The sequence below is a fragment of the Barbus barbus genome, assembly GCF_936440315.1.
Source record: "Barbus barbus genome assembly, chromosome: 15".
NCBI classification, from domain to species: domain Eukaryota; kingdom Metazoa; phylum Chordata; class Actinopteri; order Cypriniformes; family Cyprinidae; genus Barbus; species Barbus barbus.
The window spans coordinates 19,012,345-19,122,993 of record NC_136743.1 but is presented as its reverse complement, the minus strand read 5'-3'; the positions used below and the strand labels follow the sequence as shown (position 1 = coordinate 19,122,993).

Here is a 110,649-nt window from a genome sequence, read left to right as displayed (position 1 = left end):
TTTAAGTGTGCAGGTGACCAAAATTAAATAAAATAAAAGCCATTTTCCAATATCACAAATATAACCAAATTTTCTCATCTAAGTGATTTTGTTTCTATATACTGTATATTTTTTATATAAAAGAATAGTTCATCATTTACTCATCCTCATTTCAAACCTCTATGACTTTCTTCTGTGAAACACCTGAACTCAAAATAAAAATATGTTCTTTTGTGTTCCACAGAAGAAAAAAGTGATTAAATGATGATAGAATTAAATTTTTTGGTGAACTATTCTATTCTATTTTTTGTCTGTTCTTTAAACAATTGGTTTATTTTCTTTCTTCAGTGTTATTACTTTTATCATAAATTTGTTTTAGATTCCTTACAGAAATATATAGAGTTCTGGCATGAAACTCTAGATGGCGCCGTCTGATAGGTCTAACTCAGGGGTTCCCAAACTCGTTCCTGGAGCCTCCCCAACACTGCACATTTTGCATGTCTCCTTTATCAATCACACCTGATTCAACTCATCAGCTCATTAGTAGCAACTATAAGACCTGAAATGGGTGTGTCAGACAAAGGAGACATGCAAAATGTGCAGTGTTGGGGAGGCGCCAGGAACGTGTTTGGGAACCCCTGGTCTAGCTCAATCTGACCTAATGACATCATTATCACATGGCACAGCTGATTGGTTTTCTCCCGTATCAGTAGCCAATGAGCTCACTGCTCAATATTCAAATACCTGGCTTTTGTTTGCTGTAGCAGATAGCAGCGGACTTCAGAAACCCTTCAGCTTCCCCAGCTCCACCTGTATAGATATGCTACGAGGGGATTCATGTATGCTGTATGGGGATTATTAATATGTGTTATATGTGCAGCAGCAGTATTTCCTACATGCTCACAGCAGCATGTTGTGGATGTATTGGCAGTAGCAAGTCTCAGTACTTGCTCTGCCACAGCAGCAGCGTAGAAGATTTATTCCGCCAAAGACCAAATAAATTAACATTGTCATGTACATTCCCATGCCAATCCCTCCAAGAGCTGTCATGACAGAAATATGATTACAGTAAATTAAATGTATATTTCCGCTCTTCTTAATTCAATTGTTGGGCTTAATTTCAATTTATTCAGCATGTTGCATTTTATTTTAAGTTGTTGTTTTTTTGCAAGCTATTTACCCATTAACAACAGCTAAACTCAATAAGTCTTTTATCATCTTCCATTCATAATTTTTTCTGACTTGTGTCATAACTTGCATTGTCTAATATTAATATGGCTTGTTTGATAAACATATCTTTCTTTATTTTTTAAGATAAGGCAGAGATGATAAACATGCAAGCACAAGCAGAGAGGGAAACAGGACTGAGACACAGACAAAACTCAAACCCAGGTTTTCATATCAGGAGCAGTATGCTACCACTGTGCCACAACTCTGACAAACTCAACTGATTCTGACTTCCACACCTTTCTCTTTTATATCAAATAGAGCCCCAACTGTGGATTAGTTATGTGACATAACACAAACACTAAATTAATTCTTCTGGATTTTACAGCACAAATGGAATTGTTGTGGATCCCTTTAGAAACATTTCTATCCTTTCCACCACTAGCAGTGGCAGTTCTGCTGAAATGAAAGGGGATGTTAGCATGAAACTATGTATAAACATCCAGAATGTGTAGATAATGTATGCATAATTTTATTAAGGCCTATCCTTGACCTAAAGTGACATTCTGTTGACTGATAATACTGTTGCTATATGTAGCAATAAAAAATAATACAAAACAGAGCAGCAATTAAGCTGATAAAACAGTGATCACCGCTATGAAGCATGGCATAATTTTTTTTTTTTTTAATTACACAATTTTATTCTAATACTCCTCTATTCAGTGCTCAAAAATGCATTTATGATCTTCTTGCCAATAGTTCGATTGTAAAATCAGAAACTACTATCATGAGTGTCCGAGAAAAATGATACACTCTGCATCTGCAGCTGCTTAATAAATCAGAAACCTGCACCTGACATGCACTTTACCTCTGATCTGCACACTCACTGTAGTCAGATTTCAGCTGGAGATCATGGTAAAGTGTGTCATCAGGGGTTAATTAAAAAAGGATCATGTAATTTGACAGTATTTATGATATGCGTCTGTATGACTGAGTCTCAGCAACCATGCATGATTGCGAATGTCAGTGGAGTCATCTGAGTTATCACTCATGTTCCAGCTTGATTTAACCCACAGATGAGTCAAGAAAACATACAAAAGAAAAAAAACAATCCGATAATTGCTGGTACGGCATGAGAAACACCAAAAATCTTGGGATGTATACTAATTGTTGGAATAGGACAAAAAAACAGGACAAGAAGCCTCTAGCTTTGAAGTTGATTTTTTTTTTTTGAAGAGATCAGGGTTTTCTCTCACCTATCTGCCTCATTTCATAGTTCAAACAGATGTCAGTAGTCTGACATATTTACTGAATCATGAATTCAACATACAACACTAGCCAGGAAAAATCGATGCTTGGGCAGAAACTCAACTGTCATTGAGTTAGACTAGCATGTCACAAAGTGCACTGAAATGCAAACTGACCTTCAACAGCTACACATGACATGGTGCATGCTGGTAAAGAGAATTGTTTTTGAGGTTAAGCTTGAATTGACCATACATTATAATTTTTTGAAGCCGCTGCGTGCTCCGAGAGCAGTACGGACAAGCAAATTATTCAACTGGTTTCTGCCAGTGCATGGCTAAATAGTCAAAAACAAACACAAAAATGCTCATATGCCCTAGAGGGTAAATATTCATGGAAACACAATCGGTTGAACGTAAACAGTTGGGAGAAAATTGGCTGTGTATCAGTATATTGGATTTGCACAAGAGGTCTTAAAGTGACAGCGTTCTAATTTACCTGAAGTAGTCTGTGTCCTGCTGCTAACTGTCAATTGTGAAATAAGATTTTTTTCATATCAACCACCACTAATCGTGTTAAATAAATGTGATTTCAATATTTCAAAATAATAGAGCTTATGATTTGAGCAACCCTAAATTAATTTGATGATGGTTTTGGGGTTGAAAATGCACTTTTCAAAATGTACAAGCCCCCAACTCTCTAGGCTGCCAAAAAAATTCTAGTTTGCTGACATATTAGCATGAAGGACAATAAGAGTATTGATGTTGGAAGTATATTTTGGCTGATTTCGGTGGGGTGTTTTAATAGGCTACAGTAAACCGTTGTGCTTTTATCTCTACATTACCAGTCCAGCTTCAAGGTTAGTTTTGCTTTTATCTCATGATGTTTTTTCTTTTTCTTTTATGGCACTGTGAGGGTCATAGTGCATGTGGATGTATGCTGACAGACACAAATGCCGTATGTTAATCCATGCTGTTACCCAAATTGATATTGATATTCAAGTAAGGAACAGTGGAAGCAATATAAGAGCCACTGCAAGTTTAAAGTATGAGATAGATTACACAAATTAGAAGAGAAGTTAAAAGTGGAAAAGAAGAGAAAGAGAACTGTTTGCAGTTATATATATATATATATATATATAGTTATATTTTTATAGTTATTAGAATAAATGCCTTTATGGTTTCTGTTTGAGGACTAGTTATTTTTTGCAGTAAAGTATAGCCTACCTGTAGCATCGGCAAGACTCCCTAGAATTGCATGAATTGAGACAAAAAAATGTATAGCTTGAATGCAATTTAAGTTTCTTCGGATCTAAGCATCTGCCAAATGTAAACAATGCACAGTATATGCTTTTAAAATAAAAAGTATTATGTGTAAATGTCTGATGACAAATATTTTGACAAAATGTTCTAAAATGTCTTTCCTATCCATTCATCAAAACCATTCTCCTGTTCATTTCCCAACCCTCCCTGGCAGTCATCGATTCAAAGTGACTGTTGAACGCAATGCAGAGTTTGTCTGTCTATCTCTCATCAAACAACCGTTTGGCAGGACACACATACAAGCCGGTGAATCAAATGCAGGGTAAAACTATTGTAGATAGGATGTTAAAGCTTGATACTAAAGAGATTTTGCTCTTTATAAATATATTTTACATTCTTTCTTGCCCTAGATAGCCATACATTCCATAAAGAACTGGATGAGTAAAGTTTGTGTTGTCTCATGCTGTTGCAAAGTTTTATGCTTGTACCAACTTGCATCAATTTAAGTTTAAACCAGTGGAATGTGCTTTTCTATACAAATTCAAAAGAAGCCTCTTATGTATTATTTTGAACGATGTGATCCCATCACTATTAGTTTTAAGTCATTGGTGGATGTTGATATACATAGATGTCATATTTGGACTTGTATTAAAAGATGCAATCATTTAATACGTTTTATTACAGGGAAAGGCTTTCCACAGCCTTTGGGGTAAGTTTTTATTTTCAAAACATTTTGCAACTTCCACAGCCATGATGGTGGTGTTTATATTTTATAGGGATTTCACCCCTGTAGCTAATTTCTAATTGGTTAAAACAATGTTACAACTCATCTTGTGTTACAACACTCTTCAGTCTCATTGTCCCATTGTCACTCTTCATTGTCCCATGTTGTATAATCTTTGTGTTTCCAGCCAAACTGCTTCGGAAAGTTGCGTTACAACCCTCCCTGCCTGATCAGCCCTGAGATTTCGAATCTTTTTATTTTATTATTATGTAGGTAATAAGTATTTAGATGTCATATAACAAATTAAACAAGGCACCCTGACTCAGATTATACACATTGCAGTGTATTATTTTTTATTTCCTTTTTATTTTATATTTTCACAAGAATCTTCTAATCGTGTTTATTTTTATAGTGCTTTATGCAAACAGATCGTTTCAACAGATTTTTTAAACAGGGAATTAAGAGAATCAATTATGCAAACTTGATGCAAAAATAAAATAGTAGTGTCATTATTCATCTCAAGTCAGTTCAATAACAGTTGTTGATGTTGCAAAATTAATCTGTTATGAAAAAATTCAATTCAGTTCTACAGCAAGAGTGTCTTATTCAGCTCAATTCAAGTTTTGTTCTCATCCGATAGTACTAATATTACTTATTATTAAGTGAAATTTAAACCCCAACTAAGCAAGCCAATAGTGGCAAGGAACCCAAACTCCATCATATGACAGAATTGCTCACCTAACAGGTTTTTTTTTTAAACATTCCCTTATGTAACATGTTTAGCTCCTGTTAAGCTTCTCAACCAAGAGTTTTCTTTTCAAACTAATTTATAGAGCATTTTTTTAATAGCCAGAATGTTGTGTGGTTAATATATCATCTTTCCCTTTCTTAAATAAAAAGTCTCCTGTCTTCGGCCCCTTATAAGTGTCATACCATGCTATATGTTCAGGAAGAGTAAGGTTTTACAGGTTTCTTTATTATGACCTTTTTATATATCATTCGTTATCCACATAAGATGGAGTATTCATTCATTCTTTTCAATAATGTATTTCTTTTACAATGTAACACAAACTTAATCAAGTATGGTATTTCCAAGTTTCCAGCTATAGTTGGACCCCCCTCACACTTTTTATTGGTATGTACATACAGTATGATGCTACATTTCACTTCTCAAACATTATGTAACTGTTTTAGAGGCGAAAAAAACTATGTGGAAAGAGGCTTTTTGAGAATACAGTATAGAATGATTTGATTGCAGCAGATAGTTTGTTTTATCTTTAGTTTCAAGGTCAATTGAATGCTTGGCCATCATAGTGTTAATAAAGTTGATGAACATGGCCTTCATCTGGACCTTATCAATGGAGTAAACTCATTTCAGTAAGACACGTCACACACACATTGAGATTCAAACACTGCTTTTGATAAGATCTGCAATAGATTGGTACTTAAAGCTGATTATCGATCCATTCAGTTGCCAATAGAATCCAAGAATAATGTTTAATTAATTTTAAATCCAATTACACTGCATGCAAATGTAATAGATTAAATGCCCAAAGACAATGTTAGTAATTATCCATTCCTAAAATCTTGTCTACGCTCATTATTTGCATGATGTGTGTACTGATGTTAAAAATAGTCACTTTATTTATGTATTTTTAAATATTTTATTAATGTTACTTACTAGCTCATGTCAGATGCCAGTGTGTCTGAACTGACTGAACTCTCTGATGCTTTGAGGTTTCGGGCAGAGCCCCAGTTACCAGCGATCAATGACCATTTAACCAGAAGTGACCTGTCTAATTAAGGTTACAATAGTATAAACTTCTTGCAAGCAAATAAACACTTTGCCAATTCATACAGCTTTTGAACCTCTCCTCGTCACCCGGTGAGGGAAATACTTAGAAAACCTCTGCTGAAAATATGACTAATCATTTGCTACACTTGCTCATCTGACACAACAAAACAGGGTTTTCAATACAAAATCATATTATATTATAAATGATTTGAAATACCATTGGTGTGGAATGTTTTTTGTTTGTTTAATTTTCAAATGATGGACGTCACTGTTTTTTTTTTTGTCTTTTTTGTGACAATAGAACATTTTCCCTGAAATTCATTTTTGGGCACATGATGCAACCTCAACCTACTAGTCATCAAGAGGTGTTGTGTCGCAATCAAAACATAAAAATGTTTTATATGGGGTGTACAGACATTGTTAAAAACTAGTTTTGTTTTGAGAAGTCTGAAAGACCTATAGTGGGGAAACCTGTTTCCACAGGTACGCAACACATCCATAGAAATTGATATGCCTGGTATGACTTCAGCATTAAAAATCTACAGATAAAGGTTAGGTCTTTTTTTTTTTAAATAAACAAACATACTTAAATCTTTTCAATGACTTTCAGAGAGACAAAACACACACACACACACACATCAAAGACCTTGAAGCTGTTTCACAACTTTGCAACACTATCAAAGTACAGTCTACTGGCCGTCAGGTGGAGGTGTCCATGGACTCCGTTCAAGGACACACACACACAGGCCTACACCTATCCAGTTTTTTTTTCTTAAAGGAATCTGGCACGTTTTCAGGAAAAAGTGTGGGGGCAGTCATTAGTTGTGGAGTTACGTCAAGGGCTGTGGCTTGTGGTGAATCATATAAAAACAGCACTAAGAGCACATGAGTGCATCTTCAAGGATTAAAGCCACACTCTAGTTCCACCAGTTTTTGTCTCCCCAGCAGTCATGATACTAAGCATTGCGCTCATTTGGGCAATAGTTGTTGGGCTCTGTTGTTGTCTTTGGCTTATCACAGGAATACGCAGAAGGTAAATACCCACAGATTTGTGACTAAAAACATCACAAGGATGGTGGGATTCACATCTGTTTGACAATTGCTGTTGCATAATGTTAGAATCTCCAATGCTTAATAACAAATGTGTAGGGTACTTTTTTAAATTAAAGATCATCTTAAATGATTATGTTTTTAGTTACGTTTTCCAAACAATTTCTGAATTGAATCAGCTTCATGACAGAACTTGCTTCTTGCTCTTAAACCCTGCTTTTATGGGCCGCTTTGTAACTGGCGCTGTGATTGTTTCAGACAGCCCGGGGAGCCTCCAGTAGAAAATGGCTGGATCCCTTACCTTGGTTGTGCTCTTCAGTTTGGGGCCAATCCTTTAGAGTTTCTTCGCAGCAGACAGAAGAAACATGGTCACATTTTTACATGCAAGATCGCTGGGCAGTATGTCCATTTCCTTTGTGATCCATTCTCCTACCACGCTGTTATCCGCCAAGGAAGGCATCTAGATTGGAAGAAATTTCACTTCGATGCCTCTGCAAAGGTAAACTAAATAAAATTATGCTTATTGCTAACAACAAAATTAACTACTTAAACTGACATGTGATGACATGTATGTATTCTTGCAGGCATTTGGGCATGAGAGCATGGATCCCAGTCAAGGTTACACCACCGAGAACCTGCATCAGACCTTCCTGAAGACCATGCAAGGGGAGGCCTTGTCTTCTCTCATTGAGACCATGATGGAAAACCTACAGAGCACCATGCTGCAGTCAGGCATGCTGAAGTCTAAACCCTCCGAGTGGCAGAATGATGGTATTTTTGCCTTCTGCTACAAGATCATGTTTGAAGCAGGCTACCTGACCCTCTTTGGAAAGGAATTGGACGGAGACCAGAGTATTGCTCGTCAGCAGGCCCAAAAAGCTCTGGTGCTCAATGCATTGGAGAACTTTAAAGAGTTTGATAAGATCTTTCCTGCTCTGATCGCTGGTCTCCCCATTCACGTTTTCAAAAGTGCCTACAGCGCTCGTGAAAATCTCGCCAAGACAATGCTCCACGAGAACCTCAGCAAGCGTGCCAATGTGTCTGACCTCATATGCTTACGCATGCTCTTGAATGACACATTATCTACCTTCAACGAGCTGAGTAAAGCCAGGACCCATGTGGCCATGCTGTGGGCTTCACAAGCCAACACTTTGCCTGCAACCTTCTGGACCCTGTTCCATATGATCAGGTACAACTCATATTTAGCAAGAGTAAAACTGCACAGTAGTCACTCCTTAGGGTTATCAGCCAGCACAGATAAATGTGTTAATTGTAGTGTTGCGATAAGCATTTCTTCAGTGTTCTTGGAAAAGACTATACTGTACTTGCATTTAGAAGCATTAAACCGTGGAACTGATCTACGATATTGAAGAATGTTCTTAACTAACATGAAATTATTGTTTCCTCTGATGTATAAGAGAACAAAAATTGGTGTAGAAACTTTTTTAACTAGAAATTGATAGTAAAATGTTAAAATTAATTAGAACAAGTAATACACTGAATTAAGTGTAGAAAGACTGAAATAATATTTTCTAGTAATCTACTGTTGTAAAAAAAACAACAACAAAAAAAAACAATTTTGTTGTACTTTTTATGTTGATGACACAACTTCTGCTTATTTACAGGAGCCCTGCGGCTATGAAAGCAGCTAGCGAGGAGGTGAGGCGAACATTTGAAAGTTCTTATCAGAAAGTCGATCCCATGAATTCTCGACTTGTACTAACAAGGGAACAGTTGGACAACATGCCAATTCTAGGTGGGAACACTTTGAAAATATTTAAACGTTCATGTACTCAATATGATTAACATACCAAAATGTCATGTGGACTAAAGCTTCCCTGTAATTTCAGACAGTATCATTAAAGAGGCGATGAGGCTGTCCAGCGCGTCCCTGAATGTGAGAATGGCCAAGAGCGATTTCCTTCTTCACCTGGACAACAACGAGTCTTACCACATCCGCAAAGATGATGTAATAGCCCTGTACCCCCCAATGATTCACTTTGATCCTGAGATCTATGAAGATCCTCTGGTGAGATAAATTGCAGCTTTCACCTAAAAAAATCTGAATAAACTTGTAAATTATGTAAGAATTTATCTCCTAATGTCTTTGCATCTTGCCACAAACAGACATATAAGTATGACAGATACCTTGATGAGAATGGACAGGAGAAGACCAACTTTTACCGAAATGGACGCAAACTTCGTTACTACTACATGCCCTTCGGCTCTGGGGTGACCAAGTGTCCTGGCCGCTTCTTTGCTGTGCATGAGATTAAGCAGTTCCTGTCTCTTCTGCTATCATACTTTGAAATGGAGCTTTTAGACCCTGATGTGAAAGAACCGCCGTTGGACCAGTCTCGTGCCGGACTGGGTGTTTTGCAGCCCACCTATGATGTTGACTTTCGATACAGACTCAAATTTCACTAGGAATCTCACACTTATTTATGAACTGTTGACTTAAGCTGTAAATAATGTACATTTTGCATCATGTCCAAGCAGACAAATGTGAATAGGTTTCAATTGTGTTTTCTTTCTATTCAAGTTGATTTGAGAGAGACTGTACTAAGTTTGAAAGAAACTTCAGAGATCTCCTTTTAAAAAATTCAGTAACATTTACTGCACTTATGCTTATGCCTTATGCCTATGCTTATTCACAGTATTCTTCTCAATTCTTAAAATATCTGACAGTATTCAATAGGCTATATGAGACTGAACATTGTTTAGAAATTGTAATCACTCACCCTATTTCATTGGTGGTTTACAGTTTTTGTAAAATGATATGTTCTTTGTAATTGCAAGTGAATTTAACTTTTTAAACAAAAGGTTCTTAAAGGTGCTGTAAGCAATTTTATATGGAAATAAATGCAGAAAACGATCAAATATCAATGTAATAATTGTCCTGATGAAGTATAGGGGAAAAGGTTATATATCCGCTCAGATTTTTGATTTAGCCAATCAGAGGGTTTTTTTGTCATTTTTATTTATTTTATTTTTTTTGCTTTTGCGCGTTCACAGCGCACAGTCCATATTTGGGAAGCCGGAAATTGAGGATGAATTTGGATCGCATTTTCGTAAATTTGGAGGATGTAAAAAGTTCGTGGTTTATAATAACGCGGTTTCTGGTAATAACGCTGTACACAACCAAACATCTTATAATGAATAATACACCTTAAAATAAAGAGAGCAAAATTCGATATGCCCAAATAAACAAGGTCACCGCTACTCCTTTTCATCCCTGGACTGAGGTTCAGCAAAACACGCCAAGCTCAGTTGCTTCTTGACAGGTAAAAATACGAAGGTTACATTTAAGCAGCAGTGTTGAAGAAAACGGGGTATGTTTAATTCGTTGGAAGTTATGCAGATAAGATAATTAAGCAAAAAAACTAATCCTAAAGCAGCATAAACTCGTGTGCTGGCTATAGTTGTTCTCCCAACCGGCTCATGTTGGTCTGTTGGCTGGTTTTGGACTGTTTTGGGAGACCATCTATCTTGGCCAGTGTAGGAGACCAGCTTAAACTGGACAAGGCCAGCAAAGCAGCTTTTTTTCCAGGCAGTTTTTTTTTTTGAGAGAGAGAGACATCAAAGGAAATAATAATACAACATAACAACAACAATATTTAATATTCAATTTCAAAGCCCAGAATTCTTTCAGCAAATGAGTGTTTGTTACCCCCGTTTACCTTTTCCTTAACATCTGTTCATCACTATCACTATCTATGGATGCCAAATGGTCAAAAGTAATCTTGACATAGACCTAAATCTAGTTGATAAACACATAGATTGTGTCAAGGACACATGCTTAGCAACCACTTCTTCTGTTGATAAGCCTGAGCATAAGGCATGCAAATATTAAAGTGACTCTTAGTAAACCCAGCTGTCTTCAGGGTAGGCTAAAACGTGAAAGAGTGTTCTTGTGTGCACTGCTGTACACTTTGACCTTGACCTGATTACATAACAAACCTGCCAGCACGAACTAAAAGATCACTTTGCATTAGGACGAAAAGTTAAGCTTGAAACTTTATTGTAATAATGAATTATCTTTTCAATATAATGAGACACTTTCTCATAATTCTGAATTAATCTATGTATGTGCAAAGAAGGTAGTGATGGCACATTAGCAACATCTTTGTAAATGCATGAACTCAGCAAACATGGCAAGTTTTCATTATTTCATTAGTATGAGAAGATTATTATGAGTAGTTACAATAGTCACAATCTCATTATTATCACAGTTATTATTCTGAAAAATGTTCTCAATATGAGATACTTATTATTCTCATTATTATGACTTCCAGAATCATATTTTTACTCAGCTGTGGTGGGAACGGGCTTCCATACAGATCAGCGAGTCAACATTTTACGATAACGTTACCGTAAAATGTTGACTCACTGATCTATCATTATGTGTCATATTTCAGATGATATTGGTCTCATAGGTGAGGAACAATAGTTAAATATGTGTTAAATTATAGCTCTGAAGAATATTAGAGTTGCATGCAATTTAGTAAGGAGTAGATGAGAGGGGTTATTTTTTGCCTTTTCCACAGAACATGATGACAGTTAGCAGACAGATGCTGTTTGCCAGTGTAAATAATACCTAATCTGAATTAGTTGTTTGCTTGGGACCTTTTACAGGGTTAGAGTTGTTTGTGCAAGAGAATAAAGAGAAATGTCTGTCATGATATTGGAGGTTATTATCAGTCATGGTGTAACTTTGTATATTGCATGTCAGCTTTAGGCATTTTAGGCTATAGCCATTTGGATGGAGTATCATTAATAGATAGACAAAGTATACGGCGGGTGTAATTGAAAAGTGAAGTAGTTCATTGTTTTATATTATCTTCATAAAGATTATCTCAAGGCCATTGTAATATAGGATAATACTTCAAATATGGAGTTCAGATATGGAAATGGACTATCAAGAAGCAAAGTTTCTGCTCTAGCCAAAGGCTGGCAATTTTTAGTGTTTAATGGATTTACTCGCCTGACTTTTTTTTTAATAGGCCTACCTGAAGAGACAGATAAATCATTTAACATGCAAATGAGACTAAAATGGAGTAAAATGTCTGTGTGGAGAAAAATGTGGTTGCAAAAAGGGATTTAAACGTTTGAAGAGAAAAAATCAGTCTCTCCTGGCACAGACTCCATATGTTTTCATTTGCTACAGTCATGTACTGGTACGATTTAACAGAAACAGGTATTTTAATTAGAATTCCTGAAGACAATGTTTTAATAAAAATAGTTGGTTAGAAAATGTTGATTATTTGGCTAATGTTATGCTGACTATTATAGTCCATATTGTCTGCTGTTTTATAGTATAACAAAAGTTACATTTATTTGGTCTTGTAACATCCGGAACTGATTTTTGATTTAGTGCTTACATAAAGTCATGGGACAGTATTTCATAGGTCTAGATTTGAGGTTGGTTTGAGATGGAGTTTAACCCTACCACCACCAAAAAAAAAAAAAGTTTAGCTATTCTACTACTGTTCAAAAATTTAAGGTTGGTAATATTGTAAATAAAAAAATAAAAAATAAATAAATGTTTTAAAATTTTGCAATATGTTTTATAATGTAATATAATTATTTTCTATTATATTATTATTTTAAAATGTAATTCATTACTGTGATGGCTGAAAGCTGAATTTTCAGCAGTCTTTACTTCAGTCCTCAGTGTCACATGATCCTTCAGAAATCATTCTAATATGCTGATTTGATGCACAAGAAACATTTATTTTTGATATCAATGTTGAAGACTTCTACTTGTGGTACATACATTTATCAGGATTCTTTGATGAACAGAAATGTATTTGAAATGAAATGCTGTTCATTCTGTATGAGCTTGCAGGAATCCTCAATACAGCCTTTTTCACTCTATCATATGAACGGATTGTTTTCAAATTTAGTTTGCAATTCTTAATATTAAAATGGGGTTTGTATCAAAACATAGGTTTCCGCAGAACGCAGGCTTTTTTACATTTTCCATCTGTTATCTTTAATGATTGATAGGCAATGTTAAAAACCATGTTTATGTTCAGATTTATATTTTCAGTAGGCTACACTAATTACAGTGATAGGCCCCCTGGAGCAACCTGAGGTTAGGAACACACACACACTAAATAACATACAAACATTGACTAAACAAGTCGTTTTAAGAATATACACCGAATTGCAGTGTTGGGAGCAACGCGTTACAAAAGTAATGCATTACAGTAACTGGTTACTTTTTGCTGTAACAGTAGTGTAAGGCATTACTAATCCATTTTCAGTAATATTTTAACATCAACTGTTTGTCTTTGTGTTCAGCAGAAAAAAATAAATTCATACAAGTAGAGGGTGAGTAAATGATGATAGAATTTTCATTTTTGGGTGAACTATTCTTTTACCAGTGTTCCCACTTTCTTTTAAGTGGCTTTAACTATGTACTTACATTTAAATGAATCATTTGGTACAATGCACTTATTGTGTACACATGTATTTACATTATATTTATTTTTTACTTTTATAAATTATTACTCTGTTGAGCAATCCCTTACACTTTAACCCACCCTTAAACCAACCCACACCAATCCTTGCCCTAACCTTACCCATATCCCACCTCAATTGCAGCAAAAGTGTTTTGCAATACAATATGAACACATTAAATACACTGTACTCATTTTTTGATGTAAGTACATAGTAGTTAAGGCCACTTAATATAAAGTGGGACCCAGCTGACTGCGCTTTTATTTTATTTTTTGTTGCTTAGACATTTTATCAACTATTTTTGGACAGTGAGCAAGTAGGAAAGGGTGTGGTTTCATGGGAGGATTTCTGTTTTTTTCTTACCTTCATTCTTTGTTTTGGATGAGGTGATTAGGATCAGTACAGGGTAACATTAGTCACCTATTGCACCATCTGTTAGCTCCACGTAGTCACCTTGTTAAAACACCTTGTTACTCATTCTGGACATTTACCTGCCATTTAAACAGGTTTACCTTGAATATGAATCATAATTTAAGGGGGGAATTATATATGAATAATATTAGCATGTGTCTGTTATATCAAGCAGTGCGATTATTTGTGCTCACGCCGTCGGCCCGCCGCTATTCTACCTTTGGCCACTAGATGGCAATATTTTGCCATCACTAAAAACGACCTCCATGACAAAGAGCTGCAGTTCTCAAAAAAAAAAACAAGGCAGTCAGAACAGAAATGGTCTATTAATCTGTCTTTTAGCTTCTAGTGACACTCCTATACAAAGACCATTAAGGCTGGACATTGTCCAAATAGGGTTTTAGGTCAAAAGGAACTCTGACCTTGCTTTACCTCAAAACTACAACTAAAAAAATACTCTCAGCTGTACATAATTGTTTTGTACTTTCAAAATCCAGAATCTTTTAACAAGTTTAAATAATTAACCTACTATTTTAGGTCTTTGAGTGGTGGATGATATTGTCAGGGGAGATATTCACTCTTTTCATTATTCTCCTACGGTTTGATTTAGGTTGAGTAAGTAGTATGCAGCAGTAATGTTATGTAGTTTCAGGAACATTGACAGAAAAAGGACAAAATTCAAATGTACTGTACCATTAGATTACTGTTGTTTCTTTGCATAATGGAAACAGTTTGTGCAGAAAAACAGTGACTTAAATGACACTAAGGAAGCATTTAGTGGGAGATCAGTATGTAAAAACCTTAGGTGAATTGGTCTGTGGCAGCTGTATGGCAGGGCAGGAATGTGCTCTTAACACTGGAAGGTTTATTTGTGCTGCGTTCATGGTTGGAAAATGGATTGTTATTATTGCGCTCTGTATCAACAACACTGTAACCCAGTTATGAGATATGAGTGAGGAAGAGAATTAGTGTTCATTATACATAAACTTAAGCTTGACCTTTTTCTGCCAGAAGAATTATGAGGTTCTAAATGTTTCAAATAATATTCCATACAAATATTTTGCTCTGAATTCCTCGCAATGAAACACTCGTGACACTTGTTGATGAATTACTGCACAAAAATGCAGGTTTGCCTTTATTTATTTTCAAACACAAAAACTAAATAAGAATTATTCACATTGTTGCCTGGATCAATTCCGTCAAAACAAATGAGCAGGAAAAACATCCCTGGAACTCTAACATAATTACTCAAAAAACACCTACAGTTATTTTTTTCCTTCATAAATAGGCGCAAACAAGTACCATAAAAAGATCTCATATAGACACAGTGTAGAGGAATAGTAAATGATCAGCCATATGCCAGGGTTATACAGCAACTCTCCAATCTGCCACTGTTTCTTCTAATTAACACCATATAAGCATCTGACAGTTTCATACACATAGTTTGGATGACATTAATCAATATGCCAGAAGTGATACAAAAGAAGTATTTTGCGTAATACAAAATAAACTTTTCTTTAGTACTTTCCTTAATGAATCATTTCATGCTACCTCGCTGGTTGATGCCATCAACCTTTACGTTTTTAAACTTGGGAAAAGAATACTTCTTTAGTCTCTTTTGTCGGTCTAATCAACAGCGACGTCCGCTGCCAAGAAATTACCCCTCTTGGCTAATTATCCCTTTTCGAGTTTTAAACGAACTGGTGTGGTCCAATTCAAAATCACATTGTTACTAGAAAAAAAGTTGAATTCTTATACTCTAGGAGTAACACAGATTCTATTTACAGCTTGAAACGAGGGCTGCTTGAAACAACCCGTTCGGCCGTTCATAACCTTCCTATGAGTGACTGTTTTATACTTACAACAGAACTCTCTTTCTAAGGCAGTTGACTAGAAAAGATCTTTACAGAGAGGAAGAATGATGTGACGAGAAAGAGGAGCGGGGCGAGACGCAGGAGTCATATCGTATGCATTCTTTTTTGTGGCTTTTTGTTTCTTTTCTGTTTTCGGATTGCGATTTTCCTCTGTACAAAAAAGAAGTTCCGTTTTGGCTTTCGTTCCGCCGTTTGTCAGCGAGAGCTTGGCGTCTCCGACACGCAGCGGTAAGTGCTTAGAAACCGATGGATTGACACAACCTTCCTGCGAGGCAATTTGACCTACGCAAGGTCTTAAAACCATGAGCAATCTCCAATAAAACACACGTTTACAGGGGGTTTCCATACACGGCCTCTTATTAGGACGCGGAACAATAGGAGGGCGTTAAAAGTCAATATCATTAGAGAGAGTGATTGCATTGAAACAAATTTTAGCATACAATTTACATGTTCATGCTTGCGATGATTTAAACTCTATTTTAAAGATCCAAAATGTCTGAATGTCAGAAGCTAGAAGGAGATACAAATTCCAAAGCCACCACGGTAGGGTGCACTAAAGTGTGAGCCATGAGAAAGAAAACATTCAAACGTTGGTTTGCTGATGCGTGGATTGTGTCTAGTCTAAAATACGGCCTGAACAATCAGGCCCTGAATAGCTGTACTGGGATGAGGAACTGCCTTGGTCCTGTGAGCGTGAAGGAGCGTGGGGTTGGGCATGTCGATCAGGTCAGGTACAGAGCTTTGTCCCTCTGCAGGGCTCTGTGGAGGGAGATTCGAACAAGTCAACATGGCTGCTGCAGAAATGTGCTGAAAGATCCTGAAATGTTCCTGAAAGATCTCGCTAGTGTCTGCTCACCCGTTGCCGCAGTAGTCAGGGGTCCAGTCCAGGCTCTGGGTCGGTCCGTTCCTGCAGCCCGTGCGGTAGTCCATTGAAGGGGACAGGCCGGGTCCGGCAGAGGATGTGACATTTACCATGCTCTGATACTCTGCCTGAAGGGGGAAACCCTGAGAGGAGAGCAGAACACAACAGCAGTTTGCATATTAGATCTTACATGCTGCAGGTCCCACTACTTTAAGTCAAGGCCTATAAATGGGATCTGTTATAGAATAATAATAATCATTTATATGCCAGTATTGCAGCACAATGTTAAGGAATAGTTCTGGTCAAAATGAAAAATCATGCATTATTTATTTATTCATGTTCATGCTGTTCTACGTCATGCTGTTATTTTTGTCAGTAAGTAATTGTTACGCAGCTCTTCTCATAGTGACCAGGGGAAGCCATACAATGGCTTTGTGTGGGGAACTGAAGATATGTAAGTAGCTGAAAATGTAAGTAGAATAAGGTTGTGCAATTAAATTAAACAAGTAATGTTGTCATTGGCTACACATATGCTTGGGATCAGGAAGATTTTAGAAAAGTTTTTGAAAGACGTCTCTTATACACACTTAGGCTGCATGTATTTGATCAAAATTAAAGACAGTAATATTGTGAAAGATTATTACAATTTAAAATAATTCAGTTTGAACGTATTTTGAAAATTCATTTACTCCTGTGATGGTAAAGCTGAATTTTCAGCATCATTACTCAAGTCTTCATAGTCACATGATCCTTCAGAAACCATTCTAATACACCGATTTTTATTGAAATTGAACTTTTATTATTACTAATGTTGAAAACAGTGCTGTTTAATATTTTTGTGAAATCCATGATTTTATGATACATTTTTAGTTCAGGATTTATTTTCAGCATTTATTTGAAATAAAAACTGTCATAATCAATTTAATGTATATTTGCTGAACAAAAAAACCTTGACCACCAAACTTATGAATGATAGAGTAAACTTAAAGGAGAGGATGATTATCAGTGAATAATGACTCAAATTTGGGTCTATTCACACAAATAGTATATGGACTAATTTTATTTATGTATTTGTCATTTTTGGAGCCTGACATATTAAAGCTATAATGGCAAGACTTCTGTCATGAATTCTCTGAGATGTTTACTTTTGAGTTCCACACCGCAAATGGGTCTGGAATAGCATCATTTTCATTTTTGGGTGAACTGTCCAACTAAATAAATATTTTAACAGTGAGTTGTAATAAAGCATGGCATCAGAATGCTGAACTAGCTTTCCCGTTTTTCTTTTTTTTAAGAGAAACCAGAGCAAAGCAGCTCGTCCAATCTAATTCCAGCAAACATCCTACAGGATCTGAAGTGGACATGATGACAGTGTAATGCAAGCAGCCTCAAATGAGCATTAATGAGGAACTGCATTCGGTGGTCGGGGAGACCGGTGGGGGTAGACGAAAAATAAACGAAGCAGATATTCTAATTTGAAGACTTCTTCTCTGTTCTTAGCCTAAGAAAGACTGCATGTGAAAAGGAAGTTAATCTCAGTGGTACACAAGAGAATCTGCCTGAAAGAGCAAGACAGCAGGTGGCTGCGTTTTTTCCCCCTCCAGAGATTCTACCTATTCATGAATTGTTCCTCAAATTCTTCTCCTTCATTCGATCACAAAGGCTCCATCTGCCCCTTTGTGTACCCCCCCCCTCCCCAACACCGCCCCACCTCCCCCCAGCCAGCCTCAGCTCACCGAAAAAGTTGAACCGCACGTTTTTGTTTGCTCTCCACAAATATGCAAAAATGAGCGAGGATTATTACTCCCCTTTGGATTTAAAAACTCTCCCATAAAGGCAGGATCTGTGGAACAGGCTTAAGAACTCCCCAAACGGAGGAGAGAAAAGCCAAGTTTAAGCATTCGTACTCTCCTCCAAAAGATTGACACAGCTATACAAGGAGCCCTGTGGTAATCTAAAATTGGACTTCAGACAAATTCACACTATAATCTGCATGAAAATTAGACACTTTTTTTGCTTCACGACGATGATCATCCACGGCAATAGTTAATTTTTCTGCCGAGGAGTGATAAAAAAGAAGCACATGAAATTCAATCAAGTAGTTGCTCTTTTAAATACGTTTCCCAGAATTCCCAGCGGGCACAGGAAGAGAAACTTACAACAATAGGCCTTTCATATTCAGATGTGAATGCAACAGTTTGAATTGGAAATATGTTTTTCGCTTTCGTCCTTGATGGAATCTATACGTTGCCATGTATTTCCTAACCGAAAAACACAATTCAAACACAAACAGCTCGTCACTCAACGCCGGCCCGGCGCATCTCTCTGTGAAAGATCAAACCCCTGTCATTGGATAGCGTGTCACCTGTTCTCCTGACCACCTGATTCATCTCTCTTTATGAAGCTAATCCGTGTTTACCCCGAGACAATGTGATTCTCCGCCCTCTCCTTCTCTCCAGCACAGTCGGTCCTGCCTCCCAGCTGATGCTCATCTCTTAAAGAGCTTCCAGACACAAGGGTGCTATTCATTAGGACCTCATTACAACCTCATCTCAATCCCACTGAAGTTCCAGCGCAACTCAAGGCTATTAAGACATGAAACGGATCAACAGAGAACTCAGCACGAGTGCTTAAGGAGACTTGGGCTTCAAACCTCTCCTTAACCACCTCTGCTTGAGATCTCTATTAGAGGAACGAGGGTTTAATTAGCACCGATGCTAATAGTGAGGCTGCGTGTTAACATAGGGCTGCAGTCGAAACACCCTCTTCATCCTCACACATAAACACAGTGAAAGTTATTTCAAAAGAGGTCTTTTTCTCTTTAATTAGATTTTTTGGGGGGTTGTGTGCGAACGGGTAGAGCCTTTATTTGCTTTCTCTGCTTTGCTGTTGTCTACGTCCTCCAAAACCAGCCTTCTCCTCCTATACACTTTAGCAGAGAACTAATTTCATTTCCTTCGGCTCGGTCTGAAAACCTGTTTTCATCAGATAGCTGAGGCGTTTTGTCTCCCACACTGATGTATTCATCAATCTCAATGTGAGTTTTTTTGTGCAACCTTAAGTCACATCCAAATCCTAATGCATCTGTTTATTACAGAGAGAAAATTGAAAATCTGTCTGTGTGATACGCTGGGATTTTTTTGCACAGTGTGGACATAAAACAAGCTGGCAGATATTAATGGTTCCTCTCTTGACCTCATTCGCCGGCGCGAGAGATAGGCTGAAGGGGCCGGAAATGATGAAAAATGAAACGGTGCAGCATCTGCTGCATAAACAGCACTTCCTCCACTCTCACATTCATACACACACATATACGCTTCACTATCTGCTCCACGGTAATGTATAATGGAAATTGGAAAAGAATCAGACAAGGCAGGTTCTCCAAGAGGTTTATGGAAAATAGACTGAAGGGGGGAGCAGATCCTTTAATTGGCCCGGCTTGGTGTCTGTCTTTCCTCTTTTTGGTCTTGCTTTAAATAACAGTGAAAAGGCTGCTAATGTCTTTCTTGATTAAAGTCAACATGAAATAGAGTTCACAGCATATTTTACTTCCTGAATGTTATATATTTCACATTACAAGAAAAAAAGGGCTTGATGCTATCCATTGGGGATTGATTGGATGGTGAAAGGTTCCCTCTATTCAAGTGGTCTTTGGTTGGGGTCAATCGTTCACATGAAGTGCAAGAGAGTATATTAAACAATTAAATTGAGGTTTAGATTAATTAAATGAAAAGAATTCAATTTCATGCTGATTTTAAGTTTGTTTGAAAGTATGAATTTCAGTATTTATGTATGTGGATGGTGGGGACTAGATATGGCACCAAATATTTTATATATGTACAGTCATAAAAAGTTAACTGAATATATTAATATCATCAATATATTTTTGGTGCCATGGAATAAATATAAACTGTCCCTAAACTTCTGAAAATTATGCTTATGCTCACCCATGCTGCACTTATTTGATCAAAAATACAGTAAAAACAGTAATATTGTGAAATAATATTACAATTTAAAATAATTGTTTCCTATTTTACAATGTAATTTATTTAGCTGAATTCTCAGCTGCGATTACTTCAGTCTTCAGTGTCATGTGATGATTCAGAAATCATTCTAATATGCTGATTTGCTGCTCAACAAACATTTCTTATTATTTACGTTAAAACAGTTGTCCTGCATAATATTTTTGTGGAAGTAGCGCTACTTTTTACTTTGATGACTAGAAAGTTCAAAAGAACAAAAATTAAAAAGAGAAAAATTTTGTAACATTATACCATACAATTTATTGCATCTTTGTTGAATAAAATGATGAATTTCTTACATTTTTTCTTTCTTTTGAATGGTATCGCATATAGGAACTTATTTTAAATCTACATGTTGACTCAAAATTCAAAAGTATCTAAAAAGTAAAAAGTATATTATTCATTGTGAAAATGATCAATAGATGTTTCACCTGGGCCATGGATGGGGAGTGCAGGGGCAGCGGGAGGCTGCTGATCTGCTGTTGTTGCTGGTGGAGACTGAGGTGCTGGTGTAAGGGGGGGCTGATCTGCAGCGGAGGGGGGGACGAGCCCGTCATGCTGCCCATGCTCACTGCTCCTGGCATGGGCGCGCTGGGCCGGGATGCACTGCCTCGGGCTAGGCCTTGCTGCATCGGGGGCAGGTGGGCACTGAGTCCTGCCTGATGGTGGTATGGAGGAGCCATGTAGAGACCTGGGTGAGACTGGCCTGCCCCGGAGAAAATTGGTGGCTTAGGTCCGAGCATCTGAGAGGCCTGTGATGCCTTCATATCACCTGGGTCATTGTAGCTCTAGAGAAAGTAAAAAAAAAAAAGTGGTTTAGTTGTTGGTTTGCATCTTTGATTCTTTCATGAATACAAAGTTAAAAAGCATTTGTTCAAAATAGAAATCTTTTCTAACAATATAAGTCTTTACTATGACTTTTTATTAATTTAACACATAAAAGTATCAATTTCTTAAAAAAGAAGAAATGTACTGACCCCAAACTTTTGAATAACGTTGTATATTGTAACACAAATTACAATCCCCCCATCCCACCAAAAAATGAAGCAGCACAGCGGTTTCCAACATTGATTATAAATCAGCATTTTAGAATGATTTCTGAAGGATCATGTGACACTGAAGACTAGAGTAATGATGCTGAAAAATCAGCTTTGATCACAGAAATAAATTATATTTTAAAGTATATTAAAATAGAAAACTGTTATTTTAAATTGCAATAATATTTCACAAAATAAGTTGTTTTCTTTGTGTATTTTTGATCAAATAGCCTTGATGAGCAGAAGAAACTTATTTAAAAAACATAAAAAATCTTTACTGATCCCAAACGTTTGAGCGGCAGTGTATATATGTACTGTGTATATGTACATGTAGATAGAAATTTGATCAATTTTAAATGTTTAAATTATTTAAATGTTTATAAAAATTTATAAAAAACCTAATGCCGTCAAATAATTAATCGTGTACAAAAAAGTTTGTTTACATAATACGTGTGTGTACTGTGTATATGTATTATGTATATACAAACACAAACACATGCATATATTTAAGAAAAAATTTATGTTTATATAATAAATATATTTATATATATTATAAACTATATGAATATAAATATATACTCTATGTGTGTGTGTATTTATATATACATAATAAATATACACAGTACACACACATATGTGACCCTGGACCACAAAACCAGTTTTAAGTCGCAGGAGTATATTTGTAGCAATAGCCAAGAATACATTGTATGGGTCAAAATTATTGATTATCTTTTATGGCAAAAATCATTAGTACATTAAGTAAAGATCATGTTCCATGAAGATATTTAGAAAATTTCCTAACGTAAATATATCATCATAATTTTTGATTAGTAATATGTATTGCTACAAAAAACTTCATTTGGACAACTTTAAAGGCGCTCACCTTCAGATTCCATATTTTCGAATAGTTGTATCTCAGCCAAATATTGTCCTATCATAATAAATCCATTAATCAACGGAAAGCTTATTTAGCTTTCAGATGGTGTATAAATCTCAGTTTCAAAAACATTGACCCTTATGACTGGTTTTGTGGTCCAGGGTCACATATATTATATAAACAAAAACGTTTAATATATATATATATATATATATATATATATATATATATATATATATTATAAATGTTATACATTTTAAATATGTTTCAGTTATTTAAATATATGTATAATTACAATTATAAAATCAAAATGTTAAATACATTTTTATTAATGTTTAGATTTTATATATATATATATATATATATATATATATATATATATATATATATATATATATATAAATAATGCAAATATATATTGTAATGGGATTTCTCTGTATATTCCACTCAAAATATTTCCATTCAGGTTGCATGCCTTAAATTGTGCTAGACTTTATATTTATTAAATATTGGATTTCTTGCAAACAACGATAGCGTGAGATTTTTTTACACTCTTTGTAATATTTCCATATAGGCGTGTGATGGGAGTCTATTTATTACTCAAACTGCCAAACAGGAACATCTCCAAATGTCCCTTCTCAAACGTCACAGTTTTAAAGCATGTATGCATATCAATAGCCCAGAGTCATTTACCTGAGAAACGAGGCTCGCTCTGTACGCAGCCAGCTGTTTGAGGTACTCCTTCTTTGCGGTTTCAGTTTTTTTCTTGTACAGCTGCCATGTTAAAACAAACAAACAAAGAAAAAAAATATATTAAGGGGCCAAAGCTGTTCTACATGTTCCTGTGCACAATTATTCTTAGAAATGGGATCTAATGGCAGTCCATTTATGAGCCATAATGCGTAATTGTTGTTGGAGCACTGAAATGGTGCTTGAGTGCAGCCCACTTTATCCATCGCTTGTTCTTCTGCCTTTATGGACTGTCCATATTTCCCCTTTCAGTTGGGGCATATGTGTAATTATTTGCCCATCAATACATCTGTGCTGTTATTACCTCAACCAATAGACCTCTACTAAAAAGACAAGAGCACAGGAGAGATAGAGAAAGAAAAAAAACAGCAGAGAGACATGATGTTCTTTTATCAGGTAAACATCCTCTCCTGAGTAAAAGTACTTTTAAGTGTTTTCATCAGCTTCACCGGCTGAGTGTTTTACATAGTGAAAAGAGCACAAAATAAACGACTACAAAAAATAAAACATTTTTTTTATGACTGTAGATGCTGTCTGGTGGCTTTGGTGAGAGAAATGGGTACTTTCAGTTGTGTTTATTCTGAAATCACAAGCAGCTCTTGTAGTCGTGCCATTCTTCAAAACCTAAATTCACACCCTAAAAAACAGTCTAGGTGTTAACATAAGTGCTAATTCTTTTATTCGTCACGGCTTTCAGTCTTAAAAGGAACCTTAATGAGGGTATTAAACATTTACAGGGGTATTTACTGTACTACATAAGCTCTAATATAACACTTTGATATACACATTTGTTGTAATGCACAGCAAATAAATAGTAATTGTTATTTGACTGCATGATCTAATGTGTACCTCAAAAGTACTCAAACTGAAAATCCTTGTGTCGTTCCAAACCTTTTTTTTTTCGGACTCCAATTACTTTCATTATATATACAAAAACAGCTTAAATGTTCTTCAAAATATCTTACTTTGTATTTTGTAATTTTGAGATAAACTGCACTTTTTTGTATCAGTTTTTTTTTTAAATGTTTGGTTACACTTTATTTTAAGGTGTCCTTGTTACAGTGTAATAATACATTTAAGTACTGAGTAATATTAATTAACTACATGTACTTACTACATGGTTAGGGTTACTTGCATGTAATTAAGCATAATTTATTGTTATTATAATAGTAAGTAGGCTACATGTTTTAAGTATGAGAGGAACCAATCATTTAAAATAGCCTTAAGTACTTTGAAAATCAACTTTGGGGAGTAACTAGTTACATGTAACAGAATTATGTAATTTAATTACAAAATAAATGCAGCTGTAATCAGTTACAGTAACTGAGAAAAAAATGTGTAATTAAATTAAAGTTAAAGATTACAAAGGGTGTACATCTGAATAATTTCCACACACAAACAGATTTGATTGATTTCTTTCCAAAATTGCATTGCCTACTCTAAAATTTGAGACACCAATGTTTTAGGAGTTTAGGACACATGCTTATTAGATAACTATTTTATTTCCTATTTGGGTTTGTATTTATGCTTTATTTTTTAAGATTAACAGTTTTTTTTTCAAAAACATTGTTAGATGTCAGTATTTCCTCTCATAGATAGGCAAAGTTTTGACATTTGCATAGCTATTAAACTATATCTTATGATTAAATCTGTATTTAACCTCAGAACAATCTCAAAGTAAAAATAGGTGCTAAAGTCTGTTTGTAGTGGCTGTGCTTTAAAATTAAAGTATTGTCATCTTAAGTCAAGTGAAAAAGTATTTTGAAAGTCTGACAGTAATTAGTGTTGAGTACTACTGTAAGGTAAACCCTGCTGCTTTAAATGTTTCAAAATTATTAACATTTGAAAACATTTGTTAAAAATTTAGAAAAGTCGTCAAATGTAATCAGTTACATTACTTTAATTACTTATTACATTTTAAATAGGGTAACTTGTAATCTGTAACCGGTTACATTTCCAAAGTAACCTTTCCAAAACTTTGAAACTTGTTCAGAATGCAATAAAATAAAAATAAATGCTGTTGCTTACTACATTACAAACTGTATTCATGTCAAATGTGTATCAAAAGTTGAGAAAGCGATTAGTAGACTCCACAAAACCTGTTTGTTATGTTCCAATAAAAAACAAATCTCACATATTGTACTGTTTTCACACCTGACTTTAAGACTTCCCCTACCAGGCACAACCTCGCTGATGTTAGACCACAGCACCACTGCGGAGACAATGTTATTCTCTGATTGCACAAGGGGAAATCAACAAATGTTCTGACCAACATGTGCGTCATCGCATCTGCTGTCATAACAAATGGTTATGTGGATATACTATTGTATATACTGTAGATAATACCTTAGATAATAAACAAAACATGTGCTGTGTGTATAGAAACACACAGTAATCTAATTCCTCCTACATTACCTCAGTCTTTATGAGTCAGCCACAAGATCGCAGCAAGATAAAGGAACTTTTCATGTTTGCACGAGCAAGGTTTACTAAAGAGGAAAAAAATCACCTGTTTCTGTTCCTCGCCCAGGCCATCCCACATGGAGGCCACTATTTTAGAAACCTCCCCAAATGTGGCATTAGGGTTTTGGCCTTTGATAGCTGCCTGCGTGTCTCTGAAGAACAGAGCGTAGGCTGACACTGGCTTCTGAGGCTCATTGGGGTCTTTCTTCTTCTTCTTCTTGGGGGTTTTGGGCTTCTTGGCCATGTCTGTGGCTGCTCTCTTCTCTGCCCCATTGATCTGAAAAGAGAGGGGCTCATTATTGTAAACAATAGATATCAATTAGATTAAGCCATAATAACAGCTTTATGAATGAATCATCTTACTAAAGAGAGTTAGCGAGCCTTGTCTCCAAAGCCTGGAGCTACTTTTAAAATTTTAATGATTATCGTGCATTATTCGTACTGTATGTACCGGCTTCCCACACATTTTTACCAATAATTTTCCATGACGTTTGCAGTTGTTTGTGATCACCGGATAACTATTTCTATAAAAACTGCAGCTGCAAAGAACAATTTCTAGACAATGAAATATTAATTTTAATATACAGCATCTATAGGATGTTGTGATTATTACATAATTGCCTGTTTACGGTTACAGATCTGTTCACTTTAAAGGGCAATCAGATATTTCCAGCCAATTCAGGGAATTTGAATTGCATGTAGAAATACAATAAAATACACATTTTACAAGTAATTTGATTATAGCACATAGTCATTTTTGCATTAAAAATGACAAGATAAGTATTTTATTATATATATATTTAAACTATTATATGTGTCATTCAAATAGTTTAAACATCTAAATATGTATAAGCCTTAAAATAAAACAAAACTTAAGTTTCCTTAAAATAACATAACATTTGTTTCCAAGTTCAGTGTGAAAAAAATATGTTTTATGGTGTATGTGTGTTGAGTTACACTTTAACACTGTAACTGTTATATGACTTAAAAAGACAATTAATTTAATTACTTGTATGACAATTATAACCAGCCTAAAGCTTCATAACCATAAGTCCTACATTTTCATGACATTTTAATTTAAGTGATTGAAATATCAGACAGTGACACTTTATATAAACACACTCATAATTGTGTATGTTTACAGCTCTTGACATTTTAATGCTGAACCGTGTCTTCTGTGTTAGGAAATAAGACACAAAAATGTCTTAGCAGAGCATATAAACGACCACACTTTCCAGAGGATCAGTACTGATGTGAGATTTTGGAGAAAATGTACTGTATTTTGGCTGTAAAGAAGAGACTTGAGGCAGATCAGTGTCTTAGCAAATCTATGTTCAAGGAAACATGGCAGTACAACTTGCTGAAAGGTCAGCAGTGACTCATTCCTTTTAATACACTCTATTTTGCCACAGTGCATAAAATAGTCTACGTGACCGTGTGTGTGTGTGTGTGTGTGTGAGGAAGATAAGCTTTTATATTCATGAGATCACAGAATGGGTAAAACACTCTCTCTCTCTCACCTTGGCAGCATCATCTGCATCGTCCTCATGCACGGAGCTGGAGGGGGAGGGTGTGGCTGACTTGCTCTCTGGTGGAGATGGGGAGCCATGGGTGCCATTGTTGTTATTCAGACCCAGCTGAGTATTGAGTTGTGATTGGTTGATAGTGGTCAGCTGACCTTGAGGAACCATGCCAGGTTGGACCCTGGGTCTGAGCGTGTCCACCTGAGGATGGCCGCCGTAACGAGAGTCTGAGTTGACCATTTGCTGCATCTGGAAGATAAATAAAACTTCATTTAAAACAAAAATACCTAGATTTCCAAACTTTCAAATAAATGGAACCTCAAGGCGTTCTGTTGATTGCAAGTTGCATAATGATTTTTTTGCATAATGATGCAAAATTATCTTGATTATTGTTTTCTTAAAAAAACAAAAATGGAATAAGGCACTAATAATGGAAGGGAATGGTACCACTTTTTTTTAAATCAGAAATGTAAAGAATACAATATTATAAAGTATATAATATATAAATAGATACCAAACACACTTACATTAATCTTTCTGTTAAAACGGCATTGTTTGAGCAATAAATATGTTTAAATCATAATTATCATTTTAAGGGTTTAGGGTTTAAGATATTTTATTGCCATGGCGATGAAGTTGTAAAATTATAACTTTTCATTGAAAGGTTAGTGAATTGTGATTTCTTTACATTAAGATCATGCTATTTATTCCTTGTGCCTGTACCATTGAAACATTGAACATTTTTCAATATATGCAAATTGTCCCAATTCACTTCCATATTTTTTGTGGTAATCAACATTATGCCACAAAATTAGTTTATTAAGCTTAACTTGTACTGAATCTGAAATATTCAGTCACACTTTATTTTAAGGTCCAATTCGCTATTAACAAACCATTAACTATGACTTTTGCCTAAATAAACTCCTAATTTGGAGCTGTTATTAATAGCTAGTAAGGTGGTTGCTAAAGGGGACATAACACACACAGTTTCACCCAATCTCATGTTAATCTTGAGTACCTATAGAGTAGGACTGCATCCTTCGTATCTCCAAAAATTCTTTAGTTTTATCATATTTATAAAAGAAAGATACAGCTTTACGATCCTTTCCAAAAAAAAAAAAAGCGGAGCTCCTGGAGGCGTGCCGTGTGGGTGGAGCTAAAGAGTGACGAGCACTTGAGCGCCAATCACCAACAAAACACAGACATTTAATGCCGTTTCACTTACCATGACCGAGATCTTTTATAGCTGGGACTGCTCCATCTTTCAGTATGAAACGATGTGCAAATCCAGCGTCGAACTAGGCCTTGTTTATAAAACGTTTGTCAACAAACACACTTGAGAAACTCCGTTGCTGCCTCGGAAAAACAAACTGCATCCACTGTTTACGTAACGCTGGGTTCTTCGGGAAGCTGAACAAGGTTATCTTTCCCTCACAACCAAAAACATACTTCTTTAGAGACATTCTTCCAGAGCGAGTCCCGTGCAGCAGTGCAGCCGAATGAAGCGCGTTGATGGGCGCGCTCTCGTTCCAGTCGATGCGTGCACGGGCGCGTTCTTCCAGGAGAAATGCCCATATAAGGAGTTCCACCGTCGTTTATGTCAGCAAGAGGCATGATCGAAAAAAACTCTCCAGCCCTGCGTCCCAATGTTCATACTATCCATCCTAAATAGTATGTGAGATTACAATAAGTGTGTCCCAAAGCATAGTATGTTGAAAAGAGTGTGCCAAAAGTCCCCGGATGGTCTACTATTTCAGGTAGATGTTTGAAGTGTGGATCCGTGCACACTCTAATGACTGAAATTGCCCACAATCCATTGCGCTTTGGCGAAGGATTCTGTCCAGAACTACAAACACGTATAAAACGCATTAGAAAAACTACAAACGTGGCAGATGCACGCGATCGGCGGTTAGGTAGGGAGGTTTGCAAAAAGGAGTTTGAGTTACTAATAATCAACATTTAACCTGGTAAAAAAAAAAATATTTATTGTTATCCGTGTTATATTTAATCTGCAACCGCAATGTGAACTTTTATAAACATCCATTTGGTCGTTAACTTTTAAATGCATCATTATGCAGAAGATATGAGCAGAGTTCTCCGCATGAAAGACCTGCTGGCAGATCAACGAGCTACTTCTTTTCTCTCTAATACGGTATGAAGTTAAATTAAATGAAATGTGGAGGATGTTAACTCTGACAAGATGATTGACAGGCCAGTTTACAGTAACAGGGTGCATGTAACAGGTGCGACAGAGCGGTCCATTAAAGACGCAATTGTGTGAAGTGATAGTATGTCCCAAAGCTTGCCTACTCCTCTACTACACACTCAAAAGTGTGTACTTTTTCTTCACCAAAAGAGTACATACTTTAAGGGAGTAGTATAAGTAGGCACATTGGGACGCAGCACGAAACTTGTACGAACCCGGAAGTGAGATTTTTGTCACAGAAATACTCTGTTCTTCGTCCAAATTGTTTTTTTGAAACTTTGTCCATGCTTGGCATGAGAATCCAACTCTTTAACAGTGTAAACAACTCTGAATGCATGAAACAGCATTGTATCCCCCCCTTTAAGTTTAGGTATTGGGTAGGATTAGGGCTGTAGAATATGGTCTTGCAGAATATGTGCTTTATATGTACTAATAAACAGCCAATATGTTAATAATATGCATGCTACTAAGCAACTAGTTAATGGTGAGAATCGGTCCCTATTAATATGTGTTATCAAATATTCATTTAAAAAGTAAAAGTTGCTAGTCTTATTAAAACTAACCTCGGCTAAGCAGAACTGTTACAATAGAAATCCCTTAAAGGTCTACCTACTGTATATATATGAGCATAATCCCAGTGTTAACTAGCACCAATATCTCCATCCATACCTTATGACAGGTTTGGGTTTTTTCACCATCCTGCTGCTGTGAATACTAGTCAGTAGCAGGGTGTAGAAACATTGCTTTTGTATACTGTATCTGGGGGATAAATCACTTCCGACAAGGACCAGCCCTGGAGCTGTAGTCCGTCACCTGATACTGTCTGAAGCAACAGGTGACCTGAAATGTACCCCACGCCCACCATTGTATGCAACACAATGCCCCCGACAGGTGGAGCTTTGGGGTTAGAGGCCACGGGCATTTCTCTGAAGGACAGGTGACTCTGTGTCTCCCTCCCCACATAAACAATTCATACACACTGGACCCTCATTACTCAAAACATACTGAAATTGCTTTCTCTTATTTCGAAGAGAGCCTTTGAGAGCACTGAATAATGCTAATACAAATATTTCACATATTTCATAATGTCAGAAGCTGACAGTCACACAGGGAAAAGTAGTGTATAATATTTAAAAATGCATTACATGTTGTGGCATGCGCACAGTATGTAATGCATTTTTGAGTGGTGCTGTGATACTAGGGTGTTCTGGATGATTGCCAGGGCTTTTATAATTTTTTTTTCATTTAAATTAAGTGATAAATATATTTTAAATTTACAGTTTAGTTTTATAAACAACAAGTCAACAATAATACTTTCATGTGTTTAAACTTGATTAATTAATTAATGAAAGTGTTTTCTATGTTGTGTCATGGAGCATCGGAAAGACTATTAATTTACGAGAATTCAGCATGTATCTGAAAGCAGTTGATTGGACGGATTAATGACAAGACAACATTACACAGCAATACGGAGGAAATTCTTCAATCTGTGCGGTTTTAGCGGTTAACTGACTAATCATAAACTAACACGGGTGAAAATGTCAAGTTCTCATGAAACGGCTGGAAAAAAGATTGCAGTGGAAAACTGTTCAACTTGTTTAGGGGGTTTAACCATTACAATGTTATTGGATAGGAGAAAGTTTCATTTTTCAGCGAAATGCATTCACCTTCATATGCATCTCATTAATATGCTCAGTGTTTTCAGTATTATACCCTTCCCACTCGATTTCTTGAGAAACATCTGTATTTTCTTGGGGGGACTTTTTCTGCTATTTAACCAGACAATACCCACCTTGTGTGGGTAATTAGACAATGTGGTCAGTTTTGGGTAGAAAACACATTTCAACTTAAAACCACGCATGCTGATAAAGGTCACTTTCTATTTCTTGGTAAAACAAAACCTAGAGGCAGGACAAGCTCTCTGGCAGTAACTAAGAGTGAAATCAAAGACGGATTGTTTAATCATACCGCAATAACTAGCGAAATTTCCCAAGTTTACGGCGAGTGGATCAACATGGCTGCTGAAAAAAACTCAAATCACGTTTGTCAGAGCGAGGTTGTGATGGTATTTATCATCTGAGCTCACCATTAATCTCCACTACACAGAGGACAAAGGCTTGCCAGGGATGAATAGAGGTCATGTGACGAGGTCACAGACAAAAGCCCTAAAGGTTGCCTGTTCTGCACTTTTTAAGTTTTAAATAACAAATGGCTGCCTGGGCTGGCTGTTTTTTCATCAGATCCACTGACCCGTGCTGTAAAGGGGGTCATACTCATTTGATATCAATTTCCTTTAAATCACAGGACAATTGTAATCACACGTACAGTAGAAGACTATTTGCATGCTTATCTTCCTATAGTGCGCGACAGAGACATATGAAAGGGACGAGAGAACCCCAGCTTTCCACGGAGTCCAATGACATTTTAAAGAGAGGAAAATAATGTCTACTTTACTCCGGCTGTCACTTCAGGGGCACTTTCATGTCCTTCTGTTTCCATTAAAAAGGTATAAATAGCTTAAGTGCTGGACTAGATCAGAGCCAATTGTTTGCTCAGGGTAATAAAACCACAGCCCAATGATAAGGACTTTTTCAGCCAGAGTAATGAGGGTGTATTTCATGTCCCTGCGTTACTGTAGATCTTTATAAGCTAAAAGACACGCTGGCTTTTTGTTTACTCTTTTGATCATTTGAAATATATTCCGGCATGATCTTAGCTATTAATTTCTTTTGCTCTCGAGTTAATCCGCTTCAAAATCACTGTTATTTTATTTATTTTTGGTAATAGTAGCTTGTCACAGTCTACACAAAGGAAAACACACAATATTTATGACATGCAGGAGTACATATGAGAAGTGAGGTAATTTGGAATATAAAAGCTTAAAGCCGTATTACACCATCTGTCATTTGGACATGCCAAAGTTTAATTGCTCTAGCTCGAATTTTACACGAGCGCACGCAAATACCTGTCTCTTATTAAACTTTACTGTAAATGATCTATGCGAGAGCAGCCTAATAGAAGTGGCTTGTCACGCTGCACTTTCAAGGTCTCAAATGTGCCCGTTTTGCAGCGCGCAGCAAAGTGCTACAAACTGTAGGGTTTGCTGCAAATTTATAATAAATCGAGATTTATGTCCATTACTGTTCCTTTTTTTTATTTAGGCCACCGCTGGATGAGGATTTAGTGGCTTTTGCGCTGATGATGGACGATCTCGCTGCTTTTTGCCGCTCACGCCCTCTCTCTCTCTCCTCCGCTGTCAGCTCTGTTTAGATTTGCACATTTTACACACATCAACTTGTGCTTATTTAAGCGGACATGTGGCTTTCTGGAAAGCAAACCTTACTTGAGCATTTCCAATAAATTCGTCGCGTTTTATGCGAATCACCGAGCTCATCAGAATGGCCCGATGAGATCTCATCTCCCACGTTATACATTTAAAAAGCAGCCTTCCCCGTTTCTCAGAACTAGGGGATCCATTTAGCCATTCGCCGGCATTTACTTTCATTCTTTTTAATGGAACGAGCAGGGACGGTGAAACCCTATGAGATAATTTTCCTTTTAATCTAATACTTTTTAAGGTGAAGCACATTTCACTCAACTATCTCTGCTGGCTAAACAATGCAAGCTCTGAGACCTATAAAATGAATGCAAAATGTAAGAGGCACATAAATGCACTCTCTGTTCCACCAGAGAAGGCAGCTCCAACAGGCTAATGCCGAGAGAAAATTAATTCCATCAGCTAGCTCTTTCATTCTCCACTGCAGCTACAAGCTCTCTGTCTCGTTGCCTGGCAACCATAATTCATAGCCGCTCTAAATGGATGTTCTCCAAGCACTGAGAACATTAAGGTGAAAAGAACAAATGCCTTTGTGAATCTCAATATCTTTCAGTGTGCATGTCACTCTATGTGTGTTTTTTTTGCCACCCATGTGTATGTTATTCTTTAAAAATCTTTTTGATGGAAGTTTTAGAGGGGCACTACGAAGGTGCATTTTCCCAAAAGAGCAACAAAAAAAAATCCAAAATATTGTTTGTACCATTACGACTGTCATTGTTTTGCCTAAAGATAAATCATCTTGTATAATCGAACAAAGATTCTTAAGGCATTATAATGAATGCATAATGCATTATAAACAACTTTATAACATGTTGTGTCATCTCATGAATATTCATAAGAACAGTTTTAATGTATTATAATAGTTACTTATTTGTGGTTATAGCTTTTAAGTGTATGATGATTTATAACACACAATGAATACGATCCATCTGTTTAAGTTACAATGGATTATATTTCTCATTGTTATAATGTATTATAATTCTCATATCTTGCCACGTTACTTATGTTACTTTACTTAAAGCAGACAAAGACCACTCATAAGGAATAATAATAACAATAATATATTTTTCTTCTCTCAAACAGCCATAAGATCAGATATCAGATCAGATGAATGTGTAATATGACACATTTGCTTTGAACATTTTTTTTTTAAATAATATGAGTTTGATCATTTTGATGGCACCCTTTAGACAGCTGTTGTACTCTGCAAATACATGTCATCTAGCAGTCATGAGAGTATTAGTAGTGTGTCTGCTGAATATACTGTATGCTGACACTTTATTTTGATGGTTCCTCAACAGACAAACTGAGTATAGGATACTTTGCAAGCATGTGAACAATCTACCTACCCTACCTAAGTCTACTGATACAATTAGTTTTATATAAACATTCATGCCCTCAAGAGATGTTGTAAGGTACTGTGCAGATCTTAAATAAACAATGTCAAGCTATGATATAGCCCATTATAAATGAAGTAGATTTAATATGGTGATCATTGTGTGTTATAAATAATCATACTCTTAACCACAAATACTTAAGTACTATAATGTATTATAATTGTTGTTATGATTATTCATGAGATTTTATAACACATTATACGTTTTTTTATAATGCATTATGTATTCTTTATAATGTCTTAAGAATACCCTTATAATGTATTAGAAATATGGCTTCATAGAAAGTGTTACCAATGTTATTATTAACAGGGTTTATCACACACAAAAATAACGCTCAATATTTAGGTTTGTCCCCAAACATGGAGCGTGTGGAAAACAATAGGTGAGAGATGAAGAGGAGAAGTTTCAGTTTGACTCGAGCGTCAGATTAGCAGCACATCTCGCATTCATCTTCAACCACAGTTAGTCACAGCTCACCAGCACTTCATATGTGTCATAATCACATTATGAGGTTTCTTGCACTTGACCAAAAATTTAAGGTTTGGGTTTCATTTCTCCAGAAGTAGCAGCGATTTGTAGATATTTGTGATAAATATTGACATTTTATAAGGATAAGAGAAGGATAAAGTAACAAATTAAATTACTAAGTAGAAAAATAAGTTGGCAAGCCAAATAAAATAATTTTGATGTGTAAAATATTAATTCAAATATATATATATACATACACACATGTATATATACTAAGTGTATGTAATATGTACTAATACAATGTGTGTGTGTATATGTACTTTATATGTTTTTTTTCCATAATTTTGTACATTTGTACCTAGCTAAATATTAGATGTAAAAAAAAATTCTTATATCTTTTTTTAAAGATTCAGTTGTATCATTTTTTTCAGTTTTACTTAACCTTATTCTTCTGATTTATTTATTTTCAAATTTTAGCTTCAAATTTTTTTTAAATGTATCTACAATTTCTGAATGTACTGTACAACTATGTAGTACAGCTACATGGCAAGCAGAATGCATTAGGAGGAGTGCCTTGATGCTAAATTATATTTAATTAACTTTATCCAATGGGGAATTTGGCATTGTTTCACTGTGCGTTAAATCACATTAGCTCTCATTTGCTGGGTGCTATCTCAATCATTCTATATGCCGCTTCAACCTCTTATAATCTCTGTTGAGGTGTTTCATTTGTGTCAATTAAATCATTGTTTGGGCATTGAAACGACTTTGGTGTTGCGTAATTCTGTCATGCGAAATGCATTAGTGACATCTCAAAGGAGAGCATGTGCATCTTACAATGAAGTTTCCTCCACATAGAAAGAAACTGTGTTTTTGGTAATTTTCCATACTAGATTACATGGAAGCACATTTGTGCTTCAGAGTAAAAAAATATAAATAAGGTAACATTTTTTTTTCTCACACTGTGACTCTTTCACGAATTGCAACTTTATCTTTGTAAATTACAATGTGATCTATCTCAAAATCTCAAAATGTGACTTCATATCTCTCAGCTGCATCTATATTATCTACATACTGTATAATTGCTGTTTTATATCTCACAATGTCACTTTATAACTCATAATGCGACTATATGCCAAAATACGATTTTTAACTTGCGCAATTGCAACTTTATTTTTCATAATTGTGACTTTATATCTCACACTTATTTAAAACATTATCCCATAATTAGTTGGAAATGGGCTTCCATCAGCCCCAGCACCAATACTCACCACTGAGAGGGAGTTGGTGAGCAGGCCACCATCTTGACCCAACATGTTGTGGACCGACATGCCCGGCAGGTCCATTCCTTGCAGGTGAAAGGGGTGCAGTCCATTCTGGGAGACAGGGGGGCACAGGTGGTGGTACGTTCCGGACTCGGACTCGGGCAAGTGTGCCAGCATGTGTTCAGGGAGGGTGGGGGGAGTGATGGGCGGGATGTTGAAGTCTTCGTCCCCAAGACTGGGCACTGGGTAGGACTGCTGGGAAGAACAGAGACAGGAGGTTACATGACCCGTCGGAACACAGATTACATAAGTGTGGCTGCATGACAAAACCATAGTTTTTCAAAAGATGATTCATTTATGACTGACTAGTCATTAGTGATGATAAATACGATGCATTTTTCTCATCTATTATCAGAGGTAAAAACAATAGAATCTAATACAAATGGTATCACATCGGGAAAAAAAGCACATTTCAACTTTAAAATGAAAAAGCGAGGGAATAGATGGTGAAATGCAATGAGCATTATTGTCAGAGTGTCTCCAAAGGCAGCATGAAAAGGCTTTTTAAACAGTTAGTCTGAAATACTGCACAATGGGGGGTGAACCGTAGGCTAGTACAAGGACAGACTGCCCATTTGATACTTATAAATAAGAGAATGAAATGGGTTACGGCACAAACAGAAAAATCTTGTTAAAAACCAACATTCTTTGATGTTCTATATTCTGCCACCGAAGCGATCCAGCAACGGCGATGATTCATGTTGTATCAATAACAGAAAAAAAGACTAATCACAACTATATACGCAGCAAATGAAATGCTGAATAAAGTACATCAAAGTGCGCTGCACATTACAGTGATTCATTTCTACTATTTGAACCTTTAAGGAAGTAAAATTATATGCAAATGGTCAATCAATCTCATTAGACTATAACAAAAGGCTGCTTTTATGAGAGTGAACAGTCACTTGCGCTTGGCTGTGAAGTTTGCTTTGGCTGCTTTAAAACAGGCCGTCCTGCGCTCTGCCTCCTCCAGCCCCTGTCGGTTTAGACTGTGATGAAAAAGATGTAAAGCAGATAAGGAGATGAAAGGCTGTACAAATCCAAGCAAAATCATAAATTATTCTGTAAACACTCCCTTGGAGTAAAATACTGTAGAAAAATATATACAGTTATCAGAAGGCAGAGAGTTTATTATCTGTGCATGTCGTGCCGAACGCTTCACGAAATGCTAAGCGCAAACGCGCCTCAGTCTCTCATTCGAACGATCCCTCTCTTTTTTACCTTCAAAGGGGCTCCTCTTTTCTGCTGCTTTATTATCTCTAATACAGCTTTTATTTGCAGCAAACTAAATGAACCTGTCAGACAGCCAACTACAGGCAATTAGGTATGAAATTGGTTCCAAATTCAAACTCAACTCAAATAACGGTCCAACTGTTACTTTTAAGGATTGCAATAATCGTTTTAATGAGCTTCCTACTTCTGCCTCTAAAAGCCAATGTATCATGCTCATTTGCATATTTGATTGTGTTGTGCCTCACAGATGTCTGCGTTTGTTTGCGGGAAATATGCTGGCATAATTCATACAGTAAGGCCCTTAGAGGAATGATTTTACTGCCAAATTAAAAAAAATAAATCACATAAAACAAGACGACTGTTTGCAGTGGTTTACATTGCTGTTGATACATGCGAGTAATGTACTTCTTGTCAAAGAAAAGGAAATTATTATATTCAGGTGAAAATTAGATAAATAAATAAGCATTTTGAGGTGCAATTATGTTTGTGTGTTATAACGGTTATATATGTGATGTGTCTTTCTTTTTTTACACTTTCCTTTTTTTGTGACACTGAGATATGTAAACAGGCAGCCAAGAAAGAGAACACAGGAAATAAATAACCCTGTGCTGTGGTGTGTGGCTCTGAAAAAAAAAGTCAAATGCACAAAAATTAAGAGCACTGCAAACATTTCCTACATCTGTGTGTTTTCGTTGCGAAAAAGAAGACTGTAGATGAGGCCGTGGATACAAACATATCAAAACATGTCATCTGATCCGATCTACTTATTTAACTAGAAACTGCAAAAATGTTCCAGCTAATCTGAATAAATACATTTTCTGAAGAGATATGTGCTATGAGTCAAATTGTTTTTTCAATTCCAGCCTCTAAAATTAAAAAACTGGAGTCATGTCGTTGGTAATCGAAATATTTTTGCATCATCTTATGAAACTGAATAAAACCTCCAGGGTCAGAAAGTTCTGATCTGAATCACATAATATGAAATGAAGTAAATAAACTTTTTATATACTGAGACAGGGCTGTGGGAAATTACCCACACAATATCTGTACATTCAGTTCAGTGTTTACTATTCATAATCCAGTTATATTCAGATCGTTATGTTTAGTTTTAACATCATTTAGGTGTGCGGTTTTCCTCTAAAAGCCTAGCTTTTCATTTGACAATAAACGAAACATCGAAGAAAAACTACAATTTCTGTGTAAATCAGGACTTTGGATGACACATAGTTTCCCAACAACCCTCATTCGCATTGCATGCAAAGGAGGGGAAGAGAAAAAAACGACAAGTTTTGAGATCCACAACGTGCAAGTCCTTGCCCATTTCATGTGACATCATTTCGAGTGGACAACAAATCTCTCAGGGAGGTGATTGCCTGTCAAATAGCACAAGGGTAATGGGACTGGTGGGAGATGAATGGCAAATGAGCAGGAGAGTCATTTAAATCTACTATCAATTACTGATGATGGTCATGATGGCTGTATGGAATCATTGTCTATGGGCGACTTCACAGTCAGCAGTCAATCAAAGCGTCACAGCGGAGGGGGAGAGAGGAATAAACTTGGGGAATAGTCATGTATCTGACGTGGTTTACACTGACAATAAGGAAAAAATGAGAGAGAGAGAGTGTGGAAAGATATGAGGAGAGCGCTTGTGTTTTGAACATAGTGTAGTGAGCGAGCGGCAGAAATGCTTCACCAGCAGAAATTACGCATTAAATTACTGCAGCCTCACAATGGAGATGAAGATTGTTTATAAGCCTTCCATCTTGACAGGCGTAAATCAGCTCGTCATTATGAAAGAAGTGCACACATGCTGAGATATGAGGTGGATGAGAAAACCTGCATTTTGAGATAAGAGATATGTCCCATCATTACGCCACAAAATGCATTAAAACAAATTTAGGAGATGCTTTCTGATAGAAATACAATTTAGACGGATGAGTGAAACAGGCTTGTTGTCACATGGGGAAGCTGTATCTCAGCAACTCTAAAGTTTTAAATCAAATGTGTTTTGATCTCTAGCTGTGAATTTGTATGAACCCTCTTCAATATTTAATAATCATCTTTTAATAACTGTAGTAATAAAATACATTTTTAAACATGATAAATGAAAATACTTATAGAAAAATAAATTGATTCACATGCAATTTTTACAATTATATTACAATTACAACTGCTGAGTCGTTTTTTTTCTTAGGCATTAGCAGTGCAACTCTTCAAAAGGTTTTTTTTTTCTAGACAACACTTTAAGGTATTTGCCTTTGCAGAAATTGGCTCAGAAATAAACCTACTCTATTTAAATGATCACTCCAGGATTGGCTGTGGATCATTACCCAGAGCTCCATGCGGCACAAGGAGCACTCCAACATGTTGTCATGCCCTTCCACCAATTAAATTGCCAAAGAACAGCAAAAGGAAGCGTAAACAATGGTAACCTGCGCCCGCAGATGAAGCAGCTTTTTCGTAACATAATTTTGAATAATGAAGATGTCAGGTTAAATGCTACAGTAGTTAAACTTAATAAGGTGCCCTATTTTTTTTTTTTCAGCCAGCTTTTCATTTGCAATCTAGGCTGGGATTGTGTAAGGGAGGCAACGAAAGCAATTCAGCCTGTAATGAATACCTCTGGGACCCAGGGGTGGTGATCATTTGAATGCAACATTCTTTGTCCGGGACCCCAAAACAACCTCGGACCCGCTGAGCTGCTGATTACTGTTGAGAGCTTCTGGATAAATGCAGAAGGGCTTGTCTGTCTTGTGCTAGCATCAAGGTCAAGCATTCTGAAGGAGGTTTTTACTTTGTCTAATAGAGGGGACACAAGGGCGTGTGAAGCCTCGTCTGACCCGAGCCGCCGCATCACACCCGGCGCATCTTATAAACCAAACGGGATCAAAGCATACTGGAGCGGTCCACGAGCGACCACTCCCTGTCCGGCACGCTGCATCTATGCCTTTGAGCAGCTTAAGGCTCATGCATGCATGAATATGCAATTCATGAATATCTGAATAATGCATATTATGAAAAAAACAATGCTAGAAATAGTATTTAAGATCTGCTGAAATATTCGATAAACATGGTGTATATGAACATGGGTTTGGCTCAAGAGAATTTTTTTTTCTGTATCTGAAATAAAGTAAAAAACATATGTAAGAACAGGCCTCTTCAGTCCCAGGAGAGAGCACAAGGTTAGTTTATGCATGTTTAAAATGCACAGCTTTCTCCTGGTCCCACAAGAGCTCTTCAACATCTGGGGGGAGGGGGGTGGGGGATAGATACGAGCACCTCTATATAAACCCACACAGAAATCTGACAACCCCACTCATCAGAGACTATATACATGTCAAACCATCACGGTGGGCAAATATGTTTCTGTGCAAGAAATAAAAAAATAACACATTGTATCTGTGCAGTTAGTATAGTAATAATATCAGATACTCTTCCTGTATGCTGCTTTGCATCTTCTATGACACAGATCAGACAGTTTCAAACGAGCGAATGTGATGTTAAACATCAGTCTTATCAGGTTTGAATAAAAACCAGCAGTTGTTCGGCGAACATTGCTCGCTCTGTGAGTCAAAGCGGGTACTTTCACAAGTAGTGTCTTTGAGCGTAGTCCAGAAATATGAGAAGTGTGTATATTTTTAGTGTTCGGTGAGTGTATGCCTGTAGTCGGCTTTATCTAGCATCGCTGGCACACACTACTTCATCTTGCTGCTGCATTAAAATAAATAAACGTTGATACAGAGCGCTTGTGGGCTGACATGCGCTCAGCACTCCGCCATTTTGGGTTAATAAATGTGGCTTTTATTTAATGGCCAAGAAACACATGGTTTGGGTTGGAAGAAGGGGGAATGAGAGGAGATGTAAGATAAGAGAGAACTTGTGTGCAGACAGACAGTGCTGGCAAATGAATGCTCTGTGTATTTTAACATCTCATTGAGTCAGTCTTTTTTTTTTGTAGGCTGTTATTATTGTTATGTCTTATCCAGAGATGTTCAGATGGATAACAGTATCACATTTTGTCACTTCATGCAGCTACAAGGCTTTCAAAAGTGTTGTCAGTCAGTGGGAATGTTTTGAAGGCGAAAAGTCATGCAGATTTCAACCAAGAGTTTTTAAATGTCATTTTAAAACATGTTTCCTTTATAAAAAAAGTCCCTCTCATCACCAGCTCAGTTAAATTTCCCTTACATTCAAATAATTTCTGTAAATTCTGTCCTCCAAACTGAGAGTAAAAATGTAAACACAAATAAAACCACTGTCAAGCATTCTGACAAGATTGAACTATATACTGAAGATTTTAATAGAAATATTTTACTGTGTTCTTAGGCCAAGGGTATTTTCCATAAATTATATGTTGGGGTAAGTTGTCACATAATTAAAATAATTTAAATGATTTTAAAATAATAATTATTATTATTAATGATTTCCTTTTAGTTTATGTCTAATTACATCTGGCAAAGGGACTACCAATGAAAATAAGCCTTCGGGCTAACTTGGGTACATTTACATTCATGAATGTTGATTAATGTACACTATCCCTTTCATGCATAAATGCATAATACATACATAAATAAATACATTGATAAAAATTCTTCACAAATTTTTTGTTTTACATTTTTGAATGTTACCTTCTACTGTTTCAAATGTGTCATAACTTTTTTACTGTTTCTGCTTTGATGATCAGCCTACACTGTATTTGGTTATTTAATGGCACATTCCATTGTGACAACTTACACCATGTGTCATCCCCTCTATGGCACGATGAACTATATTTTTTGGGGGGGCAATATCAAACTGATTTGTATTTATTTATTTTTGTAAATTAGACTTTAATGTATGTGTCAATACAAAAGATGGATTATTAATGACAACTAGTCCCTTATAGCCTAATATTTACATTTTCATTTTCAGATCTATCAAGTACTCAGGAGTAAAATTGGGCTTGAATGGTGTTTCACTGCATTTGAAATAAAACAAGAAAAAGAGTTCAACAGTTTATTTGTCTATCCATTCTATTTTGTATGTTTAATCCAATCTAGTTTTGGCCTAACTACACACATTTTGGCTCCATTTAGTAAGAGAAAAATAGCTCATTCAAGTTCATTACAAAATCTTATGGTTCCCCCACCTCCAAAATCCCAATTTAAAAAATACCATCCATGATGCTTTGCTCTTTCATCTGCAACCATCTGAAGAGCCACCTCTAGTTTCAGTATCTCTGTACATAAATTACATCTGTAACGGTACACTCAACATCATTGATCTCACCAATCACTCTGAGGACCGGCTTATGAAAGAAACAGTGTCGTCCATATCGGTGCACAGACCACGGCAGCTTTTAGATTTTTAAAATCAACCTAAAAACTACCAGATCAAATCAAAAGTCCTTCTCTAATCATTCATATAATAGCCATGATACTAACACTTGGCCTTGGCCGCTCTCCAGGTTGCCTTAGGTTTGTATTATAGCGCAGATTAAAAGACACTATAGCAGTACATGTATTGCCTTTAGCGCTGAGGCTGCGGACGATTTCCAGCTTCAGTTTTAGCTTCCTGAGTGTGAAGTTTAAAATAGGCACAGGGGTACGCTTCTCTCTAATTCGGTTAATGTGTGTTTAAAAGCAGGAGAAAGCTTTGTGGCTATGTACCACACACTGAGGTCAAGGTGAATTCAACTGTTGTTGCCAATAAAAGTAATTACCTGTTCCCAACAGAGGGAAAGAGAGAAGTCAAGAAAGAAAGAGAGAGAGAGAGATGCGAGGAAGCACGAAAACAGCAGAAAATAGAGACTGCAGCTCATAAGCAAGAGGAAGTAATATCTACAAAGAGAGTTTTAAGATTCAAAGGGAAACATAAAAGTAGTGCTAGACTCAAAGCAGCTCTAAGATTACAGCAATCCTATTCATACATGTGAAATCAATGTGGAGCTCAGTGGCAAATAAAAGTGTGATCTACACAACAATGGAGTGCAGGATGCAGGGACAGATATCGTCTAAAGACTGTAGACAGTAAAATGGACCCTTTTCACAGACTTTGATGTATTTTTCACTTTTCACTAGCTGGTTAGCTATTTTTTCCTCTCTCTTAATGTGCATAATTTAATGTATGTTTATATAAGCGCCCTTTTGATATATTACCTTGGAATTAATACAAAAATCTAGCTAAGTAGTCAGTACTGCTGCAAAGGAGTTCGCTACACAACATTCTCTAAATTAGAATTAGTGACCAAGATTACTGATAACATTTTCATTGTAAAATAGATGGATATATTCATGTACAAGGGACTTCTCTTCTTTTAGTTAGCTGGCTATCTAGTTTGTTTCATATTCATGTTGTGTTGATATGCTAATATGTTTCAAATTAATGTAATTAGTGTAAATTAATGTAAATTGTTGTAATCTATCTCTCTATTAATCTTTTAATATTCATTTCATCTTCATTAAATCTTTTAGAAAGTCAAGTAACTTAGATTTTAAAATATTTATTTTGCATTTAAAGCAAAAGGGTCATTTGCAGTAACATTTGCTATGTTGTCCTATAGGGTTTTTAAATTCATCCATCATAGGTCGATAACTGATATTTATTTGTGCTGTTTATGTCCTCCCTATTGAAAAATACATTTACTAAAATGTATTTGAAATATATTTATTTCACGCTAAATATACTACAAATACGTTTAAATACTATGTACTTAATACAAATACCCTGCAATTGACCTTTTAGTATACTAAACTGGTATACTTAAAGTCCGCTAATGGGAACAACTAATTTTGTGCTTAATGCACTTTAAGTAAGTAGTGATGAAGTCCAACTAAAGATATACTGAAGTATATGTGATTCTGCTAAAGTGGAACTATTGTAAGCATACTTTAGATACACTTTACACTTTTTCTTAAGACTGATTTTATTCAAAGATCATACAATCCTCATCAATAGTGACATTAAAACACATTTTAAACATAATATTAAGAAAGAAGAAGTAGTACTCTAAATAAAGTTTAATTATCATTTTTTATATCAGTCTCGAGCTTAAATATTTTAATAGTTTTGAACTATACTTTATTTGAAATATATAACTTTTTTTACTAAGGCTCTGTGTTTACATTTTGCCGTCATCTAATACTCATTTAAAGTTAATCTATATAAACACAATTAAAAAAAATTGATTACACTGTTAAATGTAGGCCCAGTCTTTAACAAACCCTTAAAATTATTATCTTTTTTTTTTATTCTGTACATTATAATGTTGTGATGCTTATATTCCCTTGTAGCATTTAAACCTTTTTATTTTTTATTTTTAAACAATTTAGACAAATGGTGTTAATGTAAAAATAGTGTAAATGTAAAAAGGGTCCATATGGATGACACACACACAGCACGTGGCACACAAATAATGTAGGTTGCTGTTATTTTGCACTGATGGACGTCTGCTCGGCGTTGGTGTGGGGTTATTTACCCATGTCAGACGGGGACCTTCCGTGTGTGTAGGGGTGTCTCTTTTCCAGTGGCCGCCGGCCTGTTTGTTGCTGTGCTGCGTCTGGCTGGGACTGGCAGGCACGCGGAACTACAGTGGGATGCAAGGCCAAGGGGTCAACTGACACAGCAGGGTAACAAGAAACGATAGCACATGCAAGACTCCATTCAACTTTCATCACTCTTCAATCCTTTTTTTTGGCTCTGTGCTACTTTAGATTCTCAATGCATCTTTCATCTCCACCGACATTAAAGCTGCAGCAAACATGCAGCGTGAGCACCTTAAACACAGTGACAATGCAGACAATGCACATTGTAAATCAATTTCAGGCTATGTAATGGGTGGCAGGACCGTATGCAGCTTTTCCTGTTTAAAGAGGTATAAACTCTATGAAACAAACAAGTGACCTGTAATTTAGTGCACTTTCCTTTACATTCTCCTGAATGCATTTGCTATAGTGTGCTGAATAATACATGAGTCAAATATCATTTATTTATTTTTCCTCTTGCTATTGAGAGCCATAACACTAATGGGCTAACTCTCTATAGCCTACAGGTTAGACTGTAGTTCTCACTAATTCTCTATATCACAATGAACTGTGAATACTTATGAAGAGCTTTTAGGACTCACATGAGATTATGTATATGTATTGCATTTATATGTATTTCAAGCACATAAGCCAGAGCGAATCATGACATCATAATTAGGCATGTGCATTTATAACTGTGACTAGTCAGTGAATGGCAAGTAACAGCTTTGAGATACAGTCAGCTGTTTACAAATAAGGTTAGACTGATTTTTTAAATCAGTAAATGCTCTGATTGGCTAATGTTGTAATGTTAAATTATATTTATAATAATAATAATAACATTGTTGCTTTTATTATATTATATTGAATGTAATTTGACTAACTGACCTCATTAGTCAATTGATTGTCTAATATGACTCATGTTTGAGGTCTTTTATCTAACAAACTTAAAGATTGTTCTGTCAGTGCACAAAGAGCTACAACTTTGTGAAACCACAAGCGAATGTGTTCATGATTAAGTTTAAATATAAAATTTTCGACATGCGTGAGAAAGGTGTGAATTGCACCTTCACACGTTTCAGCAGAACGGAGACCTGTTAAACGTTACTTATGTCAAACCAAAAGACAGGAGATGTTTTGAACAGGCTGCCAAACCATATGGACAGTTTTTTCTTAAAATGTGTTTCATTATTAAATTTACTTTTGCAAATGGAATAATTATTCATAACACTTTTTTAACTTGTAATAAGAAAAACAAGTGAGACAGGGAGGGAGGGGGTTGTTTTAGAGCGGGAGTTATTGCACATTACACTGTACATGTCTTACATTAAAGGCCAAACTCTGTGATCCACAAACAGATTGAATTCGGTGCTTTCATTGTGTTTACTGCGTCAAGGCACTTTGCAGAAAAGTTGTTTTTAACCTTGAGTAATATTTCAGCATCCCATTGTGTAAAGCGTTCGAAGTTTGAAATGTCAAAATGTAGCTCGCTTAAATTTCATGGAATGCAAGCACATAGTTCAGATCAATGCGTCTATAAAAACAGGCCAAACCCAAACAGCTCATGACAAAAGCAGGAAGGAAATGTTTTAACAGAGCAGCAACATCACATATAGCCTGCTGCAGGCTGATAAAACTAGCAGGGAGAAATACTGCGGGAGAAAATCCTAGTTACAATTTTGCACATGCACACATGATCAGTCTGTCTACGGTGCCTGTCACATTCATTTCCATACAGTAGAATGTGGCAGGTGTCCTGAGGGCCGCTAATTAACCTGTAGCCTTAATTCATTAGCCAAATGTGTAAAAGGTCCCCTAAGGCAACCTGTTCTCCTCAAGCAGGCATGTTCACCCTTGACCTTAACTGCATGCTTTAGTTTAAAAATTTGATCAAGCTGTGCTTTTAATAGCAAGATGCGCTGAAGTATCACTGATGAAACAGCCTTTTATCTTGGTTGTTAGAACAAGCACAAGTATCCTGAAATAAACTTCCCTCGGTGAGTAACGGCCGTAACTAGAGGAGCATTGCTCAGAAGTGCTGCAGTCTGCCTTTTATAGACCCGTGGCCTTGTTTGCAGTCCGTACTGTGTGTAGTTTTTAATGGAAGTGTAAATGGAGGAAATGAAAGCCTGCGACAATATGCATTAAAGCTTCATTTCATTAAGCTGAGACAAAGCTTTAAATGCTTTGTTTACATGTTATAATAGACCCTGATTATGGTGGCGACTGATAGCGGCTCTAATTTGTGATGCGCTGGCTTAAATTTGTTTAATTACGACTTAAAACAAAAAGAGTGAGCAGTAATTAACCCACCTGGTTCCCTGGCACAAAGTCCTGGCTGGGCTCTGGCATACTCATGAACATGTTTTCACTGTCGTACTGCAAACAGACAGAGAGAGGAGAAAAAACAATGAATAAACAGTCAGAAATGTTCACTTGACACACAATACGAGCCACAGAATGAGACAGAGGCGCAGAACATGCGGATGGTATTTCTGTGCAGTGCTTTCTTCCCAAAACGCAGGGCTCAAAGACAATTAGTCTTTGAAGTCCCTGCCGTATCAGATGGAGATGTCAGTGATTTGATGTAATTAGTACAGTGGTAATTAAAGTTGCTGGTTGAGGGGGATGAATGAATGCTTTCATGTGCGCAGTGGAATAAAACAGAGGGAGTTGTGTCAGTTTGACGAGGATACAAGGATAGTCCTGAAACTGTAGGACAGGCCCAGGTGTCTCACCCCAGAAAGAAACTCACAAAAACCTGTTAATTTAACTTATTTTACCATCAACGGACCATTCTATTAGTATGAAATGAACACACTGTGCTCGCAGTATTGGCTGACAATTACATACAATTTTCTTAGACTTTTTAGAAAAAAGGTACAAAACTGTCACTGGGGCGGTACATTAACCTACAAAAGCTAAATCTCTGTACCTTATTTACCCCTAAATGCTATATTTTAGTACTTTAAATACTATTATATCACCCTGGACCATAAAAACCAGCCATAAGTAGCACGGGTATATTTGAATGAAAAATCCAACAATACATTGTACGGGCTAAAATTATCGATTTATCTTTTATGCAAAAAATCATTAGGTTATTAAGTAAAGATCAAGTTCCATGAAGATATTTTGTAAATTTCCTTCCGTAAATATATCATAACTTAATTTTTGATTATGCATTGCTAAGAACTTCATTTGGACAACTTTAAAGGCAATTTTTTTCTCCATATTTAGATTTTATTTGCACTCTCAGATTCCAGATTTTCAAATAGTTGTATATATTGTCCCATCCTAACAAACCATACATTAAGGGAAAGCTTATTTATTCAGCTTTCAGATGATGTATAAATCCCTTATACCTGGTTTTGTGGTCCAGGGTCAGATATATACTTTTAATGAACTAAAATGTACTTTTAGAGTGTACCTTTTTTAAGAGAACAAAATATTTTATCATTGGCTAACCACAATCAGGGTAAAATGAAGTTAGTCATTTTCTATACAACTAGCAGCAGCACACAGACTCATTATTTTTGTAATTCTGATGCTGCTGCTGGCACAGAAAATACCTACATGCTTCACCTTTACAGTCAACATGGAATAAAAAGGGACAATATTTACTTGATTCATTAATCTTCCTGGTCTTCTTGTACATGATTTCAAAACAGAAGAAAATGTTCTTATTATTGTTTTTTAAATATCACTTTTGTTTAGTACTTTATTTAGAAAAACTTTAAAAATATCAATATAACAATATACAACATTGTTCGTAATATATAATTAAATATATTTACATATATTACATATTAAATATAAATTTAACAAAGTGCTCCACTTCTGAAACAACTTGCCTTTTTCCTTCCAGCAATCTGACTATATTCTGGCATGTAACCTTCATGTAAATTAATTCCAGATTAATAAAATCAAGCCTTTTTTCTCATTGAATATCCTGTTTCACTCTGAAATATGTCAGATTACAGAAGTAAAATGGGTTGCACATGGTATTTCGTGTTGACTTTTCTTCTTGAGTTTTAATAAAAAACGTGTATAAAACAAGAACTGTTAATCCATCTACTCGACCTACATGACAAACAGAAATCAATCGAATCAGAACCAGTGTGTCTTTTACAGTAAACCTGCAGCTTGTGCATTCACCTGCTGAAGATGCTCAAAACAGCTTCAGCTGAGTCAGTGCAGGTTAACTGTGTGATGAAGGAGAATGAGCCTGTGACCCAGCTGTGCAGCACACCTGGGAAATTACAGCAGCCATCACTGGCTGCCTGCTACAGTCCACTCAGCAACACACACAGATTCTGCTGACACGCCTGCCTGACAATTTACATCTGCTCCACTTCCTTAAAAACCCATGAAAAATGACTGATTAATATCAAAAGCAGAAATCAGATATGCAGTAATTTGGCTAAGAGGGAATGGCTTTCTCAGCCATCGGTCCTTGACAGGGTTGTCATTAACACACATCCATGACACTTATTTGAGTGTTACAAAGAATGAGAGAGGGTGTCACGAAGGAGAAGAGACCGCGTGAGAGAGGAAACTTGTGGCTGACGCCTGTCACTGGCTGAATGTTTGTATTTCTGTTCATCCGAGCAGCACATCTCATTTCATTATGCCTGCTCGAGATAATTCTATGGAAATGAACTGGCAATAATCCTAATGAAAGCCTATCACATTGCGACCTTTTAAGTGTGCGAGTTGATGGGCCGATCTGATTGGTTTTTGCACACGAATGACAGTTAATTTCATGCTAGCTTATTGATTGTGATTAATGTGATCTAAGATGTGGCTATTCTTAAACTATGAAATATGCTGTTTTCTGAAACACCACTACAACCTAGTCATAAGCCTCTATTCATAACAAGGAGAAAATGTTTCAAAATGTTGAAAAAGCATATCATTTTTCAGCTATGCTGCAGTTATTGGTTTTAGACCGAGTAAGTCCAACCTTCTAAATTAAAGAGCCAAATGCCAGTTGAAATCCCATAGAAAGAATCACTGTCCTGAGACTTGTGCTTTGGACTGCGTACAAATATTGGCAGGACCAACCTGAAATATGCTTTTTGAGCATAAAAAATAACATTTATGGGGCAGTTTGTGTTAGATTTTATAAGCAGTTTTTGAGATTTTAGTATTCTCATTACCCTAATAAGCATAAAATACAGTAAAAATACAGGCATAGGTACTTTTGGTATTGCATAAATTATTAATGATTTTATTTGTTTTTTTGGCAGTGCATTATGGAATTGCATTTTCCAAGAAGTGCTTCCTTAGATTTGGGCCAAAAAATTTTTTTTAAATTAAAATAAATTTTATTTTTAGATGAATCTTCATGTCAATTTAGCATTCCAATGGCGTCTTGAAATGCTGCCTAAGTAGGGAGCTCACTAGGTTTTAGAACAGAAACAACATTCTCTCTAGTTTCTCACTGCGGTGACCTTTCACATGTCTCTCTCAGTGTCCGGGCTCTGTTCTATCTGCTTAGCTCTTACCCTCTATCAGACACTATTTGCATATGAATGTGCCAGTGGAAAGTGTGAGGCGGCCTTTGCAGAAAAAGTGAAACCTCAGAGCTAAACCCATCAAACTGACACCAAATCCATCCAGCAACAGTTGGCCAACACCCTCCCTCACCTACACGTCGAACGCACTTTCGGAGCAAACCCCGGCAAATGTGCAAACTCCATTTTGCAAACTGTACGGGCCGATTGTGACTGAGGTTTTCCTTGATTCGTCTGAACTAGCATTTCTCAATCTTGTGGCAAGCCATTTTGTGTCACTATAGCTTTTCTTTCAGAGCCTGAGGTGCCATTACATGACCAATAAAGCCACAGCCAGTGTAGATTGCTATTCTAAAATCTGACAGCTCGACTGCATATGCTACTTACACAAATTATTGCATTATTAGCAAAAAACGTCACAAGAGTCCATCATCTAACTACAAGGCTGCAGGCATCAGCTACATCCTACAATAAACAACAGTTTTAGTGTGAAAAGCAAGAAAATATCTATGCAAGCAGATCAACAAACGACTACAATGCACGTTTGGCAGCTGCCGCGCTGATGCAAATGAGCTATCAAATAACAAAAACAACAAAAACAAAACAGGGCCTAATGGCCGCAGGACTGTAAATCGATCCCTTCCACACTCCGCCCCGAGCGTCTGGCAGCTTCATATGAAGCTTAGGTAAAAGAAATTGATCCCAACTGACATGACCACATGCTAACAAATTCCTCATTATGATTAATAGGAAGTGTTCCTCAGGGGGAGGAGGGTAATGACATGCTAGTGTTCTCCCAGAATAATATTAGAAAGTCTGTGGCAACACTTATTAGCTCTGTAATTAAACTGTTCATCCTTAAATGACTCCCCTGGTTTAGAATGACGAGGCCTACAGGCCAAAGTGTGTGTGTGGGGACTGAACTGTGGCCAGGGATGTGTTCATTTGCTAATGCCTGTATTTATCTTACAAGGGGTTTTCTGTTAATTTATTCTAATTAGTGTCACTGGAGGGTCTCGGCGTCAACGCTCGATCAGAACGAGGTGTTTAAGAGAGCTACGTCTGATTCTGATCCGACACTAGCTTCAAAATTTTCTCAATCAGTTAACGTGTGTGAATTAGCCCAACCTGATCGCAAGGGAAAACGTAGGCATTTTACGAGGTGTCGATTTCACACTAATTAATATGATGTGAATCATACAGATACATACAATTATTAGGGGTGTGAATCGGATGGTTCATCACGATACGGTACGATATCGATTCTCATACCCAGCGATACGATATTTGCCGATACTTCAAAAAATTCTACAAGGAGAATATCGATTGATATATCGATACTATTATATTATACACCTATTTTAAACAACCAACTACATTTTTATTAACTCACAGATGCAACCAAAACATATAACATGAACATGTATCTTAAATTTTCACATCCTCTTCATCAATTAGGACATTCACAACAAAAAAATAGGCCTACAGTTTTTTTTTTTAAATAATAAAGAAAAATAAATAATTGAAAAAAAGACAGACCATTAATCTTAATATATGACAACAGTCAAGACAGTCTTTAAGGCTTCTGTGCTAAAATATGCAATGTGTAAAATAATATAAATCCTCATTTACATTACAACACAAAAGAGGTACTCCAGTTGTGGGGAAAATACATTAATGTAGAAAAATTAATAAAAAAAATTAAAATAAATAAAAAAAAGCTGTTAAAAGTTTATTTGAGACTTTTTTGGCTGCTAGCCTACTAGGGGCTCAGTGCTAAAAACGTTTCTATAGATTAGAGAATTCAGAGTAGAGAATTACAAGCAATAGCAGAAAATAAATACAATATAACAAAGACACAAATTAAATAAACAGTGCTTTTCAGGTAGATCTAAAATACATTTTCAGGTACAGAAATATAATAATCAAACGTAAAATAACGCTGCATAGTCTTCAATGTATAAATTAAATATATATTAATCCTTATAAAAGTTGTTCAGTCAAAATCAGTGAGAGATTTATTTTTTTTGACAGAAGTTTTCTGTTAGTCTGCTTTCACTTTAAGAACGAAAGCACGGATCCAAATATACTGATACACATGCATTTTCTTTCTCAACTGTTTACGTTAAGACATAGGCCTAATCGAATGTGTTTACTAGGATATTCGCTAAGGCGCACATGTTGATGTAATTTGGTCTGTATTTGTTCATCCATGCACAAAAAAGCGGAAGAGAGCTCAATTAGGTAGGCTATTAGCGCACTGTCGATGCGTCTGTCTGTATGCGAGCATGTGTCACTGCGCATTGAAAACTTCTCACAAACGATAGACAATTCTGTGAACTATCCCAAGTGTCTTTTAAGCAGATTGTACAGAAACATATAAATGAGATTGTATGAATTCATACAAATTAACCACCGATTTGCCAAAATATAACATAGTTAAGAAGTGACCCTTTGCTGGGAGTTTGACTGACAGGCGATCTGACCAATCATAACATTGAATCTGCTATTTTTGTCTGACAAACAAACAAGACCGTATAGTAGATTAACAGTGGTTGATTTGAACTTGAAAAATGGTGTCATATTGACATCTTTCTTCAATTGAAACAAGATACATTCTGATGTTCATTTATGTTTATTTCACGCTATAACTAGTAAAGAGGAAGAGGAAGTCTTATCTGTCGGCGCGTTGTCAGTCATAGCAACAGTAACAAAGGAGGGCAGGTCCTTGCAAAGGGTCAGTTGCCATGAGATAGTGTTAATTAGGCTGTTTCAAGATTAATGCAAGGTTGGGAATCTCATTCAGAACTGGTTTAAATCTTAAAACATACCAGAACTAAGTGGCAGAACTTTAGTGGTTCTTCTGTTAGTGGACAGGTCACAGTAATAAAATACTCAGTTGGTGTATCTCAATCAGCTCCATAGCTCTTGAATCAGTATCTCAATATAACCAAGACTTCATAAAGGACTTGGCAGCCCTTAAAATGGCTAAGTTCCTAGTGGGTACTATGATTACTGAACTAGGGAGCTGATTGAGACTGAATCTACAAAAAATGATGCTAAATTATGCTTAAGCTGAGCTGAATTGAACAATAATAAAGCAAAATAATACAATGATGAATGTCAAAGTGGCCCAAATGAATTCTATTTAATAAATGTCAAAATGGCTGAAATGAATCACAAACTCAAAATGACTCATCAAAAACTAAACCAAGAACTGTTACTACCGTTTATGTACCTATGAGACTTAAATCATTTATGCACCGTTTGTTCATATGACAAAGTGTAGGTATGAATACACTTTAAGTTTTATATAAATTAAATGACAATGCAATTAGGATCAATTATCTGGGGCTTCCTCAACGGTATTAAGAAACCGGAATCATTAAGCGAAATCGGAACCAGAATCGTTAAATCCTGAGATTCCCATCCGTAATCAAGAGAGTAATAGCTTTCAGCACCTGCAGTCTGAGAGCAGCTCGTATCAGTGCATTGCTCTCTGAGCTCTCCAGAGGTCAGCAGGATTTCTGCAGAGCCCCCCTGCCTGGCCTCATCATCTCACTGTGTACACAGATAACATGGAAACATTCTGGCTAAACCTATATAACCCCCACTCCCTAGCTCCCCCCTCCTTTTCCTGGCATACACTATTATATAAGAGTACCAGCTATTGAAGAGGAAGGTACCAGGGCACCCTGCCAACCCCAACCATGCTCTGAACAACTCTCTATTAAAATATATGAGGAACTTCTGTTCCTCTAATCTTAAGTGTTTGCCACTTAGCTGGGCCAGGACGGACTTCTGAAAGGTTCTGGGATGAAAACAAGCTGTAAAGCTGGGATGATGTTAAACCCTTATGTTTTATGTTAAGACCAGTCTGTGCCCTTGAGTGAAGCACTTGGCCACTCCAGCTAATTATATTGTACTGCATTCACAAAAAAACTCCTCAAACATCCATATTTGACAGTGTGCCACTGTTTCTCCAAAACTTGAATTATGGGCTGTAATATCAACATGATGCGCTATTGATTTATGCACAGCTACAATTAGAAAAACAGACACAAATGAAGGCCTTTCAGATCACAGCAAAGTATTGCATTCCGTTTGTTTCAATAACAAATGCTTTGAAATGTTGCATTTGTTATATGAGCAAAATATATCTTCAGTGAGGATTTGTAAATGAGCGTATTATGCAAACGAAGGTGCAAAGTATATGCATGTGTGGAATTATGAAACGACTTCATTTTGAAAGCGCTAATGATGATAAAGGTCTTCCTGAAAAGTCATTCTGAATGAAATGTGTCTAAAGTTTCCAGCTATTAAAATCTGATTTTAAAGTGTTGAATTCCAACTTAAGTATCATAAATTTCACATTCGAGCCAATTTTATGTAACTCAAAGCTAATCTTTCTCACCATAAATGAACACAATAAATCAAATGGTGAAAGAAACGCTCCCTCTCCCTCAACAAGAGCCATAATTTTATGCAAATGTTATACAATAATCTGTATTCTATATCTGAGCATGGTAATAAGATTGGTTGCTCTACATTATTCATATGGTACAGATCCAATATAAACAGATATCATAAGAAGGGGGGAAGGGAGCCGAGGAAAGACACATGATGCCGCAGACATATTGGTGACAGAACCGATTACAAACAAAGGACGTTTCGAGGCCTTTTTGGTGAAGCTACACAGATTGTCGTGCATTTCCTGTGGAACCGGAGGCTGATGACGCTCTCTTGTTTCAATACTATTCTCTCTGCTCTAGAAGCACCCAATCAAAATGGCCGCCGAACATAATCATGCAACTTGCATGCAATCAATGAGCCCCACATCATCTCTGGTGATTGCCTGTTGTACGGACGCGGCTAACGTTTCACCATAGACGCGGCATACTTTTCACCGCCATGCATCACATTTGACTTCTACGACTTTGTAAATGGCAAGAATATAAAATGATCCAAGAAACAAATAAGAAAAGAGGAGCCAATTGAATATATTTGTTGAACAGTGGGGCCATTATTTTGATGTTTATAGCTCTTGGCAGATCTTGTAGATTTCTTTTTTATTGGATGCTGTATATTGACCCCTTTGTCAAATTGGCTTTATGTATTTGCTTCTCTGGCACTGGATGATATGTCTAGAAGTGACATCTCTCCTGCTCAGTGATACATACTGTAATCAAATAGAACGAATCCTATTTTTTGGCGTTGCACCTGTGCTCAGACTTTATTGCTGTGCTGTACACATCATTTCATGTGACGCAGATGTGAATGGTTGGTGAATGTTTTTTTTTTCACAAATGTTTTAGCGCGGTACAGCTTTCAGTCATTAAATTCAGTTGTTTGGCAGGAATGCGGAATAGGCCTTGATTGTTAGTACGACAGTTTTTCGCATTGTCTGAAAGTAAGGAACCATTTTTGCTGCACTGACTAGGACATTTTGAGTGTGTGTGTGTGTGTTTGTGTGTGTCTCGCTCTCTCTCAGATGTCCAGATGTGAATCAGAGCTTTTTTTCGCGAGACTGGAACCAATTTCATTCCTCATCAGTTTCTTATGGAAGGTCAGAGTATGGGAAAATCAAACTGCCAGTGTGTATTCTTTCCACACCCTGTGGTTTAAATGCACTCACTACTCAGCACCATGCTCATTTTCGTCCCATTTTATGTTGGACTCAGAGCCGCTGGAATATACGGGCCCCCTAAAATATCTATTATAAAACCTCTTGAACGGACAGAAATGGATATAATGCATTTTTCAATGCTAATGTACTTCTTAAACGTGAAATACTTCACGGCTGTGTTTTATCTCCAGCTTTATTTTGAACATCTAAAAGGTTCAGATGGAGTGTTTTATTAAAACAATAAATCATTAATTAAAATCAATCAAATTTCATTTTCAATTTAAATAAAAAATTAATTAATGGTAAAACTGAGATTCTTTTTTTCTGGAAAACTGCAATACATTAATATTTCTTTTCACATTTCACAGGTAAATGTGAAAAGAAAAAAGATTACAATTTGTTTGAGTAACACAAAAGAAACCAATTGAAGTCTTTTTTTGTTTAAAAATAGGCAGCGCAGAGAAAAATGCTAATGTATAAGAAAAAAAAAGATCCTTTTGTTTTGAGTCCAGTCATGGTCATAGTATATATATATATTTTTCTGTGCTAAAACAAACATAAAACTGCTCTCAAACATAAAACTATTTTCAAAACATTCATGAGATGATATATTATATAAATACATTTTGCTCCATCTGTATATACATGACTGCCTAAGAGACTGTTGGCAGATTGAGGGAAATAATTAATCCAGTCATCTTGTTATCAGCCGCTCCGTATCAACGCGAAGGTACATCTGGCCTTTCAGACCTTCTGCCGACCTCCCTATGTCAACATGTGTGGACCCTTAAAAGCAGCAGTATGTCAGGTAATAAAATATATTCTCTCAAGATTCTAATGCTGTCTTGGAGACGTGCCAGAAATGCTCTCTGTTTCATTTCTGATCAGCAGATGCTCGAGCGACGAATAGTATCAACATCCAAATGTGCACCTTTGGTTTCCCCAGTGTAATTAGTCACCGGTGAAACTTCACTTTCTAAACATGTCAACGTTTATAAAACACAGAGAGGGCAAGAAAAGTGTGAGCATAATGGCACGCAGTGGAGAGGAGGACGTTTGGGAGAAAAGGAGAGGTTTCCTCGTGGTTTCATTTCAGATGAAATCTAAAGGTCAAACGCTGTTACTAAAAGCAGTAGTTCTGCACGAGGCGTGCACTCAAACGCTTCCCGTGTAGAAAATTACAGCTTATTCCCCAGATATGAGTACATTATGATTTCTTTTATATTAAAATAAAGATATAAAAAATGACTCGATACGAGCTGCTGTCGATAGCAGCCACTTCTCGGAGAGGAACACGCAGGGGTTTGTTGTCAAACCAAATTACACACATTCTTTCCATGGATAAACCGTAGCCTGAATAATAAGCAGCCACAAAAGTGGGTCAGGGTCGTCATGGAGAGAAATAGAGGCAAAGGGAGAGAGAGAGAGAGAGAGAGAGAGAGAAGGGGGGAGTGTTTCTCTCTTTGCTCCCTAGCATTCAATATCAAGAGTGGCAGTCATCTTTGACTTCAAATCATTCCTCTGATGAATAACCTTTGTCTGTACTGCATTACGGCACAAAGTGATTTCTTTTTTCACCCCCCCTCCTCAAAATGGCAATTTTCTGAGAGCCTGAAGCTGAACTGAAAGCGTCTTCATTCGTGTTCCACCACTGTAATTTATTACAGTGAGCTAGAGTGACTTTCATGACTACCTATAGAGGCACTCTGATATTAGGCCCAGAGATGAGGATGAAGTATAAATCACTGCCTGGCTCTTATTGAATTGGTACGATTTCATGTCGAGCCGAGAAACCGTGTTGGGCTTTTCCCCTGCGCTTTGCCTCCAAGCCGTCGTGCTGATATATTTCCGAATACATCGCGACGTAATGCACGTATTAATTTCTATCAGTTGATTGGTGAAAGCCCCACGCTGAGAACTAAACCAGCCTCCTATGTTACAATTATCTTCACAATTGGCCGACTTAGATATGCGAAGAATGGCAATTTGTGTTAGGGGGAATAATGCGATGACGCAGCTCTCCCGTCGCAGTCCGGTCTGTAAAGAGACAGCCGAGCTTCAGGGAAACATTTTGACTTTATTGGTTTAATGATTCATGAATGATGACATATTGCTTTTCTCCTTTTCTCCTGGCCGTATTGTTGGCATGAAGCGCTTTATCGGTTCCTGCGGCTCGTGGTTTTTGGTCACTGGTGTCAGCGCAATTAGCTTAAATTAAACCATTAGCCAACTTTAATGTCTGTTTCCCCTAACCGAGTCCTTAGATATGCTTCAGCACTGACTGAATCTCATCTAAAACAGAGCTGACCTAAAAAAAGACGGGGGATAAAAATGATTAAGTTTCAGAGTGAGCAGCCAGTGGCTTGTTAAATATCCTTTCAGAGTGAGACAAAATTACAGTGTATCATAATTTACTGCCTCAGGAATCCCGATGGAGGTAAATGAAGGCATATTTCACTGGAGACCAATAGATGGTGACATGACCGCTTAATTGCTTTATTTTACGATTGGTTGAGGGGAAAATTTGGTTTGATAAGGCTGTTTGAACAAGTGTTTTCCAGCTCCGAAAGCCCAAAGACAACATTTATTCTCCTTGTTTGTCTTCGGTGTCTGTTTCTTTTCTGTATTTTGATAAATGGTGCAGATTTTGGTGCAGCTGTGCGGGGTCAACGGTGTTTAACTCGTGTGGGAGAGTGTTTAAGTGTATCTGCTCACTTGAGGATGTTTGCAGCTGAAAGGTAGGTCACGTTATTTTTATCTCAACAGGAGTGGTGTGTGTGTGTGTGTGTGTGTGTGTGTGCCACTTTTGGTGTCTGGGATGCAGTCCGACATATGTCTACACCAATGTCCCACAATGCATTTCAACCACAGAACAGCTAGTTGAAGACATGAAACCTTCCGCATGACATGGTGACCCCTTACAAACAACCACATGAGACCACTGTCACCAGAACAGAGCATTAAACAACACATTCACAGTGTTGTAGTGCAACTTCCTCATCGTTATATAGAGAATATATATATATATATATATATATATATATATATATATATATATATATTGTGGTGGGAGGAGCAAACGACAGACACAGTGGGCGTGGAGTCAGGCCTCTGAGAGGTTTTTATTAAACAAAAATATTCAAATAAATTGCCCAAAGGGGGAAAAGTGTCCAAAATAAACAGGGGATCTGGTGTCCTCGTCGTGCTGCGGGGCTTGTGAAGGAGGGCAGTGTTCAGAAGGGAAGGGTCCAGGGAAGGGGCGGAGTCCGGTGACCGCACGCGCTCCCCTCTCGGGTCCGGGAGCGAGTGGCGGCGGCTTCCTCCAGCGGCGACATCCTACTCCTGGGCCCCCGGAGCTTCTGGGGGACTCGACGGCCCGGCATCCTGGCCCGTCGGCCGTCTAACGGGTGCGGCAGTCCTCCTACTCGACGAGGACACCAGCGTGCATGCACGGGGGAAGAGACCGGTCTCCCGAGGAGAGGCGCGCTCGGCATTTAAACGACGGCGGTGATGAGGCTCTATTCACATCAGATGTTGTTGGCTGTTTCAGCGCCCCTCCTCTCTCACACACCCACTCCCGTCGGGAGCCTGGTGAAGGGCGGCGAATACGGGACGGGGTGGTGATGATAATAAGGGGGGAGGCAGCCGACTCGTCACAATATATATATATATTGTATATATATATATATATATATATATATATATATATATATATATATATAATATATATATATATATATATATATATATATATATATATATATATATATATATATATATATATACACTCACCGGCAACTTTATTAGGTACACCTTGCTAGTACCGGGTTGGACCCCATTTTGCCTTCAGAACTGCCTTAATTCTTCGTGGCATAGATTCAACAAGGTGTTGGAAACATTCCTCAGAGATTTTGGTCCATATTGACATGATAGCATCACGCAGTTGCTGCAGATTTGTCGGCTGCACATCCATGATGCGTTCCACCACATCCCAAAGTTGCTCTATTGGATTGAGATCTGGTGACTGTGGAGGCCATTTGAGTAAAGTGAACTCATTGTCATGTTCAAGAAACCAGTCTGAGATGATTTGAGCTTTGTGACATGGTGCATTATCCTGCTGGAAGTAGCCGTCAGAAGATGGGTACACTGTAGTAGTGTTGTCAAAAATATTGATATTTCGATAAATATCGATACTGAAATATCTGAACGGTACCAATATTAATTTCCCGAAGTATCGATACACCGATACTAGCCGAGCGGTCACTTTCACTTCTCTCCAAAGGTGCGTGGACAAGCACCACACGTGACCGCACTCGTCTCCTTCGCTCTGGTTAAATAGCAAAAGTGAAGTGAATAGAAAGATGACTGCTCTGGTTGTTAAAGAACACAGCAGGAGCGCTATCTGTAGGGATCTATGATCTCCGCGATGCAGAGAACGCGCACGGAATCCAGTCATAAAAACGGAATTTACAGTTTAACGCGGAATGTCACGGAATTTGTCAAAAGTTTGGATGAATTAATCAAAAGTAGGTCATTACACTTAAATCAAATCGCGATATGGACTAGTATCTGTAAATATTAAGCTGCAAAAGTGGATTTAAATATGAATCCTGCATGTTCTGCGCGTCTCTGTGTGAATGTGCTGCACGTGCGGTTTTGTTTACTAATGTGGCGCTCGCGGTGATTTTAGCGTCTGCCGTCTTAATGAGGACATAAATACATCAACAATATCTCCAGAACTGATCTGAAAGGCACTTTACGAGCATTTTACCATTTACTTTGAGTAAAACTAGCATCATATCATACACACACAGAACTTTAGAAGTATTCACGGCAACCCGTCAAAATAAAAGTTCAGTTTAACAGCCTATTAAAGACCGTGTGCCAGAAATAGGCCATATTACTATTATTTGGTAGAATGTACATAATACTACTACTTACTACTACTGTTCATTTTTTTAAAAGAAATAATCACAAAATATTTTAATTTTAATAGTAAATCCCCTTCATTTGCCAAAAATGTAAATGTTTAATTTTCATTAATTCAAATATAAATTAATTAAAATTGTTTTATGCCTTCATCTGATATCCAGTAAAATTTAAATACACAACATAGAATTTCTGAGGGGGAAAACACATTTCATAAGGCTACTGTAAGAATAAATAAAAATTGTTTGTATGCATTCAAATAATAGACATGCTAAAACACAGAATTTGGTAACAATAAAACATAAGGTGAGAAAAAAATAAAACATTTAATACGGCCCTAAACGTGTAATTTTTGTTACACTTTTAATAAATTAAATGTAAAATTGTATAATTTTCATGATTTTAATGAATTAGACATGTTTTTAGATTAATAGCATTTAATTTGACCATTAAAAAAAAAGAGTCCAGAAAAATTAAAATGGAAAAAATTGAATGTAGAAAAAAATAAAACGGAATTTGGGGAAAAATAAAACGGATTTCATAGGGCCCTATATCTGGAAATATTTTGGTTATGAAGCAAATGAGAATATCAACAAATAGAACTTTGGATTTTAATTAGTACATGTATTAGTAAACGTTAGTTTCAATTAACATTTAACTAAGATTAATAAAAGATTAATAAATAAATCAACAAATGCAGTACCTCAAGACATTTTTTTGTTCATGTAAAATATACCGCATGTTCTCGACTTGTTACATTTATCTTTAAATTAAAAAAATTACCCCCTTAATATTGTGGCAGTTTTTTTCACCGTGGTATCGAAAATGGTATCGAGTATCGATATTTTTCAAGGTATCGTATCGAAGTTAGAAATTCCAGTATCGTGACAACACTACACTGTAGTCATAAAGGGATGGACATGGTCAGCAACAATGCTCAGGTAGGCTGAGGCATTTAAACGATGCTCAATTGGTACTAAGGGGCCCAAAGTTTGCCAAGAATTATCCTCCACACCATTACACCACCACCACCAGCTTGAACCGTTGAGACAAGGCAGGATGGATCCATGCTTTTATGTTCTTTACGCCAAATTCTGACCCTACCATCTGAATCCTACCATCTGAATGTCACAGCAGAAATCGAGACTCATCAGACCAGGCAACATTTTTCCAATCTTGTATTTTCCAATTTTAGGGAGCCTGTGCGAATTGTAGCCTCTGTTTCCTGTTCTTAGCTGATCTTAGTGGTCTTTTGCTGCTGTAGCCCATCTGCTTCAGGGTTCGATGTGTTGTGCGTTCAGAGATGGCATTCTGCATACCTTGGTTGTAACGAGTGGTTATTTGAGTTACTGTTCCCTTTCTATCATCTCTAACCAGTTTGCCCATTCTCCTCTGACCTCTGACATCAACAAGGCATTTTCGTCCACACAACTGCCGCTCACTGGATATTTTCTCTTTTTCGGACCATTCTCTGTAAACCCTAGAGATTGTTGTGCGTGAAAATCCCAGCAGATCAGCAGTTTTTGAAATAATCAGACCAGCCCGTCTGGCACCAACAACCATTCCACGTTCAAAGTCACTTAAATCCCCTTTCTTCCCCATTCGTATGCTCGGTTTGAACTTCAGCAAGTCGGCTTCACCACATCTAGATGCCTAAATGCATTGAGTTGCTGCCATGTGATTGGCTGATTAGAAATTTGTGTTACCAAGCAATTGAACAGGTGTACCTAATAAAGTGGCCGGTGAGTGTATATGCATAATTGGACATGTAAGTCAAACTTATGTTCACTGAATTAGATACAAAATATCAAACCAGGCTCTAATTCATTATGTTAACAATTCCAAAGTTTCACAAGTCCAAGACTTTTTGTAAAAAAAAAGAAGTCTTTTTTGTCATTTTAAACAACATATCTATTGTTTCTGTTGAAACCTGATTTTGTGAATGATAACTTATATATTTAGTTAAATTAAATGCCACTTGTCTTGATATTTTATTAATGATTCAAATACATGTATACATTTTTAACTGAAGCTTAAGTGTCAAAATATCTTTTGGGGGGCCTATATATATATATACACTACCATTCAAAGGTTTGGGTTTTTTGAAAAAGTCAATAATATATAATATTTTGAAAAATTACTACAATTTCAAATCACTGTTTTCCATTATAATATATTTATCATTTATTCCTGTGATGCAAAGCTGAATTTTCAGCATCATTACTCCAGTCATCAGTGTTGCATGATCCTTCAAAAATCATTCTAATATGTTGAGTTGGTGCTCAAGAAACATTTATTATATTATCAATGTTGGAAACTGTTGTATTGATTAATAATTTTGTGGAATCTGTGATCCTTTACGATTATTTGATCAAAAGAACAGCTTTTTGAAATTGAAATCTTTTGTAGCATTTACAGTATTTAATTTTGATCAATTTAATGCATCCAATAAAACTATTATTTATTATTATTTAACTTTTGAACATATATAATATATATATACAAATACATATTTACACATTTTTAATTGCGACTGAAGTGTCCAAATCTTGTTTGTGGCCACTACATATACAGTATATTATTAGTACTACCTTAAAATGTGTCCAATTTCAAATTTTTTATTGTTGAATTCATCACATCAACATTTGGACAGGCAAATGGCTGATGTATTCCAGTGCTGGCAGCCGGTCCCTGAGCCCATGAGAGAAGAGCATGAGTAATTTATGTAGGGTAGTGTTTCTGAGACAAGGACCCTTGAGAAATCTAATCACTCTCAACAGACTCGAAGAATTTATCCTGGTGCATCAGGAAAATGGACACAAAACCCCCCAGAACTCTCTGGCCGTCCTTGTTGCAGGGAGGTAAGCTACACTAAATCACGCTAATCGCAAAACCGATAGACCCCAAAAATGTCAACAGGTGCGACGCACTGAAAGGATTAACATTTTTCTGCCTGTATCTTTATACAGAGGGGGGAAAAAAGAGACAACAAGAAGCAGGAGCCAGGATGACCTGGGTGGACGGCTGCCAGCAGTCAGCTGAAAGGGCTGCAATTTCAGCTATTGTGCAGAAAAAAAAAAACTGTGCCAAGTCCCATTACGTGAAATTGAATTTAACCTCCAACGCGATTAATTCAGATGTTGGGTCGTTTTTTTCTTACCTCATGGCTGAATGCCACGCACGGTGGCATATTAAAATATGAATCCGCCTTCTTTTAAATTAGGAAGTGCCCTCGTCACACCTGATTGACATGGAGAAGGTAACTCAGTGCAATTGGACACAATTAACCAGCTATTTTTATCAACTGCAAGAGCTAGTAAATGAAAATTTAATGAACTCTGCTGTTTACATTAATTTAAGTCCACCTTACAGTTGTAATCAATAGCAGAGCTCTTGCCATCTGGTGAAAACACAGAGAGGCACAAAGAGAGTCGTGTTCAGTCATTTTCCTGTTAATTTGCAAAACACTAAAGACAATTAAGCACAATATCCAGGAAAATCAATCCGCTAATCCATCATTTAACCTGACACCATGTTGACAGAGGGGTGACGTGCAGCTCGCTGTGGGCACTGATAGCAAACCAAAAGGGCCATGTTCTTTATGAAAGGCCCCTCCCAAAATCTCCCACAGAAACGTACGTATTTAGGGGGAAAAGGCGACACCCTTGAGCGGGCTACTCTACTTGACAAAAGCTCCCAGCAGGAGCCGACCGAACTCACACATCAGGCTCTGTATCTGAACGCAGTACAATGGGCCACTGTGTTCTCATCCTCAGCTTAGCTCAGCTTCAGCCAACAGCACAGCAGAGCTTCACATCGCCAGTGCTGCCCGGCCTACTACAGCGACACGACACCAGACAACGGGAATGCTATCAGGACTGGACATACATAGGGGAAAAAAATCCCAAGCATTCCCTCCACATTTGTTCCATTCAATCTGCGACTCAGGCTTTGAATTCATACCACTGTACTATTGTATTCTATTTGTGTGTGGGTGTCAATAAAGCAATAAGCCACAAAAGAAAAGTGTGTTACACTGATTTTACCAGGACTGACAGGTAGAGATTGACCAATATATCCTAACAAAATAAAGCAACCTAATTATTGTTTTATTTCAGTTTTTACCACCACCACCACCTAACAAAAAAATAAATAATAATAACAACAGATTGATATTTAATATATTATTTGAATATTAATTACTATTATTATTATAATCAACGTCAATAATAATAATAAAAGATTGCTATTGTAGTATATTATTTTAATATAAATTATTATTATAATTGACATTAATAACAATAAAGTATATTCAAATAATAAATTAAATATTAATCAGTATCGTCATTATTATTAGTAGTAGTGGACCAAATAATAATAATAATTATTATTATTATTGTTATTATTATAGATTGAAATGGAATAAATCTTTTGAATATAAATTATTATTGTTATCAATCAGTAATAATAATAATAGATTGATATTTATCATATATTAACTGAATATAAATGATTATTATAATTGACATCAATAGCATAAATTTATATTCATATAATATATTAAATATTAATCAATATTGTAATTATTATTGGCATTCCTAGCACTGTTATCAGTGGCTGGAGCAATAAAAATTGAGTGATGCATAATACATTAAATTAATTAAAGATGTAAATACCATTTTTGGGTGCTATTCTATAAAAAAAACACCAAATGTTGCTATTTACTGTTATTAAAGTACACGTAATCAATTAAGCTTGTCTGAATATTGATATATTATATGTCACTAATTTTGTCCAGTGTTTTTTTTTTTTTATGAAACAGTGGCAACATCAATATAATACAAGACATCAGTGCTCAAGAATGAATCACATTTATTATTGCTAATCATAAACAATTTTTCTGCCAAGTAACATTTCACTATACTAATTTGCCACATTAATATATAATCTGCAGTCATTTACGGTTATTTTACAACAAGCTTTGAACATGAATTCAGAATTTAAAATCAGAAATACCCATTTTACAACTATGAGTGAAAATGCTTCAAACCAGTGAATTCACAGCCCTGTTTTGTGCAGAACTGAACCTGAGACATTTTTTGTAAGCTTCAGAGTGAATTCTCCTCTCTTGGGCTGTTGCTATGGCGCTATGTACTTCCTCCGCAGCTGCCGCCCTGGTGTGGTGGGTGATAAGCATCAGGGATGCTGGGACACAAGCTCTCTTATCTGGACGCATGACCACAATCACTTCCTGTTCATTACCTCTCCTGCTAGGAAAACACATAGGAATTAATGCGGCCTGACCAATGAGCGTCTGCTAAAAACATACACGGAAAAACAAGCTCGGACACTACCGGGCACAAACATCCCATTATGTGTCAACTAAATCGAAGCCGCTTGTCTGCTTTGATACATTAACAGCCAAATGTATGGGTTAGCTAAAGCTAGTCAGACTGCAGCGTTTATACCTACGACGCAAAAACAGCCCCTCCATTAGAATGCAGGTCTCGTTCCCTGTCAGGAAATAAAGATTGCTTTATTGATACATGCTGTTGCCATGACAAGCATCCACCAGATCCGTTCGGCGCAAGATTTCGGCATCCTGAACATTCGCACAAATCTGGCCTGGCTAATGAGTTTCAGTCTGATCAGCATCACATGGGTCTCCATGGCATCCTCAGATGTGCCTAGCGCCTGCATCGCTATTAGCCACGCGAATGCGGCTTGTCACTATTGTAGTTTTTTTTTCCATAAAACTATTGATTAAGGACTAAACCTGAGAACAATACCTGCCTTTATGTCTCATTCTTCTCTTAAACCTGGATAACGGTGCCTTGGAAGTTATCTCTCCAACTGTAGTCGCCAGCAAATTTGCAAAGCGAACAAAAATATCTCTATCATATTACCGTATTGATTGCGGGAAAACCTGAGCTGCAAATTTACTTTGAAGTTTCCTTAGGAAAACATGGCGTGTAATGATATTAATCAAATGGAGTGATGCTACACATGGACTTTATGAGGGTACATAGACTAAAAATAACTTGATAATATGATATTCCTATTTGCTGCATTACAATCACATCTATAATGAAGGCAAAAGTAGTTTCATGAGAGCACTGTCATGTATCTATAGTCAAGTACAATAGATACTTATTGTTACTTAAAAGGACAGTTCACCAAAAAAGGAAAATCCTGTCACCTCCTCGTTGTTTCAAACTGATATTTTTTCAGTCAAACAAAACAAAAAAATCTACTTTCATAAAACTAGTCCATATGATATGTGCTATGTAACTTTGATTCTGGTCTGTTTCTAACATAAATTTAGTGTATGGGTTCAAAAGACATATATCAAACAAGTCATAAAATTACTTTTACGGTGCTTTTATGATGTTTTTTCCCCCCCTTTTTGAAACTTAACAGATGTGGTAACTATGAACTGGAAAATTTCCACTGAAAAAACAAAACAAAAAAACAACAGCATATGTGTTTGGAACAATATGAGAAAATAATTAAAAACATATATTTATTTTTTTAAACCTATCTCTTTAATCTCCTTTATATAATAATCAGTAAACTACAAACAACACAATTTACAACTAAGTGTAAATGATTTTATTGCTATTTTTCTTGTATAATGTTCATTAAAACATCATATTAGTGTGATAATGTTTTAAAATAATATTTGGCTTAATCTCACTACAGCTGAGCACCATGAGTTTCCACCCAGTGAAACGTGTCAAATGGGAGTGTGGTTGCCTGATCTCCGTTAACAGCACTAAAAGCATTAACTTCCTATCTGACAAATTTAAAGGGTGCTTCATTTGTCTTCCAAGAAGCAATTTTGTGTTTTAACCACCTGTAGGAAGCTTTGTGACTCTCTCTCTCTCTCTTCCTCTCTCTCTCTCCCCTTAATGTGCCTCAGGACCTGCGGCTGTGAGGTTCATTTGTTTGTGTAGTTTTCTTTGCCCATGTTTAATTACAATGGTGCAGCTGTTCCTCATTTACACTGGGGTCATATATTTGAATGTGTGTGTGTGTGTGTGTATGTGTGCATATCTCTCTCACTCTCTCTTTATCTCTCTCTCTTCAGGGCCTTGTCTGCAGAGAGCAAAAACACAGAGTTGTCCAACGCTATCAGACTCAGAGGTACTGAAACAGGGATGATTTTGTGGTTCGACTTATAAGCCTCAACTATTCGAATTGCAAGGTTGAAACAAAAAATCTCGTTATTAAAATGACAAAGGAACTATTTCCATCTTTTAAAGCACACATAACACCTGTGTAATACTGATTTGCATTAACACAAACAGGGAAGGCATGAAACCGAATGCCCAGGGGCTTTGAAAATTCGTGAATTGTTTTATAGATCAGGTGTAATATTTGTGATGACAGACTCATTTGCACTCTTATCCAGAATAGGTTAGAAAATTTGCCCTTCTGGACAGATTTTAATATACTGTGCCTTTCGTCTTGTGCAGTGAGAATCATATTTTACAAAATCAGGACCGCAAGACGCTGTTTCAATTGAAAGCTATGCGGAAATTAATGTTTTAAATGACTTTAAAGCTCACATTTTAATGTATAGTGTTTAAAATAATGATAGTGAAAGGCTGTTTTAAAGGCAGACAGTCTCATATCCCAACTAATCTAATGCTAAGCCCCAACCGCAAAACTTTTCAAAGTGTTTCTATAAAACAAATGGGTTTGGAACCATTTTTGACTCCATTTTCTATCCTTTCAGCGGGAAACCGCGAAGAAGGTATGACTAATACAAAACAAAATTGAGTATGACTTTCTGCTGGTTTCCTGTTGAAATGAGCTCCTTGTTTTCTCTGTCCACTGCCTTTCATTTCCATTTCACTTGTAGCTGTCCTGATAAGGTTTAAGTCTCTTTGAATTACCTTCTCTTTTGCTTATGAACAGTGTACACACTTGCAGCACTAAAATTAATTGCTCTCTTGTGCTCAGCAGTCAGAGTAACGCATATTTTCATGCCTAATTTTAGGCTCATGAGTCGAGTTGAGTTGGCTGAGTGTGTCCTCTAAAAGCCTGAATGTGTAAACACCCAAAATATGGAACATCGATCAGCCTCAACCCCTCAAATAATAACTTGGGTAAATGACTTGCTTCAAAGCTTTTCACCAGACCATGAACAAGCGCTGAGGGGAGTTTCTCTGAAAGTCAAGTGTGCTATTATAACTTTAAGTCTGTTATTTTGAGTCGATTTTGACCTCAAACACAGCTGCTTGCAGTTAGGACAAAAAATAAAAAATTAAAGGGATGTTTGTTGAAAACATCTTTTTTTTTTTCCTTGCTCTTAAATTTTGCATGTAGAGGAAACGTCTAAAAGACTTTCAAGTACAGTATACACATAAAGCCATAAAACCAACTTTTTAGGAAAAGTCCTAAGCAGGAATAGGGATCTATCTATCTATCTATCTGTCTGTCTATCTGTATGTCTGTCTGTCTGTCTGTCTGTCTGTCTGTCTGTCTGTCTGTCTATCTATCTATCTATCTATCTATCTATCTATCTATCTATCTATCTATCTATCTACAGACTATCATCAAAGCCAATAATCAAAGCATGTCTTGACAAATCTTGCTTGTTTAGTTAATTAGTTAAAAAATGAGTTAATCACAGAATTGAACTGAATTTAAAAGCCATTCTCAATCCAATGAATAATGTTTTCAATTTTAAAAACTCTGTTAAAGCACTATTAAAATTCTTTTTACAGTTGATTCTAATTTATGCTAATGCAAGGTCTCTAATGCTAATGCAAGGCGGTATTCATTTGATTAAAAAAACTATAAAATACAGTGAAAATAAAACAGTTTAATTATTTTCAATTTTAACATGCATTGTTTTTCCTGTGATGCAAAGCTGAATTTTCAGCATCATTCCTCCAGTCTTCAGAGTCACGTGATCCTTCAGAAATCATTCTAATATGCTGATTTGCTGCTCAAGAAATATTTCTTATTATTATCAATGTTGAAAACGGTTATGCTGCGTAATATTTTTGTGGAAAACATGACATTATCTCCAGGATTCTTTGATGAATAGAAATCATCAAAGAATCCCTGTTAAACAAAAGTATCAGGATCTTCCAAAATAAAAAATACTGATTCCAAATATATGAATGGTTGTGTTCATCAAGGCTATTTAATAACATAATTCAAGGCATCAGAATGCTCACATCACGCTAAAACAACATCACGATTATAGTGCAGTATTGATGTTTAGCACACCACCCTACTTTTTGCGCTTATAGGTTTTGATTACAGCTAATGATAAGCCTCAGAGCGTGGAGTCCATTTTGATGATTATGTTCCAGAGGAGAAAGGTGTGGGGCCCACCTGTTCTAGTGCCACTGAAACATGATCTCACACTTGTCACAGGACAGCGATCGGGAACTTGCAATGTGTCCTTCCTGATCGCAGGAGAACAGAGGACCAGGCATCAAAAGGCTGACAGGTGCCACTTAAACACCAAAGACTGAGCTGAATGAGGGGAAACGCAACAGGCCATTAGTTCACCTACAGATGGGCCCACAAAGGCCAGTGTGTGCTCCTTCACAAAGCTGCCGTGTGCGTGAAGTCCCTCCACGCAACAGCACCACACAATGGAGAGGCTGGCACTATTATTGTGGTCAGAATAACACACCACGAATGCAAACAAACACACAAATGTGTGTTTAACAGATGCTGGACTTGAAACCGCGCACATGCCGTAAAATAAAACGGAAAACTTTGTGAATTAAATAAGTGGTGAATTACATGCATTGTGTGTTGATGACATGCGCACTCAAAAACTACAAACAACGGAAAATGAATTATTATGTTGAGAGTCCTTTGAAAATATTAGCAATTAGACCGATGGCAAAAGAGGATGTTTGGGATATTTTCAGGCTGCTCAAAAAATCCTGGATCCGCACCATAACTTTCATTACATTCTGTGAAAAAAAAAAAAGCCTTTATGTGAAAATGATTGCAATATGTTTCATAGTGAGATTAAACCAAACAATTAAGCTATTCTGGATTGGTTTTCACAGAGCCATCTGTTTGGATGTTTCCTCAAACTGGGAGCCTAATCAGCTATTCATATGTAGACTGTCATTGGGCAAAGCAGACCCAAAAAATGATATGCCTCCAATGAATCGCAATCACAGATTTGTGCCAGAGTTTTCTCAACGCGCATGGCGGCCCGGAAAAAAAAAAACCCATTCCCCTAGCCAAAATAAAGCGAACACATGTCCAGATTTTATGATCATTATGTTCAGCTACTTAATGAGTTGATCTTTTGGCATTTTCTGCATCACATTGCACTGGCTGATATGCTAGCAGAGAAGGAAGCTAATTATATTGAGTAAATAATCTTATTCTGTAACAAACATGGCTGCAGCGCTATGTCACATTTGTTTGAATTACACGCGAGGCAGACTCAAAGATTGGAGAGGGCTGAAATGGGACTGACGACCAGCGTCGTAAACACAGACACAGACGACGTAAACATGTCACTAAAATTCAAGGCCGTAAAATGCAACTGAACGCTGTCTTTCTCACAGGAATGCTCGTGTTTACGGCCTTGCATTTTCCACAGTGACAAAGACAAAAATGGAACATACCAAGCAAGCAAAATTCCTTCTTTTTATGCCCACACACAAAGTAGCACTTCAGCACATGTCTCTTCTCACTGACTACGACAAGCTCTTTTAACTTCTTTACAACATACTCCACTTATGCAGATCTTTCTTTGTCATTTTCGCATTTAAATGCATCACTGATAGATTTCCCAAACCACCTAGGCTGATTGCAGATACCACATTATTTTCCTCAAATCTGTTTTGCAGGTTTGTCCCTCTGGGTCTGTGGAACGAGCAGTGACAACAATAATCATTCTTCCAGCATAATTAACAACACTTCTGTGGGCTTGGAGATCATGACCGGCAATCATTCTGAACTAGAGGTGTGCTGATTACACTTTTTCTTTCCAGATACAGAATAACGATCCAGTGCCAGTGCTCTTTTATTCACTGGACACCTCACTGTGGTGAACTGTCGAGGGCTACACAAGCCTGTAACTATATTAAATAAGAAAAAGAAAAGTGTAAGAAAGAATCCTGCAACATAAACAAACAAACAAATCAACCAGGGGTTTTCAAACTTTTTAATGCCAAAGACCCCAGGTTTTGTTTTGGAACCCCACAGGCAGCTATATTTTTGATGTAGTTTGAAATGCGATATTAAACATTTTAAAAATTGCTGTTTAATTTGTCATTGTACTAAAAGCAAAAGGAATTCTTAAAATATGCCACAAAAATAAAAATTTCAATGTGTTTAACACAAATTTACAAATTCTTTGTACAGCACTCTTACCATAAATACTGATCCTTTTTATTTATTTTTTTTTCTGAAATTTTCTGTGGACCACCTTGCATCCCTTGTGCACCTCAAATCCTGAATTACTGGATTACGCAGCATTAACAGCAACAGTGAAAATCCAGTGGAAAGTCCAGCAATAGTTTTTTTTTAATATAAATGTAACCCGTTTATTGGAAACCTGGTTAAATTCATAACCAAATGTGACACACTGATTTGAATATGCAGAATGAAGAGGAACAAATGTTTTTTTTTCTGTGAAGAACAACTTCACTTTTAGCCTGTTCCTCACAAAGCTATCAAAAGACTGTGAATATCGCATAGAATGTCATATGACTGCATTAATGATACTTTTATGGTGTTATTTTTGTTTATTTATTTTTTTAAGGCGCAGGATCAGTCACGTCTGGTATCCAGGTATTGGATGCCAAAAGAAATGTGGCGTTTTGTGATAAAGAACGATGGAGAATCACTGATAGACAGCGTCATTTATGGTCTGTAAATAAATTGGTCCTGTGCTACAGTTCCTGTGTGAGTGTTTGGACAGTATATCATGTATTTAATATCCACATACGGGAAAATTATATGTGGACATGTCCATAAAGTCAAAGCAAACAAACCGAGCTGATTTTCTAACACATAATGGAAGGAAGTGAGATGAAACAGCCCACATGTAAAATGGTCTTATATAATGAATGTGTGTTTGTGTTTATGATTGTGTAGTTGAGTTGTACGTTGACCTGTAGAGTGGTAATGAACAGTAGCCTGAGCCACAGAGCCTGTCTCTTTAGATATGCACACATGATATGCAATTAAAAACTCTATTCACATTCCAGTGAGGCTGTCAATCAGAAGCAAATCCTTTTTGACAGTAGCCAGTGAACCGTGTCAGCTAGCCACTGAACAGGAACTCAAACAGTAATGGCTTTTGTTACCAGCAAAACCAAATTTAGATGCAATTAAGTTGACCATAAATGAGAATATATGGCTATTGTGGAGACGAGACAATAATTGGATCTCGCTGTGTTAATTTTTTCTGTGTACATTTTAGTTTATTAACTGACAATTGGTTTAGCACTTGCTGCTAAGATAACAGTAAGAAGCTACTAGAAATATTAAATGTTCAGACTTAACATCCACATAAAAAACCGTCAATCTTTTGCAAAGATATCTGCCAAGTGTGGCTGGTATGAGGAAGACAATATCACATCAGTGATGTGCAGCACTTCTTTGTGCTGTTGTGCTTGGAGCTTGACCTAGGCACAACATGAGCAAAGATCACAGCCTATGTCAACAACTCACATTTATGACAATCCACCCATGTGTGACCGGCCGGTGTAATGTTGACATATGCTGTTGACATAGGAAAAACTCCCAGATATCCGTCAATGGAAGGACATCTCTATTTAAAGCCATTTTGGGAGTTACAGTATGTTTCAAAACTATTCAAACATGAAGGTGTTAAAGCCCTAAACGCTACACTTAACACCTGTCTAGGGTGACATACCACATAACTTTTAATAATAGATATAATTCAGCAAAACACAAACCAGGAATACAGTTTTTAGCTTTCATGTTTTAAAACTTTATAATTCATAACAATACATGGCACTTTCATAAAACTGCGTCTGAAACTCTAAGGTTTTTTCAAAAAATGATCAGTGAAAGGATGCGCTTAACTTTCAGAAAATTAAATGAAATAGGTCTAAAAAATACAGTTTAAAATCTATTTTGGGTGATATAGCATTAAAGCAATAAAAATTAAATATTTAAAAGAAGAACCAAATAAATAAATAAAGAAATTAATTTAAGACATGCAATGGGGGAATACAGAGTTTGATTGTGTTTAAAGCTAAGTTAATTTTATGACAGTTTACCAAACATATCGAATAGTTCTGTCTCTGATGGTTAAAAATCTGTACATTTTAAAGTTGAAAAAAGGCAGCTATTGCCAGGTAACAGTAAAAACTATGTATTTAATTAACTCATATAGGCCTGGTTTCACAGACAGGGCTTAGACTAAACCAGGATTAGGCCATAGTTCAATTAGGACATTTAAGTCATTTTTATAAACGTGCCTTAGACAAAAACATTACTGGTGTCCATCTTGAGACAAAACAAAGGCACTGATATATTTTAAGATCAGTCAGAGCAAGTTTCTTTCAGTTGAAACAGCTCAGATTTACATTTTAGTCTGGGACTAGGCTTAAGCCTTGTCTGTGAAACCGGGGGCTAATGTTCATACCGACCTAGTTTGGTATTTAAAATCTGTTTTAAACCTTTATAATATACTGACAACCAAAGTTTATCACAAGCTTTTTGCACAAGCTTAAGTAGCCTAAATACTAATATATAGAAAGTGCACAGTAGAGGCATTCACACAAATACCATCCAGGTAACATGATTCGTGGACTATATACTTCTGTTTGATCCAAGAACAATACAAATTTCAGATTTTTGTGCACCCAACCACTTACCAATATGACATCACATGAACGACACAACATCAAATACAAACAGACTGCTGCACGCATTGATTTCCTCTCACATTCAGGAGTGTGGTTTGATCAGCGCTCTAAAGGCCGAGGCTGGAGGGGGGCACGGATGAAATGCCCACTCAGTCTCACCCTGTCATCACATCACTCTTTCTGAGAAGCAGTGACCTGGTAAACAGAAATTACCAGTGCAAGCTACTCTCTCCTTCTCTCTGAGTCAAATCAGCTTCTACTTTCAGTGCTCAGATGATAAGTCCGTTAGCTCCTTTGTTTAAAATGCACATGCGTGTAATGATCATTGCAGCTGGAGCTGCAGAAGGACTTGGGGGGGGGGGGGGGGGATCGACATCCTGGGACCCTCTGACATCCAGGACCACCAAAGATCTCAGTAATTTCTACTTAATTGAAAATGCCTGTGGCTAAGACACACACACAGCAGACGTTATATTACAGAGCATGGCTCATGACAGCAATACATATTTGAGATATCTAATTTCTCATCCGTTTTTAATGTAATCTCCTTAAGAGCAGGAATGTACTAACATTTTTACAAAGACATCAAAACAGACAGCAGATTCAGGAGACTCTTACCCATAATTGTAATCAAAAGAGCCTGAATTTAATTTTGCAGGTTTTCCACTGACAAATGTTTATAGGTGTCTGTCTTGAGACTCAATGTAAAAACGAAAGCCATATGTTCGCTGGGTGTAAAAATGTACGTCAATAAAAATTAATAGGCCTGCTCTGCTCACCAACTCTAATATTTGCTGTTGCTTTACATGCATAGGCACTTCAGTTCTCTTGTACCAGCCAAATTCATTCATACACTGAAACAAAAAATGGTGTAGAATTTACTTTGATAAAAGAAACGTCAGCTAACAATGAACTAAACTAAACTAAACATTTAAAGTAATAAAACTGAAACAGTATTTTTGTAGAATGCATTTCATTATAACCGTTTTCTACACTGTAAACATCATTCAAACCTTGTAGGTACTAAATCCAATTAGTTAGATCAGACTTCTGCTATCCCAAGACTTGACAGTGCACAAGATTGGAGACTGTAAACAAGCTAAACCTGTGAAATCTGGGAACATACAAGCTCTCACCATTCCTTAAAACCACATCAACGACGCACTTACAAGACAATGAGTCATGCGTAGTGTTAACAGCTTGCTTGCATTATCTCATTGGCTGTAATAACTTCGAGCCTGCAAACTCCATTAAAGCAGCGACTTGAGCACCAGCTGAAAGTCATTAGGCATGAAATAAATCATTGACTTTGATATAGGTTGGCTTCAGCAGAGTAGTTTTGTTGGCCATTAATGGTCAGGGGCTGCATCTTTGCCGGTTTTCATAATCCTAAACAGACTGTAATCCAATCCTACCCATGATGCCACACTCTCTCTCTCTCTAGAGTACCCCTCAAGACCACTCTTGACTTCCTTTACAGCAGCGCAAGCACACATCTGAGGTGCAGATTCAGATTCAAAGAGTCCTCTACGGGTCTTCAAATTCAAATTTAATTGCTTTTGCATTTATTTGCTTGCCAAACACTTTCTTAGCAAACCGACACAGTGTCTTGTGACAAAAATGCCAGAGGAGGTAGAACGATAAGCACAGGGCGATAAGAACCAAACTGTATGGCGCAGGATGTGTGGAGCATTAGTGTGTTCAAAGTTGCTCCGTTTTTTTTCTCCTCGCAGCAATAACTTCAGACTCGAAACGTGTACCTTTCACGGCACAAAAAGCATCGTGCTAGACAAACATAGACTTTCCTGCATTTACACATTTTGCTGAACTGCAGAAAATCCACAACAAAGTGCACTGCAACTGAACACTTTTAAACCAGCACATGTCTCCGAAGCTCGGAACTAAAATCCATGAATATGAATAAAGATACAGTGCTTGTTTTTATATCTATCTGTCCACATCAAACAGAAAGTCGTCTGGGATCTGAGGAGAGCAGGTAGGGAGGAAGGTAATCAGATGGGGGGCTTTTTGCACAGACTGAATCAGTCCCACTGGCAGCATGACCCCCGTTTAGCCACATACCATCAATTTCTGTCTATTTGTTCTGTAGATACCACACACCACTGTCACAATCTCACTTGTTTGCTCTGCTGTGTATCCCCACCACCACCCCCCATCTCTCTCTTTCTCTCTTTCTCACTCCCCCAACTCCAGCTCCCCTCCTCCCTCTCTTTCTGAATTGCTAAAATGAAAAATCTCGAGTGGAGTTGATATAGGCTGACTTGCCTCTGCAGTAAAATTACACTATATAGATTATATCTGAAAGCCCTTCCCCTCCTTCCCTCCCTCTTCCTTTCCTCCCTACCCCTGCCAACCTCTTTTCTCTCCTCTCTGGTTTTATAAACTCAGCAAAGATATTAACAATTTACTGCTGCACATCAAAATTACATCTAACAAATGAATCACTGAAACAATGCAATGAAATTGTGCTTTCAAGGATTTTTTTTTTTTTGGTCTGTCTCTAAAAATGTGATTCATCCATAAAACATTTCACTGTGTATGTGACTGCACTTAGACATGGATATGAGACCTATGGCAGTGAATCAAGAAGCATTGAAAGGAATAATACAACCCCAACCCCCACTATATCACCCCACAGTAACCCTACCCCCTCCTCATTCACACACACACACACACACTCCCTCTCTCTTCCCCATCTCTCTTTATCCTGCGCACATGCACTGCACACACACAGTAACAGCACCATCATTAGGAGAAATAGAGGAATACAAACCCCACACATCTCTGTTGTTCCTCAGGGACTTGGAGGATAAATTAATGCCGTTGGTATAAAGTATAAAACATAAATATGATGTTTTTAATGAAAATACACACTACACACACTGTTTGTTGTTTGCGCATGTTGTGTAAAGCACAGTTTGTTGATGTCCATGAGTTTGGGGCCGTGATATAGAGCAGGTGTATTTAAGTAAGAGCGCGCTACTTTTTGTTACCGACTTAGATAGTGCGTTTATTATAATTTGCATATTATTTACAATCCGCGCGCGGTTTCTATGGCAACCCGAAGCTGTTTTAAGTTCGCTAAGTAAAAGGCACGTGAAAACGCTGTTGTGCGAGTTTGAGAGATAAATATATAAACATGTATAGTGAGGAAAAAATAAACAGATAACAAACAAAGTAACCCGGTTTGAATACATTTGTGGTGTCGCGCTCAATCGCTCTGTGACAGTCGAGTGAAGTGCAAACTTTGGACAAGTCCTCAACAGTCTTCATTCAAGTTCAGCACAACACGTTCATGAAGATCCACATCATAAAAGATCATGCATCATACAAGATCATGCATCATAAAATGAAGATTTACCTTATTGCAATACGGAGAGTCCGAATAGTGTGACTGTCCCAGTCGGGAAGGATCTGTTGCTGATGGTGGTGGAGGTTGTGGATAAAATCTCACGTCCATTTCAGTAAAAACATTAACCGGTCCCTATTGCCTTTCCACTAGAAAATGTGTTCCTCGCTTACTCAGAATTCGCAACGCAAATAAGAAAAGAAGGTGCAAAGTGAAGACTGAAAGAGGCTCTCTATTGCGCCTCACATCCGTTCCGCGGTTTTCGCAAAAACTTTTATATGAACCTCTACCTCAGTCGTCTTACAATAGAGAGATACCGCGGAAACAAGCGCTCAGGTTTGGAGAGAACAAGAGCATCTGGTGAGTCTGTGTTGACTGCTGTGAGTAGAGATGTGTATCTTCTTGGTGCAGCAGCTGTGGCTCAGTGTAACTGCTCTATGGAGAGAAGCGAGCGCTTTGCCAATGTTCACACAAAAGAGTCGCAAGACACGCGGCGCTACCGCTGAGCGGCCACAGGGGGCGCTGCCATGTGCGCTCCTGCTTCAGGATTTGCATCACTTTGCTTATGATACTGTCTAAACATATGGTGACGGAAGATTCCCTTTAGCTGTGCCTGTGTCTCTCTTCAGTGCGAACATATTTAAAATGTATCAAAACGAGAGTCTACAGCAGTGCTCAAACCTGTAGGACTGGGTCCATTAGAAGGCCTCAGCAAACTTCCCCAAGATGAACTCTTTAATGAAAACTTTAATCTTTTATCTTTTAATATTGATTAACCTCACATTCAGTTTACAAGTTAAACTATCTGCTAAAAAATCAAGAAGTAAAGCTTGTAAACTGGCATCAAATTTTCAATTTGTTTTCATGGAAGAACATGCAGATCATAAAAGTTATGGAATAATCAAATTAACCACAGTTAATTGTTTTAATGTAACAGAATACTATGAGGAGAGTCAAATGGTAGTCTAAAAACCACTGGTCTACAGCTGTGGCAATCCTAAATAAAGAAAACTGGAAACTGGAAGTGTGTATGTTTAAGATATTAACCTTTATGAAAGGAATGTCTCCATACTGTCATAAACTTCCACTCCTGGTTTTTCATTTCTCCCTCCCCATTTGCTGCTCCTCCACTCTGCACCTCTCACAAGAAAAATATTTGATGGCATATGTTTTGAAAAGTGTATTCTTAAAGATTAGGTTAGTGATTTCACTTTTAATTCTAATTTGTATTCTACCCAACACTGACCATAAATATGATATTTACTCTGCTAGTCGAGGAATCAATTTTCTCATGAGATTGGGAAGTTGTTGTTTTTTTTTTTACATTGTTTTGTTTCGATATAGTTAAGACAGTTGATTCTTCCTTAATAACCAATCAAAACATTCAGAGATCTTGTAAATGTTTTATTACTTATTTATTAATTATTATTTTTTAATGTATAAATATAGGCCAACTGCCTTCCAAAACAGAGACTATCAATAATAGCTTCTGAAATCATTTGTTCCATTGTACCAGAAGCAACATCTCAAATGCTTAAGAAATGTAAATTCAATGAAAATGAACCTATTTCTTAGCAGCTACAACCAAAGCAGCTTTTACAGAATTAAAATAGAGCGCTGACAGGCTTCACTACTCGCTCCAGAACTCAGCACATAGTCTATTAAGCAGCTCTGTGCACAGACATAAAGAAGGACTTGAGCTATTCTGGATTCTAGTTATGCATTCTTTGAGCTATTGTGCGCTGGGAGTTGCAAAATTATACCAGATGAAAAGGCTATTTAGAGGAATTCAGGGGAAAAATATAATATTCTTTATCTATCTATCTATCTATCTATCTATCTATCTATCTATCTATCTATCTATCTATCTATCTATCTATCTATCTATCTATCTATCTATCTATCTATCTATCTATCTATCTATCTATCTATCTCTTTCATTTGTTTGGGAACTAGGTTATCAAAGCTTGAGAGAAACACAAAAACAATGTCATCCATGACAGAGCATAATGTTTTCGGCGAGAAATGAGTAGGCCATGTTTTCCTCAGGCAAATGGAAATGAAGGAGGTGCAGGTGGTCCTATTTCTTGTCAATTACATTGGAGAAACTGGCATTATTCATCATTTCTCAACGCTGATTATGATGATGATGGTGAGGTTGATGATGATAGAGATACACAGTGCTGCTGTTGGCATAATGTTTTTGGCGACGAATGTACCAAATCAGAATGTATCATTACAGTGGTCTTTCTGCATCAAAGGCCACAGTAAAAGAAAGTTTGCTCTGGTTCTGTTTGGATACGGCCCGTTGAACATTGAATGCTAGTGCACACAACAGCTCGCTTTTTTGTGGTCTAAGTCATGTCAGCATTTTTTTCAAAGGCTGTTAATCTCTGAACAATGTGTGACTGGCAGCCAAAAAAAAAGGATCTAGCTTCATGACATTCTCAGCCATAAAATCTAACTTTATTCTTTTATTATTGAAAAGATGGACCATACAATACCCTAACATCTGCTTCCAAGTGACGACAGTTGAGTTTAACAGTTGCCACTTCTACAACAACACATCGGCCTGTATCAATCTGATATGAAGCTCTGTACACCGAACAGGTAGCTAGCCTGATGAAAGTGGCAGACAAATTCAGAGCTGAAGAAATTTTAGAAATCATTAACATTTGAGTTACGTTGACATTTTGTTAAAGAACAATATGGTGCCCACATCGGGTGAATAAATGTACAATGAGGTTTCTATTCCATTAACCTTTGAGTATCAGCTGGCATTTGAAGCATTGTGTTGGCAGACTAGCACTCAGCTACCACATCATAAATAGACGTATTTCAATTGGCTGACACAGTGTTCATTTATCAAATGTAGAACAAGAGGTGAGCAATGCTGGACGACTAGGATATTAGTTGAAGAATTTGTTCAATTTTACTCCCCAAACGCAGCTGAACTATTTGTGGTTGAGGCTTTCGGTTGGGAAGGGTGTTTGGTTGGAGGTTGTGTCCATGGGGAAGTTCCATTTTAGTCGATATGTTATTTCAACGGATGTACACAGAACCAAAAATCAATGGGATTTCACAATGTGAAACATCTGATAGCTACAAATATAACCAGCAGTGTTAAACCAACTTCCTCACAGCTGAAGTTCATCAGAGTTCAGCGATTTAGGTGATTTTTTTAAAGCGTACATTAAGCAAGAGTCACGTGTGCTAGAGTATGAACATGGTTGAACAAAGATTCAGATTCTTTTTTTATAGTTGCAAATGAGTGTATCCAGTTTGCTCATAGGTAGTTGTGTGTGTCAGGAGGATTTTTTTTTCTAATTGTATGAGCAATGGTTACTCTGATTGCCTATTGTTTTGTCTCTTGTGTATTAGAGAGAGAGTGAGCACGTGCCGGTGCTGGATACTTGGAATCATAACTTTACCTCAGAAACAGGCATCGCCTGAATGTCAACTACCCATCCCCCACCGTATTACCTATTAAGTACATTCAGACAACCCCCTCACACACACACACACCCTTCCCCCATAGAAATGAACAACCTTCCCCCATGCACTGTGCAGTTTGATTTGTGTGAATATATGGATATAGTCACAAATCTATATCTAGCACACACTGCACACAAATACTCATGGTGGATTTGTGCAGTTTTTACCTTAAATAGTTATTTTTACTTGATCGAATCCTTAAACATGACTTTCAGTGTAACGTGAAGTCTTCAGGCTGATTCAGTCATATTAAGTAGCCTAATATTTTTGGCTCAAATAAAACTTGTTACTTTAAATGTTACTGCATGAAGCACATTTTTTAGGTTACCTTACAAAACATTTTTACAGTGTACCTGCGATCTCAAACTGTGCATATAATATCTTCAAGATATAGCCAGAAGATGTTTCATAACCTCATTCACTCGCACACTCGCAAAACATTTTTTTTAATACATTATAAACATTCACACACTATGCATATCTATTCGGTTTTAAGAACCAGCTGATTTTCAACTAATGCTTTTTATGAAATCTTATTTTTTAAATAGTGAAAAGCAGAGGAAGGTATTAAAAATTCATTGGTGCAGCCTGGAAAATGAGCGAAAAACCCATAGAAAGATAAAAATTGTAAAATAAATCATTTCAGGAGCCTTGTATCTGTTCTCTGTAAGTGTTTTTTGGAATTATACAGATAGATATCAAGACTAGGAATGCCAGTATAAATCGCTATCAGTAATAAATCACTAAAAAATAAATCAGTAATTTTAATTGAATTTAGGCATCACAACATCACCTACAATAAGCTATATAGAGCTATACAGCTATACATCTCCATGCTTTATACACTCCACAGACTTTTAAAGTGAGCATTAAGCATTGCTTATGAATTCTTCCTGTCTTTGAGGAGAAAAAAATTATATCATAATTTGGTGTGTCTCTCTCTCTCTCTCTCTCTCTCTCTCTCTCTCTCTCTCTCACTCTATATATATATATATATATATATATATACAGAGCTGGGTAGATTACTTACAAATTGTAATCCGTTACTGATTCCAGATTACATGACAAAAATTGTAGTCAGTAACGTAATCTGTTACATTACACATTTTAGGTAATATAATCAGATTACTTTTAGATTACTTTTGATTTAACTCATTAATCACATTGATTTAAATAGCATTATCTTGTACCATAATGATGTAAAAAATGCAAAGAGTAAGAAAACTTGTTCCATTCATTGTAATTTACAATATAAAGTGCATGAAACATTATATTACATCAAGGTTTCCCAAACTAAGGTTCGTAAAGGAACTGCAGGGGGGTTGTGTGTTTAATGAAAAGCTGACAATTAATTAAATCATAAAAAAAAAAAATAATAATTTTAAAACAAACTCCCTTTTGAGGAAAGTCCCTTCACTCGGCGGCCATATTTGCAACGCCTTCTTAATCTTAATGAATGGGGGAATCCTGAAATCTCAAAAACTGCTTGCTGAACTCACTATTAAATTACATATGTCAAATCAGCAACAAAAATCTGAAATTAATGGCCCAATGAATGTTGTTTCTTATGCTAAAATAGCATTTAAAAAGCTTATTTTTCAGGCTAGATCAGCCAATGCGCATGCGGAATCATAACCTGCTTATACTGTGCATGTGCATTAGCTGGTCTAGTCAGGTTTCTATGGGAAATTTGGCCCTTTCATTTAGAAGGTGGGACTATTCCTACATATTGTGCATTGCAGTTTCTTCCATTCATAAGTAGGCCTATAGGAGTGAACCGTCTTTGTATTTCTATAGTCTTTGTTTTAAAAAAGATGAAATATTTTTATGTACCTGCATTGCCATGTGATCATTAATCAACATCAAAGAAACCGTGAAGATGCAAATGTGATACTTAATTATTGAAATATTTATTTTAAAACCTTAAAGCAAATATATTCGGTGAATAAGGTATAGATGACAAAAAGTTTTGGAATTCCTGCATTACATGTAACTAAGAAATAATGTGAATATGTGCATTTTAATTAATTAATAACACATGGTTAAAAAAAACCTACAGAGTAATAATTCAAATAAAAATGAATGTGTTCATCAGTAGTTGATGCAATGTTGAAACCCTTCTTAAACCTGAAATTATTTTTGTAAATCCAGTGGTCAAATGCTGTCTCTGTGTGAATGTCCACAAAACTGGACTATTTATGCATATATATAATATGTATATAATCGCTAGGCTATTTTAGAAAGGAAAATGCAAAAGATGAAAAAGAGAAATTAGGGAGAATTAATCATTTATGAATAATTTATTGCAATTGTGTGAATAATATGTAATCATGTAATCCATAAAAATGTAACTGTAGTCTGATTACAAGTACTTTAAAATGTAATTTACTCTGATTACAAGTACTTAATTTTTGGAATCTGATTACGTAATCCAGATTACATGTAATCAGTTACTACCCAGCTCTGTATATATATATACAGTGCCCTCCAAAAGTATTGGAACAGTAAAGACAAAATTGCTCTGTTGGCTGTGGAGTCAAGGCATTTACAAATATGATTAAAAGATGAATATGAGCCAAAACTAGACGTTTTACCAGCTAAGAAGTTCAGCACTTTTAGAGTTTCATCCCTCTATCTGATGTGAGCATAAGTATTGGAACAGTTGCCTCACAGGTCTTTCTAAGTGATCCGCTGTGTCCTGTTGCATTAATTCTTCAGATATTAAATGAAGGGAATGTGTCGAATCAGTTATATCCATTACTTCTGAATTCTGAATCTTGCATTCGATGATGACACACAAACCAGGATGAAAATGAGGGATCTGACTTTGAGAGAAAAGCAAACAATTTGGATGCTAAAAGAAAAGAGGAAGTCAGTTAGAGGTCTAGCAAAAACAAAGGGCATGGAGAAATCAAGAGTTTGGAAACCACCAGCGACACCAGCAACCAACAACGACCTGATCGGCTGAGAAAACAACAGTGATGACAGACAGACAAATCATAAAAGCTGTGAAAATTAATCCTAAAAGACGTGTCTGTAAAATCACCAACAAATTTCAGAAAGCTGGGGTGATGCTCTGACAATTTACTGTCCTCAGGAGACTTTGACACAGAATTTCAGATGCTACACAGCAAGATGCAAACCTCTGACGAGCACCAAACATAGAAAGGCAAGATTAGAGTTTGCAAAAAAGCACAAAGGTGAGCCAGAAGAGTTTTGGAACTGTGTTTATGGACCGATGAGACAAAGATGAACCTTTATCTAAGTGATGGGAAAGCAAAAATGTGGAGAAAAAAAGGGAACTGCAAATGATCCCAAGCATACAGCCTCATCTGTAAAGCATGGTGGAGGTGGTGTCGTGGCATGGTCATGCGTGGCTGCCTCTGGAACAGGCCCTCTCAACTTTACTGATGACTTAATGTATGATGACAGTAGCAGAATGAATTTGGAAGGGTACAAAACCATCTTGCCTACCAATATTCAAGAAAATGCCACCAGATTCATTGGGAAGTGCTTCATATTGCATCAGGACAATGACCCACAACACGCTGCCAGTTCAGTCAATTAATGTATAAGGGCAAAGAAATGGAAAGTCTTAGATTGCCCAAGTCAATCTCCAGATTTAAATCTGATTGAACATGAATTTCACCAGCTGAAGAGGAGAGTAAAGGCAGAAACTCCCCAAAACAAGCAACAATTGGAATTGGCTGCATTAAAGGCTGGGAAAAGTATTTCAAAGGATGAGACCAAGAGTCTGCTGATGTCTATGGGTCACAGACTCACTGCTGTGATTGTGTGCAAGTGATCTGCAACTAAATAATAGTTTTTAATCTTCTATATCTGCCTTATGTTCAACTGTCCCAATACTTATGCTCACATCCACAGCCAACAGAGCAATTTTGTCTTTACTGTTCCAATACTTATAGAGGGCACTGTATATATATATATATATATATATATATACATACATACACACATATATATACATACACATGCACACACACACCTAATTGTAATACATAATAATTTTTTATTAATATGTATGATTAATATTATATTGTATTTTAGAGAGTATTCATATTAATCATAATATTGTGCGTTGCTTATCTTGACCATTATATCAGGGCAAAAAACATAATTGGCTATTCAGATTAGCAGTCAATCATTATGTATTTTAACGACTTCTTCAAATGGAAAAAGTTCCCTTTAGTTATCCCCCCAGTAATGAATATTTGACTAGATCTCTGCTTTATACACTCCACAGACTTTTAAAGTGAGTGTTAAGCATTGCTTATGAATTCTTCCAGTGTCTTTGATCAGGATCAGCACTTTAGCGCTCAATCACTGACAGCCAAAATTTCACCGTGAAATCACAGAATACCCGCATGCTGCCGCAGAGATATTATGTGGGGTCATGTTTCCACACTGACAGCGTCTTAATCCAGTGAAACATTGTATGCATCTCACCTGCAGGCTGTGGCTGAATACATCATATCATACATTCAAATTTATTCTCTCCTTTCTTTTTCTTCTGTTTCACCCTCTTCCTATTTTTGATGAGCTCTGTTACATCAAAAAAATGTATCTAACACCAAATGTAATCATCCCCCACTGCTCAACTACCCACACATAAAAACACACTTTCTCTCTCTCACACACACTTGCATGGTGATCTGTCTATCTTTCAATAGATGAATGTCAAGTAGTGTACATTGAATACATTTGCACTTTCATTGCTCAGGGGCCATTCTGCAATCAGGGTTTCTTCCATTTTCCTTCTCCATAAATCTCATCATTATTTAAAGCATTTGTTGCCAGTACATTTTCAGGGATGCATTTACATCATATTGGTCTAAGCTTGATTTGGTCCATTTCCTGAATGCTTTCATTAACTTGCTGAATATCCTGTTAGTGCTACACCAATTCTCTCATTCAGAGCTGCTAAATGCATTTGAGCCTTGTATTGTGTTTGAGGCCGTGAGAGAAATTCCTGACAAAATTATGTATTATTTTTTTGTGACGATTAATTTTTGTTTCCAACCTATGACATCAACATCAGTGCATCACCTTTGCTTTAGCCCATGTGTCCTACATGTATGTATATTTGTGTGTGTGTGTGTGTGTGTGTGTGTGTGTGCAGTGTATCAGATAAAAACTGATTGTGCCAGGAATGACAGCCTGTCCAGTTCTCTGTTGATATCAACCCTTTCTGACTCCCCTGCTTCTGATTTTTACATCCGTCACCAAGACAACCAGATTATTTTGAATCTATCAGATCAAATTCAATTTTGCTTTTGATTTTGGATCGGGAAGTCTCTTGCCTGTCACATAGTGTAGACTGGAGATACTGCCTGGAGACTTAAGAATTTGACAAGGCTGCTATTTTACACTAGAGTGGGAAGTTCATTTCTGGGGTCCTCTTATTTTTCCAAAACCTGAGGCCTGGAACACAGAGTAATATATACAGAGTTAATGGTTTTGTCAAATAATTCAAAACAGCAGGAAGGAAGCGGAATGTGAAGAGTTTGACTTCAGCTATTTAATATGCCATATGTTTGCAATACTTTTGTGATTACTGCTAGGTTCCACTGCATTCCTGTTGTCGTGTTTGACTTCATATTAATAGATGTTGCTCAGATGTCACTTTAAAGCTCATGAGACTTACTTTGTGCCATGGCATTATGTCACTGACAGTTTTTGGTGACTGACTTATGTGTGCACAGCTGTCTGCACAAACTGCATTGTGTGTGTAAGTGAGTGGTTGTGCACACATGTCTGTCTGTGTGTATTTTTGAGTGTGGTGTGTGTGTATATACCCCTCAACTCATCTTTGTTCATCATCCCATTCATCATCACAAATATAATATACAATTTGATATGACAGCAAATTAAATGATTTATATTAATACAATATAATATAATTTGTTTTTCAATGCCAATTTAAAATGTCATAAATTTTATTTTATATGAACCTTTTTGACAGACTGTGATGATATAAAATATGTACCGGTATAATTTATTACCTTGTCATTAAATCACAGAAAACAAGTTAATGTTTTTGTGTGACTGTTTGTAATAAAACTGCGAATTTGACATCTTTCTCTCTTCTACTGTCAGCAGATAGACACAGGACTCAGAGGTAAGTGCAATACAATCAACAGGTTTATTGAGTAGTAGCAGAGGGGAATGAGATGAGCAGAATGTCCAGGTAAGCAGGCGGGGAATGGGAATGTCTCTAGGGGCTTATCTGAGTGTGAATGTCCTTTTTCCTTTTCCAGGGGATCCGGAGGTAACAGCAGAGCGTGGAGACGGTGGAGAACTGGAGCGGTGGAGAATAGGGATAGGAACACTGGAGCAACTGGTAAGTAGACAAAAGGTAAGTGGGTCAGGTTAGTCAACATGGAATGTTGAGTGAACAGTGAGTAAGACAGAGAAAAAACAGTGAGTAAACGGGAGGAGTGCAGGGATATAGTGCTGCTGATTAGTGCTGAGAGGTGGTGGTGATCAGAAATCAGGGGATTGGGATCTGGTGAGTGTCGTTGGTGGAGACTGCGGTGACTGTGGTGACTCTCTGACATCCACCACTGTAATCAATCTTTCAATATTTCCTTATTTGTAAAGTCAAAGTAATAGTACTTTGTTTTTTGCCTATTGAAGCAAATGTTATAGTTTCCATTCACAAATACTGGCATCCACCCATCTATGATGATTTCTGCTTCTTAAAACACTAGAAATGTAAAAAAAAAGAAAAAAAAAAGAAAAAAAAGGGTATATTATATTATATTATATATTCAAATTTTCAAAGTAAATTGTCAAAGTAAAACTAAGATATATTTTAATATATGCTATTATATAACCCAGAACATATTACACTAAAAATGACACATTATTATAAATATTGCTATATTCACCTTATATGCTAAGTGGATGTGGCCATTTGTAATTTCAATGCGCAAGGCTTTCCAGTGACATTAGCATCCAGTTATTTTAAACTGTACAAAACAGCTTGTTATGCTTCTTGATATTGCAAACACGTATTATTTGAAAGTATTTTTTTTTTCAAAAATATGTATATGTTTTACCAAATACTACACTTTCTCTTCTTCTCGAAGTCGTATAGCAGCTAATGAATCAGAAGTTTTGCACATTCCCAGAAAACAGCTGCGGTGGATAAAGGCTTGTGTTCTTTACATATAGCAACACTGTGAATAGTACAGCAGCTTCACACATTAAGACCGAAACCCAGCAGAGCACCCTGTGCTTTCTAACTAGAGCTGAAGTTTGTCATTGGTTCATTAGTTCTTATTAGAGAGCACACATTATCAGCCATCGTTCTCTCTGGTAGGTCCTTACTCATATGTATTCATAAAAGCCCTGAATATGTCGACATAACTAAGCTAATTTGGTATTCTTGATGTGATTTATCTTTTTTTCTAAAGATATCTCACAATGAAAAGACAATGAAAGTATGCATGAGGTGTGGGGTTTAGCAAGTATTGATGTATTATAGCCAGTGTTTGAGTTATACGGTGCAGGGGGATGGGGAGGGGGAGCGCGGCCTCATCAGTAGTTTGTTCCACTGGGTTTCATTCTATTCTCTACAGACTGATTTGACCCCATTGTCACACTCACACACATACACACAATAAAATGAACATAGCACACAAACCCACATTTGCACCACAAACATCAGGCCGCACCTCATATAGTCATGCATGCACAAACAAACACATACACACATATGCGGAGTAAAATTATTGTACTACACACATGTAGACACATAAATGAACATGGTACACACCACACCACACACACACACACACTCAACGCTTGAGTGCTCTAACACAATGACACAATGAGATTGATTCAGCCTCTTAAAGCGGGCACATCATCATTAAATTAAATAATGTCACAGGGACTCATGGAAAATAGATTCTCTCTGGCATCGTCTCTTCATCATTCACAGTCTCAAACCAAATGCATTCCAGTCCTCTCGGTGGGCTCCTCCTCATCTTCAACTGGAAAACCTTCCCAGTGAAGCACAAAATTCAGTGTAATGTGAAGTCAAATTCAGAAAGGGGTTGTTTTTTTCTTTGATAAACAGATTTTTGTAAAATTTCAAATGTTCTATCAGACAAATAAAGCATTTCTAAACAGCACTGAGCTGTCACAAGCTAAATTTACACATTTGAATATATGCGGGGATGTAATTATGCCTCCATAAGGTTATAGGGTTGACAGTTTTGTGATATTACAAGCCTTGTACTTAACGTCATAAAACTACAATGTGTTATAGAGAATTTAATGCAATTATTTTTTACAAATATCTATTTTTCAATTATCACTTATTTACTTTGTTAACAGTGTTAACCTTTTAAGATCACCACCTACTTAAAATGATGAAAATATGATGATAACAAGCTTGACGCACAGTATTTTCTAATTTTCACTCAAATGTGACATCAAAAAAAGTTAAATGTTTAGTCTGTAATGTTTTTACTATATTGTATGTTGACACAGTGTTGGATCAGATTACTTTTTTCGAGTAACTTGTAAAGTAATGCATTGCTTTTTAATTGACAAGAAAAATCGTATTCAATAGTATTCAATAGTTACTTTTAAAAAAGTAATGCCAGTTACTTTGTTTTCCCATTGGCTGACTGACAGCTCTGCTGTCCGCATGTTGAGAGAAATCATAAGTAAGTGCAGAGGTGTTGTGTGCTGTGTGTAAACATGATGGTTACTGACTAGTAACATGCAACATGCATTTACTCATCTCACATGCACAAAAACAGATTCAGTATTCCTCAGAATAAATAAAAACAGTGAAATGCAAAACTCAGAATTTGACACATACCTGCAGTGATTAATTGTTAAATAACACAAACATCATTTATGTACTTAAAGGGATAGTTCACCAAAAAATTTAAATTCTGTAATTATTACTCACCCTCATGTTATTCCAAACCCTGTAAGACCTTTGTTCATCCCTCGGAACACAAATTAAAATATTTTTGATGAAATCCGAGAGCTTTCTGATCCTCCATAGACAGCAACACAACTACCACATTCAAGGCCCAGAAAGGTAGTAAAGACATAAAATAGTAGTTACAATAGTCCACGTGATATCTGTGAGTCAGCTGTAATTTTATGAAGCTATGAGAATACCTTTTGTGCGCAAAAAAAAAAAGAAAAAAATTAACAACTTTATGCAATAGTTTAATCCGTGTAAGTCTTCAACACACTTTCATGAGAGTACCACGACTCATGCAATCCAAGAATGGCCTTTTACTGTACAGCCATGAATTTACATTTCCTTCAGCCTGAGGTGTATTCATTTCACTTTTGGTGTGAAAGGGCATAGCTTTGATAAAACTAGGATTTTTTATATTACAACCTGAATTCCGGAAATGTTGGGACGTTATTTAAATTTGAATAAAATAAAAACTAAAAGACTTTCAAATCACATGAGGCAATATTTTATTCACAATAGAACATAGAGAACATAACAAATGTTTAAACAGAGAAACGTTTATCCACTTAATGAGCTCATTTCAAATTTGATGCCTGCCACAGGTCTCAAAAAAGTTGACACAGGGGCAACAAAGGGATGAAAAAGCAAGAAATTTTGAAAAGGTTCAGCTGGGAGAACATCTAGCAACTAATTAAGTTAAATGACATCAGGTCTGTAACATGAAAGGGATGTCTTAAAGAGGCAGAGTCTCTCAGAAGTAAAGATGGGCAGAGGCTCTCCAATCTGTGAAAGAATGCGTTAAAAGAATGTGGAATACTTTAAAAACAACGTTCCTCAATGTAAAATTGCAAAGACTTTGCAAATCTCATCATCTACAGTGCATAACATCATCAAAAGATTCAGCAAAACTGGAGAAATCTCTGCACGTAAGGGACAAGGCCAAAGACCTTTGTTGGATGCCCGAGCCCTCAGTCTTCGGGTCCTCAGATGACACTGCATCACTCATCGGCATAATTTTGTCATTGACATTACTAAATGGGCCCAGGAATACTTCCAGAAAAGTGTTCTATGGTCAGACGAGTCCAAATTTTACATTCTTGTTGAAAATCACGGATGCCGTGTCCTCCGGGCTAAAGAAGAGAGAGACCTTCCAGCATGTTATCAGCATTCCATTCAAAAGCCAGCATCTCTGATGGTATGGGGGGTGCATATGTGCATACAGTATGGGCAGCTTGCATGTTTTGGAAGGCACTATGAATTCTGAAAGGTATATAAAGGTTTTAGAGTAACATATGCTCCCCTCCAGACGATGCGTTTTTCAGCAGGACATTGCAAAATCACCTACTGCAGCTATTACAGCAGTATGGCTTTGTAGTAGAAGAGACCGGGTGCTGAATTGGCCTGCCTGCAGTACAGATCTTTCACCTAAAAAGAACATTTGGCGCATCATTAAACGAAAAATACGTCAAAGATGACCACAATCTCTTCAGCAGCTGGAAACCTATATCAGGCAAGAATGGGACCAAATTCCAACACCAAAACTCCAGAAACTCATAACCTCGATGCCCAGACGTCTTCAAACTGTTTTGAAAAGAAGTGGAGATGCTACACCATGGTAAACATGCCCCCATCCCAACTATTTTGAGACCTGTAGCAGGCATCAAATTTGAAATGAGCTCATTATGTGCATAAAATTGAATTTTTTTCAGTTTAAACATTTGTTATGTTATCTAGGTTCTATTGTGAATAAAATATTGGCCCATGTGATTTGAAATTCTTTTAGTTTTCATTTTAATCAAATTTAAAAAACGTCCCATCATTTCCGGAGTTCGGGTAGTAAAAACAAACAAGCAAGCCCAGCCCAGATGAGAAAAGGTAACGCAAAAGTAATGTAATGCATTACTTTCCATAAAAATTAACTAATTAACACAATTAGATACTTTTTTAGGGAGATATGCAGTATTGTAATGCATTACGTCCCCAGCACTGTTGACAAATAGTGGAATCGGCATCATTATTCATTGTTTACAATTTTTTACACATATATGTGACCCTGGACCTGTCGACGCCAATAGCCTTGTCGACATACCGTGCAACTATGCTCACGGTGACCCGAGTTCGATTCTCGTCTCGAGGTCCTTTGCCGATCCTGCTCCCCTCTCTCCACCCAATGCTTTCCTGTCGTCACTTTTCTGTCCTATCCAAAATAAAAAAGTCATAAAAGGCCAAAAATATATGTGACCCTGGACCACAAATGCAGTCATAAGTAACATGGGTATATTTGTAGCAATAGCCAAAAATACATTGTATGGGTCAAAATTATCGATTTTTCTTTTATGCCAAAAATCATTAGGATATAAAGATCATGTTCCATGAAGATATTTTGTAAATTTCCTACTATAAATATTTTAAAACTTATTTTTTGGTTAATTTGGGCAGCTTTAAAGGTGATTTTCTCAATATTTTTTTTTTGCACCCTCAGATTCCAGATTTTCAAATAGTTGTATCTCAGCCAAATATTGTCCTAACAAACCATACATTAATGGAAAGCTTATTTATTCAGCTTTCAGATCTTTCAGATGATTCATAAATTCCTTTTTTTATTGATTTAAAAAATTTATTTTACAGAATTACCCAAATAATGCTAGATCATTGCGTGCATCTTAATCATTTAAAAAAAAATAATAATAAAGACTCCAGAAGACCTTATGCAGAGGTCTAAAATAGATAGATGTTAGATGGAGAAGACTCTTAAGTCTAAGAGGGTAAATGTTTAGAGAGAAAAAGTACAGTCCAGTTAAAACTTCAAACTCTGTTCATTGTCTATGGAAAATCTGATATGCCATTGAAGATAAGGCAATTCAATAGTTTATGTGAGTACTTAGATGCACCAAGCTGTGATAACTGATGATGTGATCATGCACAGGCAAAAACAATGTAACAAATAAAAATATGTTACTTGTTTATCGATGTTTACACACATCCATCTGGTCTTGAAACAATTACAATATGCGTTCCAGATTCCACTGTTCTATAAAACCCTTCTATATAATCTAAATACCAATCAAATTAGAGTTAATCTCACTACAATGTACAGAAACACAATTCAAGAAAAAAGAAAAGCAAATAATAAGCATATGGACATAGAATTATACTCAGAACAACATAAATATGCACACATGCAAGGTTTCACTGAGAACAAGAAGGTAACTACTCAAACATAACAAGCAACATCTGTAACCAATACCTGAAGCCATCAAACCGTACAGCTCATGGGCTTAATGACCTCTGAAGACAAACGTGAATTTACCCCAGGGCCGGCTCCAGAAGCCAATCCCTCGCCATAACAAGACCTGCCTCTAGGCCAAAGACAGTCTGGGTGGTCATGATGGGTGAAGTTAAAAGAGTCTAGGATGTCTGGGTCACGTGATCTTTACCACTGTGGTTAGCTTGATGTGACATTTTCTTGTGAATGGACAGAAATCCAGGGCCATAGACAATCCAGCTAATCTCCATCCAAACTTTGCCACTAAAATTCAAGTCCAATGTCACTGGCTGGTGCATTTATGCATTTCAGAAAGTCAGAATGCACCTGCTGGGAAACAAAATTGTGTTTACCAGGTTCCAGGTTGCTACAATGATCTTAACAGGAGGAACTTGTTATTTGATTTAGGTTCAAAGAGTTATGTTTGAGGCACTTATTAGTTTAGACCAATATGTTGCCTCCAGGCAACATACCTTATTTTAGGGTTTTTTAATAAAACGAGACACCCATTTAATTGATATATGCTATCTCAGGGTAGCAGAACTCAAATACTAATCAATGAAAATCCAAAAAAGTGGTCACATGACCCATGGTGGTCTATTTTGCTTTCAACTTCCAGGACATGTGCACGTCACATGACTCCATATTTTCTCCAATGAGAAGTGAATTTATCATCAATTTTCATCCATATATAACCTACAAAAAAGAAAAGTAATTTTCGTTGGTAAGTAAAGAAGTATTTTCAAAAACTTCACATTATAAATCATCAAATGTATTTTAGGAAATTACAAAAAAACTTCATATTGCCTCAAGGCAACATTGTACAATAATGGAATCACATGAGGCCATGCAGGCATACAAGGTTATAATACAAGTATATGATATTTGTAAGGAAAAGAGTGGAATTATTTAAATGTATTTGCATTTTTGCAACATTTTGTAATGCATTTGTAAGAATAATAATTCAGATACTATATCTACACATAATATGATTTTTCTGTTGAGAGGAATTGCTTTCTCAGCTTTCACAAGCAGTGAAGTGTCATTAGTGAGGAAGGAGATTTTACATGCATGTGCTTGTGTGTGTATGTGCATGCTTGTAAGGATAAGGTGCATATTAGTATGAGATTATGATGAATTTATAAATTTTATAAATAGATTTTATTGAAACTACACTGATTGTAATGTTTTGATATGATAACTGATATGATGGCTTGGTTATACTTGTGATCCATGATGGTACAATGTTGCCTGAGAGCAACAACTGGATATGAAATGTTACTTATATATGCAATACATTCAAAACTAGATAAAGCTGTCTGCTTAAGTGTTTGGTTAAAGAAAATGATGCAAACAATAAATATATTTATTTTTTTCTGCATGAAAATGTTAAATATTTATATTTGTCCATTGTGGTACAATGTTGCCTTGAGGCAACAAACTTGAAAAAGTTGATTGATATTGTTATAGTGTCCAATTTTAAGCAGGAAAAACATCACAAATATTTTTTTCATATTTGTCATATTACGTACCGTAGAGGGTTAACTCCATGATGCCAAAAAAGATCAGAAAAACAAAAAGTTGAGAAATAAATGTAATGTAGAATGTAAATAGCCTACACAATGATGCAATTTAAACAGGAAAAAGCTCAGTGATGCAGTGATAACACATAAGACAAACAGCATGAAGACTAAAGTAATAAAGCATAACAAGAAACAGGTGTGGCCAGTACCAGAAGTAATGACAACATATAACCAATTTTAATTTAGTTGAGCATGCTATCACTGCGGCACATTTGCTTTCCACTCACCAAAAATATGTGTGTAATTATAAAGTAAAAAATATTTAATTCAACCACATGGAATCATATTTTAACAGACTAGCCACTCTATTCTTAGTGGTTTCTAAGTCTTGGTGCTAAAACATTATATTAGTTAAATTCTGAACAATGACATTTTACTCATAGTGCACATAAAGTCTTCATCAAGGTCAACTCACATTCCTTAAATAAAGAAGTTGTTATTCTATAAATATAACAAACTTTACACTTGATTTTTTCTTTTAAAGTTAGTTTTTAAATATGTCATTTTTGTAAAAGAGGCTCTTTATAGTCTCTCAAATCCATATTAGAAATGCTTTTTATTTCCCAATGCATGTCTCAACTTTTTTTCCCCTGCATTTTTGTCATGAATGTTTAAAGAACTCAGCTTTAAACTCAGCTTCTGCATTCTCATTATATGATCCATATAGTGCTGAAAATAACAATTGCCTCATGTCTGTGGAATGCACAAATGTGCTCTATGGCTCCATCACCAATGCAAAGAAAATATGCCATGAAAATTACATCAACAAAAGCACTGCATTTTCCGAATTGCATATAAATATAATATATACTATATATATAGAATGTAAAACACATCCAGGTGTTGATTTGCTCAGAAGAATCTTATTTTGATCTACTCTTCCAACTGCACATTTGTGTAAGAAAACAGACAAGTGAATTTTATCAAATTATCAAACTGTGCCATCAATTCTGTCATTATTTACATGCATTTACATGCCATTGACTCTCACATGTCACATGAAAAAAGCCTGAATGTGTCTTTCCCTATCTGTCGGTCACTACGAGTTATGTCGTGACGACATAGGGGATTTACCTGGAAGCCCCAAACATCTCTGACTTAAGAGAAAACGCCAATGAAAATTGGTTAGTGGATTTTGCATACCTGAGCCACTCCCCATACATACGGGTATAAAAGGGCGACAGGTGCATCCACTCATCAGATTTTTGCTTCGGAGCCAAGTGGATGAAGACTGTGCTGCTCTCCACAAAGCCTCATCTTTGTTTTGTTTCCGGTTGGCGTTATGGTACAGACAGCGGAGTCCCTTTCACCAGCGATTCCCCTGGGCACTTCTGTCCTCTTGGTTGCAGTTGTTTTCTGTCCGCGGATGACGGACACGATCGTTGTCTTCAGTGTCTGGGTCTCCAGCATGCTGAAGCTGTGTTCGTGGATGACTCATGCGCCTGTTGTGGGCATATGAGCATGACATCACTGCGATCTCGCCTTTCCTTTCTGAAAGGATTGGCACCCTCTGCCGCCACCCGCCCCGGTCTCTCTGACTCTAGCAGAGGACCGCCTGCTGGTGCTCTGGGAGATCTGAGGGTTACAGTAAGAGCCTCTCTGCCGGGTACGTCCCCACGGACATCTTACTCCTCATGCAGTGAATGTCCTGTCCGGCTCCCGGGTGATTTCACTGGTTCGTCCCACGGGACGCCCAGTATTTCATTCGGTGCGCCTCCTGAGGACAGGATGTCGATCGCAGCATCGGGGGACGGGTTTACGAAGGTGCAGCGGGGCTACCCCCCTCGGGTGTGGTCGCCACTGCTGCACCGGACCCAGAGTTGACGGCCATGCTTACCCGGGCAGCCGTGAGCATCGGGCTGGAGATCAACAGACCGCCCAGTCCCAAGTCCTCGCGGCTGGATGATTGGTTTCTCGGGGCGGGGCGCGGCTAACAACCGCGATCTACTCCAGTGCCTTTCTTCCCGGAGGTGCATGAGGAGCTGACGAAGTCGTGGATGGCCCCTTTCACGGCCAGAAGCCGCTCGTCTGTCTCCTCCGTCCTCACTACCCTCGATGGCGGGGCTGCCAGGGGGTACGCGGGCATTCCCCAGGTGGAGAGAGCGGTCGCGGTGCACTTGAGCCCACGAAACGCCGCCACTTGGAGGAATTGTCCGCGTCTCCCGTCCAAAGCCTGTAAGCTGACGGCTGCTCTTGCGGCCAAGGCTTATAGTGCTGCGGGCCAGGCAGCCTCTGCCCTGCATGCCATGGCTATCCTGCAGGTTCACCAAGCCAAGGCACTCAAACAAATGCACGAGAGTAGTTCCGACCCGGGGTTGATGCAGGAGCTGCGCACAGCGACTGACTTCGCTCTACGAGCGACGAAAGTCACGGCGCGGTCCCTTGGGAAGGCGATGTCTACCATGGTGGTCCAAGAGCGCCATCTCTGGCTCAACCTGGCGGAGATGAAGGATGTCGCCAAAGCACGCTTTCTTGATGCTCCCATCTCCCCGGTTGGGCTGTTCGGCGACACTGTCGAGGGATTTGCCCAGCAGTTCTCGGCAGTGCAGAGACAGACAGAGGCGATCCAGCACATCCTGCCCCGGCGCGATGCACCTGCAACGGTTTCCCCCGGGTCCAGGCCTCTGTCTACTCGTCGCCGTGGGTGCCCCCCTGAGTCCGAACCAACACCTGGGCCGGCGCGTCGAGCCTCTCGCAGGAGGGCGGCGCCTCTCACAGGAGGGCGGCGCCCCCCGCGTCCCAGCCGGGCCCCAAGTCGTCCAGGAGATCGACGAAGCGGCCCTGACGCGGGCAACCCAGAGATGTTGGAGTTTGCTCTTTCTCAGGAGACGGCAAAGATAGCGCCGCTCCTTCCCCCAGAGGAGGGCCGGGTGGAGAATCTTGTGTTCCCTTTTGTTTCTGTACTGCCGTTGGCCTATCCCAAGGCGAGCCGTGCGCCCTTGGGTTGAGGGCTCACTCCACACGGAGTGTTGCCTGCACTTATGCGTTGGCGCACGGCGCCTCTTTGGCAGACATCTGTAGAGCTGCGGGCTGGGCGACACCGAACACCTTCGCGAGATTTTACAGTCTCCGCGTTGAGCCAGTCTCTTCCTGTGTGTTGGGTAACAGGTAAGTGGCGGGAAGAGTTGGCCGGTGTCACGCTTGCTGCGCCATTCCCCCTCACCCGGGGATACGAGCGCCTTTTTCCTCCAAGCACCCCTGGCAGTCAGACTGGGCGGAGCAGTACTGGTGCTAGCTCGCCCGGGTCTCCGGTCAGCCCCTGTACTCAGCTAGGTGTCCATATGGCCAGATTCCCTTCGGGTAATCCCACACGTGTATTCGTCCACGGTACGGTTATTTACATACTTTTTTCTCATTAAAACATTTTACATTAATAATATATTACATACAGTCAGCACCGAAAGCTTCGTGGGCATGTAGTGCCGTTGTGCTTCGGGTGTCCCGAATTAGACTTATATTACATTGGCTTTTGTGTATCACATAACAAATTGTCACACATCAAGCTTGAATGAAACAAATTCTGTACTGCTCTATATTTCCTGAATATTCATTTTATTACTATATGTTCTCTATGTATGTTTTTGTAGTATGCAGTAGTATGTTTGTTTAATTAAACAAAGAGCAATTTTTAGTGAATGACAACCTCAGTTTCTCGCTGTTCTTCACAAAAAAACAAATCTATCATTTGGTTCAAGAAGATTTGGGATGTGCCATATGGGCCATACTTTATGGTGAATGATATGTTTTTTAATTGGTATACCATATGCTCAGTGCTCAAGTTTGTGTTGCATTATGCTCTAGATATGAAATTCATACCCAAACTGAAGACAGATAGAAGTCTTTCACTTGGGCCCTGCTTCTGCTTCATGCGAGGTGAGTCTTACTCCTGAAACCAAGATGATATATAATGATATTGGTATAATACTGAAAGAACCATCTGTTCTTTTATATCTCAGCTCCAACACTTCACACAACAAATACATATCTAATTACTGTACGACTTGCAAAGTTACAGCGGCGCACTTACGAATAACTAATTCTAGCACGTATTCACTTGGTAAACCTATTTCAAGTTGATCAGATTTTCATTACGGAGAGGAATGGAGTTTTATTTGTGAAGAATAAGCGGCTGCTGAATTATTGTCAGAGTAATTGGGTGTCACACTTTTAACATCGTTCATGAACACATAGTGGCAACTCATTCTGTGTCTGTTATTTTCGTTTCTGCCCAAAAGTCCTATCTCACTGACATTTATGTGTGACCTGGATGCTAATAGACAGCAAAATTGTTTACCCAGGATGCAACTGGAAAATGTGTTTGAGAAAGATGAATCCATTGATGTTTGTTTTATACCCAAAGAGTATGTAAACAGAAAATGTGGCATGTTATTAAGCAGGAGAACTTGGTTATTTCCTTTGCAACAACATCTCATAAACTATTCTGACAGACTAATAAACTATATGAAGCTGCTGTGGAGAAGAAAAAAAGGGGGAAAAAACACAGGCTTTGAATCTTACAGCCATACAAAGGGGAAAATGCAAAAGAAAACATCAATCATGGGGATTATTATTTCAGTTGCCATGGAAACATCCCTCCAAACCCAATATCTCCATGTCTCCACTGCTTATTATCATCTGGTTTGATTGTACATCATTGAAACTATAGTGATTACACTCTTAGGATGAAAAAATGCACGCTGTCATGGCAACACAGTACAATGTTCTTAATCATTTCACCTCCTCAATCTGAAATGTAATAGGCTGTCAGCCATAATGGCTTGTGAAGGATGCTTCTGTGAAATGGTTATCTTCTTAACTATCTTGCAAAATTATTCCTCCTGTCCTGGAGACATGCAACGAAGACACTACAGGGCAGCTTTTATATCTGCAGTACTGCTCTATATCTCCCGACTTTTCATTTTATTACCAATAGTTCTTTATGGCTCATGTGTTGCAATCGCACTACTTCATCCCAGTTTGTGTATGACCATGTTTCACTACAAACTAAACCATATTTACAGATTTTTTTTAAACACATTGTACACAAAAATTTACACAGTAACATGTTTTAAATGGTTAAAATGATATGCACTTATAATAATAAAATACAAACTAAGAAAATAAATATCCATACCAAATCTAGTACAAGATCACATCCATATCAACCAGCACAAAATAAACAAAAAATGTTTACATTTTAGCAATAGGAACTGAGTAGCTGTGATGCTAAGCATATAATAACAATAATGAAAGTATGCTACATTTTAATTTTAATTATTTTAATTATTTGATCAAGCAGGTTCATGTTACTAGATAAATAAAATATACATATATTTTTAAAAACATTATATTATGGGAGCTGTTACTAATGAATGTTAGCACTAGAACATTGTATTGAGTAAACTGCAACCAGAACCAGAACTATCCATTTAAAAAAAAAAAACATATAAATCGGGCAGAAACCAAGATTTAGCAAATGTCAACAAATGCAAGGAGCTGCAGTCATGGTAACAGAACAACTGGACATTAATAGCCAATATGATGAATTGCAGTAGAGGTGTGCTGAGAACTATTTTCTCATAGGGCAGCCACATGCTCTCGCTTTTATTGACCATCTAAACAAACACACAGGTTCATGTGATGCACTTAGTTTTTATTGCGAGAGGTCGATATTTATTCATATTTCTCATAACAAAAAGAGGCAATTCTACTTGTATAAATTGTCTAGCTTCAGGCTTCTGTATCACTGCAGTTGTATTGCATAAATTAGATAGGAGTATACAAAGAGAAAAAGAGAAGAGAAGAGAAGAGAAGAGAAGAGAAGAGAAGAGAAGAGAAGAGAAGAGAAGAGAAGAGAAGAGAAGAGAAGAGAAGAGAAGAGACTGACATTCATTTTCGTCTATTCATTATGACAAACATAAATTGCCCGTGGCAACAATGTCCTCATAAGTCAGGGGTTCTGTCTTTAAAAACATGAAATAAACTGAGAGCACTCCCACAATATCAAGCATTAGAAGTCATTACTAAGCCACAGAAACACTCAAATTACCATATCACCATTTTGTAGAGTGTAAAAACAGAAATGCAAGGCATTTACAAATAAGTTCAGGAATTATATTTTACATCATTAACAGATCTAGTGAGAAATGTTTCCCTCAGGATACGCAACAGCTTTTGTGTTTACTTTGTGACTTGCATTTAAAATGAGTTCAAAATATCATCCTTCTCCAAACCAGTTTCCACTATAACAATCACAGGGAGGTTTTAATAAAAAGCTGGTGGTGGTCTAGCGGGTGGGGATTTTTCTGTGATTATTTTTCTGCAGGTTATCATTATGGCAGTAGGTGGCAATAAGTCTTTATGAGTCGTTGAATCATTTTATTAACTGAAGCCACACGAACTGGTTCAGGATTTAAACACAAAGGTGCGTTGTGATTTTCTGTAGTATTATTCAGTCAAACTAATGTTTGTTTTAATTGTGACTTTGTGTACTGATTTGGACTTAAATAGTTATTGAGGTAGGACACTATGGATGTAAATCACATAGTAGAGTTATGAGTAGTGAAATAGAATCAATAGCCTATACTGAATTAAGGTAGGCAATGAGTTGAATATGTAATAAGACTAGTAAATGTGAATAATTACCGTTATGTATATAGCCTAATTAATTTATTAATTAATTAAGGTTAGATCTTTACCTTACACTGCTATTATAATTGCCATTTTGACCATTTTTTTTCTTCAAATGGCAGAAAGGTGGAGCAGGCAATCTGTGTGCCATTAGAAAGCTACTGAACTTATGGTAATCAACAAAGGTCACAATAAATAAGTAGAAGTGAGGTGGAAATATCGTACCACAATCAGAAAGTCCAGAGACTGGATTAGGATTTGTGAAAACAGGTAGGTACAGTATTTTCCTAAATCATTTTTAATCAAGGTTATGTAAGGAAAACTATATCACACTCAAACTGCTGTAATTAGGCCTATCTGCGGTACTAGGTTGGTGGCCTCCTACATGTATTACTTAATGTGTCTTGATATGGTTATGTTTTCATTATTAAATGTATGTTATTAAATACTGTATATAACACATAAATATACATTACATTTTCAGTTTTAGAATTTTAACCCAGTAATACAGCCATAAAACGCAGGCGGTATTAAAAGGAACACATAAAAGACAGGAGGGGGAAACAAAATGGTGACTTCATGTGAATGTAATATGTTTAAAGAGGAAAAAGAACATCAGCAGTATAATCAATAGCACATGAATGAAGCTTCCCCATAATCCAAATGGCAATCATCCACTTTCCCTCTTCAAAACTCGACCACAAAATTGGATTTGAGAAATTCACGAATGGTTGCTTCATTACTTCAACAGGCTTTATTTTGGCAATGTATTTTGCTTTTTAATTGATTTCTGTCTTGATGGTGTGCTGTTTATAACCATGAAATGGCTTTTTTCTCTATTTAAATTCTTCCGGTAAACATCAATGAGTTATTTCCAACTTTCTGAGCTCTTGAAAAAGCTACAATGTCTGTGATCCTGCATGTTTTGCAGATATGAATGTTAAAGAGACTTGGCCTTGGTATCAGTCATATTTTAGTAGGCTACTTAATTCTGAACTACCACAACATTTACTTTACCATCCACATCCAAAAAGGGCTGAATTTGCTATTAACCATCTGCATTTTTGTGTTTTGATGTGTCCTTATTGATTGTGGTTTAACGTGCATATAAATTATGTTTATGAAACAGTAGTTTATTAATGCTATTCCAGTGTACCAGTGTTGTTGCTTTTTTCAGGATCATCTGCAATGTTAAAAGATGAGAAAAAGAAGCTAGGATGAACTGTGAAAGTCATCCTCCTCTCAATCTATTCCATCTGTCAGTACCAATGAATTGTAGTTTGAATTTTCTTGTTGGCAGCAGTCATGTCATTACAGAGAGCTCTGAATTGTCGAACGCCCTGGGCGAAATTTCATGGCTGTTAAAACTAGTCTGCGTATATTAACCCTCATTTACTGAAGTCACCACTTTCAACTTACACATCTCACTACAGTAAATCTTCAAAGAATTAAGAGTGATATTCAAACGCGGAGATTTCAGACTGATTGCTGCTTAGATTCAGAGTGAAGGAGAACAATAAAAAAGAGAAGGAGCTGAGCAGAACTGTGCATCTAGTCGACCTGTTGTCGAAAGGCTAATTTCGGTTTCTCATTCTTTCTTTTTTTTCTCGTTCTTCCCTCTCAGACAACAAATTTAGATAAAAAATTGAGATAGATGTTTCCTGTGCGGGGTGTCATTTCCTGTGGAATGTTATTTGAACGATCCACCTTCATCAGTGCATATATATTGTTTGCTGAGTCTTGGGTTAAGATGGGCTCCTCAGTTTGTTGTGTCGTGTTTTTTGGAGAGGAACGGCTGTAATGCAGTCCTTGTCCCTGAAATAGGATACACTGGCTGTACGTGTCAGAGATTTCACATTCACGAATCGGTTTGTTCTTTGATCAATGACGCTAACCTCCCTGTGCAGCCTCCAGGTGTGTTCAAATGAGGTGCATTCCACCCCGGTTCTCTGAATAAAAAAGCAATCCTCCCTGTCACTCTTTTTCATTAGAGTGCATTGTGGCACTAAAAGAGAATATTCTGAGTCTGGTGGAAGATGTAAGGAATAAAGATGACTACATTGCAAAGAGTTGATGTTTTATTAATACACCCCTCTCAATATGATAAAAAATTCAGCTTTTTCTCTCGAAAAGGAAGGGCCATGTGAAGTTAGAATTTGCATTGATAAATAATTAATTGCATTTAGAGGTAATGAGGATGCACGTTCACTTCTGCTTTGCCTCTTCCTGTACTGTGACTCCTCATTCGAAGGGTTAAACTGCCAGCACATTGAACCTGCACATGCTACTGCCAGTCATCGTGCAGATTAGCTCTTTAAGCCCATACGAACACAGCTTAACATTAATGTTGTGAAAGCAGTTTTTGCAACATCGGTTGGCGATGCCAATGAAGGATGCAACCGCAGTGTCTGGAGAGCTGTTTATATATGCCAATGTTTTGAAACAAATCAGGGGAAATGGTAATATCATGTTATTATTTAAATGTTACAATTTCAGAAGAACCAGCATATTCTTTACATGTCTATGATTTAAAAAAAAAAAACATATATGAAGAGTAAATTGTAATTTTATTTTTATTTTTTGTTGTTCTTATTTTTTATATTTTTTCTGCAAAATATCCTGTATTTTGATAACACTTTACTTAAAGCCTTCTTGTAATGCATGAACTTATCCATTTTAATGCATTATAGCTTTTCATAAATAATTGTAACCAAAGTTAAAATGCATTATAAAATTTGCAGATTTTTTGTTGTATCTGAAATTGGTTGTTTCTCATGTGTTTTACTGCATTATATAATATTATGAGATCATGCAATGCATTATAAGGTGTGTTACCAGGCCTAATCAATGCATTAAAAATGATTTTATAATGCATTATATATGAAGACTTCAAGTAAAGTGTTACCCTAAAACCCCTGTATGAATAAGTATAAATCATGCATAATGAATGAATGAATGAATGAATGGATAAATAAATAAACAAATTCCCTTGCCTCTAGAACATTATTCTATTATTATTATTATTATTTATTATTATTATATATTTTGTCATAATCTTAGCTTTCATCTTAGAAATGAGTTTTTTCGGTCTGAGTGAACAGTTTAAAAGCAGAATTTTTTTTTCTTCAAGAGTCATAACCCAATTTGTCTTTTTACAAACAGTCAAAGCACTAGAGCACTAGCACAGAAGAAGAGAAAACATAGCTGTCCAAACACATTCTAAATGATCGTTGTGAAATATCTGAGGTCTGTATTTATGTTGAAAGGCCTTCACAGTTTTTCAAGTACCTTGTACCTTTCCAATCAGAGAGTTGTAATCCTAATTCATTTTCTTTTTAAAAGAGACAGAAAGAGAAACTGTGTGGTTTCACATTCCTCCAGGATTTCTAATATCACAGTGCACTGCCAAAACCAAAATTGGTGCTTTACTTACATGCCATTGGGTTCAGCTCAAATGATGTCCAAAGGTTGTCCTATATACCTCCCTGTATCCTGCAATTACCAAAGATTAATATATGACTTCATTTTCCTCTTTTCTTTCTCAGTAATTCTGGGACCGGAGCCAGCAGCACAGTTTCCTTTTGACTCAAAGACATCATTCAGTCTCTGTTTACACTTGTTTTATAAGGGAAAAAAAACCTTCTCAAAGCAACCATCTCTCTCTGCATTTTTCCCTGCTCTCTAACATAATTAATAGAAAATTGCCACTATCTATCATTTAAATGTAATCACATTTGTGAAGGAATTTTTTATGAAGATAAATACCGAAATAATTCACAGTTGATCCCAAGGTCAGTCAAAATGGCTTGGAGGAAACTTTGTAAGCAGGTGAAATTGTCCTTAATTTGCTGTTGTGCTTTGAGAGCTTTGTCTCATGGTCATTTTCAGTAGCCACACGTGTGATATTATTACAGTAGACAGAAACATCATGGCCATGGAGACTTGTAATTGTATACGGCAGGGTGTGTTTGTAACACAAGCTTACTTTGCATTAGCCGGAGTCAAAGCAGACAGCTAGAGGTGACTCATTTGCAACCAGTGAGACACAGACTGTCACTGACTACTGAATCCGTCACATTTTTACACAATAATTGGATGGATGTGAAAAGATCACAGTTTTTTTACAATGTTAATAATGTCCTTGTATACATGATTACAGAACGCATCAGCTATCAGCTGTCTGCATATGCAAAAGTGCAAGACAAAGCATCAACAATAAACTCATTTTAATGTTGAACACTGTACACTGTGGACCATGTTAACCAGTTTTTATAAAAAATACCATAACTGCTACAATTATCTTTACTACTGTAAAACCATAATAAATGGTTATGGGATGTCCTTCAAGATACTTTCTTTTTTTCAAACTGCACGTCTAAATTAAAATAAAAACAAATATATATTTTAGGGTTGTCTACTAAAAACTGCTATGTAACAATACCTATTGTGAAAGGCACTACACACATGCATTTATTTATCTTAGTGGGTAGTAGGTAGAAAAAGGATATATGGAATAAAGAATATAATGTATAATGTTGTCTAAAATTCCACCTGTTCTCACAGTATGGACTTTTGTACATGAAAAATGTAAAGCTGCCTTTACATTTTAAGTAATGTAATGGCTGCATCCCCACCTGTACTTCAAAATGAATTGCTTAGCTCAAGAAATCAAATCAGTTAGATTTGCAAGTTTCATTGTTTTATTTCATCAATAGTTCATCAACATCAGCAAAAACACTCAAAGGCTCATTCTGATCAAACTTCTAAAGATAAAAGCTGGGATTTTGAGTCATTGTTTCTTTAGGGGTATAAAATTAGCTCTAGGACAAGAATAAAAGGCTCTCTGTATGGACTCATTTCATAATGTGTGCTCTGCTTGCATTGGGCAGAATGTATAGTTAAGCAGTTTTTGAATAAGGCGCAGAGAGTGAAAGGTCACATGCACATGTCACTGATTCATTTCAAAATTTTATTTTCCAGCTCTTTTGTGGTTTTTTATTAACTGATCATATAGGAAATTATTTAAAATTATATGCAAATTTAAAAACAGAGCTGGTGCATTTCTTTGTTGATGAACCAATCTAATATCCGATATTCTTGAGTTTCCTCTACACAGAACCAAATGCTGTTTTATTATCAGAACATGGTTAATGTACTCAGACTATGACTCAGTCTTCTGTTTGTTGTTCAGTGAAACATTAATGGGTTCAGACTGTAGTTCCAGCTAAAAAATAGTTTTAACATCACAATAAAAAAATTCAGAGCAGGCATTCAGACAGCTGTTATTGTGCTGTCAAAGGTCTTATTTTTACTCTCCACACTTATATATTCTCTCTAACTCCGTCTCTCTACTCTCAAAAAAACTACTGCTCACTGATGTATGCGTACATGCATATATAATCTCTGCCTTTGAATAGGCTTAGTCAGAAATGGAAATGAGTGAGTCAGCATTGTGCAAGAAGCGGTTTTCTGCCAAAGCTTTTTGAATATCAGTGAAGAGCGATATAAAGAACATTAGCATGTTGATGGAACTTTGCATCTTGTCTGAACAGACTGTATCTGTTGAAAACAGAGAAGGACAAACTGAAATGCAGCTAGGGTCATTGCAGTTTTATAGAGTTCTGTAACTTTTTGAAAATGAATATATTTGTGTTATGATGTAGGGAAGTATCTCTATAAAAAGACTGTACTGTCAGACTTCCAGAAGTATGTTCTGGTCAAGCTCTAGGGCCTACATTTTGTTAATTATAACTTGATTATTTACACAATGGCAAGAAAATGAGCAGGATGTCTTTTAGTCTGGAAGCTAAGATGATATAAACAGCTAAAGTTAGCTATCGTTCACTGGGGGATTGAGAGTTAGCTTACATGACGATGCCAAGTTGATGTCAATTTTTATATTTTTGTTTACACTTTAAAATAGGGAACACAAATTCACTGTTAATTAAGAGTTTTCCCTCAATAAACTGTTAATTTGCTGCTTATTAGTAGTTTTTAAGGTAGTTGTTATGTTTATGTATGGGGTAGGATTAAGGGATCCAAAATATGATCATGCACGAAAAGGCATTAATGTGTGCTTTATAAGTAGTAATAAATGGCCAGTATGATATGCTCTAATAAGCAATTAGTTAATAGTGAGAATTGGTCCTTAATATAAAGTGTTACCATTTTTTTTAAGATTCATCTTTGGACATTATGAGCACATTTACTTCTAGAATTACAAAGTGAAAGGGAATACAGTGAGACCAACCAACTACAACAAAACATCACAGGAACCATAAAATTGGAAAATTTGCTATATGATGCTGTAACAGATCGGCCAGGCTCTATCACCAGCCAATCACAGCGCACTCCCTCACCTGAGTTCTGATCACACACACACCTGCACGTCATTGAACCACTCATCATCCAAGCCATAAATACACACACCTTACAGCACCTCACTGTCCGGTCTCGTTTATACGAAGAGGACTGCTTATCATACCACAGCGAATTACCTGCTACTTACCTCCTTGTATACTTACCTCCAGTGTTCTCTCCAATGTGTGTTCTCCAGTGTTCCCCAGTCAGTCTGCTCCAGCGTCCTGTCCTGGAAACCGCCTGTGTGAGGTGTGTGTTCAGCTCCTTGCTCCTAGAATTCCTGTCAAGACAAAGATACCCAGTTACCGTCTCATCGCTCTCTATCTGGTCCATAGAATTAATCACTCACTCACCTGATTCTGAATCTATTGTAATGCTGTTCATCAATAAATACCTGTTTATTCACTAACTTATCTGTTTGAGTCCTGCTTTGTTTGAGTCATGAAATGGATTTTTAAAGTAAGCAATGAAATTATTTTAAAACAATCTCTATATTCACCTAATTCTGATTACAAATGACTAATACATTTTACTGTTAAAATTGTGAGTTTAATATTTTAATCATTCTAATTTTAATCATGCTGATTTGATTTATCAATGTCAAAAACAGTGTTACTTAACATATTTGTTGAATCCTTTAAACAATTTTTTTTTTCAGAATTCTTTGACGAACAGAATGTACAAAACAAGCATTTATTTCTTACATTATAAATTTATAAATTGTATTATAAATTATAATATTATAAATTGTTTTTACTGTCACTTTTGATTAATTGAATGCATCCTTGCTGAATAAAATTAAATTATAAAAGAAAAACTTACCCACCCTAAAATTTAAATGTGACCCTGGACCTCAAAACCTTAAGTCGCTGGGGTATACAGTGCTCTCCATAAGTATTGGGACAGTAAAGACAGAATTGCTCTGTTGGCTGTGGAGTCAAGACATTTGCAAATATGATTAAAAGATGAATATGAGACAAAACTACAGAATATCACATTTTATTATTAGCCGTTTCAACACATACATGCTTTACCAAATAAAAAGAACAGCACTTTTAGAGTTCATCCCACTCATTGATGTGAGCATAAGTATTGGGACAGTTGAACATAAGGCATATATAAAAGATTAAACGCTATTATTTAGTTGCAAATCCCTTGCACACAATCACAGCAGTGAGTCTGTGACCCATAGACATCACCAGACTCTTGGACTCATCCTTTGAAATACTTTTCCCAGCCTTTAATGCAGCCAATTCCAATTGTTGCTTGTTTTGGGGAGTTTCTGCCTTTACTCTCCTCTCCAGCTGGTGAAATTCATGTTCAATTGGATTTAAATCTGGAGATTGACTTGGGCAATCTAAGACTTTCCATTTCTTTGCCCTTATACATTAATTGACTGAACTGGCAGGGTGTTTTTTGGTCATTGTCCTGATGCAATATGAAGCACTTCCCAATGAATCTGGTGGCATTTTCTTGAATATTGGTAAGCAAGATGGTTTTGTACCCTTCCAAATTCATTCTATTACTGTCATCATACATTAAGTCATCAGTAAAGTTGAGAGGGCCTGTTCCAGAGGCAGCCATGCATGCCCATGCCACGACACCACCTCCACCATGCTTTACAGATGAGTATGCTTGGGATCATTGCAGTTCCCTTTTTTTCTCATCTTTCCCATCACTTAGATAAAGGTTCATCTTTGTCTCATCGGTCCATAAACACAGTACCAAAACTCTTCTATCTCACCTTTGTGCTTTTTTGCAAACTCTAATCTTGCCTTTCTATGTTTGGTGCTGGTCAGAGGTTTGCATCTTGCTGTGTAGCATCTGTAATTCTGTGTCAAAGTCTCCTGAGGACAGTAGATTGTCAGAGCATCACCCCAGCTTTCTGGAAGTTGTTGGTGATTTTACAGACACGTCTTGTAGGATTCATTTTCACAGCTTTTATGATTTGTCTGTCATCAACTACTGTTGTTTTCTCAGCCGATCAGGTCGCTGTTGGTTGCTGGTGGCGCTGGTGGTTTCCAAACTCTTGATTTCTCCATGCCCTTTGTTTCTGCTAGAGCTCTAACTGACTTCC

At 36.9% G+C, this 110,649-nt stretch overlaps 2 protein-coding genes across 6 annotated transcripts; one reads left to right on the top strand and one right to left on the bottom strand.

Moving 5' to 3' along the window:
- The first annotated feature begins 7,065 nt into the window (after positions 1–7,065).
- Positions 7,066–10,099, top strand: LOC306880794 (cytochrome P450 7A1-like). The gene is made up of 6 exons (XM_079434562.1): positions 7,066–7,205; positions 7,481–7,721; positions 7,807–8,411; positions 8,848–8,978; positions 9,073–9,251; positions 9,350–10,099. The coding sequence occupies exons 1-6, from the start codon at positions 7,123–7,125 to the stop codon at positions 9,647–9,649; spliced, it is 1,539 nt and encodes a 512-aa protein (XP_079290688.1). The 5' UTR covers positions 7,066–7,122; the 3' UTR covers positions 9,650–10,099.
- A 5,100-nt stretch (positions 10,100–15,199) lies between these two features.
- Positions 15,200–78,832, bottom strand: LOC306881527 (thymocyte selection-associated high mobility group box protein TOX-like). Of its 5 annotated transcripts, none has more exons than XM_079435678.1 (10): positions 78,278–78,773; positions 47,291–47,356; positions 44,932–45,039; positions 36,186–36,434; positions 27,504–27,755; positions 26,030–26,260; positions 23,464–23,544; positions 21,288–21,644; positions 16,829–16,977; positions 15,200–16,731 (listed from the first exon to the last, which is right to left on the bottom strand). In XM_079435678.1, exons 1-10 carry the CDS (start codon positions 78,374–78,376, stop codon positions 16,695–16,697), a joined length of 1,629 nt encoding a protein of 542 aa, XP_079291804.1. In that variant the 5' UTR covers positions 78,377–78,773; the 3' UTR covers positions 15,200–16,694. The 5 variants fall into 5 exon arrangements, with proteins under 5 accessions (XP_079291804.1, XP_079291807.1, XP_079291805.1 ...); XM_079435679.1 differs by having other exon boundaries at positions 15,201–16,731; positions 36,186–36,431; positions 78,278–78,753; XM_079435680.1 differs by lacking the exon at positions 78,278–78,773 and adding an exon at positions 48,602–48,693 and having other exon boundaries at positions 15,201–16,731.
- Positions 78,833–110,649: the final 31,817 nt, after the last annotated feature.

Excerpts from the sequence above, each read along its gene's own strand:
- LOC306880794 (XM_079434562.1), top strand. The coding sequence starts at position 7,123 with ATGATACTAAGCATTGCGCTCATTTGGGCAATAGTTGTTGGGCTCTGT. Across the intron at positions 7,722-7,806 it reads ACTTCGATGCCTCTGCAAAG|GCATTTGGGCATGAGAGCAT; the intron begins GTAAACTAAATA and ends GTATTCTTGCAG. Across the intron at positions 8,979-9,072 it reads GGACAACATGCCAATTCTAG|ACAGTATCATTAAAGAGGCG; the intron begins GTGGGAACACTT and ends CTGTAATTTCAG.
- LOC306881527 (XM_079435678.1), bottom strand. The coding sequence starts at position 78,376 with ATGGACGTGAGATTTTATCCACAACCTCCACCACCATCAGCAACAGAT. Across the intron at positions 45,040-47,290 it reads ACTTTGTGCCAGGGAACCAG|TTCCGCGTGCCTGCCAGTCC; the intron begins GTGGGTTAATTA and ends ATCCCACTGTAG. Across the intron at positions 21,645-23,463 it reads GAGCGAGCCTCGTTTCTCAG|AGCTACAATGACCCAGGTGA; the intron begins GTAAATGACTCT and ends TACTTTCTCTAG.